The sequence below is a fragment of the Pogoniulus pusillus genome, chromosome 23 (assembly GCF_015220805.1).
Source record: "Pogoniulus pusillus isolate bPogPus1 chromosome 23, bPogPus1.pri, whole genome shotgun sequence".
NCBI lineage: Eukaryota > Metazoa > Chordata > Aves > Piciformes > Lybiidae > Pogoniulus > Pogoniulus pusillus.
In genome coordinates, this window is record NC_087286.1 from 14,618,139 (window position 1) to 14,759,737 (window position 141,599).

A 141,599-nucleotide genomic window follows, 5' to 3' on the forward strand; every position below is an offset into this window, starting at 1 on the left:
GCTGGACAACAGGTAGGGTGAAGAGGTGCAGGAGAGTGTCCCAGATAACACTGTCTTTATTTTCTCCCTTTCTTCATTATGGAGCACTTGTAAAGTCAAACTCTGATCCTTCACATCAGCTTGGACTGTAAACCAAGGCTGGTCCAGCCAAAATGCCACAAGTTTCCATTCTTTCTAATGACAATCATTTGTACTGATTTTAAAACGCCACATACAAAGAAAGAAGGCCAAGCAGATCCCTTTTTATGAATTTCTCCCCTAGGTTCCTTTCTAGTGAGAACCTTGAATGACTCATTTCAGGCTGGAAGCAGCCGAGACAACAGAACTAGTGGCAACATTGACTCTGTCACCTGTAGTGTTACTGCTACACCAGTCTGGGAGCAGTGAAGCACTTTGTAAGGGTTTCTTTTTCTTCTTCAATGGAAAGCAATTGGGCAAACAGAAAGACCAAGGGGAATCATCAGAGAGAGATGGAGGAAAGCAAATATAAGACAAAATGTGGATTTGGATTCCTGAAGATAGTTCTATTTGAAGAAGAAGCGACAGGATTGGAAAGGTTTTGGCTCCTGAACTGCAGTGACTCCTTGGGAATGGCTATGATATGCTGAAATGACCAAGAACTCTGAGCCAGCACATAGTTTCCTTCATACCAGCCCACTCAGGGCTTTGAAATAACTTTTTTGTCAGAGGCAAAACACAGAACTGAAGGAATGAAATACAGCATGTCATGGAAATGTCACAACCTTCCACCTGACTCTTTCTGCAGTAGCTATTGGCACAGAAGTTTTGTTTTCTCTTCTCTGAAGCAGAATTAAATAGAGAAGAGTGGGTGCAGGGGCTACAGTGGAACAGAGGAACTAAAGAAGGGGTAATAAAGGATGGCATCTCTACTAGTAAATTAATAATGGTCACAGACTGGAATTTGATCATCTCTACTGTGAAATTGTTAGAACAGTCCTTCCCATTGTTTCGGTCATGGGCTAGCTTGCTGTCTCCCACACATGTCCTGTGATGAGGCATTTCCCAATAGGTAGTTCAGATGTGAACGATGCCTTCTGAAGTATAGGAGCTCTATGGCTGCAGGCCCTGTTGGCCTCACTGCCTGGGAGATGCTCAGATACATGTATGCCTGTTTTTCTGAGGGCAGGTAGGATTAAATTCACTTCAGGCTGATGAGAATGAAAGTTCTAAGTCAGTCAATTTTTTTCTCATGAATTTGTCTGACTCCTTTTGCACATGAAAGCTTCTGGCATTCAGCAGTTCCAGTAGTGATGACTGCCAGCGTTTAACTACATGAAGAGACTCTAGAGGGCAATTGTCCTGATCACATAGGGATGCCTGCTTTAAGAGGAAATGAATTATTCTCCAGACAACTGTAACAAATACAACTCCATGGATTCTCCAGGGAGCTTAGACACTGACCTTGGATGCAGATGCAGACTAACAGACACTCAAAACACTTGGGCAGTATGGACCTCTCCCCTGACTTTGAGCTATACTTGTTAGGCTGAGATGGATCCCATCCAGTCCATCAGTTCCTTAGAAAGAGCATTCAATATGAACTGGACAACCTCATGTAACTTCACTTGAACTCTCCACTGTGAACTTTGCAGGACGTTGAGAAGCCTTTGTGGTTGCATGGGATTAGCAATACTTACTACGAGTCTGAACTTCAAGTTTCAGAGTGCCTGGAAGCCAGCGTGTTGCTCACTTGAGCTGTTGCTCACTGAGCCATGCAACTGAAGCAATTCTGAACATGTGTGATTTGAAGAACCAGAAACTCTTTCACTCATCTTCTCCAAGGCTAAATTTTGTGCAGTGTAATAATACAAACTTCATTATGAACAAAAATTTTAACAGGAAAGGTTTGGTTTCATTCTCTGTGAGCAGCTAAATAATATGCTTATTTAGTTCTTATTAGTAGTTAATGAGTGCAATGATTTCCTTATTAGACAAAAATTAAGCTATTTATTAAAGACACCAGTAAGGATTCTCTTCATCTCCAGTGTATAAAGGGACAAGTACTTTTTGCTTTTTAAATACCAGTACCTTTCATTATAAGTTCATCCTAGGCAAAAGGTACTATTATTTGAAGGATTGATTGTGTCTTGTGTATGTTTTTCCTATTAGCTCAAAACACAGCTAGATCGTGACACATCTAGCTGTGCATAGCTGACTAATATTTAGCTTAGGCAAAGGTCTTAAGTCAAGGTAGCACAAAAAAATGTCCATCTGTCAGGAAATTATTCCATACCTTTCTCCACTTCTATGTTGTGACTCAGAAGTATTTTTTTTTCCCTCAACACAGAAGTAATGCAGTTTGGAATACTATGATTAAGAAGAGAAAAGCAATAAACAGTTTAATTCAAAGGTAAGTGGTGAGCCTGGTCTTGGCAAGGGCAGAATTAAAGGATCAGTTTGACCAAAACAGATCTTACTTTGTGCTTTAGTAAGGCTGACAATCAGACAGTTGTAAGAAAATGTTCCCTACTTGCAAACTGAAACTGCTATAAACAATAGGCACATTGGAATTTTTGTCACAGCTTCCTCGGGATGATCTCAGAGAGAGATTGAAATACAATGACCATGTAGTGAATGAGCAGAACAAAGTGAAAAAAAGCATCTGTTGACCACAGCCCGTTCTGGCTAATAGGGTTTGCAAAAGTAATCTGCTAGTGAGATGGAAAAATCTTACAAATTCCTCCTGGATTTTTCACAGTAAAGCGAATTACCTTCGCTGAGCTGTGGATAAAAGTTGTTCCTTAAGGCAGGGAACATTCCTTTGTAGAGTCGTGGTGAAAGAAGTTCTTCACCCAACTTCTGAGAAATCTGGGTTCCTTCTTCTCTATTCTTTACTTTCTTTGTTCCCTTTTCAGTCGATTTTCCATACAATGAGCAGTTACATAAATAAAAATGCCTCATCTGTTAGGATGAGTCAGGAGATGGGGAGTAAATTGACAAGTTCATGCAAAAAGCCCACAGTATCTGTACTTTGTTAAGAGAACTGCTTTTGTAGTAGTCAGGAAGAACAGAAAGGAGAAATTGATAGTCTGTGTAGGTGGTAGAGGTATTTTTAGGTAGAGGTAAGAGGCTAGAAGCTGTCAAAAAACTGCAAGTAGGAGCAGAGTAGACAGGCGCTGCCCCAGGTAATGTGCTTTATACCAGGCAAGTTGAACCACTTCAAAAATACACTTCTGAGTAGTCACTGAAGTAAAATGAAAATACTTTCTATTTGTAGCAGAACTGTTTGCTCACTCGTGTGCATTTCTTTGTCCAGTTTCAGAATGGTTTCCTTAGTGTATATCAACACCAAGGTTGTAAGACTAAACCCAGGGGAAAAGTCTCTGGAAAAAGAGCAGTGAAAACCCAAGGAAACAGCAAAAATGTGCAAGGTGGATATTTGCACTATCTGCTTGTTAGAGGTGAGAGAGCTTTTTGTATTTGCCTTCTTAGTCACTTCCTAAAGAAAGAATCAACAGAGTTCATAATCAGATTAGTCTGTTTGGCAAGGGGTGGGGGTGGCAAACAATGAATAAACAACCTGGATTTAATAGCAATCATGTTTTAAGCAGCACATTTTTTTCTGTTACCTAACATCAGTCCTTCCAATGCCAGGAAGGTCCAAACTCAGACATGCATCTCAAATGAATTAAAACATGACATGCATCTAGAATGACTGCAACTGAGGCGTAAAATAATGGACAGCTGAATTGGAAGAGATTTGAAATAGAGGGCTCAGAAGAGAAAAAAACAGCAATAATAGTAATAACAAGGCAAAAAAAGAAATGGGAATTTGCCTTTTCAAGTATAACAGGCTGGGATTTTTAAACACATGACCCTGGTATTTCAAAACTCAGAAGCTAAGGAGAGAAAGCATATATAAAGCAACAAAATGTGTTTTCCCAAGCCTAGACTTTCAGCACTAGGAAACTTGTTTTCTGTGGATTTGTGTTTTATGATAGATTGCAAGTCTCAGGGCAATTTTTTCTCCACATAATTGCAGCATAAGAATTATAAATGTCACTTCCTTATGTGGCTCCTTCTGCACCTCTATACAGTTGCCTGCTTTCACAAAACTCATGGGAGCTTACTTACCTTGGGACAACTCCCTTTTGGCAAACAGTGAAATTTGGACAAAGGTTTTGAAAATTTGGCTTAACAGGTCAGACAGACAAAGTTCAAATACTGACTTTTCAAAAGGAATCAGTTTACAAAGACAGAGATTGCTGCCTCTGTGCCTGAGTTACAATATAGAACACTCAGAACCTGATAGATGAGTTAAGAGTCTTGTGGTTTCTACTACAGCTCCTAATATACTAAATGAAGCAATTGTAGTTGGCAGTTCTGTCAGGTTTGTGAGGTCACTACGTGCAGTGGATCTTTCCACATAACCTAGCCACAGAATCCCATCTGAGGTGTCAGTGTGACAGCCACCCTACATTTCCAGGAAAAGCAAGGCAGGGTGAGGAAAGGCTGTGAACTCCAGCTCACTCTGCTTCAGCGCAGTGATAGTGAAATCCTCATAGGCAGAATATGTAACAGATGCTAAAATTGAAGCTTGGGCTGGACACTTTATTTGTAATGTGGAATCTTTCATGACTGCACTTGGGCAGGGACTGAAAATTACATATCTTCTGGCACCTTTGGCTCTGTTATGCACGTTGATATTATGTGGGACCATTGGTTCAACACTGACTCAGAGGGAAGAGTGCCTCAGACTGAATCACTAATGCCATATCCTGCAGCACTCTAGTGAAGCCTTGGCAGTAAGGAAGGATAATTACAGTGTGGTTACTATGACTGACTTTTGAGATGCTTTTATGTATACCTCAGGCGTGTTAGTAGGTAAAATGCAGTCAATTTGCTCAGAAATACCCAAGTGTTCTAAGTATATCATTTTATACCACCAAACTAGGCATACAGATAGGATCCTGTTAGACAAAAACATCCAGCTTAACACTATACTTTGAGTTACTCTCTTATCTTTTTCACATACATCTAATTTACAAAGGAATAAATACAAATACAAAGCTGCTGTCCTTCACATTTATTTTGCCTTTTAAAGGCAAATAATGGACAACTATATAGAGGATGTTGTTTCCTTGGCAATAGAAATACTAGTCTGTTTTGCCAGCCTTTGAATAGCTGCTGAATGGGTAGGTGTGACAGTGTTGTCAGCCTTACAACATCAAAAGAATTTCAATAATGATGGGCTGAAGTTGAGGTTTAGATTGGATATTAGGGAAAAAAATCTTTGCTGGAAGAGTGGATAGGTGTTGGAACAGGCAGCCCAGGGAGGTAGTGAAGTTGCCATCCCTAGAGGTGTTCAAGAAGCGTGTAGATGTGGTGCTTCAGGATGTAGTTCAGTAATTGTGGTAAGCTGGGTTGTGGTTGGATTCACTGATTTGAAAGGTCTTTTCCAACCTCAGTGACTCTGTCATTCTATGTTTTGCGGACAGACAGCCCAACGTCAAATGATCCTTGGTGTCAAGGAGACATTTTCACAAGTATTCAGGCTAAGATAGACAGAAGCAAAGCCTTAAGATATTTGCAGTGTTTACTTCTTGTCTTGCATGTTGTCAGATACCACCTGACAGGAGGCTGCAGGGAAATAGTGATCCTGGAGATAACATGTGAGATGAAAATGTGTCCACATGTTCAGTTGTACCTATTTTTATCTTCTCAAACAGAATTTATGTTTCTCTCTTTCACCTCTTTACACTCTTCAGGTCTCTTCCTTTAAGCAAATCTGTTCTTCCCACCTTCTGAGGACTTCACTGCCTCCTTCCTTCTTCCCTGTGTTAAAATAATCAAAGAAAAAGCTAGGGCTAGCATCAGTCTTGATTTGATTAATAGAGGGCAGACGATTCACACATCTCGGTGCCATTGTTTCAAGCTGATTGCAGATTCATTCAGATATCACTGTATCAGTTACAGTCAGATCATGCTTTCAAGGTTATCTTTGCAACCATGAGGACTAGATACTATTATTTTAAAGAGAAAAGATAAGATTACTTACAATCTGAAAATGCTGTGAAGGCCATGCAAATGTTCCCAAACTGGATGTTTGACAACTTTTACTAACAGACTAAGATACCAAGCAAGTTTACCCAGAATAACCGATTAGGATTTTTCCCTCCTTCCCTTTGCTTTTTGTTTCTGTTGTTTCTTCAGTTATCGACTAGAAACACTCAGAGGGACTGCAAGGGTGCAACCAGGAAAGGTTGCGGGTTTTGTTTTCCATCTGTTCTTTTTATTGAGGACAGAAAGGCCTAGGTATTTCACATTACCATGTGAATTAGAGAGTGATCTTATCGCTCTGGCAGTCGCGCGGGATTACTTTAGCAGCCTGCAATGAAGAGGGACAGCAGAGCGGAGGGACTAACGCCGATTTCACATTATGGGGGGCACCCCCGCGGGGGCAGGACCCACACTAGCCGTTAGGCTGCAGCCCCTCAGCTTTGCTTTTGGAGGGGATGCTACTGAGCCAGCCGCTGGTGCCAGGCAGGCCCTGCCCGCTCCGGACCGGCGCCGGAGCATCTCAGCGTCCAACACCCGAGATGCGGGGCTCGGCCGCTCTGCCGGACCCCACAGATGCGGCGAACCCGAGCCCGAGTCCACCCCACAGGCACCTCAAGGCGGGATGTCCACGATAATGCAGGCTGAGGCCCGGGTTGTATCATCCAGCAAGACCCCAATCCGCGCCGCACGCCCGCCAGAACGCTGCCCGAGGCAGAAGCCGAGCACGGCCGGGCCAGAGCGCAGGGAGCGGACCGGAGCAGGGCGCGCTACGCCCCCCCCGCCGCCACACCCCCCCCACCTCCGCCTGGCACCGCCCCCGGCACGTGACGGGGGAGCGCTGACGCCGCCGTGCCCCGGAGCTGACACTCGGCGCTGGGGCCGCGGCGGGCGGGGAGGGGGAGCCGGGCGAGAGAGCTAAGCGACTGCCGCCGCCACCGGAGCGGGGACCGGGACCGGCCGCGCCCCCGTGGCAGGTGAGGGGGCCGCGCCTCTTGGTCCGGTAGGGGGGGAGAGGAGGAGGAAGGCGGGGAGGAGCACGGCGCCGAGCACGGCGCCGCTGGGACAATCGGGCAGGGCAGGGTGGCCCTGCGGCGGGCAGAGGGCATGTCCGCGCCCGAGCTGGGGCCGGCTCGGGGCGGTAGTGGCCACAGGTCCCCCGGCGCCGCCCTTCCTCTCCCATCCCGGGGCGCCAGCGGGACGTGCTCCCCGGGTTGGGCGGCTGGCGGGGGGTCTGGGCGGTGCCGCCCCACCGTGCCCCTCGGTGGCGGCTCCGTTCCGCAGGCGCCGCTGGGAGTGCCCGATTGGCGGCGGTGCCGGTAGGCAGCTCCGCACCTGAGCGCTGCTGGTGGGCCCGCGGTGCGGGGGTGGCGCGGAGGCTGGGTAGGGCCGCCCGACCTGCCTTACACAGCTGCTGCTCACCTGCTGGGGCCGCGGCCGGCGGGAAACAAAGAGAAGCGGCGAGCAGCGGCGCCTTGGCGGCCGTTCCCGAGCTCCCCCGCTGAGCCCAGGGCGGTTGGGCGCCCCTGTGCTAACTTGAGCTCGGCAACTTGGGTGGGTTGGCCGGGGCGAGTCGGTGCGGGTTTGCGGCGCTGTGCATGGCTGGTCGGTGGAGTCAACAACTTAACAAAAGCCCGCGGTGAGGAGCGAGTGGGCAGGGAATATGCTGGGAGCGCGGCAAGGTGTGGGGTGCTGCAGCGGGGCTCGAAAAGTTGTCCTGACAGCTGCTTGGAGTGCATCGCTTATTCAGAGCTCTGAGTCACAGGCAGCTATTAAGTGGTTACTTATTATGTTTTTAATTCTTAAGGATGTGTGAGCTCTGGGAAGCTAGTTGGCTTGAAAATAGCGCTCGATTTCTAACCGGTGTTAGTAACCTCTGCGGAAACCTTCAAGGAGTGTTTTCATAAAGCTTATTGTGTTTTGCCTTTATCTCCTGCCTGCATTTGCATCTTTGCGTCTATTTTGGTGCAACTTCTGCATGCACTAGATGCACACTGCATATGGTTTTTAAAGGCTGCCAGTGAGGACTAGCTGCCTACATGACAATATTAAATGAGGCGTTGGTAGTGCTGCACAAGGAGTTTGGAAGACCCCTTAGAAAGAGAGGTGTGAATTGGGTTGGATTCCAGCGAGGTTGCTGTGGGACCCGTCTCCCAAGCACTGGCTATGCAGTGCAGATTGGACCCATGAGAATACTGAGTAGAAGCAGAATCACAGAATCTAGTTGGCTGTAGCCAGGGTATCTCATCTGGCCAGAACCGGTAAGAATTTATCCTAATTTAGCATCAGTAATTGAGTTTATTTCTGTATCAGCACTGTGGAAGAGTTCATTTCAGCAGTGCGTGAAGTTTGATGCTGAAAATGGAAAAAGATTACACAAGGCAACTGCTGCTGCTTTGTAGGACACTGTGAACAAGGTCACACGAAGAATTTTAAGGAGATCAGTTCATATCCTCAGTGGCATTTTTAATAACTTATCATTTGTTGCTGTTGTAAAGTAAGTAACAGTTACTTAGCCAGGGTAAGGGATTTTTTTTTCCCCAGGAGGATATTGTGAAGAACCATTTAGTGTATCTCAAACGTTAGTTACCTGGTTCTAGAGGATCAGAAGAAAATGCTGTAGGAGAGATAAAAAGCACCTACTGTGCACTTCCTGGCTTTTATTGAACTTTTTGATCTTGGGTTCTGGGATAACGCTGAAGTTGGGGTGATCCTATCTAATTTGATCATGCTGTCTACATCTTGTATATGGTCATGCTTAATATGCTGTGTCCGTGTTAGGATCATGCTTCTTTCAGGACCATCTGTGTGTGCTCCAATGTGATGCACGTTGTTCTGTGGGTGAGGTAGTGCTGTCAGGAGGGGATCGTGTCGCCATATGGTTGAGGTTGTCTCGGGAACTTGGGCTTCCTTCTGAGAGAGTTTGAAGGTCTCCAGACTCTTCTTAGGGGGCTGAAGCTGTCCCATCGGGATCTGATGAGAAAAGGCCTCCTTTTGTGTGGCCACACAAAGTATGGCTAGTGAGAACCGTTCACGTGGAACCCTCTGATGTTGGGTTTGCACATGTGTGGTGTGGGCCTTGCCTTGGGGAGGAGCAGAGGGAGGAGCTGACCTCTGCAAACACTCAGGTTTGCCATCCTTGCTCAGTCTTCTTGGATGAGTAAGAGATGGGAAGGGTTCCCATTGGAAATTGAAGCACAGGTTGAGCCATGGGTGGGTACTGGGTGAAAGAGCTGAGCACGGCAGGATGTTGGGCTGGTGCACCCACAGGTGTCCTCTCTCCTGGGCCTCATGAATGATCTGCAAAATGGTGGAACCTCTTTGTTTTCACCGGGGGATGTGGCCTTAGGAGCAATCAGGATTTTCTTCACCAGCAGAGAAGTGTGGCTTGAGAGTCTGTACTCTGAGTAAGTTTTCTCAGGTGCTTGCTGTTAGTGGGGCCATCTTTTAGTCAGGTGTTGAGACTTTAGGTATTAAAGCTTACAGGTGCCCTCTGTGGAAATGAGTAATTGTTCATGCCTGCCATGCTCTAATTAGGGCTCTCCAGCCTTGTTAGCCGAAGCAGGTGCCAGCCTGCACTGTAGATAATGGCAAAGAAGAACACAGTGAGCTTACGGTGTCAGAACTGCCATATTGCTTCAGTTGTTGACTCCTAGCACAGTGAAGTCAATACTCCAAATGTCAATACTGTGCGTTCACATCTGATTTCTAAAGCCACTTACAGTAGAGGTCTGGCCAGAGCTCCTATGGCTCTTGAACCTGAGTTTCATGAGACAGACACATAGACCCTTGAAAAAAGGACATTACAGTTGGCTCTCTCCTGGGCTGTGCATAGGGTCTAGGCAATCTGCCTCCTGTGGCACAACAACTGCATAAAAATAAACAAAAGGAACCTTAATGTGAAATCAAGGCTGTGGTAGATGTTGGTCAGGTTAGTGCTTGCATTTGTTAAATTTACTGAGAGATTTCCCACCTGTGCTGTAGGTGTCTCTTACTTCTCTGCCGAGGCAGAGAATGAGAGCCTTGCTTGATCCTGATGATGTGATCTGTTTATAAAACTGTTCTAGTGCCCTGGCCAAATGCAGAACACAGCCTTGTCTCTTTTTGATCCTGTGTTCAACGTTACCAAATGTTGAACTTGATGTGACTTGATAATTTTGCAGCTTGGCTGAAAGAACAAAAATGGTGCTGCTTATTTATGTTGTTTCTTCTCTTTTCTTGGAAAGAGACGAGGCTGCAAAACTGACTTCAGAAGTGGATAGAGCTATTTTTGTACCTACTGTATTTTATTTAACTTTGTTTCTCAAAATTCTGGGGGAAAAAAGGCAACTGGATGAACCTGTCTGTCTGGAAAAAAAAAATGACAAGCATAGATTCTGAATAGTTACATGGAACTGGCAAAAGAGAAGTGCTTTTAAATGCTTGGTAGCTCTGTGGGAAACCGTAGGCTTACGATAATGTTTTTGGTTTCTGTGTTGGAGAAGGAAAAACAGGAGGAGGACTTGCTCATACTGTTTCACCTTCCAAGGAAGCAGGCCTTACAGGTAGGCTACAGCTCAGAAGGGCTTGCATGATTCTGGTATGTGACCTTGAAGCCCTGAAAGGGGTTGGTAGCAGCTTTGAGAAGCGTTGGGAGGAGTCAGGTTTAGTAACAAGGGGGAAAAAAAAAAGCCATTTGTATGGCAGAGCTTCCGAATCCAGGAAGAGCGTGGGAATGGCTGCAATTTGTTCATTCGAACCTTATGCTACAGTTGCTAAACAACTGCAGAGCTCCACTTAAAAGCACCTATTTATGTAAAACAGCAGGTAAGCAAGTTGTTTTGTGCTGAGACTGTAAATGGGTGAGAATGCTGTGAATGTCAGAGTACTGTTTTATGGTAGAGAGTAAACACCAGAATCCTGACGTTCTTTTCTACTGCTTTGTGCTCCTGCTGTCAGCTCTGTTGTATCCGAGGCCACCATTCCTTCTGCCAGGTCCTGGGTGATGTTATAACTCGGACCTTGTGTGGTTCCATTTGGAGTCTTGTGAAGATGGTACTAGCTTTTGAGTTGCCTGTAGCAAATGCTTCCTGGAAGTAAAAAAGGAGAGGGACTGTGGGAGAAAGGTAACAGTTTAAAGATGGGCACTTCTCTCTTGGTGTCATAGTTGAGCTTTCCAGCTTCTTGTTCTGAGTTACATGGGAAATATGGTGGAGGGTTTGGTGGTGTATTTTTTTTAGGCTTGGAAAAAATAGTAGAAATGATGAAAGAAAAAAATGAAGAACTGTTAGGGGTTACTGCTCCAGCTCTCCCAGAAGTCCTTTTTAAATTGTTCTTTCTGTCCTTAGTCCCGTTTGGGACAGCTGAGTTCACTCTGCTTGTGTATGCCATGTGGAATTGCATTAGTTCCACTCTGCAGCAGGGTGAGCACTGCAGATCTCGCCACAAAGTCTTATCTTGCAGAGTTGCAAGTTTCTACATAATTTCTCTCACTCGTGAAAGATGCCCTTGTTTAAAAGATCAGTTTGTTAATCCTTACAGTATTAAATGTGGCAGCATTTTATTTGAATTCTGCTATGTTCTGTTTGAATGCTCAAGATCTTCCCCTTTCCACTCTTTGATTTTTAAGATGGAAAAAAATCTTACCTTTCATGTCAATTTACTATGTTCAGTGTTAGGTTGGTGAGACTGATGCTTATCACTTATCCATTGTGACACTGATTATTAAAGAGAGACTTAAGAGGGACATAATACTGCTGGAGTGGGAAAAAAATCTTACCTTTTGTGTCAACGTATTGTGTTAAGTTGGTGAGACTGATGCTTATTACTTATCCATTGTGACACTGATTATTAAATAGAGACATAAGAGGGACATAGAATTGCTGGAGCAGGTCCAGAGGAGAGCCACAAAGCTGATCAGAGGGCTGGAGAACCTCTCCTATGAGGATAGGCTTAAAGAGTTGGGGCTGTTCAGCCTGGAGAAGAGAAGGCTCTGGGGAGACTTTAGAGCAGCCCTCCAGTGCATGAAGTGGGCTACAAGAAAGCTGGAAAGGGACTTTTTACAAGGGCTTGTTGTGATTAGAGGCAACAGCATTAAGATTTGTGTAGGGCAAATTTAGACTGGATATTAGTAAGAAATTTCTTACAATGAGGGTGGTGAGACACTGGCACAGGTTGCCCAGGGAGGTTGTGACGGCTCCCTCCCTGGAGGTGCTCAAGGCCAGGTTGGATGAGGCCTTGAGCAACCTGGGCTAGTGGTGTCCCTGCCCATGGCAGGGGGGGTTGGAACTGGATGATCTTTAAAAGGTCCCTTCCAACCTAAACCATTGTATGAATCTATGAACTATGTGCAGAGGCAACATGACCTGCAGCCTGAGACAGCCTGGATCGCACAGCTCCCTTCTCCAGTTAGGTGGAGGTTAGCAGGCTCTGTAGGACATGCAGCATGTGCAATGCTGCCCGTGCCAGCCCTTGCTGAACTTAATGGCAGGAGTACAGCAGTGGAGGTATGCTTAAGGGATCTTGAAAGGAATTGTGAGTGTGTTGAAGAGACTCTGGAACTGAAAAAAAAAAGGCAAATAATAACCTTTTGACTATTTTGATTAAAACTAGCAGAGTAACACTGCTCCAAGAGATTGACTCAAACTAGTGTCCCCCCCCAAAACCCCTCAATGATCAGTCAGTGTTATTTAGTAATGGAAACAACAGGCTTAATGAGTCACTTGATAGCAGGAGGCTTGTGTGAATAGGAGAGTTAAACTGGTGACTAAGTTGTTCCTTCTGTTTTATCACTGAGAAGGGTGTTTGAAACATCTTAAATTCCTCAAATACCTAGATGCTAGGATTCTGGTGTTTGCTGTCTCTACAGAAAACAGCCTTCTTACCTGCTCTTCCACTTCAATAGCTGTTTTTAAGTGAAGCTCTGCAGTCGTTAGTAACAATTAATTAGATTGAGCTTGGCATAAATGGAGTAGGCAGTTATTTCTGAAATTATTTTCCTCTGAAAGTCTCTGAAGCAATTACTTTATTAGCTTGTCTTTTTTTGTGTGTTTTCCCTTACAGTGCTGATTGTTAAGAGGAAAATAACCCTTCAGAAACAGAATGTGGCTTACCTTTTGCCTGAACAGGTGAAATCTTTTCAACTAGAAATGGCTGATAAAGGTGGGAAGATCCTTCCAGGACAGTTGTACATTGAAGTGGAGTACGACTATGAGTATGACGCCAAGGACAAGAAAATTGTGATTAAGCAAGGGGAAAAATACATCTTGGTGAAAAAGACTAACGATGATTGGTGGCAAGTGAAGAGAGATGAAAGTTCCAAACCCTTCTACGTGCCAGCACAGTATGTGAAGGAGATACCACGCAAAGCACTGATGCCACCTGTTAAGCAGGCGAGCGTGCTGCCAAATAACGCTTTGAAGCTGACACATGGATTACAGAGATCAACAGAAAATGTGAATAAGTCACCAGAACTGTCTAGTTTTGGAAAATCTTCTCCAGTTCAAGTGTCTTGCTTAGTCCGAGATGCCAATCAAAACCTGGGACCCAGCAGTAGCCCTAGTCAAACTCTTGGTCTGAGTCTGGACCTTACCCAAAACAATGGAAAACTTAGCAGTGAGTTGCAATCTCCCAAGGTTTCTAATCAATATAGAACCATCCCCGTGGGTCATTTCCCATGTCCAGAGTTCTTGGAAATAGAGAAGACCAGTTTTTTGCATGAACAATCATGTGATTCAGCAGGAGAAGGCTCAGAAAAAATTCACCAGGATTCAGAGTCTGGAGATGAACTGAGCAGTAGCTCCACAGAGCAAGTGCAGGTAAGCTAAAAAATGGTCCCTGAAGATCTGTGCGGTGGTTCTTCCATTTCCTTTTTGCCATCATTGCTTGCTGCTGTTTTGAGGTTTATTGCTAATAAATTCAGATTGCTCAAGTAAAAACGCCTTATGTCAGCATGAACTGCTTATTGAAGTCTAAACAATTGATGTGGATAGCTCTGTTCCTTGCAAAAATAGCTTGCTTTGGGGATTAATGCCATTTGTGTTATCCTGCGATTGAATGTTGCAGAAATGCTTTTGTTCTCTGCGAAGGTTTTGTGGTAACACTGAATTTGGGCTGTATTTTCTTCCAGAGAAAGGAAGCCTGCTGCAGTAACTCCTCACTTCTTGGCATGTTGAAATAATGGTGCTAGTTAACTGTCAGCTTTTCCTAAGTATGTGTACAGATAGAGTGAGAGCTGTAAATTGATGCATTTAGTGGGTTCAGTAGTTTAAAAGCAGCGTGCTTAAGATTTAGATGGAGTTTTTGGCTTGATTATCTTATTTGTAGGCTCTCGTAATGAGTCAGGCTTGCCAATTCTGCTTCTCACAACTTTTCCTCTGCATTAAAACTCAAAACATGTGAGTTTAATTAGTATGGAAGAATCTCAGGAATGATGTACTCCCACTTCAGGCTAAAACTGGGCACTGATGGCCTTTTTACTTAGCAAAGTGGTTTTTCTCACTTCATTTATTTATTTATTATTGTTTTCCAACAGGCCTCCCCCACCCCCCACCAAAAGATTAGCACTGACTTAGATAATTAGGTCACTTCTGGTACAGAGTAACCAAGTTAATTAGTCTATTTTAATCCAGGTTTTTCTTGAACCATATGTGTGTGTGTGTGTGCACAAGCATAATTATGTATATGTGGATATAGATAGGATATTCCCTTCCTCTGCCTTCTGGTAAGGAGATGTGAAATTTAAAATTGCAATGTTGAAAGCTCCCTCATCCTGAACTTTCTTACTCTGTAGTGTGAAAATACCATTGCTTGGGTACCAAATGGTCATTACAGTAAATCCCACTTCTATTTGTTGAAATACTCAGACTCGGTGGGTGTTCAGTATCCTGCTCTACTCTTGGACTTCAGAGTTCCTCTAGTTATGGGATTTTTTGCCTCTGATGAAGGTGCTGGGCTCTTTTTGATGATGTCTAGTGATGGGACAGGGAGCAACAGGTACAAGCTAGACTATAGGAGGTTCCACCTCAGCATGAGGAGACACTTTATGGTGAGGGCAATGGAGACCTGGAGGAGGCTGCCCAGGTGGAGTCTCTTTCTCTGGTGACTTTCAAAACCTATCTGTTTGCCCTACCTAAGGTGACCCTGCTTTGGGAGGGGCATTGGACTTGATCTCTAGAAATCCCTCCCAACCCCTGACATTCTGTGATGGCTGTAGCTAGGTGTGTTTCTTTCTCTAAAGTGGATGAAATCAATGTTACGTGGATGCCTTTTGTCTAAGAGCAAGAAATTAGACATTAAGAAGAAGTTCTTCACGGAGAGAGTGGTCAGGCACAGGAATGAACTATTCAGGGAGGTGGTGGAGTCACCCACCCTGGATGGTCGTTTGGATGTGGTGCTTAGGGATGTGGTTTAAGGTGAATCTTGTAGAGTAGGGTTATGAGTTGGACTTGTTGATCCTGAGGGTCTTTTCCAGCTCGGATGTTTCTGTGATTCTGTGAAATACACAGCCTGCTGTTCAGTTTCCACTGGCCCCTGTGACTGATGATGCTGTAGCACTCAGCCTTCTCCCCTTTCTCCCACATATGAACAGGTTGCAGCACTGAGTCAGGTGTAAATTTGTGTCTGAGTGGGTCAGCTGTGTGCATACTGGTAGGCTTCACTGATCTGGGTAAGATCTGAAGGTGGGAATTTTCACAGCGCTTAAAAGTGACAAACCCTAAAAATGCTACTCTTGGGCTGTGGAAAAAGCCCTCAGAGTGCGAGTGGTGTTCCCGCAGAGCCTGCTGTTGTCGCTGTCCCGGCGGGCAGGGAGGCAAAGGCTCGCTGCGCCCTGCAGTTGTCTTACTCTAGAGCTGTGAAGTAACTTAATCTGGCTGCGCGCAGTCACCAGCGCTTCAGTACAATGAAGATGTTTGACGTGGAGTAGCCATGGGGATTAAGGCAGCAGCGGCACTGATGTCACCGTTAGCTGGGGTGGCTGCCCGGAGTGCCAGCCTTCTCACTGCAACAGCCTCACAAGCTTGGTGCTGGGGATATTTTTGTTTTTGGAAGAGTTCTTTCAATAATGAGCATTGTTTAGTCCAAATCAGCTGTGCAGAAGTCAATGGCTCAGCAAGCTGGTTTTATTGCTCTGTAGTCTGTAGTGAGAACATCAAGTTCCCAGCTTTTACGCACAAACAGGGTTTCACTTCACAAGGCTGACTGTGGCCCTCTCTCTCCTGCCTGCTGTGGAGCCCAGCTGAATGCAGTCTGCATCATAATAAACTCGAAGCTACAGGTGTTTTTTCTTGAGTTTGGAAGATTAGAAGCTAGGCTGATCTCAATAATACCTTTATATAGGAGATTTTTCTTTGGCTGGGGGGGGGAGAGTTGAGGTGATAGCTCACCTTCCAGTGATACCTTCAGTATCCTCAGTACAAATGATGCCTGATGACAGGACAAGGGGCAGTGGGTGGAAGCTGAGGCATAGGAAGCTTCAGGTAAAAATGAGGAGGATTTTTATCCCTGTGAGAGTGACAGAACAGCGGAACAGGCTGCCCAGGGTGGTTGTGGAGGCACCCTCTCTGGAGGTATTCAAGACCTGCCTGGATGTGTTCCTCTGTGATCCAGTATAGATGATCCTGCTCTGGTGGGGCGGGGGGTGGAGTTTTTCGAGGTCCTTTCCAGCCCCTGACATTCTCTGATTCTGTGAAATATATGGGATGCAGAGAAGGCTTCTGTTATGAGGCTCTTGAAAGAGGTGGTTAGACTATTCTCTGTAGGTTATTCTCTTTGCCAGTAATGAAGTGCAGGTTCTGCAGCTGTACAGTGTCAAGCTTGCTGCTGTGGAAATACTGGAAGATCCAGAGTCTCCAAAATACTGTGCAAAGGAAGGATTTTTTTGTGGCATTATGTGAAATGAAGGCTGGAGAGGTGGCAGTGTGAGCAGGAGAAGTTGCTAATGAAGATGTAAGCAAATGAGTGGTCAAGAGAAAAGATCAGAATCGGGGAATGAACATTCTTGAAGTTCTACACAAAGAAATTCCAGCTATTGAGTGCAGCTCTGGTGCATAAGGCATTGTAAGAATTAGATGTTAGTTCATGGGTTTGAACTGTGGGAAGGCTGCAGCTAATTAGAGGAAGTAGGGCTTGAATGGAAACGAGCTTCAATTTAATCAGATTTAAATCTCGTGTGGAGACTATAACTGCAGGCAGAACTGGCATTAAAAGAAATGGTTCAGGACTGCACAGCTGGGCATAAGAGTCTCTGACAGGGTGGTGGTGCTTAAAACTGTGAGAATCAATGAAATTCAATACCAATTTGGGAAAATGATGTCTGTGTCTTCATCCCCCAGGAAATGCAGAAAATAATACTTGGAGAGATCAGGGGTAAGGGGAAAAGTTGAAGAGGAGAATGCTATAGCAGAAATACTTTGAAAGAAGCAGATGGGAGGTCCCAGCAGTATGCAGCAGAGCCCTGAGTTAAAAAAAAAGAAAAATGGACATGTTCAGGCATGTCTAAAGAGGAAAGGAAAACTGATGCCAAAGAGGAGGATGTTTAGCAGTGGAGCTCTGGGCAGTGTTTGCAGGTAAAATCTGCTAACAAGTTTTGAGAGAGAAGGCGTGCAGACAGACTAAGAGCTGGGCAGGCTCAGAGAGCATGCTGAGAATGGTTAGATGTTATCTTTGAGGGTGCTACTTTGGCATAAAATCACTAGAGACAGAAGTTATAATCTACTTTTAGCAATGCTAATAATGCATAACCTACGTGAAATAATGTATCTGATGAGTGTTGCCTTCTCTTCTGTCGTAGGAGACATAGCATATAGGCAGGAGTAAAACACATGCTCTGCCTTAATGCTGCTTCTTATGCTTATTAAAAGTTACTTTTAGTAGCAGTTTGGTTTTAATCATTATAAATATAGGCAGTGACCTATTTGCAAAGATTGCTTTGTCTTTCATCCTCTTTACTAATTGACTATTGCATAAACTGAAGCACTAAAGGGGATTATCACTAGGATGACTGTTTTGCTTTAATTCTATGTAGTCAAGATCTTGCAAAGAGATCTTCCTCCTGTCTTACCTCTGCAGTTTCTGTGGGGTTGCTGTAAATTTTTTAATTGAGAAAAGTTGTTGTTTTTTTTTATTTCCTTCTTGGTGTTTTCTGTAGAAGATGTGAGAGCACATCTAGAGATCTTAGCATTCTTGATTTTGTCACTTAGTTGAAAGACTGGTGGCAGTTCATTAGTGTTAGGCTGCCTTATTGGTCTAGCATTAAATCATTAACTCTGGTCCAAGTGTGTGGTCTAACATTAAATCTTTAATTCTGGGGCCCAGAATTAATTTTCTTCTATTATAAGAAACTTTATGCTACTTTTTTATTTCATTCATTTGCCCAAAGAATAAATCATTTGACAGGATGAAGGAAGCACACAACATACAAGTTTCTTTTCTATCCAAACTGAGCACGCTTTGCAGATTCATGGCATGTATAACCTAATATTTCAACTTACATTTTTGAGCACTATTTATTTAATGTCTCAACTCCTTAAAAGTCAGCAAATGCAATCATGTTAAATGTCAAAATATGCCCATTATTAATGAGGTGAAGGATAACCTTCAGTAAGGAACCAAAAGCTTTATGTTGTAAGGAATTTTGTAGATTAATCTTTCTTCTTTCTGTATAATTCCAGTAATTGCTGCTAGAACTTCTGTAAACACCTTGAAATGTTCTAAGTTACGTTAGCAACTGAATGTTTTCTGTGCAGGACCTTTCAGGAATAGTTTTCCTGGCTTTCTTTTCTCCTACTCACTGACAAAAGGCCAGTATCCATCTATCTATGTTTTGCTTTACAGTGCTGCTGTTTGTGATCAGCAGTAAGTGTTCCTAATACGTCAGCTTGCAGATAGTTGTCCCTCTCTGTCCTACTGAGCAATTCTGCATTTAGGTGCCCTAGAATAAGGATGCATCATGTCCCACTAACACTGCCTGCAGCCTGCATGCTCCTCTGAACTTCCCTGCTGCAAATCATACCTTAAAAAAACCCACCAAACACACACAAGTGTTACTTATGTGAGTCACCTGTTAAAAAATCATAACCTGGGAGACCAGCTGGTTGTAGTTGCCTGGCTTGTGCTGATAGAGGTGCCTGTTGCTCAGCTGGCTGAACAGCAGACCCACTTGGTACCTGCAGTTTGGTGGTGTGCTTTCAGAATTGAAAAAAGAACATCTAGAGCACTGTTAAAATTCCTCAAGTGTCTTATGATGTTTCACCCCTATTTACCTCAATTTCATGCATAAAGCAGTAAAGTGGAACTCCCACGGCATCAGCTTGCATTGGTAAACCTCTGCCTTTCATCCTAAGGGAGCTGGGGCTCTTTGGAGAGGAGGACACCATGGGGATGACCTCATTAATGTTTATAAAGATGTAAAGGGCGAGTGCCAGGAGGCTGGAGCCAGGCTCTGCTTGGCGATGCCCAATGCCAGGACAGGGGGCAATGGGTGGCAGCTGAGGCATAGGAAGTTCCATGGAAGTGTGAGGAGGATTTTTTTCCCTGTGAGGGTGACAGAAAACTGGCACAGGCTGCCCAGGGTGGTTGTGGAGGCACCCTCTCTGGAGATATTTAGGGTCTGCCTGGTTCCTGTGTGATCTAGTGTAAGTAATCCAGCTCTGGCAGGGAGGGTGGATTGGATGAGATTTTGAGGTCCTCTCCAGTCCCTGACATTCTGTGATCCTGGTAGAACTACTGGCTCAAATGAAGCTGAAGCTGCAGTGCTTAAAATGAATTCTATATTATGACTATTATTCCTTACTTATTTTTAATCTTCTGGTTTCCAGTGTGCAGTGTGAGGTTTGGTCCCCAGCCTGACTTTTTGTTTTGGAGTAGTCCAAAATGCCACCCTTGGCTGGGGTGATGGATGGCAGAATCTTTGGGGAAGGTGGAAGAAATGTTGAAAGAGCAAAGCAGCCCCAGGGAAAGGACCTGGTGTTTTGTCTGTGCTGCCTAAGCTGAAAGCACCTGGAGATCCTGGGGACTTCCTCCTCCTCCACTGGCACCGCTTCTGTCGCTTTTAAGTCTGGGAACCTCCAGACGCACAGAACAAACTTAAATTGCTTTGTACTAACCAAAAAAAAAACCCCAGTCTGAGAATTTTTGATCATATCTTGTTCTTGCAGATTACTGAATGTGAACAGTTGCATTTGATGTGTCTTTACCTAGTCACTGCCTAGGCAGTTGTTTAACACTGCCTGTGGAGTACATGTGCTGTTCTTTTGTAGAATTCTAAAGAAAGTATCATTTGTTTTGCAGCACTGTGACAGAGCAGTGGGGAACATATGACTGGGTCGAATAAAATGTAGAATACTTCTTTTTCTTTCCCCCTTTTTTTTCCTTTTTCCAGGCAGCTCTCTCTGGAATGGTAGACATTTGGAAAGTAAAATCTGTGTGTATCTAGTTCCCTGATACTTCTCTGACGTACCTCACCTATTTAAACCAAACACTTTAAAAAGGATGGAGAGAAATGGGTTTTGCTCTTACGTGGGGGTTTGTCCTCATGCTGGAGAAGAGTGCCTTTGGACAAAATAGCCTTTCAGGATAGGACCAGTTGATGATTTTCAAGATACTTTCATGATGGTGAGTAATTGGGCAACATAGTGTGCAAGTGGACTTGGAGATCTCCAGAGGCCCCTAACATCCTGTGATCTTGTGAAATAGTTTTAGCTGATTTTTTGGCAGTTTTGAATTTAGTCTGTCTTAATGTGGTGTCTGGGGTAGTTCTTGGGAGTGACAGTAAGTTTTTAGTAGAATGTTTAATGGAAGTGCTAGGTTAAGGCAGAGAAGCTGTTAAACAAGGAGAGAGAACGTCAGGAGTAGGAAACACAGCAAAACAAAAATGCAGAACTTAATTCCATGGTATTTCTGTGGTTTTAAATAGCACACAGTTGCAGGTCTGCCTCTTCTTGATAAGAAGCTAAAGTGTGCTGAAAATAGCATAGGAGAGGTGAAAAGTGTGAGCAGAGACATGGAATAACTCCTGTGTGGAGGCTTTCCATAAACCTCATGTGGTAGTTGGTGCACATTTACTACTGCATATGCAGGAGTCCTGAGTTTTAAGTTGGTATTGCAGTTATTGATGCTGAAATAGCTGGGAGACTGAGAATTTTGTGGGGTTTTATTTTCCTGCTCTTCCAACAGTTTTTACCTGCTTGCCCTCTCTCTTCTTTTGTAAAGTCTTGAAGGGGTTTAGAGCTTGTGTACAATGATGCTTTGAAAGCTGGCATGGTTGGAGTCTGTTTCAATTAATTTTGGTTCCCTGTCTGATAAAACATTTTTGTAAATGAAAGCCAAAAGTTAAGGAACCATCTGAATGAATCAAGCTTATTGTTTCTGTTGGGTTTTGATGTTACATTATCTAACTTAAACTCTGTTTGTAGTAAAATTCATGATTAGAACTTCTGGCTTCTGTCTTAAAGCTGAAATTGCATAGCATGTTTCAAATTAAATTTACATAGTTTTTAAGTGTTCCCGGTTTTTAACAGTTTGCCTGGAGCTTCTAGGCCATCTTTGGAACATCTAGTTAAATCAAGCAGCTTCCTTGTGTTCTCTTTACATACAATGCTGAAGCACAGAGTTTGATGTATGTTTTCTAGTGGCTGTTGTTGTCTCTCTCTTGCTCTTGTGGATCGTCACCCAACTGAGTCATTTGCTGCTCTAGACACCACCTGGTTCTACAAATATTTACTGCCAGGACAGCACTGCAATGGAGTGATGTTGGCTTAAGCTGTGTTGTGATCAAGGGTTTCAGTAGCTCATACCTAGTCCTTTGTGATCAAGTGTATCAGTAGCCTATACTTAGTCCTTTGTTTGTGATCAAGAGTGTATCAGCAGCCCATATTTAGTCCTTTGTTGCAACTCAAGTCATGAATGACTTAGTGTGAAATCTGGCCTGGGACACACACACTTACCTTTCTCCTGTCATCGATGTGATGGGACTTCAGCAACTGTTGTGCTGTCTAAGGAAATACAACATACTATGTCTGATAACACTCCAAAATACTCTCAAACTTTCTGGATCTCCACTAATTGTTCAGCATGCCTAATCATGTTGTACAGACATTTGTTTCCTAGACAGCTTGATGGGTGGCCAGAGTTTTGTTTAGAAGCGCTTCATGCTGCACGTAAGTCTTTAGAAGAAGCTTTATCCTGTGGTAAAGTGCAGAAACACTTAGTATGAGGTTTTTGAGTGGCTTTGATTTGACTCCTTTTCCTGTTGGAAGTTGAATAAAGTTGCTTTCTCCCCTGTTGCTGCCAGTGATCTGTCAACGTATCAATTCCTGGTTATCTGCGGCTATCTCTGGGAGCTAATGGATGTCTGTCAGGCACCGTGCTTTAGAACTGTTTATGGGTGTAGGTATATACATCTATATGATCATATAAATCAAATAGATAAAGATATAAAACATTTGGGAGCTGCTGTTCTGTTTCTTGATAGCACTTTGACCTCGGTTTACACCACGTTGTGCAACTGCCAACCTTAAACTCCTTCAAGAAAGGTTTTTGAGATGTACTCATGCATATTACCGTTTAAAGTTCTTCGAGTAAGTCTGTGGGTCCCTGTTGTGTCTCTGCCCTCTCTTCGGTGCTGCACTCTTAAGTTTTAATGGCACCTTTGTGCTGCCCTAAGGCCTTGTACTTCTGGTACCATAGTGTGTGTTGCTCCCTAATGCTCCCAACCCCAGGCTATGCCAAAGGATTTCTTTGCTTCCTCCCAGGCGTGCAATTCACAGCCCGGCCCTGGCTGCCTTGCTTTAGGCAGGGAGCTGGGGATGAGCTGTTGGAGAAGAGGCAGTGGCACAGCTGTCATGCAGCATTATCCTTCCCACCCTTTGCTCATCGCTCATCCACTTGCTGAGCTCAGCCACTCGTGCCTGTGCCACTGGCAGATCCTAATCGATTGTGTTCTTCATGTGACTGCCTGAGGAAAGAGGATGTTTAGGGTGAGGGAAGTAAGACTTCACAAATGGAGTTGTTGTTTTTCATGCATGATCTTCATATTAGGAGAGAGCTCTCTCAGTTCCTTCTCTTCCCAAGGTTGTGCCTATAAATATATATATGTGATTTGTCCGTATAGGCTGTGATGCACTAAGGTGTACTTTGTGCTGTACTTTCCAGTTAGCTGTATATGTAAAAGTGGTTGTGCTAGTTTGAAGCTAGCTAGAATGTTTAGGTGAGAAGAACTAGATTACAGGCTGTGAAAGGGAAACAGTGGTGATGTCTACTTCACTCACAGGCTTGCTGAGATGTATAAGAACAAGAGTAAAAACATAAGGCATTCAGGCACTGCCTGGGCTCTGGGCTGCATTTCTCTCTAACCTCACTTACTGTCTCTGTAATTAATCCACTTGCTTCCTACCCCCCCTGGCTGATCCTCCGTTCTTCCTTGGGGCACAAGGCAACGTCTGGGGTAAGGTTGAGGGGTGGGAGAAGGTGGAAGGGTGGTTGGGGAGCCCCTCCTGGGGACTCAGGTTTCTGGGAGGGCTGTTGTGTTTCTGTATTACCTTTTAACTTGTATATGTCTGTATATAAGTGTATATACTGTAACTATCTGCTTGTATATAGTGCTAAGATGTAAATATAAGCTTCATTCAAATTTCCAGAGCCAGCTGGGTCTAGTCTGGGTGATTTCCAAAGTGGGGGGGGGGGGGGGAGGTAACACCCAAACCATCACAGTGGTATTACAGCCTTCATTGCTATTTCCTAGCTCATAAAGTGCCACTGTGACCCTTAGCACAGCAAAACCTGGACATGTGCTTGTGCTCAAATTAAAAATTCTTTTACTTTGGTATTTGTGGAAAACCAGAACAACCTAAATCCCCAAGTTCTTTGCTAAAATACAGCCCTGACCTCTGCTGTATGAGGCTCTGAAGCCTCAGCAGATCCTGCCCAAACTCAGTGTGATGATGCCCCGTGCAGCATTTGTGAGGGCTGCGAGACTGCTTGCTAGCTGCTGTGTGGCTTTGACAATGCGGTTGATTGAAGCAGCATGGATATTGGTGGGTAAGGCGAGGTTTTGCTGCTAGTGTCTTTCTTAGCAGTTGGTTTGCTGAGGGAGGTTTCTCACTGTAGTTTAAAGGGCTGTGCATTTAAATGTGATGTCTATAGGTGGTCTTTAAAATTCATATGCTTATCTTGCTCTCCTTTCATCTTCTCCCAGTGGCTCCTTACTGCCTGTCTAGAAACTGCTGCTTTGTTTCACTGTGCATGGTGTTAAACTGTGATTTGAGCACTGAGGAAGAGCCTTCTGTGTTGTCTTTGGTACGTCTGGATCTGAGCTTGAATACAGGCTCAGAATTGTTGTAAACAAAGTTCCACTGACACTATATCTGTTTATATCTTCTTAACTATCATCTTAAACCCCAACTTCCTTAATATCTAGGTTTTCTAATGAAATGGTGGTTGCAGACTTATTTTAACATCTGTTTGAATGTTGAAACACAAAATTAAGTGCCCAAAGTATACTTATTTACTCTGGGTACTGAATTGCAGAAATAGCTGTTCTTAAAAGTGAAAGAGTCTTGCTAGTGTAAAGGAAATAAAGGGGAAGCAAGAGTGTAGAAATGCATGCCTGGGTCTTTTGTGCTTTCTGCCCTGAAACTGGGTGCCAACAAACTGTTTGCAAGTAGAGAAAAACAAGCTAAGAAATGCAGTCAAAGAACAAATACATCTATTTTTAGTTGTTGTAAGGGGAGGGGAAGATGCAACCTGGTTGAGATTGCCATGAGAATTTTGTTGCTTTGTTCAGTTCTGCTGTAAGCAGTACGTGCAGCCTATTGCTGAGTAGCTCTGGGATTCTGAGATGGTCTTCAGCAGGCCAATTGTGTATTTGCCTTGAACACTTTAAAACAGCTTCTGAAGTCACATTAAAAAAAAATATAACCTCAGTTCTTTGAAGTTAGGCACGATGGGTTGGATGGGTTTCTAAAAATATTCATCCTGCCATTGGGGACATTTTGGCAAAAAAGGAATCATGAAGTTAAAGTGGGAGTAGCTGCAGCCTCTTCTAGCTCAGTTAAAAGTTGAGAATTAATATCTTAGCAGCACGGTGGCATAATTACTTACAGGTTTTTGCTTCATGTGTGTGGTCTTAAATAGCTACTAAAGGAAACATTCCTACTCTGCTTGAATTCTGAAATAACTCTGACATGGATGTGTCAATTCCTAACACTTTTTTTCAGCTTATTATATTTTCTAAGGCAGAATTTTCAGCTGGAGCCTTGACTTAAAACTGTTGTGTGTGTCTTGTCTGACATAAGACTTAGCTTTCTGATTTAGCCTTCATTACCAGAAAAAGATTTTTATGCACAATGTAGTTGTTCTCTGTCTTAAGTCATTAAAATATGAGTTTGAGGGGGTTCAAAGTAGTGTTAGAAAACTTCAAAGTTTGGACTGCTGTAGCACATGTATTATGATGACTTGTGATGATTTTTTTGGTCTTAGTTGTTCATATCTCTGTCCCCTATTATGGGTTCTAATATATGTGAAATACTTGTGGTTTATTGTCCTGGGCTAACACAGCCCACTCTCACAAGCCCCAGTCTCTCTCCATGCAGATGGGAGGGAAAGTAACACAAAAAAACCCACCTCTAGGTTGAGATAAAGGGTCGAGATAAAAAGTTTTACTGGTGATGATCCAATGCACAGTTACCTCAGCCTGTTTGCAGAAAACAGGAGCAAAATGCAGAAGCAGCAGGAGAAGCTGGCAATGAAAACTGTCCCCCCCACTCAAGGACGCAGAAGCCCACCCAGTGTAAAAGCCAAACATCCCAAAAGCTGGAATCTGGAAGCAGCAGCTGGCACAGGATGCCTCTCATGTTATCATCTGAACTACAAGGCCCATGATGATTTGCTCCAGCCAGCACTTTGATTTTGAAGCTGGTATGAGGGCAGCATGGTTCTGAATGTCAGCAACAGATTTGACTAAACCCATGACATTATTCAGAAACCTTAACATGCACAGTGAGCAGCCAAGTGGGCATAGTGGAGATGACAGTACATAAACAGACAGCTTCCTGTCCTCTCACAAGCCCAGTTTGTAGTGGGAATTTCAGTTTAAAATGCTTTCCCAGTGTTATCTGTGAACTTTGTTTCCCTAAGTGCCAAAATGAGAAGTACTTTTTCTAGATGAGAGGTTTTAAGCACAAAGCAAATCTAAAGTACTGGGAACAAAAGAAATAAATTTGGTTTAATGCCACACATTTTTTCCTCTCTTCTACATTTTGCCTTTAAGGTTTGTTTGCTTCAGGCAGGTTGGTGAAATTTCCCATCCTAAGGTATTGGGACATAAAGAAATCCAGTATCCTGAAATATCAAAGGCTGCTTTGGGAGTTAAATTGCAATCTGTACACCAAGTTGTGGTACAGTGACTTTGTCTTGCACCTTGTGCAAAATTTTGCTGTCTGTCATTACACTCCCTAATTACATTCAGTGTTACACAATAAACATGTGAGAGAATGTTGGATCTGAATGCAGATTCAGGAAAGGACAATCCAGTACAGGCACTGATGGCTTTTAAAGACAAAGTCTAATCTATTCACTGTTGGTGGAAACCTGCCAGGTGAAAATGAATTTTGATGTTAAGATAATGAAATTTTAGGTGATCTGTTTTAATAATGAGCTAAATGCACAAGTGGGAGCTTAGCATCTTATTTTAATGTAACCATTTGAAAGATCTTAGCATCTTATTTTAATGCAACCTTTTGAAAGATTGTTAGTTGAAATTGTGTTTATATGTGAAATGTCTTATTAGTAATGTGTGAAATTTGGTTTTGTATCGTCTGTAAACTTCTGTGATGCTTGAGGGAAGGTTTATGTTGAGACAGCTTGTTTCCACAGGCTTCTATCAAAAACATCAAACAGCTTCTTGTTCCTAATCCTTTTCAAGCTGGGAGACCTTTTCTTATTAATTTATTCTGTGAAGCACCTCAGCTGAGACATGCATTATGGCAGGAGTGACTGGCTGGTTTTTAAATGGACATTGGGAGCTCCTTGCTGCCAGTGGACCCATTCTGCTGTGCTTTGCTGGTGTGCCCAAAAGCTCTGTTACAGCCTTGGTGAAAGGTGGTCTAGAATTTCAGTGTCTGCCCAATATAGATATTCTGTGTGCTAAAACGTAAAGTGTGCAGATGTGTTCTTAGCGTTTTATCATCCCCCTGTAACTCATCCCACCTTTTTCTGGGAGGAGTGATGGCTGCAAGGCTTGTCCTGCCTCCAGGCTTCCTTGCAGGTTGCCTTAAGGTTGCTGTACTACCACCGTGCAGATTGTTTGCGCGTCCTCAAACCCCCATTTCAGTGGCAATCTAAAAAGCACAGCTGTTAATACTTCCAGTAAGTGTAATTCAGAAGATACAGCTAATCACCCTCTATGCTCAGTTGCTACTCTTGTGAAGACAAAAGCTTTTGGAGTGATGCTAGCCTAAAGCCTATGCAGGTATGTCAAGTTTCCCAATAAGCTTTATGTTTTTTAACACAGCTGTTTTACTAGATGTGACTGAACAGCAGGGTCTTATCAGTCAACAAGCAGAATAAGCTGTGTTGATTGACAGCAGTGCTACAGAAAGCTCTCTGGGCAGCTGGCTGATCAGCACTGCTGCTTTACAGACTGCTGTGGCACCTGGAACCTGCAGCGGTCCATAATTCACGTTTTTAGAGAAGCTTGGTGGAAATGTCTCTGGAAAAATGGCACAGGGATTAATGGCAAAGTATTCTCATGAAAACTTGCATACAGTGATTTTAAATACATTGAAAATCTTATTTGTTCTCTCTAGTTTATTAATGGGAAATTGCTATTTTCCCCGACTTTAAACATCGCTTGATTGTGATGCTCTGCTTTAGCTGCACCATCAAACAGCAGCCATCTAAAGGTGCATCATTGACTGATAACCATAGCAGACAAGTAACATGGCCTTTACTCTAGTAGCTTGTGATGGTTTGGGTGTTCCCTGCCCCCCTACACTTGAGAAATCACCCCGGCTAGACTCAGCTGGCTCTGGAAATTGAATGAAGCTTATTATTTACAGCTAGCACAATATGCAAGCTGATAGTTACAGTATATACAGTTATAGACAGAAAGATAAAAGGTAATATAGAAACACAACTCCCCTCCCAGAAACCTGAGTCCCCAGGAGGGGCTCTCTACTGCCCCTTCACCTTCCCCCTACCCACCTCAGCCCTACCCCAGTCCCAAGGAAGAATGGAGGTTCGGCCAGGGGGTTAGGAAGCAAAGTGGATTAGCCCAAAATGGAGGGTGAGGTTAGAGAGTAAGATGCAGCTCAGCCAGCAGCCCAAGCGAGAGTGGTTATCTATGTTTTCATTTCTTGTTCCTATACATCTCAGCAAGCCTATGAGGGAAGTAGACATCACCCTTGTTTTCCTTCCACAGCCTGTAACCTAGTTCTCCTCACCAAAACATTCTAGCCTGCTTCAAACTAGCACATAGCTATAGCTCAGCTTCCATTCAACCTGTGCTTTCTGCAGCTAACAGCTGCTTTCCGTCGGCTGTGAAGCGCAACTTTGTGCTGAGCTTTCCCAGGTATACTTCAGCGCAGCTATTTTAAGGGATACATGCCCTTAAGTCTGTGGGGTTTGGGTTGGGGGTATGTGTTAGATGTTGTGCTTTAAAACTTCTAACTAGCCTGGCAGATAGCGCTGCGACGCTTGATTATGCTTGCCGTTTAGAATGAGAATGTTCTGTAGAGGCTGCAGCTGATCAGCTGAGTGCTGAGCACGGCATGACAATTCAGCAGGCTGGGGGAGGGCTGCGAGCGGCAGCGGCACCGCTTGCTGCGCGTTGCTTAATCAGCATGAAACGATTAGCAAATTCTTGCCGTCTCAGCTATAACGTCCTGCTAATAGGTTTGCTTTATTGCACAGGATAGGCAAAGAAGCCTGGCATCTTGTAGTAATTTCAAGTAGCATAACATTCCTCTTAATGAAGTTTGACAGCGTTTTCTGAACTCCCTCATGCTGTCTAACAAGGGATGCCATAAACGCATTCCTGTCTGCTAAGTGCTGGTAACTTCATTCCTGCCTTTTCCTAGTGGTAGCTTTCTTACAGGAGAGCTTTTGACGTGCTTTTCAATTCTAATGTGTTATATAAAATGGATTGCTGGCAACAAAAAGCATCTAATTAGCCCATTTTAATGTACTTTTTCATTTGTCAAAGTTTTAGATTTGTTGGAAGATTTCTGTAAAAATAAGAAAGCCCTGAACAGCCAACTTTTTGATGTAACATACAATCCACATTATCATAGAATCATAGAATCAACCAGGTTGGAAGAGACCTCCAAGATCATCCAGTCCAACCTATCACCCTGCCCTATTCAATCAACTAGACCATGGCACTAAGTGCCACATCCAGTCTTTTCTTGAAGACCCCGAGGGACGGTGCCTCCACCACCTCCCTGGGCAGCCCATTCCAATGGGAAATCACTCTCTCTGTGAAGAACTTCTTCCTAATATCCAGCCTATACCTACCCTGGCACAACTTGAGACTGTTGAAATGTAATTGGAACTGGAAGAATTGCAGCTAACCACTTCTGACCAGGTAACTACAGAAGATTAAATTGCACTGCAGTTTCTCAGAAGCCCAAACGGCCAAAGCAGCCCAGTTCACTTGGTTTGCAAGACCTCTGCTTTGTATTACAAAATGCAACTTGTTTCACCATGTGATAACACCAACTGCAAACTCTCAGGGAAGAAAAGTGGCTTGAAGTTTCCTGTCAGTGCTGCAGCTGTGGGAGCAAGCCAGGTGGAAATGGCCACAGGTCGCAGTGAAACTGCTCCTCACTGAACGTGGGATTTGCCGTCTAACTCCTGACACTTTGGTTTTGTTGGCCTTTTTTTTTTTGGCCAGTTGTACCTGTGAATTTACCAGCTTCATTTCTGAGGTCTGTGAAGTGATAATTCATAGCCAAGGAATAATGGTGTAAGCTGGCTGGGACATTTCAGTGTATTGCTTCGGGTACTACTGGCAAACTTTGTTAGGATAGAGCTGGCTTCACTGCCCTTGTGGTTGTCAGCCAGCATAGAAGTGAGTTTATCCATTGCTGAACTGCTCTGAAATGGATGTATTAATCTCACAAAGTATAGCATTGTGTGTACTCCTGTCTGATTTGCTTTGCACCTTACTGTTTTGGGTTAACCACCTCAGTGAAGAGGATGGAAGCCACTACAGGGTTGACATTTGTCACTGTCCCTGGAGGTGTTCAAGAAAAGACTGGATGAGGCACTTAGTGCCATGGTCTAGTTGACTGGATAGGAGTGGGTGCTAGGTTGGACTGGATGATCTTGGAGGTCTCTTCCAACCTGGTTGATTCTATGATTCTATTCTATGACATGACTGAGTGAATGGGGGCACGTCCTTATTTTCCTGAAATCTGAGAAGCTTCTGAGAAGATCTGTTGGAGTGTCTGAAATCAGAAGCTTGTCTAGATCCAGTGGGAGCTTCTTGTTTTATCCATGTCAGTTTTGCTACAGGTTGAAGAAAATTGCCCTCAGCCTTTTCTGGTAGTGGGGGAAAAAAACCTCACAACCTTGTCTGTCTTTACTGCTGTGTTTCTGAATGTTTTATGACTCTTTTATGGGTTGCAACTTATTTTAAGTATTGAGATACGCTGGAGGTTTGCAGATGAGAGGAAAATATAACATCTTTTCTTGCTTAAATTGATTAAAATATTCCCACCATACCTGACCCAGGTTCTTCTACTAAAAAAATTATATTAGTAATACATTAAAAAAATATTTTTGACTTTGCAAGAAGTGACTATAAGCACTCTGAACCTGTTCTTCTTAAAGAGAAATCCAAGTGGACAGACATAGCAGCCCAGCATACCTGTGTATGTCCTTTGCCTCGCTACGCTCTGCATCTCATTTGATGATAGCTGTGGCAAAAGTAGCCACTTGTCCCTTCTCACAGGTAATTAGTGATACAAGAAGAGGGACCTGCCTCAAACTCCAGCAAGGCAGGGTTAGCCTAGACATTAGGGAAAAAAAAAATCAGTGAGAGAGTGGTCAAGCATTGGAACAGGCTTCCCAGGGAGGTGGTTGAGTTGCCAGTCCTGGGTGTCTTTAAATTGGTCGCTTAGTGATATGTTCATGGTGAGCTTGGTAGAGAAGGTTTTTATGGTTGGACCTGATGATCTCAAGGGTGTTTTCTAACCTGAGTGATTCTGTGGTCAGAAAGAAAAGTAATAGTCTATCAGATGGTGAGTGGTACGCACTTTTTATGCTTATTGACACAGACTGATGAAAGACCTTTAGTACTGCCAGGACAGGTGAAAGCTTAGCTGTTAAGTGGGCAACTCACCCTAATCAGTGCAACAGCCAGCTCCATAGATGTGTTTATTTTGCAGTTACCTTGGTTTACTTGTTGCTTGAAGTAAGAGGTCTATAGTGATAGGCAATGATTTGAAACTAGGGAAGAGGAGATTTAGATTGGATGTTAGGAACAAGTTCTTTAATGTGGTAGAACAGGTTGCCCAGGGAGGTATGTAGCTGAGGCCCTGTTCCTAGGGATATTCAAGGTGAGGCTTGCCAAGGCTCTGAGCAACCTGATCTATTGGAGGATGTCCCTGCTGACTGCAGGGGAAGTTGGACTATATGACCTTTGAAGATCTCTTCCAACAAAAAACATTCTATGATAGTCTACATTCTTCAGAGACAAGCATGTAGGCTTGTAGCCTCTAGACTGTTACATAATCACAAGTACTTACAATGGCTATTAAAAATGTACTTCACCATCAGGCAGCACCTGTCTTCCAGGTGCATCAGCCATCAGTATGATGGTCTTCTCTGTGTTGGAAGGGTCAGGGTGGCAGTGAGGAAAATGTGTTATTTTACATTATTTCTATAAAAAGCATTGCTTGTGTTATATTGTATGTTAAAATAGTTTACTTGAAAATGCTAACAAAACCACTGTCTTCAAAGAGCAATTTTTTAACTCTGAGGGGAGGGCTTAAGCTACTCTTATAAGATGCAGCTAAGCCTCTTAAGAGAGTTGCCTCTTAAGTCAACCAGACACTTCAAAGGCATCTCTGACCGGCAGTGACCTGCAAACACCTAAAGGGTCTGAACAAGGGAGGATTTTTTGTTTCTTTTGTTTTGGTGGTTGTTGTTGTTGTTTTTATTAATAGTAACTATTTTGATGTCTTAAAAGGGTAGCTGTTGAGAAATTTGCCTAAGATTAGAAATATGGAAGCAATTATTGTTCTAGAGGTATAGAGCTAGTGGGGACAGTGTGTAAAATGTGGTTCTTCCAATCATGTGTTCTGGGATTGGGTAGCCAGGCAGGATACCTAGAACTAGGTTCTGGGATTGTGTAGCCAGGCAGGATACCTAGAACATAGTCCTTGTGTGTTGCTCTCTGTTTATAAATTGGGCAGCATTGGAACTCTGTTTTGATTTAATGCTTATGGAAGTTAATGTAAACAGCCACACTGACTGTTTTCTGAAGGGGCTGAATTGCCTTCAGAAATGGGATGTTGTAATCAAGGCAACCCCCCACTGGAGATCTGGTGGTGTCTTGGGAATAGTAATTGCAAATAATGAAGTGGGGGAAAGCTCTGAGAAGCAGATATGGAGGGTAGCAGCTGCTTGGGTGTTGAGGAAAGAACAGAGCCATGACAATGTATTCCTGTTGATACATCAGTGATGGAAGGCAACAGAAATGATTCTAGTATCCAATCTCACGCTACATACCAAGGTTTCTTCCTGGGCCAGTTAGCTGTGTTACTCACTGGAGTTCTCTGCCTTCGTTTAATCCCATTTCCAGTGAGTGTGCTGATACATGAGCATTGCTCATACTGCTTCAGTACTGGTGCTGTCTCACAGCTGCAGACAGTACTAAAAGCTTCTAAGCACTGCATTTGATAAGCTGGAGAAGATGCTTTGAAATCATCATTCTAACACCTCAGAAAGAAATAGTAGCATAACAAATGCTTGCAGAATTTGCTGCCACAAGCAACGTTTAGTGAAGCAGTTTTCTCACAAGCGAAATTTGCTTTTACAGCAAGGGGCAACAGCTGTAAATTGTGTGGGAGTTTTGCATTTTCTTGTCAAGTGTTTGGAATGAAATACCCTTTCTGATGGAGCACAGATTTGATGACTGCTGTGGTTTAGAATTCTTCTGTAAATTGTTCTTTTCTCTCTCTTTTTTTAATACAAAACTTAACATTTGGAAAGCAAGCATTAATGCACACACACGGTATTAGAATTGTTAACACCTCTAGCACTTCCCTTCTCTTTCAAATAGTAGAATATGACTTTTTTGTTGTTGTTCATATGAGTCATGGGGTTTTGGTAACTTGCATGGTGATTTGGTTTGATCAAGTTGCACTCCAGCTCTTTTAGGCTTGCTGAGCAATACAACTTCAGTAACTTTAGAGTAACTTGGGAATTTTATCAGGGGTGATGTTTACTTTCCCGTCTGCACTTACCATGGATGCTTGGCTTTACACTGCTTTGTGTAAGCACTGGACCCTCCAAGGCACACTTAAATGCTATGGGATCTGTACTTTTCACAATGTAGAAAAAATTGCTGTTTGTTTTGAAGTGATTTAAACTGATGGGAATTTTTCTTGACCTTTAAGCTATAATTGTACTCCCAATTTTATTTCCTAGTGGCTAGCCTGTTAGATGTTCTGGGGTACTGTAATTGTGACTGCCCAGAAGTTTTCTGTGAAGGCATTAATAATCTATCTTAAATACTTTAGCCTGTGTGAGGCAAGTGAAATGTGTGGCCTATACATTAAATTGGGTGAACCAGTCAATGGTGTGTGGCTGTTTGAGCTGATTTTCTAGCTCAGACATAGGAGAGAGGTGAACATTCCAGGGATAAGCCATATAATGGCAGCAATGGATAAATTAATATAATTTCATTGGAGCATTAAGAGCTTTATGTCTAGAAGCCAACAAGGGGAAAGCACAAGCTGTGCTTCTAGAGGGCTTTCCACTACTCCAGAAATGGTGAGATTATTCTGCTGAAATGGTTATAAAACAACTAAAGAGCCTGTAGTGCTCTTGTGATTCTTGCTGTTCTAAGAACCAGCTGCTCTTGGCACATTACAGGACAGTTTTCCACTGGACATAGCATATGGAATTTTTCTGCTGTTTTCTTAGTGTACTATTTTAGGTTTTATAGACAATAATCACTGAGACACATCACAAATGATTCCCAATGACTTACTCTTCACAGATCTGCATTCCCATGTGTACTGTGGGTTCCCCAGAGGTCAAGAATTGACAGCAGTTAAAGTGCAGAATAAACTTAGTGTTTTTACTAGTACTGTTGAAAGCATCCTTATTACAGGACTGACTTAGTACCACTTGCATGAAGGTGGTAATGTGATTTATGGGAAGACTGGGACTCTCTAGAAAGGCTTCTAGTGATAGGATGAAGTGCAATGGTTTGAAACTGGAGCAGGGGAGATTTAGATTGGATGTAGCTTGTTACATTGAGAGTGGTGAAACACTGGAACAGGCTGCCCAGGGGTGAGGTTGAGGCCCCATCCCTGGCAACATTCAACATCAGCCTCAGTGTGCCCTGAGGAGTCTGATCTAGTTGGAGGTGTCCCTGCTGACTGCAGTGGGGGTGGACAAGATGACCTTTGAGAGTCCCTTCCAACCCCAAGGCATTCTGTGAATTTCTGAAATCGGTTACAGATAGAACATGAAGTCTGTGAAAAGTTCCCAGTGTGTTACATGGTAAAGTGGACAGGGTGGAACAGCAGGGAAGGAAATTGACTGACCATTTGCAATGTGCTCACTCTTTCCCAGTTGGGGTAAGCTTGCTGTGTAAGCATGCATGAAGTGTTTCATGCGGTGTTTAAATTTTCTACTATAGGAAAAGCAGCTTTGTCTATAGCCTGGGACAAAAGCTTTTTTATGGAAGGGAGAAGCTAGATTGTGCAAGTGGTGATACTAAACACTGTCATCTTTGTGCATGTTTGACAAGGGATCCCATTGTAAGGGCCTGTTTCCGTTTGTTAAATACTTGACATCACTGTTGCAGTCCTTCGATCGGTTTTGTGCTTTCTTTTGTTGCTAGAAACTTCTACGCTGATAGGGAACTGTTTTGCTCACTGATGTGCTCATGAGCATGCAGAAATGCAGATGGGCAATCTGTAGAGCATGGAGGGGAAAGGTTCTTCCATCGGTTTCATGTGAATGGTGACTTAGGATGGGTGTTCTGGGAGTCTTCTCTCTGGTACTCGGGAAACAGCCAACTGTAGCAGGTCCTGTGTCCCAGAGTCCTGCTGCTGCAGCTGCTTCCCACTGCTGGTCCTAAGCTGTTCCTTGTGCATGTGGTAGGAAGCACTTCTTGGCTTCCTGCTGCAGGCTTTTTGCAGTAAGATTTGTAGAGACATTGTTTTGTTGAGTATGAAAATAAATAAATATCACTGTTGGTTGATGAGAAGCTCAACCATGAGTAGACAGTGTGCTCATGCAGCTCAGAATACAACCATGTCTTGGGCTGCGACAGGAGGAGTATGGGCATCAGGGTAAGAGAGCTGATTGTGCCCCTTGACTCTGCTCTTGTGAGACTCCACCTTGAATACTGTGTCCAGGTCTGGTGACTCCATCCTAAGAAGGACACAGAGCTGTTGGAGTGAGTCTAGAGGAGGGCCACAAAGATGATCTGAGGGCTGGTGTACCTCTGCTGTGAGGATAGGCTGTGAGGGAGCTGGGGGTGTTCAGCCTGGAGAAGACTCTGAGAGGGACCTCATAGCTGCCTTCCAATACCTGAAGGGAGCCTAAAGGAAAGCTAGAGAGGGATTTTTTTGTAAGCATATCTAGTGACAGGACAAGAGGGAATGGTTTGAAGCTGAGTGCAGGGTTAGACTGGATCTTGAAGAAGTTCTCCAGTATAAGGGTGGTGAGAGTCTGGAATATGCTGCCTAGGATGGATGAGGCCTTTGGGCAGCCAAGTCTGTATGAGATGCCCATGGGCATGGGGGTTGGAGTAATGATCTCTGAGATCCCTTCCAGCCTGAGCCATTCTGTGATTCTTTTGGGATACCAAGAAAGGGAGAATGTAGTTTTAGAGGCTTTTTGCTGTGCATTGCAGCATCACCAGACAGACGTTTATACTTTCAGCAAATTTGGGAATGATTTTCTTTCTAGTGTGTGTTATGGGACAGCTAAAGCAGAAGGGGACTTAAATGGCTGCAACAGCACAAGTACATTCTGGCAGGACATAGTGTCCTGTGTCCTGAGACTCTTTGTTTCATAATCTAGTTTCATAAACGAAAATATTAATAGATGTATTTATATTAAAATGAATTCTATGTAAGTAGCTCCAGAAATAGAACAGAGTAATAACTCAGCCTGTAATTCAGTGTAAGTAAAATCCAAACCCGACCAAACCACAGAATTAGTGAAAGTAAATCAGATGCTTATTTTACTGTACTCAACCTGGTAGAAAGTTGTTGACTAACCACTAAAAAAAAAAAAAGAAGAAAATATTTTGATTGTATCTGCCTAGTTACTCACTGGGACATTTAAACCATTTAGCTGTTGAATAGCCTTTGTTAGTCAAATAGATGTGAATAGTTTGAATTATGCATTACTTTGCAGTGCCGTTTTTCTCATGTCACTTCATAAAGACAAATCAACTGAACATGAGAACTTCAAAGCAGTTAATAGTGCTTGCATACTGCAGCTTGTTTGAAATTTATGGCCAGCTATTATCGGGATTATAATACTCACTGTCATGTTTTGGACTTAGAGTGAGTTACCCTGTCGAAAAGGTTGGTGCATTAATAATTGTTTGGCTAGTTAAATTAGTTGGCTATCTTATCTTCTAAATTAGTAAAGGAACTGCTGAAAAATCTCCTTCGTGGTTTTTTGGCTATCGCAGTAAACTTACAATCTGTCTGAATATGGCAGTAGAAAGTAGGGTCCAGAAGATGTTTGTGAAATCCTAAGCCAAGAGCAGAAAGAGGAAGGAGATGAGCTAATTATTCCAGCTGAAGCTGTCACTTCGTGAGAATGAAACTGTAGAGTGTTTGAGATTTCTTTTGTATTCTTGCTGTTGAATAAAGCTGGTGGTGAGGTCAGGCCTTCCTAAAAGGACAGTGGCAATTCTTTGGCAGGAAGCTCAGTTGTTGAGGGGGCTGAGATGCTTCGTTCCCTGTCTCAGGATGCTGTGGGATGTGCCTGTTGGACTTCCTCCAGCTTGCTGATGCAAGGAGCCAGTATTCCCTTGTTCTCCATCAGTGTAGTGCTATTCCTTTGCATGAGTGTGGGTAATCTGTTGCTTGTAACTTCATAAAGAAGATTAAGATTTCCCCCCCCCCCCCCATTTTTTTCCTTGATTTTTAACAATTAGTTTCAGCAGTTTGAATGCTGCTACTGAAATGGAAGCTCTCAAGTTCCTAAGACAAAGAAAAGCTGCAAACAGGCCCAACAGCTACAGCAATTTGTTTGTAAAGGAGGGAGGGAAAATCACTTGTGGCAGATCATGTTTTGTAGGCTGGCATTGCAGCTTTCTTTAAGCAGTTATGCCCTAGAAGTTGTTGTATTGAATTTCGGTTCTGTAAAAGGAAAAAAGATAATTGCCACTTCCAAAGACACTTTGTTTTCTGTCTTTTAGTATGCTGTAATATGCTCTCAGTGCAAGAAAATAAACGAAACCCATTTTGAAGTGGTGGATAGGGAAGAGATCTGTAGTTCTTGTTTCTCCCAGAACTGCAGTCTTGCCCCGTTGGGGTGCACTAAACCTTTTTGTACGTTTGCTTTAATTTTGAATGCTTAAAGGAATAGTGCAGTCTGAAAAACAAAACAAAAAGGCAACTCCCCACCTCATTTCTCTAAGGGACCACTGAAATGTAAGGGATCCTTTGAGAAGCTAATACACACTTTGGTAGTGAGCAAGTACCTGGTGAAGTATAGCCAGTTTGCTTTTCATTGCAGTGGGTTGAAGGGCTGAGAGGCCTGATAGCATATCTGCAGCCTTTGTTGAAAATGTTGGCTGTTCATTCATGAATGATTAACACGTTGTTTTATTTAAAAGCACGTATCTGCTTCCTGCTGTGCTAGCCTAAAAACTTCTGCTCTGCCAAAGCTCTGTGTACTGGCCCTGTTTGAAGAGGGCTGCTTGGTGAACCTGGAAGCGAAACTGCCTGCATGAAACTCTTGTCTGTTTGCAGGGATTTAGTGCAGGCAAACTTTTCTGTGAGACAGGACTTAAATGCAGCAGATTTCTAAAGCATTACAGTGCAGGACATAACTGGGCTTGGGGCGGGGGGAGCTCCTTCTAGTCATAAAGTTACCATAGTGCTTCTTGGGCAGCACCGTTTTCATTCTGCTTTTTACCATCATAGAAGCATTTATCATTTTTCTCCCTTTTATTCACTTTTTAAAGCAAGACTTCTTCAGTGTTCTCAGCGGGAGACGCCAAAAGTCTGAAATCCATATTAAATAGCAACTTAATGTTGAAATGTTTTGAGTCTAAGGCATTTTGTGTGCGTGCATGGGCACGCTGAAGGACGCGTTCTTGCGATGCTGATAGCGAGAAGACAAGGAGTCTCTTTCCACTGATACAGCTCTGTGTTTATGAGCATTATGAAGCTCAGGAGTGAAGTTCTAGCTGGAAGTCCTCATGTACATACAGAAACTGTTTAGTGTCTAGCATACATCTAAGTTTCCCTTAATCGTGTGTTGGGGAAAGCAGCCATGGAAGTGGTCAGGAACTGTTTTGATTCTAGGTAATGCTAGATCTGTTTGCATGGATTCATTGGGAATGAGTTTGGTAAATGAAAGAAAAGCAAATTAGTATGCATGGGGATTGAAAAGTAATTATTAAAGGGTTTTGCAGAACACCATTTAACTCGAAATGCTCATCTGAAATGAAGGGGTTGGGAGCTCTGCAGGGACATCTAGTGGGACCTGCCCCTGCAGCACTCCCCACGCTGGGCGGGGGAGAGGACAGACCTGCCTGCCAACAGCCATGGAGAAAGTACACTGAAATTCATTTCCACCAAAACTGAGCTTTCTGAAAGCTGTTTTTTTTTTTTTCTCATCAGTACCTGAGAAAGCCTTCACAAAGTTAGCCTTGATAAGGTGGAGTGCTGTTGAAGCGACTGTTGTTGTAGGCACACCAGGGTACCTCGCCGCATGGCTCAAGGTATGAGGAAGTATTACTGTGTGCTACGTGGTTATTTAAAGCAGTTCCTGATAACAGAATCGTGTCCCTCAAAGATGCGATTGTGAGCTGAGCTGCGTGTTGTAATTAGGCTGATGGGTTTGCAGTTGTTTTCTGCTTTGCTGGAAGCAGCAGCTTACAGGTGCCTTGCAAAAATCTTGCAGTTTGCCCCCAGAAGTATCTGTTGGAAGAGGGGGAAAGTGTCTGAAGGCTTAGCTGGCAGGAGAGGTAGCTCTGTTGTTTGGTTTGGGGACAAAAATTCTGGAGATCTCTTGAAAACCAGAAATTGGTATATTGAATTTGGCAGTACTGAGCATTCAGAAGAAAACTCCTCATTGCACTTTCTCATCACATTACTGTTTTAAACCTAACTAGTATGCTGCCTAACTTATGTTGCAGTGTGTTGGCTGTGAGCTTCAGGTACTGCCTTAGCACATACATGCCCTGCAGCTTCATCAGGAATTGTTCTGCTTATAATGTTGAAGCTGTGGAAAACTTAAGTGTGAAACTTATGAGCCATATTCACAGATTGCACTGGGTTGGAAGAGACCCTCAAAGGTCATGTTGCCCACTCCTCCTGCATTCAACAAGGACATCACCAACTAGATCAGGCTGCCCAGGGCCACATCGGTGATCTTGAATATCTCCAAGGATCGGACCCCAACCACATCTCTGGATATCCTGTCACAGGATTTTGCCACTCTCATTATAGTAAAGACCTTCCTCCTTACACCAGGCATTCTGTATCCTAGGTTTTCTGTTTGGAAAAAACCTTTTGTCAATACACAGAGCTGTTCTTTTAATAATGGCACTGTATTATCTTAATGCAAACAAAAAAGCAACTGGTGAAATGCAGGTCAGACAGCAAAGCCTTCGTGCTGCCTGGAGTGGAGCAGCAATTTCAGGAGGATGCAAATGTTGTGTAAGCTTACTGGCCTCCTGCCACTGCAGCCAGGATGCTTGATGCTTTTGCCACTTCCTTGAAATAGAGGAAGATCTTGAAGATTCGTGTCTTCCCTCCTGTGCAGGTGAATGCTCTTGATGCAAATGACAAGCCTGGTGGTTTAGTGGCAGGACAATTTACGTGAGAAATGAAGCTCTGTGGGCCCATTGGGAAATGAATGCAGAGACTGCACTCTCCAGTGAGCAGACCTCAAGGTTACTCTCTCAGCATCCCAGGGAATTGAGGTTCATCCCCAAAGACCATGGCGTGATGCTTTGCTCATGGTAGTGCTCTCAGAGCATCTCTACCAAAGGCAGCTGCTTGTGCCCTCATTCAGAAATGAGGGTGTGGACTGCAGGGAGAATGTAATTTAGGCACTAGGAAAATAGTCTTATGCTGTTCACCAAATTTTGTACCAGATTGTTGTTGCATGGTGGTGTGGTTGTTTTTGTGTGTGTGTGTGTTTTGTTATTTTTTTTCCTTTCCTTTGAATTAGAGGAGGATACTAATTGGTTTAGGCAGCCTGATTTTGCCAGTGCTGGAATTTCTCCCTCCCCTTCTTGTGGTTTGTCTTAAACATTCCGTACTTGCTCTATCTAGTAAGCTCTGTTTTCTCTTTAAAAGATACACAAAACAGGTCCGTGCCTGTTTTAATCTCATTAAGTTCCTCTCTAGCTGTTTCCCCTTTTGGTTGTGGATATTGCCATATTTGGCTCTAGCTGTGGTGCACTTGGTTGATATCAGATTGTGTGGCATGATGTGCTGTCATGACTGAGCAAACCTTGATAATTTATGATTAGATGTGGCCTAGATTAGCATCTTGGGATTTTAGTGTTTAAAAGTACATTATAAAAGATCCTTTGTGTAAGGCAATATGTTATTTTTTTTTCCTGTGAAAGATGCAAGAAGAGGCACAAGGACTTGCCTTCAGCAAAGCTTCTGAATTAAAATGAAGCAGGGGGAGGGGGCAGTATAAATAATACAGTTCCTTCCTTTCGAGTGCCTACATGTGTCCTGAGATACAGAGATGGCAGTGCATTACCAGGAAACCTTCTGGCTTAATAACAAACTGCTGTCACAGTCTCATAATCACAGCTCTTGTGAGAACAGATGCTCTTACGCTCTGCATGGTGTGTTTTATTTCTGTTGTACTTTAGAAGTTGAACATCTGAAAGTGTGGTTTTTCCTCCTCAGCACTTTAATGGCTTCTTTGAAAGTATTCCATGGTTTCAGGAAGCATTGGGGGCTTTTAACCATGCTTTCTGTTTGGCCTTCATGTTAGCAAACCGTTTATTAATGAGGACTTGTCATTAGTAGTTTGCTTTCCTGTGGATGTTTGTTGTTCTACTTGTGTGCATGTATACAAATGAAATTGGCTGGGTAAGAGTATCCTCTGGTTTCTAAGAGAAAGGGAATGGTAATCAGAACACCTGGTGATATGGCCCAGAATGTTTTTTGACTAAGCATCTGTTGGGAAGGGTGTACAGGTGAACCATCCAGGTGTACACCAGAGTTTCTTAGTCCCAGCCTCCAACTGAGGTGTTTGTTCAGACCTTGCTGAGCAAAGCCCTGCTTTACATTCACCACCATCCTGGGCAATGGTTGGACTCGGTGATCTTAGAGGTCTTTTCCAGCTGAAACAACTCTTTGATTCTGTGTGTTAGGAGTGAGTGGGAAAGTTTAGGGAACTGTCTTTGCCTGTCAAGTGGCATCTCAGAAATGCTACATTTTTATCTTGAGGAAGATCCTATTATTTACAGTTCCTGAGCAATGCTTGAACTGTAAAGCTGAAGTTTTTCAACAAGACAAGCATATAATCATTCTGATGATGATTCTGTTGTATTTCAGATCCACTGTAAGGCATAATTATCAGCTGTCACCTGGGAAAAGCTGAAAAACTGTGTTACTATTAAATAAATACAACTTGTGACATCTACCTTATAGTTACCAATTTAAGGTTTTCATGCTCCAGCATCTTGTGGCTGTCCTTAGCGCTTTTGTACTTTACACCAAGAAGAAGGGGAGTTTGTTGGTTTGTATGCCTGCTGTAATATATTCTGAATTGCAAGAGAGCATTCTGACAGTCATTTGCTCTTTAACAATACATTTCTTCTCTCAATAGCCAACTACTCCACCAAGCCAAGGGAGGCCCGATTCACCAGTTTATGCTAATTTACGAGAACTGAAAATATCTCAGTCTGCACTTCCACCACTACCTACAAGTGCTCCGGTCCAAATAAATGGGGAATGGGAAACCCATAAAGATACTACAGGACGCTGTTATTACTACAACAGAGGATCACAGGAACGAACCTGGAAACCTCCACGGTGGGCCCGAGATGCAAGCATTAATAAAGGGGATTCCCAGAGCCATGCAGATCATGAGGTAGTTCCTTCTGAGATCACCAGCAATGAGATTGTGATGCACGTGAATGCTGTTTTGCTATGGAATTTGGTGTTGCTGAGTTTCCAGGTGTCAAGGTCTTCACTTGTCTTTTTTTTGGTTGTATGTCCTGGTATGAAGCAGTGAACAGTTTAACTCTTCAATCACTTTTGGGTACAAGAGTGGTTTGTGAGCTGTGTGCTGGTAGATAGGCTATTAGGAACAATTTTTTTCACTGAAAGGGTTGTCAGGCATTGGAACAGGCTGTCCAGGGCACTGATTGAATTTCCAGTGCTGGAGGTGTTTAAAAGAGATGTAGATGTGGTGCACCTGGCAATGTTTGTTTAGTGGTTGGGCTTGATGATCTTAAAGATCTTTTCCAACCTAAACAGTGTTCTGATTCTCTGAAATTTTCTTGCCACAGGCGAGTGGCTGTAACAGGTAAACTGGCAAAATGTTAGTGGCTGTCACTTTGGTATCCCTGAGGATGGTCTGTTAATCTCTCATTGTCTGGAGAAGACTCTTTCATCTGTATCAAGTGATTGCTTTTTTGAGTGGTAACTCTTCTTGTAGTAAGTGTTAATTGTTTTTTCATTTTCATCATTCCTCCTTCTCATACTTCCAACAATTATTCCTTGCTCCCCATTTGCAAATGGCCTCTCTGTTTCTTGCTCATGCCCCTCTGTACCACAACTTCACTGCATGGCTGCACGTTCAGAATGCCTGCTTTTATGTATGTGTTTATTTTACTGCTCAAAATTCACCCCAGTTCTTTTGCTTGTGATGCTTGAGATATTACAGATTTGCCTTCAGATAGTTTTATCTATGAAGTTTCCAGTCTTTGTAAGACCAATGCATGTTTTGCTTAATTTTTAACTAGATAATAAGTTCATACTTCCCAGTAGCATGAGTTCCTTGAGTAATTTGTGTCCTTTCTGACTGGGTTATCAAAGTGTGTGTCTAGGGAGATCTATTTTGCAAGGTCATATTGGTTTGCTTTCCAGCAGTTATGTGTTCAGTTTGAAGCTGCTTTTGTTTTCCCCCGCTCCTTTCCCTTCCCCTTTCTTTTCTGTTCTGCATTTGCAAGTGTATTTCATGCTTCACTCTTTCTGTTCAGCTTTTGGTTATGACCTCTGAGTACTTAAACCAAAGTAGTTAGATTAAAGGTTGAGATGTGAGCCTAAGCTATAGTAAAATATAGGACATTACAAATTTTGTCTGTGAAGATTCAGAGCAAATATGTCTCAATAATTAGTAGAAACAAATTTAATACAAGCATCACAAGCTGGCTTTTACACAGCACAGTGGTTTGAGTTATCTACATTCCCTTTGGTTTCAGTAATGGAAGAGCACCTGCAGGAAGGGTAAATGCTAGTTGTGTACCTGCTGAGAAGGAACTCGTATCATAGTAGGTAGCAGGATGGCAAGGTGATGTGAAAATAAGATCTGTGACTCATGTGTCCTAGTATCTAACATATTAGAGCACAGAATAGCTTATAATTGCTCTTGGAACTTTATAGCTGGGAAAGTGAATGTTAATGGATCATTAAGAAGGGGCAAAATTGTACTTAAGTGGCCAAAGGAGTTGGTAACAGGTGATGGCACCAAAGAAAAGAGTTGCAAGTTATGGCAGTTATTTGGATGGGGTGGGGGGAAGCAGTGAAGTCCTGTCACTGGAGCCTTTAGGAAAGTGGGTTAGATTTTTGGAATTACAGACAAAATTCAGCAGAGGTTGTGACTTGTTAATGTGTTTGAGGAAGGAGTGCTTAAGAGGAGAAGTCTGTCAGGTAGTGATTTAGTTAAGGTGGGCTGTAAGAGGAATGAGATGTCACCGTATCAGAGAGAGGGGACAAGGAATGGCTTGGCTTGATAAAACTTTGCAACAACTCAGCAATTTTGTTTAGGCCTGCAAATGTAGGTTAAGATGAGTGTTATTATAGAGACACCTTACAGATTAACAATCACCTGACAGAACAGCAGGAGTTTTCACTTTCACGTCTCCTGTGTATTTCATGTGTGTGCAGTGTTTCCCCTGTATCAAGAATTGCTTGAAGAGGCAAATACAAATGCTTGGTGCTACTTGGTCGTAGTTCCTGTTAGTCATAATAATGATAGTAATAAAGTGGTCCAAAGTCTACTACTTTGAGCATTAAGTGATAATGCACTTAATATTTAACCATTAAAGCACAATGCAAACTTATGTTTATATAGAGTCCAATATAAAAGAAACATCATGTAAACCCATATGAATACAGTACAGCTGTTCTGAAAAGCAGTGGTTCAGATGAGGCCAATAGCACTCCTAGCACTCCTCAGTCTTAATTCTTCAAGTGTGAAAATGAGACTGAAGGCTTTTTTTACACCACCCCCTCCCACAGTGGTTAGAAATTACTCTTCAGGATTTCAAGTTGCCTCAGGTGCACGAGAGACAGCTGTGTTGACATGCTCACATTCTGCAGGCTGTAGAGGACCCTTGCATGGGTTTTTTCGTGTTACTTTATTAGTCAGCTGGAGATTTCATATAGGTTTTGCTGTCCTTGATAAACTGGCTCAGGTCAGTGTGGGGAGTTTGTGTCACACAAGTGGTAAGCTGCTTGGAAAGGTAACCCCTGTCCAATAACCATTTGGAAATGACACTAAACATGTAGTCTCTAAAACCTCTGGCCTTTAGAACTGGTGAGTTTCTCATTCATGGATATTTTTGGGTAAGATTTAACATTTTTTTAGGAGAAATAGTTTTCTAGTTAAAAAAGGAAACTCTGCCTTTGTCCTGCTTTTCACATTTTCCTGAAAGCCCTTATCCTTGTGTTACTGAACCTTCATCAATATCTAACTGTCATTAATTTCTGAAGAGTAGGATGTGTTCCCTCTAAAGCATTATACCTTCTAGCCAAGGATCCAAGGTAGCATGACATGGAATCTGGTCTGAATTCCTCAGGAAACTGGCATTGTGGCATGGAACGCATCTTTGAGTACAGTGCATTAGCAAGGAAGGAGGGAGCGGAAATTGTTTGGTGTGTATGGCAAAGTTTTTCTTTTACCACATCAAACTTACATACCAGTTCACTTCTGCCTTGAGAAAGTAATCTAGCTGTGCCTGTACTCCTTGTCACAGGCAGCAGAGCTGGAAGGAGAAGAGCAGAAATCCCAAATATTTCAGGCTGTGTTGCATGAGTCCTGTGAAGTGCTGGGACCTGCAGAGGTGCAGCTTGGAGTTGCAAGTTGTTCTTGTGTGTTCAGAGATTATTTTGGGAAGGGAAGAGAAGGCTTTAGGTAAGAAAGTTGGGATGCTCCCAGAAAACAAAGGCAGCAAGTCTTCCAAGTTTTTTGAGGTAATGTGGATTGCTGAAGCTAACTTTTCTTTATCATTCAGTGAGGTGAATTTGTGGGAATAAAATGTAGATCAGCAAAAAAAAAAAAAAGGAGGTAAAATTGAAGTAACTGAAATCTGGTGTAGTAGAACTTTAAAAAATGGTACTAGTGTAAAGCAGTTGTTCTGAAAATACTTAGAATTGTCTAGAAGGTCTCAGATATTTCTAGACTGTAAAAATGCATCTCTGATGTAAACTATGAAAATGTGAACTCCCTGCCTTTATTACCACTCTATTTCTAGCCAAATAATCTTTGATCTTTCAGATTTTAAAGCTCTTTCATTCTTAAAACTGCCTTGTATGTTTCTGACTACTTATAGCACCTTTCATCAGAAGAAAACGACCACAGTTCTTGTTACAGCCAGTCAGATAGTCAGTATGGTTCTCCTCCAAAGGGTTGGTCAGAAGAGTTGGATGAACATGGTCAGACCTTATATACCAATGACTATACTAATGAAAAGGTACTTTTTCCTTCTTCTCGTCCTGTGTTCCAAGTCTCCTCTGCTGATTCACTGCTAGAAATGCAGATTTCATTTCTAGATGTGAAAAACAGTACCTCAGCAGTATCTCCTTTTGGTTTTGAAACACGCATGAAACATTGGCAACTGAAGTGGTGGGGGCTTAGGTTTCAGTTTTGGGTTTGGTTCTTTGGTTTGTATTTGTATGTTTTGGTTGGTTTTGGTGCTTGTTGGTTTGTTTTGTTTGGGTTCTTTTGTTCTTGTAGTATGTTCTTCAATGTGTAGAAAAAGTTTTTGTATTCCCTGTTTGGTATCAAATTATATTAAATGAAAGTATCATATATAATTTCCTTCATTGCAACCCTCCCCTGCCCACCCTCTTAATTACACTTCAGCAATGAACTTCATGCCAATATAATGTTTTTCTTGCTGTCTTTTTCAAAGCTGTTTTCATCTACATAAACCTTCCAGTTAGGATGGTTTCAAACTGAAAATCACTTTTAGCACTTTTATCACTAGAGATTTTCAGTAATGCTTTCAGATGGAGATAAACCTCTTAATTAAACTACAGCTATATTGGCAGATTGATCTTCTATCCTAATTATGTAATTGCTACTGAGAACTTACTCTGGGTGTTGCCTAAATCCTCCCACACGACATAAATGACAATATTCAGCTATGTTTGTGAAGCAGTCCAATTTTTCTAATTGTTCATTAAATTTGAACCTTTTGTTTTCATATTTTTTGTTCCCAGAAGGAGTTCACAGAAACATTAACTCCTTTATAATACTCTAACACCACCTCTCCTCCAAGCAACGTGTGCAAATTATTTTTGTCTTGGAAAGAATTTGGTTTTATGGCAATTTTGGAATTTTATGCTGCTTATTCTTTTCTTGCTAAAGCTCTTTAGAGTGCTTATTTATGTTTTGGCAGATAGGCAATTGTCTCTTTTTTTGATTGCACTAGTATTGACAGCAAACAGTTTATTGGAAGGCAGTTTTGTGAAACCAGCTTGACCCAAGAGGTTTGCTGGGAGTGTTTCTTTGCATATTTTGGTGCAATCTTCTTGTCAAGCTTTGCTTGTGGTAATTCTTTCTTTTGTGGATAACTAGGCACAGTTGTACCTTTTTGATTTGTGGGAGTTGCTTCCAGAGGTTACAGAAATGATATTCTTAATGATTTATTTAGGAGCTCCATCTCCCATTCCTCTTGATGTTTTATAGCAGAGTTGTTCAACAACATTTGCCAGCTGCTGTTAGTTGAGCTTCTTGTAATTCTGTAATTTCGTGTATAAAAGCTTTATACAGACCTGCTGCAAAGATAGTTCCTCCTTAAACTGACACCATAATGTTGACGAATGACTGACAGCATCTCCAAACCCATCTATTTATCACAATGCCTTGTGTGATATTGCAGGACTGTGTTCTGAGGAGTTACAGAAGGAAAAGATATTAACGAGCCCAGGCTGGAAACAACATCGCTGTCACTGTAACCTTGGTTAATTAGTGGATGTTGTGCACTAGACACTTCCAAAGTGGATGGCACTTTATTAAAACCTGACTTCAAATCCCACATATCAGAGACTGCTGTGTTATGACTGTCACTCTGATTTCGTTTCCTGTCATCACATTTCTTTCTGCAGTGGCTCAAACATGCAGATGAACAAGGCAGACCATACTACTACAGCGCTGATGGTTCCCGGTCAGAATGGGAGCTACCCAAGGTGAGTGACCCAAAAAACAAGCAATTTGGGGCTCTCTACTCCTTTAGAAGTGTTCAGTGGGAGTTATTCACAACAAGAGGACTTGGTTGTTCCTTGCATTTTTGTGGAATCTCTGATTGTGAAGGGAAAAAAGAGATGTACTCATGGCCGTGGAAAATGGATGTTTGTCGCTGTTCAGGTGTCAGAGAAGATCTTGTGTCTTTGAACTGAGCAAGGCTGCAGAATAATGTATGTGATTTTGTTACGGAAAAGAAAAGCTGTGTAGGAAAAAAAAATACTGTTGTGGGTTTTTTTCACCTACAGAATGGCCCTGAAAAACTGTGTTCTATTTTCAGTACCCTCCAAAACGCTTATACAGACAGGTGTCGAAAACCCAGAAAGCTCCTCTGAAACTTGTGCATCTTTGAGGATGACACAGTTTCACCAGCAGTGTATTCTGGTATTTATTAATTTAGTAATTAAAATAGGCATTTGTAGGCAGAGCTCTAGAGATGTTTGGTATTCTGAGGATGCACCTAATGATACTGCTTAATTCTTACTTTGACTTTGGAGAGTTACAGGACAGTTGTTATAACATATTGAAAGCTCTTGATGAGTGGTAGGAGAAAACCATAGACTTCAGCAATGTAACTCTTGCTTAGATGGTAATGGAGTTACTAGGTAAAAAGAACCCTACTCTTGGTCATTTCTTTCTACAGAGTCACAATATGTTAGAGGTTGGAAAGGACCTCCAGAGATTGAGTCCAACCCCCTTGCAAAGCAGGACCACTTAGGGCAGGTGACAGAGCAATGTGTCCAGGGAGGTTTTGAAGATCTCTTGAGGAGTCTCCACAGCCTCTCTGGGCAGCTTGCTCCAGGGCTCCATCACCCACACAGCAAAGAAGCTTTTTCTTACGTTGAGATGGAATTTCCAGTGATTGAGTTTATGTCCATTGCCCCTTGTCCTGTCACTGGGTATTGTTGAAAAGAGAATGGCTTTACCTTTCTGACAGCCACCTGTCAGATATTTGTAGACATTGATAAGGTCCTCTCTCGGCCTTCTCTCCTCCGGACTAAACAAACTCAGGTCCTTTAAGAGAGATGCTCCAGTCCCTTAACCATCCTTGCAGCAGTAGTTCCCCGTCCCTCTTGAACTGTGGAGCCCAGACATGGTGTAACTTGGGCTGAGCAGTGTATTCACTTCAAATACTGCTTTCCCAAATCTGTTGTGGAGTGATGGAATACTGTGGTCATGTAGTGCAGTTAAAGCAGACAAAAAGAAAAGAATCTTTTTTGTTAGACAGTTTGAAATAATCTGGGATTCTTTAGAACTAAAGATCATCTGGAGTTTGTGGGGATAGCACATTAGCTGACCTAGTACTGTAGCTTTGGCAGTCTTCACAGCTATAGCACGAGCTGCAAATGTGAACATGCTCAGGAATAACACTTGCAGAATTTCTGTACGTGTGTGAAGAACTGTAAGGTTCTGTGTTGCGGGGGGGAGGACGGTTACAAAACAAATTACTTTAGACAGTCTTATGGGAAGCCCTCCAGTCATGTATATTTAAATGACATCTAGCAATAGCTGAATGCCTCTGGCTTCAAGTGGAGTCTCAGATGGAGTGGCTTTGACAACTGCTGAAAAGTCTATTAAGGCTTATGATGAGTGTGACCCAGCTTTGTGCAGAGGAAGAGTAGAACATAGTGAAATATTCTTTAGAATGGGTAACAGTATTTAACCCTCATTTGTGCTACATCTTGTTAAAGACTTGGAGTTTGCTCCTATGTCTGTGTGTTCTGCTGCAATCTAATAAAAATTAGAGTTTAATGGTGTCTTGGATCTTCAGAATGCATTTCTAGGCTGATATCAGGCATGACAGCATGATACTTGGCCAGCCTCTGGCTGAACTCTCTGCTCCAGGAGCAGGCTTTGAATGAAGTTCCACATAGTATAAGGCCCTGTAGGCAGCTCATAGTTTTGGTGTTAATATTTCCAGACTGATACTGCAGTTAAACTGTCTCTTATTAGGAGTTCCTGCAACTTTAGCTCCCCTTGCTGTACCCACAGAGGAAGCACAAGGTAGAGTAGCTTCATTTTTGGCAGTCTTAACAGACCCAGCAGTCTGTTAATGCACTGTCTGTGCACTGGGAATGCTGAGTATTTGCTCAGGGACCTCAACTCTTCTTCAAAGATCAGCATTCTTAGTAATCCAGAGGGTTAGAAGGTGAAGCAATGGATGTCCAAAGCCACAGAGTGCACAACGTAGGTTACCCCATGGTATTTTTCAGTCGCCTGTACATTTGAATAGAGCTGCTTGTCTCAGTGGTGTTCTGCATAGGTTCAGTTCCTTCTGTGCAGCTGACGCCTCCAACTGCTGCCACCCACATGTCCTGTGACAGAGAATGAGGAATCTTCTTGCCCTACAGAAAGAAAGAGAATGAGGTCCTTCAGAATGCAAAAATGACTCTCTTTGTTTATTTAGGTTTAAGGAAAATCTCTTATTGATTTAGTTGATAAAAAAAGCAAGTTCTGTAATGTTGGTGTGATACCTGTTGGAGCAGCAAAAAGGATAACTCAAAGCCAAGGAGAGTAGTAGCACAGAAGGGTGGCTTTGTTCTGGGGCAACATTTAATATTTTCTGGGTTTGTGTTGGTTTTGGTTTTGTTTTTTTCCAAAAAGGCTTTGTTTTCAGACAGTCTGTGGGGAGGACAACTGCAAAAATATGATAGACTATATAATGTGCTAAAGGGTACTAGCATGTTAGAACTTTTTAAGTGCTGCTTTTGCTATCTCTGACTCAAGAAGGGAGAGGAAAATGCTTAACTTAGTAAAGACCCAAACTTTAGCTTTTACTTCCCACTCTTTTTCCCTCAGTTCCTTTCATCTGGCTGAGGATATTGTTAACCCTAAGGAAGAATAATCCTCTTCTTTTTCTTAAAGCTGTGTTCTGTGTCATCTCCATAAGAATGGGGACAACTGCTCCGAGTAACTCAGAGGTGTTAATATATTTCAATCACAGTGAGGCTAGGACAGAGCCTTGAGCCATGCCATGTATTGGGTTAAAATTAAATACAAGTCAGTCAGCTGAGAGAATCAGAACATTTTAGAACAGGGCAAAGAAGGCTTTTAAGTAGTAGGTGAAGGCACTGAGCAAAGTCAACAATGAAAATAACCCTGTGTGATCTAAATTTCCATCACTGGTGTCCTTACCCTACACCAAGAGTTGCTATGACAGAACTTTGTGTTTCTTGGTGTGTGCAGCACTTTGCTTGTGTCCTTCCTTCCTGATGGGAGATGCTCTCAGTGGAATGGGCAACAATCTGAGGTGATGTGCCAGAGGGGTTAATGCAATGAGAAGAGTTTGAATATGTGCAGGCTTTTCAAGAGCAGTGTGTGCACACCTGGAGTCGTGTGCTACATTATCACAAGCTTCACAATTAAGAGAATAACATCACACCCCAAGATGATGTTATTAAGGCCCATGGCACAGCAAGGATTGTCCTACCAGACAATGTGTAATCTTGAATGGGTCAATTTGATTGCATTGGACAACCCTTGCCTGATCTGTCTTCAAGTTTAGGTACAGAAAATCTGCTTAGAGTTACATAAAACCAAAATGTTGTGTGAGGGAAGGGGAGCCTGTACTAAGAGTAAAATAGAGTTGTTTATTGTTGCTGATAAGCAGGGGGAAATATTTTAAGTACCTGTAGGAGAGGCAACAGCTCTGCAGGTAGTGGTCCTATAGAGAGTCAGGAAGTGAACCAGACCTGAAACTGTTCTGCAGGGCTCTTTAAACTGAGAAGATTGAGTGGTGGCAAACCAAGGAGTAGCAGAGGTGGTGTTATCTGAGCTGGTTTGGCTGCTTCTCTGTGGCCAATGGGCTCTACCGGCTCTGGAGGATGGCTGGTTCAGTTGGAAGATGCAGAGTCTGGTCTCACTGTGATTTTCTTTGGACAGCACAGATCAATCCATTTATTTTAAAAGTGGAGGCTTGTCTGGAGCCCAGAAGTGCACATCCTGGGGACCCACTCACTCCCTCCTAGTGTGTTACACTATTTGTAATGAATCAAGCCAAGCCCACATGAACACCTGAGTGAAAAGTGTTTACCTGATGAGGCAAATATGTCCAAGGTTCTCTTTAAAGACTTGTCAGTTTATTAACACTACTTGTAACACCAGTGCAAGTTATTTAAGCTGCTAAGATGCATACAACATTGTGTTCCTGAGGTGTTATCAGTGCCTTCTTAATGAGCTCCATATATTGTTGCTTGTGCTGTTAAGATAGGAGTGGTTTGTCTTCTTTGCTTGACTCTGATTTTCCTCACAGTTTGAATTTTCTCTTCTCTAGTATAATGCTTCACCACAGCAGCAGAGAGATATAATAAAGAGTCGAAGCCTGGACAGGAGGCTACAAGAACCAATAATTTTAACCAAATGGAGGCACAGCACAATTGTGTTGGACACCAATGATAAGGTAGGAACAAATTAAACAGCATGCTGGGGTGACAGCTGTTTCTGATGTGTGGAGTGTTTAGTCTAACAGAAACGAGTGCATGAATTTCTGAGCTCTCATTTCCCTAATACTCTATCACTGTGTAACATCCAGCGAAACCAAGGACTGCTTGATAAGATGACTGCTGTTACTTTGTGTGTAGCAGCTCTTTCCTTACAGTCCTTGAAGTATTTTAACTAGTATTAGTTCAGTTTGGTGTGTACAGCCTCTTTGATGACAGTTGGGGATCTCCCAATTCAGTTTAGGCTATGGAGGGTAGTTAGGGTTTGAATTTGAGAGTTGTGGATGTGGGTGAGGTTCTTTTGTAAGGTGTAGTGAGATTTCATGCCTGTAGGAAACTCCAAGTAAGAATATACTTGAAAGACTGCAGAACTGAAGTAGTCCTAGAATTGAAGTGAAAAAATGGACTTGCTAAAGTAAAAAATACCTCTTGAAGGTGTAAATCATAGTATTATAGAATGAACTTAGCCATTTGATGGCTGTTCCCTTCATCTCCATTGTAATGCCTCAAAGAAAGAGGAGAATCTGTGCGTGGTTCCAGCAGGATTGTAACACTGAAGGCCAGAGGACAGTGCTCAAAGTGCTGAAGTGCTTGGCTTTCAACTGGTCCAGAGCTCAGCTAGGTGTTCAGTCTGTGGGTGAGCTGTGGGTGAGAAGTGATAAAAAGCTGTTTTATGCCTCTTGTCAGGGCCTGTTCTTGATAGTCTGTTTTGGGCTGGGCAGTAGTGGTTGCTGTTCAGGTCACCAAGGGGACAGAGCCTCTGCCTTGCTCCCCCTCTGCTTGTCTCCCTCCAGTTTTGTCTTGGCCATTTCTACTCCTGCTGGGACATTCTGCCCATGGATGTGGAGAACTGATAGAGGTGGTCAGGAAGGAACTGAAAAGTGTATTGTAGGGTGGTAACTTGCTGGTTTCTGTACCTTCACAGCAGTCTGACCTGAAATGCATGACAACTTAAATACTTTGTGATGCTGAAATCTTAGCACAGAGCTCTCAGGATGAGATACCAGGAAAGAGCATTGTAAGCACACTCTCTTTCTAAAGATAAAGACAAAATGAATGTGGACTTGTGAGCATGGAAAAAAGCCTCTTAAGGGTGCTGTGTAATTGCAGATGTCAAAGACAAACTTAAATGGCCAAAACATAGTAGTTACAATGAAAATGGATCTGCTGCCCAGAATGTTATTTGCTTGACCTGTTGTTTCTGATGGATTTTAAAGGCTTTCCTTGATGAAGTACAAGAGAGTGAGTTTGTCGTGGGTTGACTTAGTTCCTCAGGATAGGATTTATTAGATTTGATCTTAAGCTTTTGAGCTGTCAGTTCAGAATGTATCAAACATAGTGCTGAGGAGGCAGCAGGCTGTGCTTGGCTGGAGACTTTGCACCTCTACACATTAGTTTAGCTCCAGTGATTTCAAGGTCCCTCTACTGCTCCTTTCCCCTCCTTGCTCTCCTTACTCATCTTTCTGTACTGAGTGTGTTGTGGCACTGCGTAGCAGGCAGCCTAGGTGGATTCCTGATAAATTAAAGCTGAGTGGACACTTCTAACCTCATGTGCAGTCTACTCTTCCCTGGTATGAACAGTTATGTTGGTGATAGCTTAAAGTTTTGGCCTCATTTTTAAAGGGAAACTTTTTTTCTGGCATAATTTTGTCAGGACATTTATGTGGTGAATGAAGAAGTACAAGCTGGATGCTAGGAGGAAGTTCTTCGTGGAGAAAGTGATTGGCATTTGAATGGGCTGCCCAGGGAGGTGGTGGAGTCACTGTCCTGGAGGTGTTCAAGAAAAGACTGGGTGAGGCACTTAGTGCCATGGTCTAGTTGATTGGACAGGGCTGGGTGCTATGTTGGACTGGATGATCTTGGAGGTCTCTTCCAACCTGGTTGATTTTGTGATTCTTGTAAAACATTATATAAGTGGAGCTGCTTACTCTTCTTCAAGATGCAGTATTCAAACACCAAGACCTTAAACCTAGTGAGGAATCACCTCTCTCCACGAGCTGGTCACACACCTAATCAGGACAGTAGTATTTGTGCAAGGCAATCATTAATTCAGGGGAAGCTCACATGCTGATTGTGGTTCCAGATGAGCAATTTTTCTAGTTTTCAGAGCTTTGGTACTGTCTTTTGGCCTGCAGATAACACCTAGCATAGAACAAAAACCTGATTCCCTAAAAAAATTTTCAGTATTTGAGCAAAAAAAATTAGTAGAGCTGGTGTATGCTTTTCTACATAGCTGGTGTATGCTTTTCTACATAGCTGGTGTATGCTTTTCTACATAGCTGGTGTATGCTTTTCTACATAGCTGGTGTATGCTTTTCTACATAGCTGGTGTATGCTTTTCTACATAGCTGGTGTATGCTTTTCTACATAGCTGGTGTATGCTTTTCTACATAGCTGGTGTATGCTTTTCTACATGTAGAGCTGTTGCACTGATTCTGTATTGACTGACAGCACAGACACAATCTGGTCTTCAGGATCTTGTTCTTTATTATATGGTGTGCTCTAAGTATAGTAACTCCATAATTTAACAGCAAATCATACAAAGAAAACCTGCCCCTTAATAAGGATGAAAGCTTTGTTTTAAGCTGATACAGTATGCATTAACTTTTTTTTCTAAGTGGGTATGTGCTAATTAACCCAGATTGAGTGTTGCTTGTAAATCTTCAGTAAGCAGGGTTGTAAAAAGCTGAGTGCTTTAAAAAAGTACTTTTCTGTTTTGGTATTGTATGTGTGTGTGTTTAGTGAGAATGCATTTAGGGTTAAAAAAACCCAAATAATTGCAAGGCAGACAATAACTTAATGCTATCTGTTGGAATTTTATAGGAATCATCATCTGCTTCCAAGGCTGCCTTTCCTGAAAACGAGTCCTCTCCTTCTTCACCAAAGCATCAAGCCACAGTCAGTATGCAAAGCGTTGAAATAGATAAGTAAATGCTGTAGAAACCAGGCTATTCATAGGTAGAGAACTGAGGGTAAGCCTGCTTATTATTGGGAAAAAATAATGGGATAAAGCTGTTTGAAGGCTTTGCATTTTAAAAGGAATGCACTGCATCCAGCTGCACTCTCGGAAATAAATGTAGATGTGTTTGGTTTCAGTAGGGCTTAGCGATAGGAGATTGGGTTAAAAGTTCACTGCGGGATAAAGTCATGGAGTCATAGAATGGTTTGGGTTGGAAGGCACCTCCACAGGTCATCCAGACCAACCTTCCTGCAGTCATCAGGGGCATCCTCCACTAGGATCAGGTTATACAGTTATATACCTAAAGGTTCCTCAAGTGGTCCTAAACCTGATCTTCCCTCACTGCCACAGGGGTTGGACTAGATGACCTTTGGAGGTCCCTTCCAGCCCAAACCGTTCTATGATTCTAATTTCCACGCTAAAGCAGATGTTGTTTATTAAGCAAGTGTAGCTGATAGCCATACACAAAAGCAATTATTGCTGCATGCATTGGAATTTCTTTAAACATATCTCAGACCTTAAATAATTTCAATTTTATTTTTGTAGAAGAACTCACTGCTGCTTGAGATGATTAGAGAGCAATCTGTATTTTCTTTAGCTGTCCTCTAGGATTGAAGTGTTACAAAGAGAGCTGGTCAATTTTATGGTATTGGTCCCTGTTTATCAGTTCCTTTTCCCTGATTACATACATTTTCCCTTTAGTACCCCCTCGTGTTGCTGATAAGTAGGGCTTATTTTTCTGCAGAATTCTTCTTTGGAGCCTACAGAAAAGCTGCAGAGGCATTTTTTGTAAGGGTATCTAGCAACAGGACAAGGGGGGCGATGGTTTGAAGCTGAGGGAGAGCAGGGTTAGACTGGATCTTAGGATGAAATTCTCCAGTACAAGGGTGGTGACACTGTGGAATAGGCTGCCCAGAGTGGTTGTGGATATGCCCTCCCTGGGGGTGTTTAAGACCTTGAGCAACTGAGTCTAGTAGAGAGGCATGCTTGCCCACGGGTTGAAGTAGAGGTGTCTTCCACCCTAAGTCATTTTGAGACATCCCAGTGATGTTCCACTGTGGGTAACTTATTAAAACCCAATTGTGGTTGGGAAGCAGTTGCTTAGGCAGCTGTGGAAGATGCTGCTAGGCCATTCCACTCATTGAAGCCAGAGGTCTGCCAGAATGGTGCAGTGCATAGGACTGGTAGTGGTGCTCTGCATAGATCTCAAGTCAGCCATCTAACGAATCGAAGGGGAGGGATGTGACTCATTTCTTCTACTGAATTCCCAGTTTTGGAATATAGTGTGTCTGTCACTGGCTTGAGCAAGCACTCCAGCCAGTGGAGATAATGAAGTGAGTAGGATGTGCAGTTCCCACTGGACTGAAAGAACATCTCAACCAGCAGCTAAACACTGCTTGTCCTTGACAATATGTCTGTCTTTTTCTATTTTATGTGCTGTGCTTGAAATATGTAGGTAAAAAATGGTTAAGGTTTCATAAAAACCAGTTCTGTGCCTTTGGTGAGAGGATTGTCACAGTTTGCCAGCACAAAGTTTATCTGTGATACTGAATCCTGCAGTTCTGATCCATTTAAATTTGAGATTCAAAGGAGAATGCTGGAGAGGAGATATCATCTGCTTTCATTGGATCTAAAATTGAGGGCACTTTTTTGTTATGATAAAACTGATTTGGATCCTTTCCCTTGTTGATTGTTTCAACAAATAGCTTAGTTCTTAGATTAGGAGCTGTTAAAAGCTGCTGCTGAAAAGGAATTGATTAAAAAAACAATTTGCCATTGCTCTAGTGCCGTTCACTGATAGGACACAGCTGGAGTGACAGGAGAAAATGATGGAACTGTGCCTTCTCTTGACAGTCACAGATGGTGTCAGTTGGTGGTTTTCCTTTCTATCCTGGAGTATTTTCTCAGGCATTCCTCTGTATTTTATTAGTTTTGCACAGAAACTACAAATACTCATTCAAAACAGCTGAAACTGGCCAATACCTTTCTTGGTCAGCAGTGTTCTTTTTCTACCATTCACTGATCTCCAGATTTTTAGAGGCACAGCAATATAAATGATTTTTATCAACAAGACATAACTAAGTAGTTCAAAATTCTGATATTTTGCTTGGAGGAAGGGGGGGAAAAAAAAGGACATCAAAGAAACATTTCACTCATCAGGTTTTGAAATGAATATGTTAATGTTTTTATGCATTTCCACCACAGTTTAAAGCATGCAGCTCTGCTGAAATAACCTGGAAGTATTTTGTCAGAGAGTTTAGGCTGTTTGTCAGCCACCTCCTGTTTTTTTTCAGTAAAGGACAAAGTAAAATGTGCTGTTAAACAAATCATGGCAAATTAATGTTTCAAACTTCCACTGTCTTAATGCCACAGATGATTTAGTTATTCATTCAAAGAAACTAGGCCTCGATGAAGGAAGGCTTCTTACCCTCTGAATGGTAAATGAGTAGGGTCCCAGAGGAATGCTGATTTTTGCTGATCTCTGCATGTTTAAATACACTTAAGACAGTTTCTTGAAGTTGTAACGTGGGCAGAGATGGTTCATTGCCAAGCATTGATTATTTGGGGGATTGAATTCAGTGAAATGATGGCTGTGGAAGCAGATGTCCTTTTCTGTTTGTCATGGCTTGCTCTCTCTTACAGGGTCAAGAGAAGTATGGCTTGCTGAATGTGACAAAAATCACAGAGAATGGGAAGAAAGTTCGGTAAGTCCTGGGCTTGTAGAATTACCTGGGCATAAGGGATCTGACTTCTGTAGTAGGACAGCATATGGGGTTTTGCAGCTTCCTATTTGTCATCTGAATTTGCCTTAGAGGTTTTCCTGCAGGGCACAGTGCTTCCTTATCCCAAAGTTTGTGTTCCTCCTCCCAGCGAGCTAAAGATACTGAACTGGAGCACTGCCTGATGAGAAGAGGCTGAGGGACCTGGGGCTCTTTAGCCTGGAGAAAACTGAGAGGGGAGCTAATAAATGTCTCTAAATGTCTGAGGGCTGGGTGTCAGGAGTGTGGGGACAGGCTCTGCTCGCTTGCTCTCTGTGATAGGACAGCGATCAATGAATATAAGCTGCAGCACAGGAGGTTCCACCTCAACACAAGAGGGAACTTCTTCACTGTAAGGGTCCCAGAGCACTGGCACAGGCCTCCCAGAGAGGTTGTGGGGTCTCCTTCTCTGGAGCCTTTCAAGCTCTGTCTGGATGTGTTTCTCTGACCTGAGCTAGATTGTATGGTCCTGCTCTGGCAGGTGGGTTGGACTCGATCTTTTTGGGTCCCTTCCATCCCGCAGCATCCTATGATCCTGAGACTTTAGAGGGCCACACAGGGCAGTGATTTCATGAAGCTGTACTGATGAGAAACACCTTTTAAAAATTGGATTGAGCTGCTATTTACTTAGGAGAAAATCTGCCTTGTTCCTTGGCTAGAGCTGGTGTAAGAGGAGCTTTCAGACTTCATCTCCTTCAGTTTCCAAGGAGTGCACATGTCAAATACTCCCTAATTCTTTCATTCTGCTTGTGAAGGGCTTGAAGCAGAACATATCACCCAATGGTGGTCTCCCTGTAGGTGACGAATGACCTAATTTCAAGCTTTCCTTCCATGCCTCACAGGCAGGCATTTACATTATAAACCATAACATATAATCAAACAATGCTCTCTGACTTACATTTTTGGTGCTTTGCAAAGAGTCAGTGTTAAATACTGCACAAACGTGGCACATCCTCAGATGTCATTTAGGTTTACTTTTAAAAAGGTAAAAGTAAAAAAGGTTAATTTTGATCATTTAATCTTTCAGTTGTATCTAGTTCAGATATCTATCAGACTGGGAATGTAATAGTCTCGATAGACTTAGAATTCAATAGTCAGCACCCAGATGATGTTTGAGACACTCTGACCCAGTCCAGTGCAGCTGGGCAGCACATATGTCCACCCTTGGTGTGGTTCTACTGAGCTGCTGCCAAGAGCTTGGTAGGAGAGGGTAACCAGTGGCTCACATAAACTGCTACTGGTGTGAGATGCTCTCACCATTTATGTTGGGTCATTTGGAAGCATTGGTCTGTATTACTGCACTGCTGTGCAGAAAGATGCAACATGGCCATCTTGTCACTTTGAGAGCTGTTGGATAATGATTCCTCTTTGGGCAATAGGAGTGGCTTACAGGGGTTTGTCAAGACTTTTCTTTCTTTAACCTCAGGAGGACCTCACCTTGAGTTCTGTGTCCAGTTCTGGGCCCCTCAATTTAAGAAAGATGCTGAGGTGCTTGAACGTGTCCAGAGAAGGGCACCAAGGCTGGTGAGGGGGCTGAAGCACAGCTCTGTGAGGAGAGGCTGAGGGAGCTGGGGGTGTGCAGCCTGCAGAAGGGGAGGCTCAGGGCAGACCTTATTGTTCTCTACAACTACCTGAAGGGAGGTTGTGGCCAAGTGGGGATCAGTCTCTTCTCCCAGGCACCCAGTAACAGAACAAGAGGACACACCAGGGCAGGTTCAGGCTGGCTGTTAGGAAGAAGTTCTTGGCAAAAAGAGTGATTGGCATTGGAGTTGGCTGCCTGGGGAGGTGGTGGAGTCACCTTCCCTAGAGGTATTTTAAAGGAGACTGGATGAGGCACTTAGTGCCATGGTTCAGTTAATTAGGAGGTACTGGGTGATCGGTTGGACTCGATTATCTCGAAGGTCTTTCCCACCCTGGTTAAGAGTGTGATTCTGTGAGGACAGGTACTCGGGCATAAGAGCAAATACTCCAACAGCTGAAACAACTCATTTATTCTTTCCCTGCATTTTTCTTTAATGGCTAGTGAATATTTTATTGCCAGTGTAAATGAGCTTGTTAAATAAACGTGGGACACTTGCATCCCAGTTAGATGTGATCAATCAGTTTCCAAATTATGCAGTGCTTTGGCATAATTTACTCAGTACACAGCAGGCTGAGCATTCCAGATTAGCCCCTTTGAAATTGTAATTGTGTGCTGGTGAACTGCTTCCACTGCTAATTAACTTTTGTTTGATTTAGACTTTGATGGTCAGGCTGGGACTGTTAACATAAGTTCCCTTCTACAAATATGATAGCAATTAGGACCGAACTGATGGCACTAATGACGCTATATGTGTGGTTAAATATATTAACATAGAGGTCAGCTGGGCACTAGTGATCGACAGATTAAATATCCTCCTTCAAAATCAATTTGTCTTATGTTTGTTTACAAATATTTACAGAAAGAACTGGATGTCATCATGGGCAGTGTTGCAAGGTTCATCTCTGCTGTTCACTAAAACCCAAGGAAGTGGAACTGGCTGGGTAAGCTCAGGAACAACCCCCACCGCACAACAAATTAAAGACCTCTTGTTTTTATTGCTTATATACCAAAATGCATGTATAATTTAGAGAAATTAAGTGTGAGTTAGTAGGAAAAATAGTTTAGTGTGACTACTGTAATGTAGAATGAGATGAAAGCCAGTTGTGCTTTCTTACATTTCAGGCTTTTGGGCCAGGCCAAGTCTTTTTGTCTTCCTTACTAATGTGTTTGTCTAAACAGTTTGTTTTAACATTCTTGGACAATTTTTTTCCCCTCAAACTTCAGGTAATTTTGAATGTGACACGTGATAAAATAGGCTGTTGTTTGCTTGTTGACCTGGACTATTTGAATAATGTAACACTGTTGTCACATCATTTAGTTTTTGCTTTGCTGGGTTCCATATTTTGATTTATATCTGCATAGTGCATGACAAATTTTTGTTGTCTGATGAAGATCTAGAGAGAAACATCACAGTAAATATGATGATTACTCAATTTTTATATCACTCCTAGTTTAATAGCTTTATAATTAAACTGGCTATATTTATTCAGCTGCATTCCTATATTAATAGGTACAGAGAAGAAAATTCATATTTATATTATGTATTCAGCTGCATTCCTATATTAATAGGTACAGAAAAGAATCTTTATCTTGGCTTTCTTACCTACTTTTGGAGGTGTTACATCTCCTACAATAACTGAAGAGAGGTCAGATTCAGTATTTGTTATTCCAGAGTATTATATGGCTTCCAGCCAAACTGCATCTCAGAGATACATGCTGTCTTGCTGTGCTTTGCTCACCTGCTGCTGCACTTCTTTTTGAGTAGTGAATTGTATGGGCAATGCTCTTCTAAAGCATCAAGTTCTTTGCAGAGCTGTAAACATTCCCCACCTCCCCCTGTTTGTTGCTGTAGAAGGAGTGGTTGTAAAAAAAAGAGTGAGGGGGTAATAGAGAACAGAAAAAGTTGCAGTGGTTAAGCAGAAGGAAAAGAGAAGGGAAGGAAAAGGAATAAAAGGTAAAGGTCAAAGGCATGGGCTAAGGTCAATAACTCTGCCTAGCAGGAAGTGGATTTGGTGAATTCTGCAGTTTACTTTTTATAGCAAAGGATCCAAAAAGTGCTTTAATTTTACAGCTATAAATATCCATGTTTGGAAAGTAAGATGTTTCACCTGAGTAAAACTAATCAAGTTTCAAACCTCTGATTTTTATCTACTAAAACTCTCAATCCAAATGTAGCTGTAGATCAACCCCCCGTTATTTTGACTGTGTGCTGATATCATTAATACAGAGGGTGTTAAATGAAGATCCTGTTTGTGAGTGTATGGCACTGTTAGGAGACAATGTGTGCCCCAGTGAATACCCATAAAAGATAATCATGCAGCTTTGCTTATTCATCTCTTATGATCTCTAAGGTCCCTTCCAACCTAAGCCATGCTGTGTGTGCTTCTGCTGCTTAAGGATACTAAAGTTGATCTACACCTTCCAGACAGAGTCATTTGGTGGGGATATAAATTCTTCTGATAATTTAAGTGGAGCAAAAGTGTCACAGTCACACTACTTCTGTGCAACAGAGTATAGGCACTGTCAAGTATTGGAGTAGGGGTGGCAAAACAAATATCAACAGTGAATAAAGTGAAGCTGGAGATAAAGAGTGAGACCCTAAGGATGTTGTGTTCTATACCTGCATACTCAGAGCTGGCTTTGTGAATAGGTAATTAAATGTTCAGCACACACTCTTTTTTTGCTCTCTGCAGGAAATTCTTGTGGGGGCTGTTAAAAATCCTGCCTCACCTCTCAAACTTTGATCTATGTCAGTATTTGAAAGGTGTGAAGCCAAGTCTAACAGTTTGACCTAAGAATTTCTTCTTTGCCATATGAAAAGAGTATTTGTTTAGCATTTGTCTGGTGATTGATATAACCATATTTCTGGGTTTTTTTGTGCATTGTTCTGTGACCTCATCACTTCTCTTCCTTTTTCTCATCAAGTCATTTTGCCAAGGGAGCTCAATCCCTGAGCTCTTGCTCTCGCTGCTTTCTTCTTGGAAAAATGTTCTCAGCCGTCGACCTGCTGTCACCTATGTAAACTCTACCCAAGTTTCAGCTGTCACTGTATGTGTTCTTGTTGCATGCCTCTTGTCACTCAGGCTATTTGCCACTAACCTTGAAAGCAGATGTGATTTTTTTCCAAGGTTTAAGTTTTGTCACTCCATATAACACCACGTGTGTCCTGTTTGCTGTTCTCTGACAGCCATCTGAGGCGCCACTTAACACAAGTGCCTTGCAGTAATCTTGTAATTGTTCTAATGGAACAAAGCCAGGAAGACTACCTGGCTTCATCAGTGCCAGTTTGCCTATTTGAACCACTTGACTAATAAACAGCATGATACAGTCAGTTTCTTAACAGAGATTTAAATCTAATTCTTTCTAACACAACTAATTAAGGACATTTGTAAAGTGCCTATGATGCCTTTTGATACAATGATGTACATGTTGTTTGTTGGTTCTGCTATAATTGGGGTTACCTCAAAAGGTAAATGTTACCTAGAAAGAGCTGAAAGAAAAGAGCTCGAGGATGTCCTTTCTGCCACCTACAGAAATGTGGTGTAAATTTGTAGGGCTTTCTGTATAAAACCAATCTAAGCATTTGTAGTTAGTCCTGTTTGAAGTGTGGATGCCAAGCATAGCAATGTTGCTTATCAGAAACTAATATGTTGGTAGCTTGTGGCTCAAGGTGGATGAGGAGGAATTTAGATTATGATTACTAGGGTAATTGGGTTGTATAATTGGGGTTTAATTTTGCTTTCTCAGCACTCAGCAAATGAATGCTTTCATGGAAAAACTGAATATGGTGAAGATGCTAAAAGGAATGTTTTGATAATTTGAGTTCTTCAGGATTTAAAAATATTGGTGATAAGGTTTTGCTGTCTGGGCTTGTTTGCTGGAGTGGAGAGTGCAGTGTGATTGGAGTTTAGGGTTCCCAAGACTTCTGGCATGACCATTTTGACAGTACCTTAACTTTTATTTTTCCTGGAAGGGGAGAAACTCTAGGCTTATTCCATTCACCTCATGCTAAAAATGGCACAACTGCCTTTTCTTTGCCCACTTCATTGCTACGTGTGTGGAAGCCTGGGACAGATAATCTCTGTGCTTTTGTATCCTTTAAAATGCTGCTTCCCCTAAGGAAGTCTGGATTTTTCACAGAAGTGTCAATTTTCAGCTGTTGAAAGGAGGTGTCTCCTCTGGTGTGAACGACTTGTAGTGGCTACTGCCAAATTTTATCAATGGGGCTTCATAAAACACAGCAAATGTCAGCTGCTTAGGATTCATCTGCCAGCCCTCCGCAGGAGCTGTGCATCCTCCGTGTCAAGCACAGTGGTGCTGAACCACAAGTGGGTAAACTTCTCAAACATCCAAGAAGTAAATGCTCTCCAGGATTCATCTGGACAAACTCTTGTTCACTGTGTGTTGTACCACTGTAATTACAGCCAAGGGTGCTCTGTGTACCTTAATGTAGTTTATCAGGGTTGCACAGCTGGTTATGTAGGAGCTCACAAAGACTCTTTGGAGTGCAAATACTTCTATCAAAATCTGGCTTCAAAAAGCTTCCATCGTTTTCTTACGACAAAGGATATGTATGTATTTTATTATTTATTAAAGCTAGAAGTTCTGAGGCTTCACTACCAGCCACAAAGGAGTATCTGTCTCCTTGGCTCTATTCCTGCAGCCCAAGACTTGGAGGTAAAGTCAACCCAACTCATCAGGAAAAGAATTATGAGAGTGGCAGGTGTCTTTTGTCTTCCTGATCTGTTTCCAAAGAATGCTTGAATATATCACAATACAGCCTACATAACTTGTCCTGTGGAGGCTTCTGAGACTTGGAGACAACTCTTGAAAAGGCCTTCTCTTAGTTGTGTCAGCACACACCTCAAGGCAGCCCATAAGCTGTGCAGCATCCACTGTGTCTAAAACAAAAACCATCCCCGTCTTTGAGAAAAGCAGAGGTTACCTGTGCCGTCTAACTAGCATAGCACATCCCGAGACTCTGGCTTTTCTCCCTAGGAAAAGCTGTCAGAAGTGACTCTTCACATTTAGGACAGCTGGCAGCCCTGTGTATAGACCTCTCCCTCCTCTGTCTCTCACTGCTGCCCTTTCCAAACTTCCCTAGCAGCTTAAAAGCAAAATCTGATAGCAGTGAGATGTCTGCTCAGTAAGAGCCCAGCTTCTCTGGTCGAGGGCTGAGCTGGTACCAGCACAGTCTGTTTGGAGATTTATGTCTAGGTGGCAGCAGATACTTAAAGAAAAGGCTTTCAACAAAGACCTACTTGCTTCAGGAGGGTTTGGTTGCCCTTTGCTAACATTTGTATGCAGAGCGTCTGAGCTGCCCTGTGCAGGACTAACTTCTGGAAGCTTTCAGGGAGGGAAGTGCCTGCTGGCATCTTGTTTTCACATGCCCAGCAGCAGAAAAGAACCTTGGCAAGAAAGCTCAGAGGAGAGCTAGCGTGTAAAATTTCCTGGAATAAAGAAATGAAGTTTGTGATGAGTATATAATATATTGGTATATCAGAGGAGCTCGGAGGAGAAGCTTGGATTATTTGCATGGGTTTCCCCATCCTTGGATCCCAAGGAGCAGTTTGGGCACTGCTTGGGTGAAGGATTGGGAGACTTCTTTCTTCCCCGCTGAGAAATTAATCTTCTGGTTTTTTTGGCTTGTTCTGTGCTTCCCTGAAATGCTGAATTAAGTCAGGCCAAAAAAGAGTGCAAAGATGTTTGAGGTAGTACTGCAGTCTGTCAGGTAGGGAGTTCATCAGACTGATACTTTATTGGAGGGCTTTTCTTTTGGTCCAACCAGCAGTGACTGTTCTCGTGGTGTTCACTGATGGCCTGTAGCACAGGTCATCACCCCCTTTGCTTTGCAGCATCATCTGGGCAGTGTTTTTAATGAATTCCCTCCAGTCCTGCAGAGGACTTTGGCATTAGTCTCTTGCTCTCTCCAGTGTGAAACTACAAATTGGTTTTACTTTATTATTGTTTTTTCAATTCTGGGTTTATTCCAATGTGCAGCAAGATGCATCAAGTGTGTGTGGCTGGGGAGATTTGGTAGCTGCTGCATAGCCACCCACAATTGCAAGAGCCGTAACGGTCCAGAGGTTGTTCCTGTGGAGTGCCTCTTCTCCAAAGCTCTGTTATAATTAACAAGAACTGTTCTTGGATGAGGTATCTGAGAATTCAGTTAGGAAATGGTTTGGGTTTTTTCTTTTTTTCCAAGTACTAGTTGGCATTGGATGAATTAGAACTATTCCTCTCGTCTGATATTTCACAAGTGAAATTAAGAAGATGCTACTTTCCATTCAACACTGAATTGCCCTTAGGACTCAGGGCAAGGCAGATTTTTCCAGTGGTAAACAGCCCCTCTAAAACACAATTAGCATTAATTAACATCCATGCTGGGGATTTAATCAAAAGCAGTGGATTAGTTCTGTTTGCTGCACAATTTTTTTTTCTCCCCTTGGATATGGCTGTTCTGGTACTTGTGTTCACAGCACAGAGCTTGTCCTGGGGCTTGTGAACCCCAGAGCTGTCACACAAGCAGCCTTCACACATCAAAGGCTTCAGAAGAAATGAAAAAAAAGAACCCCACTGGTGGAGCAGATGCCAGGAGCTGCCCGCAGTAGTACAGCATTGAATTTCTAAGCTGCATCCAAGTGACTTACAGATTCCCTTGTCCTGTGTTTTCACTTTGTAGAATCATAGAATTGTCAGGGCTAGAAGGGACCCCAAGCATCATCTAGCTCCAACCCCCCTGCCAGGCAACCTACACTAGATCAGATAGTTCAGAGCCAGCCTGGCCTTAAAAACCTGCAGAGATGAGGCTTCTACCACTTCCTTGGGCAACCTGTTTTGGTGTCTCACCACCCTCATAGTGAAGAACTTCTTCCTAACATCCAACCTGAATCTACCTACTTCTAGTTTTGCTCTGTTCCCCCTAGTCCTATCACTATCACTTGTTAGAGTTTCTTGCCTCTCTGGGTCACTGAGTTGGTTCCCTTGAGGAATTATATTTCAAAGCTATGTGGGGTAGGCTTAAATCCTAGTAAAAGCACTTCATTTAAATCAAAACTTGCAATACCTAATATAAATGTAAAAGTAGTAGGTAAAATGTAGCTCCCTGATGTTTTCCTCCAAGCTCTTTGAAGGGTCAGAAGCTTTCTTTTTTTGATCACTTCAGTTAGTCACAGTTTATATAGTAGCTGGACAGTGAAATTGAGCTCTGTTTGCTTGCTAGGATGTGCTCTACTATTGGAATGATGGAAAAAGAACAACATAATATGAAAAGCATTGTTGGAAAGAGATATATTATATGTGTACACCCCAAATATCTATTTATATGTATGCACACACAAAATGTCTGCTACAGAAGTGCTCTTTGAGTGCAGGAGGGATGAGAGTCTTACCTAGCAAAGCTGCTATTTCTGGTTTGATTTTTGGCTTTATGTTACACCTATTGATTCCCTGACAGAATGGAGTTTGGGGGTTGTTGTTATTATTTGGTTGGTTTGTTTTTCTCTCAGTTACTTATTAGCTAATCTTGATTAAAACCATCGTGACCAAGTCAAGCTACAGCCCAATGCTCTGTAGACTTGTACAGTTTGTGATAGGGAAAAGCTCTGCTGGAATCTGGCTGACCTGTGGAGTTGTAAGGGATTTAGGCTGAGCAGCTTTTAAGAAGCATGACTATAGGGTGGTTTCTGTGTGGGTTTTGTTTGGTGTTTGTTTTCCTGCTGTCATGCCTGTTGATTTGTGGTTAAGTTACATAGATTCCAACTGATGTACCTTACGTTAAGAGGCTTGCAAGGCTGTACCTTTTAGGAGTTTCTTTGATCTTGAGTTTGTCATCATTGTTCTTTTTTTTTTCCAGAAGTTTGGTGTCAATCAGTCTAAGCCAGAATTTACAGTGGATCTCAAAGGGGCATTGATTGACTGGGCCTCAAAGGACAAATCCAGCAAAAAGAATGTTATTGAGGTGAATTTCTTTATTTCAATGCAGGATTGTGTGTCATTTAGTGACCGAAGAGATTTTCTTTAACCTTACAGTAATACAACTGTTGTTTTCTCCCTGCTCAGAAGTTGATGTATCCTAAGATGAATCTGGGATAGCAGATTCATAGCAGCCTTCCGGTAGCTGAAGGGGTCCTAAAAGATGGCTGCAGAGGGACTGTTTGCAAAGGTCTGCAGGGATAGAACAAAGGGCAATGGTTTGAAATGAGAGAAGAGCAGATTTAGATGGGATGTAAGGAACAAGTTCTGCACCATGAAGGTGATGGAACACTGGAGCAGGTTGCCCAGAGAGGCAGTTCATAGAATCAACGAGGTAGGAATTGACCTCCAAGATCACCCAGTCCAACCTAGCACCCAGCCCTAGCCAATCAACTAGATAATGGCACTAAGTTGAGGCCCCATCCCTGGAGATACTTAAAGTGAGGCTTGCCAAGGCTCTGAGCAACGTGATCTAGTGGAGGATGTCCCTGCTGTCTGCAGGGGGGTTGGACTGGATGAACTTGGGAAGTCCCTTCTGACCCAACCCATTCTATGATTTTTACCTGCAAGAAATGTCCATTTTTAATGTCTGTATGGGATATGCTTTTGAGTTTTATGCAGATTTACTTACTGTTTTCACTGATGCAGTGTTCTTGAGAGGCTATACATGAACTGAAAGTTAGGCCGGGGAGATGTGGAGTTTGATTTAGGTCATTTCTGATTTGTAGTATGTTTATCAATTCTGATTCTATTTGTTTGTATTTCTTTAAAGCTAAAAACCCGCCAAGGAATTGAGCTCTTAATTCAATCTGATAACGACAGCTTTATTAATGAATGGTATAAAGTTCTTAATTATACCATCAACAATCAGGTATGTATTTGATTTGTGTTCTCAGAGCAATGCTACTTAGCAAAAGAACTGATGCAATGACTCCCTCTCTTTCACATCTTCGTTTGTTGTTTCTTTTTGCACATGGGCTGGAGGTTAAGGATATGGCAGCTCCTGGTGGTGACAAGGGAAATAAAATTAACAGTAGCAAAGGAAGAAGGATCCTCTACTGCATTAAGAACCAGGAGATGTAGGCTGACTTCCAGATCAGAAGTGAGCTTCCTTCTCTGACCAAATACTTGTTCTGTCTCAGTGACCTGAAAGGTTGTGACAGAGTGGGAGTAAAGGAGGGAGGACAGCCAAGGGAGTGCTTCATAACATACATTAATCAGCATTTGATACTGCCATTCACTTAAGTCTGCACTAAAGTGGAAATTAAAAGCCCTGGCAAAATCCTGTGTTATCTCTTATCAGACAGTATAATGCCAGCTATGTAATCAGCAGAAAAGCGATCAAGCATTGGCTCTTGATATTGCCAAACAAGATTTGCTGGGTTTGAATTCAGAAGAAGTTGGAGGTTGTCTTGGAGAAAATCTTCCTCTCTTATCAAGTTGACTTTGTGTTTATTCTTAATTTTCAAAGGTACAGGCCTGGCTGCTGCCCAAAAGCTGCATTTATATTGCTTTCAAGTTATGTAGCCTTCATTTCTTTCAGCTCTGATAGTGTTTCCCTCCCCTATGTGTTTTTCCACCCAAACACAGCAGGCTAAGATGAATGGTTAATTTCTCAGTGCTTATGCTTTAGACTGTATCTTCAGCTCTCCCCTGCCATGAAAATGTCACAAGCCTTAATAACCAGGTTCAGTCTCTCCCCTCTCCTGTCTGCCTTGTGCAGCACAGCTGAGGCCACTTCTTCCCTGCTTAAATAAGACTGAAGATGGAAAAGCTGAGATGTGCTGGGATGCCAGAGAGCTGTTATATGTTAGGCTGAGGAAGTGGGTAGTGGAATAGGCTCATGCATGTAGCGTAGGTATGAGGCTGCAGGTTGGCTGCCTCCACACTGCAACATCATCTGTGTACAATGAGAACTTGCCAAGAGTGCAACAACACAGGGCGAGAATTTTAGGTGCTGGTGTGTTTACTTTTCCAGAGTGGATGTTTTGACAGTGGGGGGGAATTTTTGCAACTGGCAGTTCAATTTTCTCTTGAGAAGACTTTAGTCACAGAGATCAGAAATATGATCAATGCTCTAGAAATGATTTTTAGGCTCTGTCAAGCAGGTGCTTCTGTAGCAGACTGTGAAATACCTGATGTTTGTCTACTGGGTTTAAAAATTACCTGGCATGTTTCTGTTGTTTATCAGTTGATGTGTTTTAAGTGTCATCAAAGGTTGGTTGTACTTTCTTCAGTGTCCAGCACAAATTGATTTGGTTTTATGAACTCTGCCACTGAGAGTGGTATCATCTCTGAAGATATTTTTAGCACCTGAAGTTCAGGAAATAACCAACTGAATATCACTGCAGGGGAAAAAATGTGTACTATAGAACTGTCTAGAGGAAATGCATTTGTTAATGCTGTATTCTATGACTTGGCAAACTGATCACTGTGTGCCTTCTTAAATCTAATAGGTAGCAGAATCTGATGAAACATTAGAAGATGATATACCAGATTCCCCCGGGGTGGAAAAGCAAGACAAAGAAAAAGAGAAAGAGAATAAAGACTCGAAGAAACTTCGTTGTGAGTTGAAGAACTTGCATTAATTGATTTTTGCAATGCCAATTTTTTTCCCTTTCATCTTTTGTGCTATGTGTAAACAAAGAAATCAAAAAGACAGCTGGAAATTAAACTACTCAGGTTTCAAAGCAGGCTTTTATATAGTTCATTCCGCACCTCGGAGCGAGTTAGTAGATCATCTTCCATGTATTATTAATCATACTTAAAGAAAAAAAATACCAGTATCTTCAGCTCCTGCTGTATGACACATGGAGAAAATAGGCAGTGGTGAAAGGGCTTATTTTCAAGGAGTTGTCAGCTGCACAGAAGTAATTGGATGCTGGGTTTTTTTCTGACTTGATAATTGGTTTGGAATAAGAATTCCGTTGTCTGATAGCACATGCAAAAGTGATCTGTTTTGCACGGGGTTTGTCTGTGGTTCAGTATCTGTGAATCACACAATCACAGAATGTCAGGGGCTGGAAGCTCATCCAGTCCAACCCCCTTGCCAGAGCAGGATCACCTATACCAGACCACACAGGAACACATCCAAGCAGGTTTTGAATATCTCCAGGCAGGGAGACTCCACAACCTCCCTGGGCAGCCTGTTTGAGTGTTGTCACCCTCACAGTGAAAAAAATCCTCCTCATTTTTACATGAAACTTCCTGTGCCTCAGCTTCCACCCATTGCCCCTTGTCCTGGCATTGGGCATCACCCAGCAGAGCCTGGCTCCAGCCTCCTGGCACTCACCTTTACATCTTTATGACCACTGATAGAGGTCACCTGTCAGTCTCCTCTTCTCCAAGCAGCACACTCCCAGCTCCCTCAGTCTCTCCTCATAAGAGACATGTTTCATTCCCTTCACCATCTTTGTGGCTCTGCGCTGGACTCTCTCAAGCAGTTCTGTGTCCCTCTTGAACTGGACACAGTACTGCAGATGTGGCCTCACCAGTGCAGAGCAGAGGAGCAATGTTTGCACTGTTGAACTGTGATTTGGCTAGATTGCCAATGATGCTGTGCTGGCTCATTGTAGAGGAGCTAAACATTTTTTAACTGCACTTTCAGCATTTCAGAGCTAAATTTCTTTTAGCCACAGAGATGCAGAGAAATATATTAATTGGGCAGCCTGATTATTTGTTTTTCTCCTGTCTTTTACTTCTGGGGCTTATATATAATACAGAAGAAAGTATTTCTATTTCTTTAAAAATATGTAACTTAAATCCACATTTCAAAACCAGTCCTGCCTTTCATTATGTCATGAATTCCATATTGAAGCTACCAGTTAGGTAATTTCAGAAGGCAAACCAAGATTTGTTCTGGTGGAAGATGTCCCTGCCTATGAAGGGGGGTTGGAACTAGATGATCTTTGAGGTCCCTTCCAACCTAGACCATGCTGAGAGTTTGGAAAATGGATGCTATTGGCCAGGATTTCTGAACAGTTAAAGAATAAAATGTGGATGCACTGCAAATTTGCATTACCTTAAATGCTACTTTCAGCATTTTCTTTTCCTGTTGGTTCCGTGGCAGATCAATGCAGCTTTGGTTCTGTGGCTGTTCAGACTAAACCATGCATTCTTCTTTTCAGCTGTGAAAGCACCCAGCAATATAGACTCCACGGATCAGAAGAAGACCAAAACGAAGCTGAAGAAGTTTCTTACGCGGCGTCCTACGTTGCAAGCTGTCCGTGAGAAAGGCTACATTAAGGGTAAATGAACCTTTTTAAAACAGGAAATAGTTTGAAAGGCTGAATCTAGGAGTCAGTGTGTAAAATGGGATTGAACTGGTCTAGCTTTAGAGACAAACACATGTATAGAGGTGGTTTAACAAAAGTGTTGGATGTGTCCTGGAATTGGTTTTCCTCCTTCCGAGTGCTACCGCTAGCCACTAAGCTTCATGGAGGATGTCCTCTCCTTGTAATACTGCAGAGAACACTGGAGGCCCAGGAGCCTGTTTGGACTTGGAGTGTTTTTTAGCTGGAGAATCCATTTAGTCTGCTCTCCTGAGCTGGAAGCCTGATAGCTGATGAATGTTTGTGCATATAAGGGAAAGAAAAGTCCTTTGGGTACAAAGCTTAGTGCATGTGCTCATCTGTTTCACAAAGGTGTTTTAGTCTGAGTGGAACCAGACAATCATGTGCCATCTCATAAGAAACTATTTGGGGAAACCAGGAGGAGGCTAAAGGAATCTTAGCTTAAATCTATTTTTTTCCTAACCTTTTTGAATGTATAAGGTTTTTTAATTGTTTCACAATGAGTCTTACATATATTATTCTTGAACTTATGAAAGAATTGATTTGCATTTGTCACACTTGTAGAATCTTCTGAGTGAACAGTATTTGCACTGGATTAAGTTAATGTGTTTGTGTAAATTACTGACTTGGTGCTCACTGTAAAACTTGATTTATTTATTTGTATGCTTTAGCAGGACTTGTAGGTGGTGCTCTACTAGGGTCAAAATAGCATATGGGTAGGCAAATACCAGAACAAATCCTACTGTGATTTGCCTAACTGCATACTGGAACAGGTGTGCTTCTGTTGCATGTGGCTTTTGATATATTTGTGTATCTACAAATATAATTGAACTGTGAAGTATGGAGGTTTTTGTCTGGGACAAGGAGGCATTCTTCCCAGACTTCGATGTTCTGCAGCTTAGTATTCATGTCATGGCTCAGTGACCTAACTTCTGACATTAGCAACAGTGACTGCTAAGCCAAGTTTAATTTGTACCCACGCGTGCTGATGATTGGATGATTTTTAATAAAGGCATTAAGGAATGAAGAGTTTGTTTTTATTTAAAAGCATGGTGTCAATTTCCAAAGCTGGGTCTGTGCTGTGCAGTTTTACATCTATGAATGACAAATATAGAAGTCTTTGCTTAAAAGCCCAGTGCACTTTTTTTGGTGGCTGCTACAGAACAAGCTTAAAAGCAAATGAAGAACTTGGCAAGCTCAGTAGGAGCAGAAAAAAATAATAATGAAAAGTTGTACAGAAAACCTGCCCTTGAAACAGCATGCACTAAGCAGAGGAGAGACTGTGCTGATGTTTTCTTACATGGAGAAATAAAAGGACAGAAGTTGCTTTAAGATGAACCGAAAAAAATGTAATTCCTGTACCTGTGGATGTTGTTGAAATCAGAGGCAATTGTGGCAAATCACTTTGTTACATGCTGGCTTCTGCTACCTAATCTGCATCACTTGACCTGCTACAGCTGCATGCTAGCCTGGCTTTCTACTGCACGGGCTTCTTCAACCCCTTGCCACTGCTTCTGCTTCTGTAGCTGGCTGTGTGTATATAGCAAGCAGCAGGACTGAGGTCTTCGGAGTCGCCAGCCTTACACACACAAAACTCGTGCCGTTCTGTGCCAGGTTTCATACTGTGTGTTTGGTTTGTTGTGCTGTTTGGATTTCCCAAAGCAGCAGGCAGCAAAGTGCTGTTAATGAATCTACCTGGAAAATGGACTAGATGCTGTGCATGATGCAAATGCAGGAGCAGCTTCTCTCTTGCAGGAGCTCTGAAGTAAGGTCTCCTAGGTACTGCAAAGGTGGCCACTTGCAGACCTTGGTGAACAGATTCAGAACAACCCCAGAAACTTGTTTCCCTTTAAGAGTGTGCGCTTTGCTTCTCTGTCTCCAGACCCTGTTTCAGACTCAGGCACTTGAAGAAGGGATGCTGTTTGCTATTTGAAAACCCTGGGAATGGGTCTGAGAGAGACGTTGGTGATAACATAATCAGAACAAGAGGAGTTAACATGGTGCTAGAGACCACTGAGACATGGCAACAATCTGTTCTCTGCCAGGCTGATTTTCATGTTTACTCCAGTTTGTGATAAAAAACACTCCCCTGGGATTATCTAGTTTTAAAAACAAGACTCCTCATTATCCCTGCCCATAAATACCTGTGTTTAAATTCCAGCATTGTAGCCAGGCTGCCTGTGCATAGCCATACTTGAATCTGTTCAGAGCTCTGTGATGTAAAGGTCTGTCATTTACAAATCCATCTCAGAACTTAAACCAGTTAGAAGTTAAAGACCCTCCATTAAAGCAGATGCATATATAATGCTATATTAAACAGTAGGTACAATGAAAGATGAGATTTTGCATCTTCCCTGAAGCTTTCCCTTTGGTTAAAGTTTATTGTCTGGGCCTAGATTTTTAACAGAGATTACAGTCAGTGTATTTTGCTCTCAGAACAGGACATTTGAATCCATTCAGTTTCTCATTACAGTAATGGCTTGCACAGGTATCTCCTGTTAGATTAACAGTTACTTTAGTAGCAAAAGTGCCTTTCTCAGAGAATCACCTTTCTGTAACTGCTGCCACTCTTCCTTCCTTGGGGCTTTTTCCTGCTTGGAGCTGCTGAGCACTCTTTCCAAAGCTTTCCTATTTTCACTCTAATAACTGCAGCATTTGTATCCACTGATCTTTGCCCTTTGTAGAGGTTTGTTTTAACCTGAACTAGTTCTGTCACTTGAGTCTTGTTCCACTGTAAATCAGTCTCTTTACTTGGTTCCAGATCAAGTGTTTGGTTCCAATCTCACCAGCTTGTGTCAACGAGAAAACGGCACGGTGCCAAAGTTCGTGAAGCTGTGCATTGAGCATGTTGAGGAACATGGTATGGTTGAAGTTTTTGGTTTCTGAATCTCTCTTGCTCACCACACTATCTAATTTAATCCTTAAAATGCTGTAGGTTTCTCTGGGGAAAACAATCTGCAACTTGTACCTGTACTTAGCAGTGAGGTTTTGGGAGAGGGGAGGAAGAGGTGGGATCTGAAATGGTGGGAGAAAAGGAAACTTTATATCTCATCTGCTCCAGTGTATTTGATGCTGAGAAGGCGAGGGAGGGAATATAAGGAAGCTCTGTCCATCAAAGTTGTTTTCAGATGAAAGGTGAGAGACTGTCAAAACCCAGCTATTAGTTTTTAGAGGGTTTAAAAATGCTAACAATCAATTATATTAAAAGTTCCTTGAAACAAACTTCTAGGAAAAAAGTTGTGTTCCTGCTCTGTGCCAGTTGCACCAACTGTGCTGGGAAATTGTCTGCAGTCCTGGAGATGATTAGTGCCCACCCAGTGACTCAATTTCTGTTTGAGTTCATGGAGAATAACTCTCACCTACCTAATAACTGAGAAAACTACATGCTTGAAAGCTACATGTGATGCTCTGGGTTGTCTGATCTTCACATTTTTATTGCAAATATGTTGGTTGTGCCTCTTGACTTGGCTGTAGCCTCTGCTGGTTTCCTTGCTTGTCTCTTGCTGCTGTCTTTGCCCTGCCTCTTGGAAAAGGTGACTGAGAGGGGGATTATGGACTCTCCATAATCGTCATTCAGGTGTATGCCACTCTCTTAATCTGAGAACACTCTCTTGAAAATCAGGGTAAGTTTCACAGGGGAGCACTACATGGCAATTCTGAGTCATCTTCCATGGCAACTTCAGTTAGGGTTTTGCTGCAGCCTCTAGTCCTCTTTGTGAATGCTACAATCTTATGGCCTGGGTGGGGAAGAATAACTGCTGCCATTGCCTTTCTCCAGTTCAGCAGAGCGCTGCAGTGCTCGTGCCAGCAGGCTTTGCTCCGTTTCTGATCTGCAGTTGGTGAGAAAGGGATTATTTTGCTTTGTTCTTTTTTTTTTTTCTTCTCCTTTTTTTCCCCTTTTTTATTTTAAAGACAGGACTGCAGTGAAGATAGTGGTGAAGTTTTCCTTTTTTAAATACCTGAGGGGAAGCTGACAGAAATGAACAGCTTTTTTTCCCTGCTTCTCCAACTCTGCTTCCTGCTGCCAATACACTTCAGCTCAGTTCTTTCTATAAAGGAATGACTAGTGGATTATGGGGAAAAGGGATATGTCAGATGGTGCTGGTAACTGTGCTGTGTTGCATCAGACAACTCCTTGAGATGCTCCAGGGACTTGCAGGTATTCTGGCACACTCAGTGGCACTGACTCACATGCTGCATTCAAATGGCATTTCAATTAAATTCTCCTAATCACTTCTGAGTAACTGCAGTAGCAACCGCAGAAACAGGTTTCCTTCTCATGTGGTTGAGTTTGCAATGCCATAAAGGCAATGACTACCCTTTTTAGTTTCCTAGGCAGTTGAGCAGTGATGCATGCACATCATTCCTGATCACTTGACAACTTAGAGATGCTCTCTGTGCATGACTGGATTGGATTTTTTCTTAACCATGCGTTTAAAAAAAAAGGAACTGCACAAAATAATTGGTCCCTGCATGTTGGACTCCCATGTACACCCAGAAAGCATCTTAAATGAGACACTTAGTCTCACTGGGGACACTTGGAGCTGTTGCTTCACTGCTACTGTTCCGCTGTGTAGGAAGTTCTAGAGATTGCTATGAGCTTGATGCTGCCAAACCTGTCAGCAAACTAAGCCTCCTCTGATATGCTTTGCCCATCAAAAAAAACTTACTCATTTTGTTGTTGAACTAAGTGTTCTCTGTTACAAGGTGGGTTTCTTTTAATTTTGCTGAGTAGGCCTATAAAGCAGCAGCCTCATGATGGCAGAATTCATGCATGTGTAAAGTATTAACATGGATTTATCCCTTTGTTTCAGGATTAGATGTTGATGGCTTATACCGAGTTAGTGGCAATCTTGCAGTGATTCAGAAGCTAAGATTTGCAGTCAATCATGGTAAGCTTCCTTCAGCTATGTAACAATTGCATGTATTTCCAGGCTGAAACTCAGAAAGGTCATGGGAAAACAAATAAATGTGCAACTGCAGAAGTGATTGTTGTCTTTGAAGTAAAATTACTTCTAAATTGCAGAACTTAGCATCCTGCAGGTTTGGGCTTATGTGGAGCATTGAGGCATTGCTAGAACCCAGCTCTGAAGAAAGGTGTAGGATTTTGTAGGAAGGTAATGGAATGTGTGTGTTGAATGATTTCACACCTTATGGCAGAGCAGTCAGCATACTGAGCTTCCACTCCTATTGAAATTGAGGTTAGTGCTTTATAGGGAGAGTCAAGAGACTCACAGAATAGTTTAGGTTGGAAGGGACCTTAAAAATCATCTTGTTCCAACCCCCCCTGCCATGGGCAGGGACACTTTCCTCTAGCTCAGGTTGCTCAGGGCCTCAGATTTGCTATGGGTGCTTAGTATGGAAGTGCTTAGCTCCTCCTCACCGTACTCTCTCTATAAAACCCTTTAATGTGGTTGTACCTGAAGTGTTTTGTTCAGTGTGGGGCTGTGGCCCAGTTGTAGTCTGAACTCTCATTTTCTGATTGAAAAGCCTTAACAGTCAATTTTGTGTTATATCAGCAGCTGCTATTCCCCTCTGGAAAGTGCCTTTGGTGTAGGAGGGCTGCATTAGTGCAGCAGGCAGAGTTTGGTTATAGCTGAAGGATGTGTGTCAAGAAAGGGCCTCTCTCTCTTTTTCAGTGGTGCCCTGTGATAGGATGAGAGGCAACAGATACAAGCTGGAATGCAGAAAGTTCCACCTCAACATGAGGAAAAGCTTTCCTCTGAGGGTGCTGGAGCCCTGGCGCAGGCTGTCCAGAGAAGTTGTGGAGTCTCCTCTGGAGACTTTCAAAATCCACCTGGATGTTTTCCTGTGTGGCCTGCCCTGGTGATCCTGCTTTAGTGGGGACATTGAACTGGATGATCTCCAGAGGTCCTTTCCAACCCTTAACATTCTGTGATTCAGTGATCTCTGTCTGTAGTGGTTGGGGTTTTGTATGCTTTTTCCTCTGCACTGCTGTGTCTCTGAATCCTAGCAGGCAAGGGGGCTGAGCTGGAGTTCTGCAGTGCTTTAGGTGCAAGGACTACAGAAGAGTAGTTAAGTTATGAATATTAGTTATTAATTATTCATTTTTCTCTCTCAGATGAGAAACTAGACTTGAATGACAGTAAATGGGAAGACATACATGTCATCACAGGAGCCCTGAAGATGTTTTTCAGAGAACTGCCAGAGCCGCTCTTCACTTATAATCACTTCAACGACTTTGTCAATGCAATTAGTAAGTCTGCTTCTTGTCCAAGTTTTGCTCAGTATGTACAGCTCAATTATTTTGGACACTAGAAGAACGTTTTGGTTGTGGAAGTCTGTTAAGGCTTACCTAAAGCAGCCTGTCAGTGAGGCACAGCCCAGGAGGTGGCAGTGCATCACCTCCTATCAGCCAGGCAGAACCTTCGCCTTTATCCCAGCTGTTAAATCTGCCGCCAAGGGTTTGAACAAAAACACTGACTTCTTGTGTCTACACCTCCTCCTTTCTCTGCAGAACAAGAACCAAGGCAGCGTGTCCATGCTGTTAAAGATTTAATCAAACAGTTGCCAAAACCAAACCAAGACACTATGCAGGTGCTCTTTAGACACCTCAAGAGGTAAGTAGCAGATAGAGGGAGAGGCTTTGTGTGCAGTTCCTCGCTGAAAGCGACTGAGGGACCTGGGGCTGTTTAGTTTGAGGAAGAGAAGGCTGAGGGGAGACCTCATTGCTGTCTACAACTACCTGAAGGGACACTATGGAGAGGGTGGTGCTGGTCTCTTCTCACAGGTGACTGCAGGCAGAACAAGGGGAATGGCCTCAAGCTGAGGCTGGGGAGGCGTAGACTGGACATTATTAAAAAAGCTTTTCATGGAGAGAGTGGTCAGGCACTGGAATGAGCTGCCCAGGGAGGTGGTGGAGTCACCCACCCTGGATGTGTTTAAGGGTCGTTTGGATGTGGTGCTTAGGGGTAGGGTTTAAGGTGCATCTTGTAGAGTAGGGTTGTAGGTCGGACTTGGTGATCCTGAGGGTCTCTTCCAACCTGCATGTTTCTGTGATTCAGTGATCCAGCTGAAAGTACTAAGTGCCTGCTCCCAGTGCATTTTTCTTGTCTGTATTTGGCTTGCTGGAAATCATCTATCAGTCTGTATTTACACAAGCATGCAGAGCACCAAACAGACTTGAGACAGGATGTGTCATAGTTGTGCTGTTTAGTGCCAAGTCCTTATGTTCATGGGATTATTGCAAGGGGATCAGGAATAGTCATTTCAAAACAAAACCTCTTCATCGAGAGCATCACAGCAGCTGCCTGTCCTAACAATAAGAGTAGTCCTTGAGTAAATACTGTGACTAGTCATTTGCTTTGGATTGTGCCTTTTTCCTGCCATCCTGTAACACTGATCAGTCTCTTCTTGTGTCTGTGTTTGTATTTTTCTCTTTCAGAGTTGTAGAAAATGGAGAAAAGAACCGAATGACTTATCAAAGTGTAGCCATAGTTTTCGGTCCGACTTTGCTAAAGCCAGAGAAAGAGACTGGTAACATAGCAGTCCACACAGTCTACCAGAATCAGATCGTAGAGTTAATTCTGCTGGAACTGAATTCCATCTTCGGACGCTGACATTTGTCTTGGAGTAGAAACTGGAAGCGATGGAGCTGGCAGCAGTACTGTCTCAGAAGGAAAGTCTCTCACGTTATGTTTGTGGACCAAGCAGCAGCTTGTTTTTTTTTTTGCACTTTTGGGGAAGGGAGAAGCAGGAGAAATGTCTGACCACTATAATGCGAATGAAAGACAAGACTTGGGATTTCTTTTGGAAAAGCTCAATGTAAAAAGTGAATTCAGAAGTTTGTAGCTTGCCTTTTTTTAAAGTAGCAGTGGAAAGAAAAATGTAATATAGGTTCATACACTGGATTTCTCTGAGAGTAAAGCTAGGAATTTCAAACTGGGGAATCTGGAATTTAATCTCAAAGTTCTTCCACTCAGTAGGGAAAAGTCCTACCAACTGGTACAGAATAAACTCAGTGAAATTACATCTTAAGCTTGTGTATTATGCCCCACTGGGATCTGTATGACACTTTTCCAAGGGGTTTCTGCATGCAGTGACTGTCTTCATCTTGTGCTAACAGTTTGGTTTAGTTACTCAGATCTCACACGATACCTGCTGTCCTTTTCCCTTGCCTCTCACATTTTTCCCTTTTGGTTTTTTGTTATCTTCCCTTTTTCTTCTTTTTTTTTTTTAATTCCCCCAGCAACCTTTCTGGACCTTGTTCAGTTCTTTACAGAACAGCACACAACTTCAGCACTGAACTTGTAAAAACACCCAGCAACAGAGATTTGTCTTTTGGCATAACAGAAGTCATATTTAATAAACATGTTTGTTGTTGTTGGGTTCCCTTCCTCCCCCCCCCAGGATATTTCCTGAGCTAAGTGGGGTTTTTTGGGTTTGTTTTTGTGTTACACTGATTTAAAGCTACAATCCTAAGTAAATACCAACTGTAACACTGTGTTGAGTTCTTGGTATAATGCTGTGGTAGTGGAAGTTCCTTGCTGTAAATACCCAACTTGTCCTTTTGATTCTTGTACATAATTCAGTTCCTGTATAGTTTTAAGAAGAAACACTTAGTCCCACATTTCTAATCATGGGTAGTTTAGCTACAGTGGCATCACGTTTCCAGTGGACCTCTGGGTTTCAGCAGGGTTCAACAGGTTCTGGGGAGGGAAGGGAAACAAAACCTAACTGTGCACTTTTAGCTGTTTGTTAATTACATTTGCGGGCAAATAACTGTAATGCAAATGGTACTGGAGAAATCCTGAGTGTGCTTGCTGAAATGTTCATGCACTACAAGAGGAGCCTTCTAGGGTTATTTAATGTGTACAGGATACATTTAGAGGAGAAAAAAAACCAGTATGATGAATTCTAACATGTACAACTAGCAAAACTCATGGGGTTGGGTAGATAGGTGTTTGATGGAATCCACCATGCTAAAATTTAAGGTTTTCTTTTTATGTTAATGTAGAATAATGTGTAAAATTGGTTTTGAGAGGTTTTTGTTACAGGGACCACGGTCTGCTGAAGAGATGTTTGTGTTTGGTTGTTTTTTTTAATGTATTTTTCTAGACTAACTAACTGCTGTATCTGACATATTTGTTATGTCTAACCTGAATAAAGGAAACTGTTGGCTCTTTTAGAGTTTGCCATTCCCCCTTGAGACAACAACCCCCTTCAGATAATAAGACTGAAGCATCTTACTGCTCAGCATGGTTACTAGGTGTGGCAAAGAGCTGTCCTGCTGGATAAAATGTCAAATGCCTGCTTTATAACCTGACAGTTTCAGGAGCTTCCCAGTCCTTTTCTTTAACAACTTGAATTCTAACCTAAGTTAGGGCAGAAGTAATTTATGGATATAAAACTGCAGTCTTTAAAACATATCCAGAGTTCCTTGGCACATGGTGTACAGAAAGCAGGTAGACTGGGGAAATAACAACTCACTCTTACCTTTGATCTGTTGTACACCTTTCACAGCACAGTTCTGGCTTACAGCAGAGGGGACGTGTGGTGAAGCACTGAGGTGTCATCAGATGAATGGTGCAAGAATTTCAGGAGCATAGGGCTTGCATGAGAAGCCTGGAGATAAAAGAGAAGATGAGTTACTTTGTGGCTTTCTCACTGTCGTCTTGTGGTAATGGTGAAGTCTTGTGGTTTGTTGCAGAGAGACCTGGGTGAGGATTGCAAAAGCTCTGTCTCCACCGTGTGTTGTCAGCTGCCTGTTAGGGCTGTCAGACCTGAGAAAACATCATCAAGGTTGGCATTATTCAAACCCCAACCTCAGCTGTACAGTAAAATAAAAGGAACTCCCACTGCTAAATGAGAGGAGGGCTTAGTCACAGGTCACCTTTACTGTACCAGTGTTGTGTGTTTTCAAAGCAAGAAAGCCTTTTTCAAACAATTGCTAATGAGGATGTCACACTTGTTCCTTTGTACCCCCCCACAAAATAAAGCATTTTGGTATTACAGTGAAGAGTGTGGCTGTGTGCAGTGCATCTGGGACATGTTTTAGCATTCACAGGTTCAGTTTGGGGAGGGAAAAAGTATTATTTTTAATTCTAAATAAATTTCCTCAGGAAGAGGAGACTCTGCAAGCTCCTAGACTCATAGAATCAACCAGGCTGGAAGAGACCTCTATCATCTGATCCAACCTATCATCCAGCCCTATCCAGTCAACCAGACCATGGCACTAAGTGCCCCAGCCAGGCTTTTCTTGAACACCCCCAGGGATGACGACTCTACCACCTACCTGGGCAGCCCATTCCAATGCCAATCACTCTCCCTGTGAAGAACTTCCTCCTAACATCCAGCCTAGACCTCCCCCGGCGCAACTTGAGACTGTGTCCCCTTGTTCTGTTGCTGGTTGTCTGGAAGAGCAAACCCTCCTGGCTACAACCTCCTTTCAGGTAGTTGTAGACAGCAATGAGGTCACCCCTGAGCCTTCTCTTCTCCAGGCTAAACCACCTCAGCCTCACAAGAGTCTGTTCCAGGCCCCTCACCAGCTTTGTCACCCTTCTCTGTACACTTGTCATGACCATAGTGAAACTGTCAGCACATTGGGCTCCTTCAGTGCTTGAAGTTGCCTTGTTGCTTTCTTTAAAAAAAACAACCAAATCAAACCCAGATTTTTGCACAAACACAGCAGGGGACAGTGATTTGTATTAGATCAACCAAACAATTTATATATTCCTGTGTTGAGCTTTAACTCAGCTTTGGTTCTGGTTTAAAACTGATTTAAGGACTGAATATCAGCTTTTGCAGCCCTAACCAGGCAGAGCTTTATGAGATCCAATGTTCTGTATCTGTGTCAGTTGAAATTCTGTTCCAGCACAGGAGCTGTGTTCAGCTCCATCCAACTGCACAGTGTCAGTACCAAGCAGCTCTCAGATGTGCTTGATCTGTAACAGGTCTAAGTTTCCTCACTTGGAAGCTGAAGAGAGAGGTGGCCATAAAACTGTCAGATGTGCACAGTCACTTCAGGTGAAGCAGTTTTGGGTTGTTTTTGTGTGTGTGGTTTTGTTTTGTTTTTTCCTTTTTAAACCAGAGATTCATGGAAATAGATTTTCCTGCATGGGAGTGAATGGGTCACACTTACTGCACAGGCACAGCCTTTCCTCCCCACCTTCACAGAAAGCCCTTTGTGCCGCAGCCATTGTCTCCTGGCAAGCAAAGTCCTCGACTCTGCATGCGAGAAGGACGTTTGGGAGGTAGCACAGCATCAGTTTATTCTTAGGTGGAGCCCTGACATTTTCTCCTTAAAGGCAATGGCTTTATTTAACCCCAGAGTAATGCTGTTTTCAGAATCAATTGGTTAATTCATAAGCCATAACATAAACCAAGCACAGTTGGGGCATTCTGCTGGGCAGAGGGGGGAGGTACAGCATGGCTAATGAGACCTTCTGCAACTGCCGGCGAGAGGAGAGCACCTCCCAGGAATCTTAATTAGCCTCCACAATTGCAAAGTTCTGTGGGCAAGCAGCTGGTAGGACTGGATCAGACCTTTACAAAAGTAGCCCTATGTGATTGTGGGACTTAAATGAACATTCCCCACCCCCCACCCCCCCCCCATTGCCCAACCCCCCAGCATTCTTGTAAACACTTGTAAAACAGGATCACACTGTGTAACAAACCAACATGAAAGACATTCACAGGCAACTTGGCCTCTTGATCCTTTCTATTGTCCCCGAGAATTAAATGGCAGCTCTGATATTAAATGGGTTTCCTACAACTTCCCCAACTGCACTCAAGTTTGGGAAGGTGCTTGGCTGCTACCTTCTTTCAAAAGAAGGAAAATGTGGTTTGCATTCAGCAAACTCAGAAGGGCAAAATGGAACAAGCAAGGGGAGTTACCAGATTCAGTTCTCAGAACCTGCAGCTTGCTGCACTGAAGGTAGTTGGCTATGGAAGGAGAGAGCAAATTCTTGGTGTGGGAATAAGGACATGTGAGACTGAAAGCAAGCAGACAAAACAGGTGTGATGGACAAGCAAGAGAGCAAAGCCATGCCACTACATTTGCTGTTATGAAATAGCTGTTCCACACCTGAAGTGCTGTTCTGTCTGATACACAAGTACTGCTCCAAGTTTTCTCTTTGCAGTTTTAAGGATTAGGCTTCTTTTCTTCTTAATCTCTCCTTTTCCAGCATCCACTCACCTGATATTCCTGCTACACTGAAAGTCAACCTGACTTGAATCATTTGCTTCCTTATTTGTGCAAGAGCCTGGAGCCCGGGGACTGGAATGTTTGTGCTCTGCCCAGAGCTCTGCTTCATCTGTGCAGGCTGAGGCTTGGGCCCCTCAGCCATAGCCACTGCACTAAAACGGAGGCATCAGTGTCAATGCTAAATGCTAACATAAAGGGTGGGGAGGGGAAGCACAGACTAGAAGAACAAAAAATGATCAGTTCCAGGTAACAGAGCAGACTGAGCACTGCTCCCCTTTCCCAGAGTGGCTGTTCTCCTGCACTACAGAAGTGTATGTAAGCTAAGCAATTAGGCATCACATTTAGCAAGAGACTGAGGGACCCCAATGTAACTCCACACAAACACTGAATCACCATTCCTGTCACCTGTGCAAGCTGAGCTGGGAGCTGGCAGGAGGACTGCACAATCTTCTGGTCTGCATTAAACCACTGTGGCTGTAGACCAGCATCATACCTGTCTCCTCCTTTTGCCTGAGCTTCCCAGCTTGCCCCACTGAAATGCACAGCACCTGTTTATTTATTTATGACTTTCTCTCCACCTCTCCCACTGAGAGCCCAGCAGCTCTGTGTAGCAAGCAGAGTGCTTGGGGCCTCCATGGGTACAGCTCCTTCCCCTATACATACACAATTTAGTTCAGAGGGGAAGATGACAGTTTAATAAACATTGAACAGTGGGCAGCATCATTAGCTTTTAAAAACCATAACTAACCCCCCAGGTGGTTGCCCTGATGTGTTCTGGGCTTTGTTTGTATCCCTGAGATGAAAAGGAAGCCTGAGCACATGGGGGCAAAATGCAGCATAACGAAACGTTGAGTGCTGCTGTGCTGGCAAAGCCAACTCCACCTTGCCAGCATCAGCCTGATGGCAGAGACAATGCCTGTGCTGTACAGGTGCCTTCCCTTCCTTCCTGCTGCCTTGCTAATGTGCTAGGTCATGAAATAAGGCTTGTGGCATGTTGCAGGCCAGACAGCACCATTATAATGGTCTTTTCTGGTTTTAAAGCACCCCTGAGTGCAGCTGGCATGAAGCCTTCCACTTTGCTTCCTTGTTCCTCCTTGGCCATTCATGGCCCATGTCAAAGCAAAGTGCTTCTCCTGGCTGAAGTTTCATGCCCATTTCTCTCCTAAGTATTGCTGCCCAGACGAGAAACCTGCCCCATCACCCACCTGCAGCCCCACTGTGCTGGAGTGTTCTTGGGGACTGGGATGGCTGTTGTGGTACTGTCATTGCCCCATTAGTCACCACAGGCTCAATAAAGTCCTGTTAAAGTTGTTCCTTCTTTACTTCAGTCTGCAACAGAAGAGTCAGGTGCTTGCAGCCACAAAGGCTTCCCTCTTTGAAATGCTTTGCATCAAATAAATCCTCAGAGCCCCGAGCTGCTGCCATGTGGTGAAGAGCTGGGTTACTGCTACTCTGCCACCATGCAGCAGAGCCAGGCACAAATCACAAATGGGCCCCAGCAGCCCCCACCAGCACAGTCCTGCCGTGGTACATGGTAGCCAGCACCACAGGTTCTTCTCCAGCCCAGCAAAGGGAGCCTCTCCAGGAAAAATCAGGCAAAAGGAGGAGGCAGGTAGCCTGCCAGAGTGCCCAGGGCTCCTGCCCAGACTCACCCAGCATGCAGCACTCCCCACACTCCCCAGCCATGGGCAGAGGCACCAATGGAAACTGCAGATGCAGAAGCCTGGCCTGAGAGACACAGAACTGCTAAGAGGTTCAGCAGCAGTTTGGGCTGCTCTTAAAGACATCAACTGATGAAAAGAGTAGGGTCTTCCACACAGACACTCTTATCTAGCACCTCCTTCTCATCCTACTCAGAAGGCTTTTCTTTCTGTATAACTAAGGAGGTCTTGCTGCAGTTTACTCTTGTTTTCCTTACTCTGTCTTTATCTGTGGCTCTTATCCCACTCTGCAGTGCACATGGAGAGCTATTTTCATTTCCATGCACGCAATAACAGTCCACCAAACTGTGAAAGGTTCCTGTGCCTCATTTCTGCCTTCTGTAGACTAAGCAAATTCATTCCCTTTAATCTTTTCTTGGATGTCACACAGCTGGCTGGCTGGAGCAGGGGGCAGGGAAGCGAGAGTTCACAGCCCCCTCAGGGAGATGCCTCCAGCACTCACCTCCTGCCAAACAAAATAAGTTGCAGAATATTTGTCACTTCCCCTCCACCCTTTGACATGAAGGCTCCAGGCCAGAGCCTTGTAGGCTGCTCCCACCCCAGTGATGCGTCCTGCAAACTCCCCACTTTTGGCTGACACAAAAGCTCTGCTGTGGATGTCCCTGAATCCATCCCCGAGTCCTTGATTTCCAGCCGCTCCTGAGACTAGAGACCTTACAGTCCCTGGAGCTATGCAGCAATCAAGGCACATTTACTTTCTGAAGCTATTAGCCAGCACTTTGGCACCTATATCCTGCTAGGGATACGGCACAGAGTGGCTGCTGGGAAGTGCCGTAGCACTTGCTGCAGGCTGCAGGTCTGTGCCTGCCCTGGTAGGGCTTCGGGGGAGAACTGTGTGCAAATCAGTCTGCTTGACAACTGCAGAAGGAGCAAAAGCATAGATTAAGAGTTGACATATCAAAAGGCCCCAAAATGGACACATCTACTCACACGTGCTGGCAAGGAAAAGTGGCATTAATTAAGGAACCAGAGAGGGAAGTGAAAACCATCATGGGCAGCTGTAGTGCGACTGCACGGCTGAGGTGCTTGGCCTTATTCCTTCCCAGAATGACAGGCCCGGGGGATACCAACACCCAGGTAAGTGCAGCTCTTGCTGTGTGGGAGAACAGACACTTTGCTGAAGCACCAGGGACCAGAGCAACAGTCCCCAGCTGCAGGAGAGGGTAGCGCAGCCTGAAGGAGCCCTAGGAAGCTGCCTCCCCAGATGTCACCAGGACACTACAAAGGGACCACACAGGCCCCCAAAATGCAGACTTTGGAGAGGGAGGAGAAATAATCGTTTGCAGAAGCTGTGGAAAGCAGCAGCCCTAGCATAACCTGCTGCTGTCTTCCTGGAGTGCATTGCAAAGCCTCTCAAACTTCCCAGCTAGGGCCAGTGGCACAAAATGGGGCAGAGACTGAGCTTCACCTCCCCTGTTTGCCTCCAGCACTGCATCCTTCTGTGCCTCCATGGTACCAGTGGCAGCTGCCACCTCGTCCTGCCCTAACCTGCTTGTAAGTCAGGTCATCTGGGCAAGAGCTGCCCCACCAGCTGTGCACCAAGGAGACAAGGAAAAGCTGGAATTACACTTCTGCTCACAGCATGAAAGCCAACACTTGAAGGCAGTGCTGTTAGCTACGTGGTGGTAGCTGGGAGATGTCTTTTGAGACAGAAACACCAAATGCATTGAGCTAGATTACAATTTTCAGGACAAAGCTTGTTGTGAAGATGAATTATTTATCTTGGGGAGGTTCTCAGCATCTTATAATTATGTAAAAAAAAAAAAAGGCTCTGAACATTAGGAATCAAAATGAAAGGGGAAAAAAAGTAAGGTACTAGCAGATAGGGCCTGGTCTAGCAGATTTTCTGACAAATTAAGGTACAGATGTTTGTATTTCACCTGAGATGATGATCAGCATTATTACTGCATCACTGGGGAGATTGTGGTAAAGCCTGAACTTCCTCTCATTTCCAGACACCCACAAAAAGGCTGCACCCTACTGAAAAGCTGAGATTTAAATCCCGAAAAGGAAGCACTGCAAAGACAAGTACTGGTAGTCTGGGGGCTAGTAATGGTTTCCTCTCAGTGCACTGCTGTGTGAAAGATGTGTTTGAATACTTTTCCTGACAGACAGCTCTAGGTCTGCAAAGCAGAGCCTCCCATTCCCTTTTTGTTCACATGAAGCAATCCACAATCAAGACATAAAAGTCTGGTTAGAAGGGTTAGAAGAGCTGGAAGCCACAATCCATGGCAGAGCAGATGGCAGAGTCACAGCAACTGAGTTACAGCTTCTTTGATACCACCATCTGGGTCCTCTTCAACCTGCCTGGCAAACAAACCCCGGCAAAGCTTTTGCCCTTTTCCAAGGCCCTGTTCCTCATCAAGCTGGGCAGCAGCACCTTGCACCATAACAGTCATTTTTTATAGTTTAGGCTCTGGAAAGCGAGGGAAGACATAATTAGGAAGACCCTAGTCCATGTTATGCAACCCTAACCCTGCTCCTGTTCAATTCCAGCAGAAACCACACTGTCACCTTCCCCCAGGATAATGAACTCAGGTCTGTCAGGCTCTTTGCTAAGGAGGTGAAATATCTAACAAATTCTGGCCCCTGTTACCCATTAAGAAGAAATCACTTCAGAATTGCCTTGACCTGGTTGCATCAGCTGTCCTTGGTCCTGGCTGTTGTCCTCATTACTTTTCCTCTGCAGAGCATGAGAAAAGCCTGAAGACTGCCAGGCTGCAAAAATCCTCCTTCTTATCCCCCTCCCTGAGCTGCCAACTGGACACAGTTCTGCCTGGGCAGAAGGTCCCTGCCCCTCACTGAGCCAGCCATGGCAGCCTGCTCAAGGTGGCCACAGCTCACCCCAACATGGTTCCCACCACTCTGGGCACAAGCTGGAGGTAAGGGTGGGCTGGATGCTCTGGCTGAAGAGTGCCTTGAAGATAGGTGATGCTCACCAGCCCAGGGACAGGCTAGTCTGGCAGGGATATTTTGTGACCAAGGCCTGTCCTTGTCTGAGACTCAACACTCTTTTTATTTGACTGCCTTGCAGAGCTTGCCCACCAGCAGAATTAAGGTCATAGCTCAATCTGTTACAAATACCCATCCAATTATCTGCTGGGCCTTGCTCATCCTTTATTCTCCCAGCTGCAAACAGTCCTGGAAGGCACAGGCATGCTCACCTCAGTGAAGCCAGCCAGACTGGGCATATGGTCTTATATTGTCACCTTTTTCCCTCCAGAAAGTGCCATGGGAGGGCTCTGATCTCCCTTTTAAAGGGGTCTTGCAGTCTGCTCTTTGGGAGCCCAGCAAGGTCTCTCCACGCAGCAGTCTGTTCATGGAGGAATTATTCTCCACTAAGGCCTCAGAGACCATGAGGCTCCTGACATTTCTCATTGCCTGGAGAAGGGCAATTTGTCATTGCTTTCCTGAGGACTCTTGCAATTCACAACAGTAATGGAGCATCCAGCTACACCCAGCTGCAGCCCACAGTTTATTTTTGTCTCTTGATGGACATAAGCTGAAGGACTTACAGCTGAGACGGGGGGAAATGAGGAGGTGCAAGCAAAGCTGTTTAAGAAAATTGTTGCAGAAGCTCATACAGCAAACCAGAGAGTCTTCCATGGTGGATGTACTACTGATTTGAAAGGGTGCAGTAACAAGCTATGCTATCCCAAATGCTGTAAGTACAGTGGACATACAGCAAAATACTCTCAGTGTAAGTGAAAAGCAGCAGGAAAGAAGGGATCTGAAGATACAGATCCCTGCTGCAGCTGGTATGTGACTGGGTCAGCTGAGGTGCTGGTGAAGGAAGCACATCGCCCCATCTTGGGGATACACATGAAGAAAGCAGAGCTGAGAAGCTGTGCTTTGGCAGGGTCTGCACATCCCCAGACAGTTTCTGCATTTTCTTTCACACAGCCTGTTTAAAAGAAGGTATTTGTAATAGAAACTGCTCTTGTAAGCAGCTGGTGAACAATCAGAGCAGAAAAAGGTTGAAATTTTAGTTTGAATTTGAAATGCTGCTGCACACAGGAAGTGTTTTCAAATACTTCTGTAATCTAATGTCTCATCTGACTTATCAAAACAGATGAGTACCAACCCACACAACTGAAAAATAAAAGCACCTGAGTTCTCCCAAACCTTTCCAGTGACTTACCAAAGAATAAGTATTTCATTTTCAAGCTCTTAGAGGGAATTAGCTCTGAGAATGAAGCTGCCAGGCAAAAAATAAATTCTCTTTCCATTTATTTTTCTGGTAGCTTTCCCAGTGGTGCAGAAGAAAGGCAGGCAGGCTGGGCTGAATCTCCCCCCCTCCTCTACAAAGAGTACAGGGGGGGCTGGGGAGCCCAAGCAGGGCTGGGGGACATTGCCCTGGGCAGGGCAAATCCCTGCTCTCGAGTCACCCAAATACCTTCCTGTGCAGTGACTGCTTCTCCCTTAAACAATCAGCACTTGGGTCACAGAGTAGAAGTTAGACGATGGTTTTTAGCACAGTTTAGGGCAAAAAATGAGTATGGTGCTGCTTGGCTCCAGACAGGGCCTTCCCTCCCCCCGCCCCTCTTTTAAATCCAATCCTAAAATTCAAATTAGCCTCCAGCTCAAAGCCTCTACCACCAGGGCATGAATGCTAAATAGCCTGCTCCCAGTCCAATCTGTTCACTGCCTGGCTAATGATTATTCTCCATAGAAACCCAACCAGAGTCAGTTATTATTCTCTCCTCATGCACTTGTATCTCTCTTGTATTTATATAAGATTAAGTAGCCCTGTTAGGTTTTTACCTCTCTGATTGGAGCTTATTTTAACCTCAATTAAGCCATCAGCCCAGCTTTCTGAAGGCAGAGCAATAGCACAGCCATTATCATTCTCTCCACCTTTTGTATGAAAATGATGCTGAGGGTTGGTGGCTTTGGGGACTGCTCTGTGGCAGGTAACCAACGCCAAGAGACGGGGAGGATAAATGGTGCCAGACTCCCAGAGGTGCCGTGGCACTGTGTAATTATTGTTCCAGACAGCTGAAAGCAGCAGGGTTTCTGGTTCCCCTGCTTAGTTTCAGTCTGCCATGATTGCTGGCACAGAAAGATGCTGATTGTAAGTAAACATTAATTATGCCCTGCTATCCCACTGCTAGCATCGCTGGGCTCGCAAACAGCAGAAGCCCAGCACTGCGCTCGGCTCCTACTACTGACAAATCACCTACAGGGATCTCAGTGTCCAGATTTCCACCTCTCTTGGCCAGAGGACACTGCTCCTAAATATCCTCCTCACGCATGGCTGGAGTTACGGTGCCTTTTGTACGGCGCGTTGCACGCTGCACTCCAGCGCTGCTGCTAAAACACTGACTCAAGCACATCAGCTGCGAAGCAGGTGAGCTCAGGTGATGCAGCAAGCAATTCTATTACCTGCTCTGGAGCAGAGCAATCGTTCTAGTGTCTTTAAAGGAAAAAAACCCACAAACCAACAAGCCTCACAAAGTAAAAAATCCCAAACAAACCCTTATCAGTCACCTGATACGTCAAAGTCCTACTTTTCAGATGAATTCTTTTTTTAATGGCAGCCCATTCCTTCCTCTTTTTGGTTTTGTTTTTAATGTGGCTTTAGGATTTTTTTTTTTTTAATTTTCTTTTTGGTCTGCTTAAAAATGCAGAGCCCAGAGCGTGGCAGACGGTAAGCAGCGCTCCTGGAGTCGTGTGGACAGTTACAAAGTGGTTTCGGTGGCAGCCGAAACGCAGGCTCCGCCGCTGATGGAATTTCCCCGCGCCGTGATTGCGCCGCAGTGCAGCGAAATAGGTTCAATTTGATTATCTGGCTATTCCATTTCGCCTGTATTTACAACCTGCCTGACCTCTGGGCGGGGGGGAAGGGGAGGACAGGCAGCCAATCGCGCCGGAGACATTTCAAAAGGTCAAAGCAATGCAGCCTTTACCACTATAATTCACAGGCTCTACAATCCGGAGAGCGTGCTCGCCTGACAAAAACTGGCAGAAGAACGTAGTTAATGTGAAATATTTGTCCATTTCCAGAGCAAACAGGGAAAATAAAGAAGGCTTTAAAAATTCTTCCCCCCTCTCTTTCCCCCTTCTCCCCCCCCTCCCCCCCTTTTGGCACACGGTGATGTGCAGGTGCATAAAAGCAGTGCACAATGGACAACGCCAGGGTTTTTAAAGCTACCCTTGGCTGCAGCCAGGAGGTTTGTGTTGGACTGGCTACCTGGGAGCTGCCCCTCCTTTTATGCATCCACTACTCTGGTGTTAGCACATTTAAAGCCCCACAGGGATGCTCTTGAGTGTGTGACTGCTGCCGCTACTACTCCCAGCCGGGTGTTACGCCCTGCATCTCATCTCTGCCACCCCCAGTCAGCACTGAGGCCACCAGATCCTCCTCCAGCACATCAGCAAGAGTAGAGAGCACTTTGCAAACTGTAGTTAAGCTTCACAGGGAGCCCTCCCATCCTGAAATACAGGCTCATTGTTAGCTAACAAAAGAGTGTGATAAGCATTAGTTAAAACATCTTCTACACTTAAAAGGCCCCAAAGTCAAGGAGCCAGAGAAGCAGCTTCAGAATCACGCAAGTCAGTGCAACAACCTTCCTCCTCAAGACTGAGTCCTGGGTCTCAGTGGCCAGACAATCTAGATCCACATTATGCACTTCTTATCTGCTTGTGCTTAAACACTGTTTAGTCTTAAATCTCCACTGAAGTTTGGCTTGCCAGAGATCCTGGGGCTGGAGGCAGGGTGAGTTATAACAGTGCTGTTTTGAGAAGCAGACTGGTTTGTGTTTGTTTCACTGCAAACTCTTTGTGTGACATCTCCTGAGAACCCCTGTCTATTATCTTACACATTATTGGATTAACACAAGAGGCACTGGAGCCTGAAAGGCAGCCATGAGATCTACTTCTAAGGTGCTGCAGGACCTACTTAGCATCTTTTATCTTACGGGGAATGTCTATTTGAAAGGCAGCTCAACAGAGCAGCTCCATGAGTCAGCAGAGATGGGAAACACTGAGTGGTTCTTATAGAGACACATCTCATTTAGATGTGGCATCAAGTCTGAAAAGGATCAAGGATCATTTGAGGCTTGCGCTGCATCTCTTTGCAGCTGCCACAAGATCCTGGTCCTCTCTGTCCCTAACAGAGATCTCTGGTGACAGCCTGCCACTGAGCATTGCTGAGCAGATGAGGTTTCTGCCTGGGACAGGAGTGGACACTGGCTCCACTAGTGCTGCTTGGAGTATTTTGGACAGAAACTCTGCTCAGGCAGCTCCCTCCCCTCCAGTCAGCAACACACTGCACCATCTCCTGCCCTGTCTTAATAGAGGTGCTTTTTGAGCCATCAAAACAATAGCAGCTTGCAGGGAGGGGAAGAAGAGAAACAAGACCTGTTTGCTCCTGAACGTGAGCTTTCTACACCTTCCCTTGTGGGGCACAAGCACTAGGGGCAAAGGACCAAATTAAAGTTATTTTAGCAACCTTAATTCTAGAGTTCCCTTTATTTCAGTGCTTGGCTCAAGAACTATACTTGAACCTGTGCAGACAGGGTAAAGATTCCTGATGCAACTGAGCTATTGGAGAGTTCACATTCATTGGAGTCAACTATGCAAAAACTAAGGCTTCTGTGGGAAACCTGTCCTTGTCACCAAAAATACCAGAGGTGTGCTCATTGTTCATCAAAATAATGAGTTAATTATTTATAACAGCAATGCATTGCTGAGATTGATGCTTGTTCAAATAACAGACTTGTTTAAAAGAGCAAGATGATGTCTCCATAGAAAAATCTTCTGTAATTGGCATAACCTCATCTTGGCTGAGCTCTGTCATAGACTGCCTATAATATTAAATTACTGGGACAGGGAGATAAACTCAGCAGGCCAAAGCCAGGGGCTGGAGATGCTGAGAAGGGTGAGCGACAGCCCCTGCAACCCGGCTCAGTGAAAACATTTGTAAAAGGGAAGCAAGGGATAAAAACTGCAAGGGAAAATAAAAAGGAAACAAAAATACCTTTGTTTCCTCCCGTGGGTATCTCCAAGGCAGGGTGAGAGAGTAACTCAGGAAGTGATTCTGCAGATAAGACGGCTCAGTAAAACCTCCCCAGCCCCTCTGCCCCATTGCTCCTACGCTGCTCATGGAGGACTGCATTTAGGGTGCCCTCAGCTGCAGCTAACCGCTCTGAAGGAAGGGTGCTGAGTGGCACCTGCAGCTTACAGAGACCAGGTCTAGTGCAGAAGCTGGCCTGCAACAAAGGGTCGAGACGCACAAAGCTTTGCCAGACCTGTCACCTGAAATGCCAGGCACATGCTCACTGAGCTGAGGTGGAACTGCAGCCTGCTGGCTGCAGGAGCTGGCTGGGCCAAGGGAAGAAATGCCCATCAGCAACACCAAGAAATGTCACACAGTTAACACTGGGTTCCTTACAGCAAGCCTATAATGAAATAAATATTCTGTTCTTGCATCTTGCTCACAAGCCTCCTCTCCTAAACTGCTTCTGTTGATTCTGACAGTGAGCAGAGGGAAAAGATTTAAAGAAGAAAGAGGACAAACTCCTAACCCAGCAGATTCCTCCCTAGGCTGTTCACAGCCCTCCAAACAACTGCAGATACACAGCTCGGACATTCCTGATCTTTTACAACAAACTGGGCATTGAAACAAGATTTTCCATGTTTGCTTTCTTCATGATACAAAAATTAGAAGGGAACAAAAAAATTACAGGCTGCACCAAAACACACAGCCCCAGAGGGACATTCCTGAGCGTCTGCCCTGTGTCTAACCCCAGGCTGGCACATTTAACTCGAGCTGCTCTGAAAAAGCTAGTGCATCCGTGGCATTCACAGAGCTTTCCTACACATCCCAGCAGCAGGCCACTGAAGAGCCATGCAAGTGTTAAAGGAGCCTTGTGGTCCAAATGGGCAGTCAGTGCCACTACCCTTCAGAGGCACTAGCATTCTTGGCCTTAGGGTCTCTGCTTTCAGCAGGGCAAAGCTCCAGAGACAGAATCACAAAGTCACCAAAGGGTTGAGGTTAGAAGGGAGCTCTGGTCATCTTGGCCACCCCATTGCTCAGGCAGGCTCACCTAGAGAAGACTGCCCAGGACCGTGGGCCTTCAAATGAGAGAGCCCATGACCCTAAGCAATACACTTCCCGGGAGCCAGGTCACGCAAACCCCCTTGGCTTATCCTTTTCCATGGGGATCACAAGCCCATCACAGAGAAAACAGAGGACCTTACATTACAAATAGCTGAAGACCAGGTGCTGCAACGAGCAGCACTGCAGCACCCAAACCATTCTGAGCACTTAGGCTTTAGGTTCTTGCAATGAAGCAGCAGAGTGGAATAAATCCCAACCTGCCAGGGCTTTCTCAGTGGCTGGCAGGCAGTGAGTCTCCAGCCTCCTCCCTTCCCATCACAGGTTTATTCACTGCTATGCACTGCCAAAACAAAAGGAACATTTGTGCCCAAACTGTTAACAGATGCTGGGACCAGCTCAGAGCATACATACAGCCCTAACTTGGTCTTTCACTGAGAGATCAGTAGTACAAAGTCACCTCAGCACAGTACTGCTCATAGTAACCTACCCAGCCAAAGAAAGGCATTAATAAGGTTAAGACTCTGCTTGAAGTCCAAATAAGGGAAGAAGAAAATGGAAGTTTATCTTGAGCTATCCTTAGCTTACCTTACTGTGTCTAGACGTGGCAGGTTGTCAGAGAAATGCCTAAGCACTTTGGCAGTGTGTTTGCAGCAGACCAACCAAGCCCTTCAGTCCCCAGCAAAGCACCACTGATGTCTGCAGGCTGCAGATCCCTGGCAACCATGGCAAAGCACCGCTGGATTTTAAACCTGTGCTTTCCAGCCTCCTTATATAGCAAGGCACAAGAATCTGGAAACAAAATCAACATGACAAGTCTTAAGAAGCAAGGTGTGTGAGACTCTCTCACTGCCTCTTTGAGGTGTTATGGAAGAGTCTGAAGAACAGCTTGCCAGAGAGACCTCCGTAGAGCACCCTGCTACCTCTCAGCTAACTCATAAAAGGAAGGCAGTTAAGTGGCAGCATGAGGGCAGTATGAACCCCATGGAATTTTACACTGTTATGATCTAACACTGAAAACCTCCAACATGTACTCAAAAAGCAGGAAGGAACTGAGAGAGGGGGGAGATGAGTTGTGGATTCAACAATTTTGATAGGAGGCACCAATATCCAAAGAAAAGTGCTACCAACACTGAGCTATTCGCTCTATTGCTTAGCTAAGGAGAGTTTCATTATCTCCCATGTGCTGGTCCTCTCTGAAACCATGTTGGTGCAGCAGAATTTGCTTGAGACATGAGGGGTTTATGAAAGGCTTTGTTTCCTTACAAATTAGTACCCAAGATGCAGCAACAGAAGAAGATCGTCAGGGTGAGCAGGAGTTGGTTACAAAGAGGGGAAAAAGGGCAAAAGCCAAATGGCTGTGGGAAGGGTCCTTGGGCACAAGTGGGGCAGAAGCAGCCTAGAGCAGTTACACCATCCTCTCGCTGTATTTTGAAAGCACAGTTTGTCTGTTCCTTGTGGCATAACCCACAAGCAGTCACAGGCTTGCTGTGCCAAAAGCCTTCAACTTAATACACAGTATATTTATATCATTAAAGAAATAAGAGGCCACTTCATTCGTGGTATTTAAGCCTATGTATTTCAAGATCTCAATAGGCTTTGAGTGACAAGGCTTAGTAAGGTTATTCCATAATTACCTACTATGAAATTCCTCTAAAGCTCCTGACTGCCTTACTGCTGCTAGAAACACACTGCACAGCCAAACCACTCAGCACAGTGAATTCACCCTCCTGCAAGTCTCCAGATCTGCACACATCCTACACTCCCTCCCTGTGCCTATCTGAGATCAAAACCACTGCCCTGTCCTGCTTCACAGCAGAGCAGGTGCTGGAGCTGGAGGTGCCACGTTTAGAGTGGTCCTATAGCACTAGCACGGGATTCATGAGTTTCCACTCACCTTGAGATTAAACAGGTGTTAAACAGTAGGCAGTTTGGTCAATTTCTTTTAAACTGGAGACTGTCTTGAAAGGAACAAAAACCTCACAGAGGAGGTTTTGTGAAATGTCAGAAGGAAACATCTGTTAGTCGAAACCTAATAGGAGGAAAGAACTCAAGCTAGAAATTTCTGCACATTTTTCCTGTGCTGGGAAGTGCACCTCTGGGACTCTCACTCTCTCCTGCCTGCAGCTTTGTTGGTTGAAGGCTTGACTGCAAGAGTGGTAGAATCCAGAGCTGCTGGAGGTTCAGGCAGGACCTGAGCCAGCAGAGAGCAGCTGGGGTGAAGCAGCTCAGCATCACAGACTTTCCAGGCACATGAGGCCACACAACACCTTAGCACCCTTTCACCTCTTTAATTTGCTGCACTTCCAGCAAAAAATTACTTTTAAGCACTGTCAGCATTCATGAAATCGTGTTAGCACAAACAAGAAGATTTCAGGACCTGCCTGAATTTTTCTGAGGGCATCAAGGAGAATTCCAAGTACAAAGAATAACAGGTAGGAATGAAGGATGAGTGCTTATAATACATAAGATTCACCATGTTCCTCCTCTCAGCATCTACTATCAGCCACCATCCATAGGCAATTGGAAAACTCAGAAAGGGATCATCCTGAGAGACAAATTTGAGATGGCTCTTGAGAATTCATGGTTTCAGTTGCAAGTGCAGTCCTGCCTGCTCTCCTCGGGCTCAGTGAGGGAAAAGTGTACTTTTCAGAGCATTGTGCAACTGCTGTTTCAGCCTCTCCTTTGCTGCCCCGACCCCAGGCACAAGGATGCTGTGGGTCCCGTTACTCTTGATCAGAGCAGTTCAAGCAGTGCTGCAGTGGGTCCTAGGAGAGAGCTGGCACTTGGGGTATACCCTAAGTCTGATATACACCCTGCTGTTATTTCATATGCAAACTCAGGAGATGTGAAGTAAATGAGCCAGCTAACACATACCCAGATTCTTGCTTCTGCAGTCACTTCTTTACTTCTAGACTTAGTCTGAGAGCAGCAGGGGCTGGTATCCTCCCACATAGAAGGGATAAGAGGTCAGCAAGTGGAACCACAGAATTTTTCCTCCCTGTCGCATGAACAAGTGATGGCCCAGGCAGAAAATAAACTCCGCCCTGGGGGCACTTCTGTTAGCTTTGGTGGGAATGGGGCAAGCTCTCACAGTCAAAGACACTGGAGCACTGTCGGCTTTGAACAGCTCAGTGTGACTGTTTTGGGTAGAATAAACAGGTTTTGTTTCACTCCTCTGCTGCTTTTGGCTCCTGCATGTCCTGATTTATCGGATTAAAACACACAGATTAAGGGGATAAGCTAATCAAGAAATGGGCACCAAACTCTGCAAGGCTGGAGCAGATGGTAGTGCAGTGCATACTGCCAGCTCAGCCCCCACACCTGGGAGCACTGCTCCTCCCAGTGCACAGCACTGGTTTGCCTTAGTCACCACTGGGGCAAGCACCACCACGTAAAAAGCCAGATCCATGTCCTGCTGGCCTCGACTCGCCTTCATCTAGGTTTGTGTGGTCCCAGTTAATCTGTGCCTGCACCTGCACTGAGATCTCCTGGTATAATTTTAGACCTCAACCAAATACTTGCAATGTCTGTCCTGGCAAAACCCTCATGCAAACCCAGCCCAGATGATACAAGAAGCTATAAATAGGACTCAGGCATTTATTAGTCACATGTTGTCTTGGGGATCTATTTAGCCAACAACAGAGGACTGGCATAGGGCAGAGCTTACAGGCGAGGCAAACCCTTACCAGGCATCCTTGCACTGATTTATGGGCATGGGCACAAAGACCACGAGCAAGGCCTGGGGCTGCTGGCAGGATCAGAGGCACTGACTGATGCTCATTTTTACAACCCCCAATCTCAAAAAAAAAAAAAAAAAGAGACAAACCTTTCTTTTTGAGGGAAGGACAAGGCTGACACACCTACACACAGGCACTCTCTTGCTCAGGCATGGGCTCTGTCCTCTGAGTAACCCCCAGAGATACCACACTTGAATTGCCCTGGCTCTCTGCATGGGCTGTTCATTGCTGTGTGACTTCCCCTGGGTATTGTCTACAAACCATGCACCTAAAAGGCTTAACCTGAAGTTTCTTGTAAGAAAGTTACCTGACATTCACCTGCTGCTCAGATGCAGTGAAGGTTACCTTGGATAGGCCATAAACTGGGATGTAAATACCTGCAGCTTTCACTGCAGAGCCAACATTACTGAGCCTGCAGGGACAAGCCAGCAAATGCCTCTGCTCCTCTCCTGCAAAGCACTCTGTCCTCCCCAGCAGAGGTAAGGCTGCTGTTTTGGCAGACCAGGGAACACCTTGCCTCATGCTTCACAGCTGAAGCAGTACCACAGCCACCTCCATCTCCTTGCTGCAAATATACAATCACAGCCATCCTGACAACCTTTTCATGTGGCCATCACAGTCCTTCTCTCCTCCCCTCCACCTGCTCCCTCACAGTCCTACTTCACGTCCTCCCATGAAGCACTGTGGTTAGCAAGACCATTGCATATCCACCCATACCCTAGTCACAGCACAGCTGCTGCTCACAAGGCAGACAGCACCCTTGAGCACAGCACATTAACTTCACGAGTCACAAAACAAGTATAACCACCTCATTTTCATTATTCTTCTTATAATTCAGAGTGGAGCAGGAAACCTGACCTCTGTAGCTGCCTTCTCCTTCAAGGCAGAGCTCATAAGAAATATAAAGGATCCAGCTTCTCACCCAAAGGTGCACTTTTCAGCTGCTACAAACACACAGAAGGTGATGCAAAATGCCCACATTTTATCTGTAAACGTTGTATGGAGCTGGGTAGCACAGGCTGGCCCAGCTGAACACAGGTACTAACAGCAGAAAAACACATTCTGAAAGACCTTTCCAGCAGGTGTTCCTATCAGAAACATGGCCAACAGAGAAATCCTAGGGGCACTGAAGGAAAACAACTTCACCTTCAAGAGACGAAGGATGCATCTATCTCCTTTCAATTGTCCTGAGTTTGTGAGCTGAAGCAGTTTACACAGGAGCCTTTTACCTTAGCAAAAGCCCAAGCACCGAGTGAAATCACCAGCTCCGTGTCAGTGCCTTAATCGCCAGTAATTAGAAGCCCTCTTTTTAAGGATATATTTTTTAGGCTATACTGACATCTGCAGGTGCACCATAATGGATTTTGGAAATCGAAAGTGCTATGGTTGAAAAATTAACCTCCACCTTTGCAGAGGAAACGTTGCTTGCACTTCTCTGTCTGAAGGGAGCAGCGGAGCAGTGCCCCACGAGAGGAGGCTGCGCAGTTCTGTGCCCAAGCTCTGCTACCAAACCCATGCTGATGCTCTAAGAACACACTTAATTACTCTCCACTCATGAAATTGCTCTCTGGCCAGTTAATCACATCAGGACAATCAGAGTAAAGCAACTCGAGCTGCAGCTCCTCAGGATTAGCCAAGAGTTGCATTTAGGTGTACTTCTGTTGGTATTCAAACCTGTGTGGATCAATATTGGCATTACTTTGTTATTAAACCAGAGCCACAGAAACTGACATTTGGAAAAATGCAGGAGATTGTAGGTGAGAATGAAGGTCAAACTAACCTGGATCATCATCACTTGAATTTAGAAACACCCATCAAAGTGGTATTCAGCCAGAATATAACATGCTGTACAGCTGTTCCCAGCTCCCCACAGTCCTGCTCTTACACTGAAGAGAATTACACTTCTGGCTGCAGCAAAAATGACAGGATCACAGAATTAACCAGGTTGCAAAATACCTCTAAGACCATCGAGTCCAACCTATCACCTAATCCTCCTAATTAACTAAACTTTGGTACTAAGTGCTTCACCCAGCTACCTCTTAAACACCTCCAGGGATGGTGACTCCACCACCTCTCCAGGCAGCCCATTCCAATGCCAATCACTCTCTCTGTGAAGAACTTCTTCCTAACATCCAGCCTAAACCTGCCCTGGCACAGCTTGAGGCTGTGTCCTCTTGTTCTGTCATCGGGTGCCCGGCAGAAGAGACCAACCCCTGCCTGGCTACAATCTCCTTTCAGGTAGCTGTGGAGGGCAATAAGGTCTCTACCCTGAGTCTCCTCCTCTCCAGGCTGAACAACCCCAGCTCCCTCAGCTACTCCTCACAGGGGTTATTCACACGTTCTTAAAAAACAAACACCCTTTGGAGTGTCCTGCCTTGGGTGATAGGTTGGACTCGATGATCTCAAAGATCTTTTCCAACCTGGTTAATTCTGTGATTCTGTAGTGAAGCTACACACACAAAAAGCCCCTGAGAGATGCACCTAGAAGTGGCTAAAAGGCAGAATGAAGCCCAGGTGCCAAGACAGGCAGACATTTCTGCAGCCTAATGCACGCCTGGAAGTTACAGAACTGAAAGAAACTGGCTGAAGCTTAACTACCCAGCACAGCACCACACCATGAGGGGTTTGCAGAGGTGAGTTGATCTTTCATAATTTCTACATAAAGTAATCACACAGAGAATTATTCTTGGTTTCCTCCCAAGGGTTTTCCTGGCTTCTATAAATATTCTATCACCAATATAAGACTTTCTGGTTTATCTCATCCCCAAAGTATTTCAAGGCATCAGGACTTGAATGGCCAGTCTGGAGATTCTTGAAGCATTAAAAAGGAACAAACTCATGAAAACAATACACAGTCCTTTTAGTTTAAAGAGAGAAGCTTCCAGCATCCTAGCTGTGATTTGTTTGTCTGCAACCAGATTAAAATTCAGGCTCTCTGCCCGCTCTCTAATGGACCTTGAGACTTGCAGGCTCCCCTGAGCACAGGGAGCCCCAAACCAGCAGGCTGCAGGGCAACAATCTGCACCTTCACCCCTGCAAGCCACTCTCACACAGTCCGTGCTCAGGACTGGTTCTTCTGAGCACACTAAACACCCTGCAATTCATGCCAGAAGTGGCAAACAGTGACTCTGGAAAATGGAGATCCTTTCTATAATGAGACAGTCACTGTTTAGTATCCAGTTACCACAGGGGTTGTGCCATGCAAATGACCCTCACCAGCTGGCACACAGAACAGCAGGAGAAAGCCTGGGATTAAACCATTCTTCTCTCTTCACTTTGTCTTTCCAGATAGTCCCACTGAAGTAAAAGCAGCTACTGGAGAAGTGAAAGAGAAGAGAGTTGGACCACGAGTGAAGATAATACTTCTGAATGCCATCTCAGTGACCATGTGGGTGCAGAGCTGCCTTTGCACCATTTGTGAGACCTGATCAATCTGGTGGAGGCATGGAGAAGCAGGTGAGATGCCAGTCTCACTGTGAGCAGAGTGGGGACAGGACTCTGGCATCTTCTGCTTGTGCTGAGGACTAAATACCCCAGTCACAGCATACAAGAGGAGACAAGTCAGCTCCTACAGCTGTCCTCTGCACAGAGCCTAGGAGGAGTGCTCCAATGTTGGACTGATGCCCTGGAACAGCTCTCAAAAAATTGCAGTAGAGCTTGAAAGAAGCCCCCAGTGTGCATTAGTGCCGAGTGCTAACCACCTGTGGATCAGGAGAGTGTGTGAGGAACTAAGTCCTACCAACACTGTGCATTCTGTACTCGTCTCTTGGGACCAGATTCACAAAAAGGGTTTTTAAGACCTTCTCTGTCAGCTAGAACCCACTGCCATGAGTTACATCCTTTATCTCTATGCACAATGACTGCAGGGAGTCAAGCACCTAAGAACAAAGAACGATGAAAACCAGTGTGAGGAATAACCCTGCACAGCCATTAGCAAACTCTCAGCACAGATCTGTCTTGTGTGCCTACATACCTAGAAAACACAGAGAAGCCCTGCAGTGAGAGCAGTGGTTTACAACCACCTGAGCTTCACACCCTTGGATCTATAGAACCTATATCCCTCCTGGCACAGAAGTCTGCACCCTTTTATAAATGCTGTAAGGGGACCTTGTCTGATGAGGCATAGTTACAGCTCTCACTGGTCCTGATGGCTCCAAAGATGTCCTTTCTAACCTCGGTTGCTCCCATCACAGTGATGATCTGAGGTGAGGGCAATGTGGCTCTTCTCCTCCCTGTAACTGGAGTCACTCCTTTCATAGCAGAAGAGCAGGATAGGGCTTGAGAGCTGGAGGCAAAGTGGATCAAAGAGAAAACTTACCCAAGTGTGCAGTACAGCAGCTCTGCAGCACAGCTAGTAGCCATGAATAAATGGCAGACAAATAAGAGATGAAGAGGAGAGGATGGACCCAGTTCTTCTACTGCCATCCCAGCAATTGTGAAGATGTTGTAAAGTGGTCCACAGGAGAAAGACAGGAGGGACAACTACTTCTCTGTGTTGAGAGGGTTGTAGTGCAACTCACCTACCAGACAGAAGCAAAGTCATAAAAGGCATGGTGAGTCTTCCTTGCCTTCTGTTCTGAAGACTGGACATTTAATCAAACGAGGGAAAACTGAATGCATGCAAGACTTGCTGAAGCCCATGTGCTGAGGACTTGGCCCACTTGCTGACACAACACAGCTTTCGCTCATCAAGGAGAAATATGAGAGCAGGTTAAATCCTCATCTGTACCCTACTTGCTGAAAGTGATGGGGAGAGGAGAAAGGAAAACCTGAATCAAGAGCCAAGATGTTTTTTTTTTCTTTTATCTGAAGTCTGATCTGAGGACTTTTCAAATGGAAAGAATTCAAATTTAGGTCCAGACTTCACTTTTGGATCCATTTCAAGTAAACCAAATAGACCAAGTCTTCTGCTGTCTGAAGATTGGACACCTTCACCTACAACTACCTGAAAGGTCACTGTGGAGAGGCTGGTGCTGGGCCCTTCTCATAGGTAACTGCAGACAGAACAAGGGGGAATGGCCTCAAGCTGAGGCTGGGGAGGTTTAGATTGGACATTAGGAAAAAGTTTTTCCACTGAGAGAGTGGGACTGGAATGAGCTGCACAGAGGTGGTGGAGTGACCCACCCTGGACGTGTTTAAGGGTCGTTTGGGTGTGGTGCTTAGGGATATGGTTTAAGGTGAACCTTGTAGAGTAGGTTTCTAGGGTGGACTTGGTGATCCTGAGGGGCTTTTCCAACCTGGATGTTTCTGTGATTCTGTGATCTGCTGAACTGCCTGTTACCAAGCCTGAGCTTGGCACAATAAATATGTAGTGGAATGCATTTATCTGATTTTTAAAAGCGGTGATTAAATAATCCAGCTCTGCAAATGCCACCTCTGAGGAAACAAGACACCAGCCCAGCTCTGAAACTGGGAGTTTTCCAAAGTATTAAAACAATATGTAACACATTTTCAAAACAAGCTGCAGATAAACAAGCATACAAGGGGTGAAAAATGGGACTGCAAGGGCTGTGATGACAGCTCTGTTTGCACAACACATTAATTTCAAGGTACTTGAGCATCTGTTGTATATTTAGTTCCTTTCTGCTAAAGACAATAAAGCAGGTGAGCATCACTTAGATCCAGGAGACCATATGTTTGTGAGGTGTTGGGAGGTGCACTCAGAAGAGAGAGAAATGCACTTCCTTCAGAGGAGAGGAATATATTGATAATATGTGCAGCAGAGGCCACTGAGATGGCTGGAGCCTGGTACATGTGATGCACCAGGACAGGCTGGGAGGGCTGGGATTGCTCAGCCTGACGAGGGACGGCTGTCAGGCCTCCTGCTGCTGTCTACAACTATCTAGTGGGAGGGAATAAGCATGAGCAAGCCAGACTCTTTTCACTGCTGGACAGCAAGAGGCAATGGATGCAAGCTGGAACAGGGGCAACTCCAGTTAGCCAGCAAGTAAGTAGGGTCTGAGTGAGATCTCCTGAGGGCCCTTCCAATCTACAGAATGCTGTAGTTCCAAAACTGAGTCCTCCCCCCATGGAGGAACAACCAGTCTTCTTCATGCTTCAGGTTTTGCTGGGAAAGACAAAGAAGGGAAAAGAAAGCACATGAAAGTGAAGCCGGATTTCCATCTGGCTACATGGCTTCCAGGACGAACCAGCTAGAAATGCCTGAGGAAAGAAAGTTGCCAGTTTCTAACTTCTGGCAACATTCACTCAGGTCAGAAAAACTAACCAGTTGAATGAGTCTACTCTTCATTCACCACTGTGCTCCTGAAACAGTCTGGGGAGAGGTTACACATCTAGAAATTAAATGTAACTGTGTGCACTAATTGGCCAAATTACGTGGTATTAGTGTAGGTGCAAAAGCAGAGCTTCAGAGGAGTCTGACTGCAGCTCAAGTCACGAGAACAAAATACTGCTAGCTGTGAATATCCCCAGACCACTTCCTGAGGGTTCTGAAGTGTTTAGAAAACAAACAAGATGATGTTTTTCTTTTCCCAGGGTGGAATTCAGGTGCTACACTACAAATCATAGCTGTGCTACAAAGACAGAAAAGAATGATCTCTGAAAGGCATTGCAGAGCAGTCTGTGCTTCTGTGTGCATCCTGAAGTATGGCAGTGTGTTATGGTGTCATCTTGCACAACAAGTAAGTGTAGAGTCTTGCACCTGGGCAAGAACAACCCCAGGGACTGACCAACAGGTCAGCAAAGGGGAAAAGGATCTGGGGGGCCTAGTTGATGGGAGGCTGACTATGAACCAGCAATGTGCTCTTGTGGCCAGGAGAGCCAATGTCATTCTGGAGCCAGTAGGTTGAGAGAGGTTCTCCTGCCCCTCTAACTCTGCCCTGGTGAGGCCACATCAGGAGTACTGCATCCAGCTCTGGGCCCCCAAGTTCAAGAGGGACACAGAACTGCTTGAAAGTCCAGTGCAGAGCCACAAAGATGATGAAGGGAATGAAACATGTCTCTTATGAGGAGAGACTGAGGGAGCTGGGAGTGTGCTGCTTGGAGGAGACTGAGAGGTGACCTCATCAATGTTTATAAAGATGTAAAGGTGAGTGCCAGGAGGCTGGAGCCAGGCCCTGCTGGGTGATGCCTGATGACAGGACAAGGGGCAATTGGTGGAAGCTGAGGCATAGGAAGTTTCATGTAAAAATAAGGAGGAATTTTTTCACTGTGAGGGTGACAAAAAACTGGGACAGGCTGCCCAGGGGGGTTGTGGAGTCTCCCTCTCTGAAGATATTCAAAACCTGCCTGGATATGTTCTTGTGTGGTCTGGTATAAGTGATCCTGCTCTGGCAGGGTGGTTAGACTGGATGAGTTTTCAAGGCCTTTCCAGCCCCTGAGATTCTGTGTCCAAGTAATAAAGGGGAAATTCTGCATGAAAAAAGTCAGTGGATTTAGTGTTTGAATGAAATGAAGAAATAAACCAGTGGCATTCCAAATAGCATTTCACAGGTCTTTTTTTTTTTTTTTTTTTTTGGTAAGGTATGGATTGTTTGCTTGTTAAGGAACTGCACAGAATTCCCTCCTGGTGTTAATGGAAGCATCTGACGCTTTGGGTTAATACCTAAGGTCTGTGTTATGCTTGCTGAAAGGGCAGAACTGCAACCTGTGCTTTAGGAGAGGGTTAAACACAGATTCCCAGTAAAGGAAAGATGGATGGTTCCAGTAGGGCTGGCACTGAAGTGGGATTACATGGGAATGCAAATGGGGAAGACAATCAATATAGCTAAACACTGCTTCTGTTGCCCTGTTATCAAATCAGGACAACGTTACCCAAGCTATGAAAGCCTCCTGCTGGACAGGAGATCTCCAGTCCACCAGATAAAGACCCCTGCTAAGCTGCAGCAGCTGGGCAGGACAGAAATGCATCCTTGTGTATCCAGCTGGCACAGGAGAGGTAGGCACCACCACCTCATCCCCCCTCTGTTTTTCCACAAGAACAGCAAGGGCAGCACCCATCTGAGTCTCTCCTGACCACTAATGCCGGGAGCTCACAAAGGGCAGAGGAGCAATCTCTGGGAGCTAAGCAAACCTAGCAGCATTTTGGAGCTGGCAATTTAGGGATGCATCTTTAGCATCCCCAAGCCCTTGAGGGCAAGGAATCGACAAGCTTAGGAGTCATTTTGCAGTGCCAAGGAGCCACCCCTGCCTGGGGCTCCTTGCTTTAACCCATACCAGTGCTCCCAGCAAGAAGGGTGAGGAGTGGCCCTGGGGGGATGCATGGCTGCTGTGATGCTGTGCTCAGGCAGGCCTTGGGGACTGCTGGACTAAGACATTTCATTGACCTGGGGCATTTGGTGGGGAGCAGATGAGCTGCCAAACTCCCCAGTGAAAAGCCCATGGGCAGTGCACTCCCTTACTTGCCACCTCCTCCTCAGGGCCTCCAGCAACCCAAAGCACCCCAGAGCTCTCTCCTTGCTGCTTATTTATTTATCTTGTAAAGATGAACCGATGAACCTGAAGCATTTAATTTTTCAGCCTTTCTGGTGCCCACAAGGGAGGAGGTAACAGAAGACCTGGCAGGAGATGCAGATGCTCATCAGCCTGGGGGTCCCTGCACTGCTTTTGGAAAGCTTTCCCAGCAGGAGGGTCTGGCTGCAGGGAAGGGACCACACTGGCATTGATAAACATTTCTCAGCACAGCCATCATTAAGCCATATGCTTCCCAAAACAAAAGCCACGAGCCTAAATAAAGGCAGGGAAGGTGTATATATACAACTAGCAGGAAACACTGGAGACTTGAAGTAGTATCTTTACTATGCTGGGGGGTTTCCTTCTACATAAACACTGCAATAAATAGCAAATGCTGCAGCTAACAGCTATAAATAGCATCTTGTGTGCACACTCAGATGATTTACATGCTTGCCCTGGAGTGATTGGACTGGAATGAGCTGCAGCTTGTTCCTCTTCCTACACGGCCCGAGTTCTCCCATTACCTAAGCTTCATTGTTTTACACTTTTTATTCCAGAGCTTCATGCATGGCTCGTTTGCTGCTGAGTTCCTTCCCGTGTCCAGCTTCCCTCCTTGCCGGCATTTCCAGCAGCGGAGACGACACCTGATGGTGATCTGATCAATGGCTGGTTTCCTTCCTCTGAATTCACCCCATCCCACACAGCCCAGCAGCTTCCCAGATGTTCCCACTTGTTTTCATAGGATACTTGGAAAACATTTCAAATCACCAGCGACTGGATGAAAATAACTCAGGCCCCAAGCAACTTGCTGATTTTAATCACGCGTCCTGCTGAAGAGGACACACACACACACTGAGCACACTTCCACATCCACGCACCACGCATGTTCTCACACAAACATGTTTCTTCTTCTGCTTACTTTTGGTAAGAAACAGTATCTTTGGAGACAAAAAAATCTCACACAGCACTAATTAAAAGTTTGGATTTGGGCTGTCACAGCAAAGAGACTACTGGAAATTTCCCTTGGGAAAATGACATACACCTGAGAATTCTCTTCACATTCATGAGCATAAATAAGTGTGCCTCAGCTGTAAGATTTGATGACTAATAGAGCAGAACTCTCTTTGCTATCCCTGGCTCATAGCTATAGAATTGCTTTGCTTTCTTTAAGTCCTTCCTGCCACCTTAGCTAAACAGAGGCCAGAAAAAGGGAACTACCTTAGTAAATACACCATAGTCCCACAACAGGGGTTCACAGACATTTTAACCTCATGTGCCAGCTCTCAGCCTTTTGAACTACAGCTCCACAGACGAATGCCATCTCCTCTACAACCCACATGTTGCTGGAGGTGGTTCAAAGACATATGGGGAGTGAGAACCTGTTACAAAACAGGACTGTTTCTGCTGAATGCAGGAAACTAGCCAAATGAGAGCTTATGATGTACAGATGAAGTCAAGGCTGTGCCTGCTTAGCCCACTGCTCTGACAGCCTTGGCAGCTCCCACAGACAACCGCAGAGTCAAACCCATCAACTGAGAACTGCTGGCATAGGAGTCATCTGCTGCTTTGATGTCTCTTATATGGAGACATGGAGGCAGACCTCCTGATTTATCCCAGCTCTGTGGAGATTCACATTTCTCAAGCGGCAGTGACAATTGCAAAGAGGATGTGCTGAGGCTCCACACAGCTGTATGGTGCTGCAGAAGGGCTGGAGGCAGTCCCATTCATGACGACTGTCTGCCTGCAGCTGGATTATGCACATGGTTGCTTCCAATGTCCACAAAAGGTTGAAGAATGCAGAGAAAACAGCTCAGTCAATTGTTTATTTGTGCTTAAAAAATGAAAAGAAAGAGTCTCTCAGTTGAGAGCATCAACTCATGGCCAAGCACGTGTCTTTGGTACTAGACTAAGTGCTGCTTCCACTAAAGGAGGTGAAAGCTGGCATCTCCTGCCAGGCTGGGCCATAACACCACCTCGTGCTTCTACCACACCACAAGTGACAGGACAGCCTCTCCCCGAGTAGGCTTCAGGAGAATCAGGGTCTCAATCTCTTTGTGCGTCTGTCAGCAGAGGGCAATGTAGTTACAAATAACTGACCTGCTCCAGGTCCCCACCCAGCCGAAGGCAGCGACCTTACCTAGCGTTTTAGATTGCCATGTGAGACCTAACAGCGTATCCTGCTGCTCTGTGCCGTGTTCAACATACCAGTAGCTCTGTGTCACTCAGCTGATAGAAGAATTAAAGCCTAGGGTGTTTGCTTATGAGTGCAGGTTCCCCTGTGATCACTGACACTGGTGGCAGGGTAAAAGGAGGGGACACAGCAGCAGAATGAGTTTGCAGTGGGCGTTTGTTTACTGTACTTTTGATACACTGCTTTATCAGCCCAGGGAATAAGTTATAGCTTCCCAGACTGCCTGTCTGGTTACAGATTCCAGCCTGCTCCTCTGTGCTGGATATAGAGAGCAGCTGGCTGAAGCTAAATGAGTAACGCTGCCTCACAAAACAATAGCGCTGGGCTCAACATGTTGCACGGGCATCTATTTTGAGTTTGGATTATTTAAAGACCAAGGAGGCATGACAGGCACATTTATGGGGCAGCAATTACCAGCAGCCTGCAGCCTGCGCCTTGGATGCGAGCAGATTAACACCTTGCTCCCTGCGTGTGTCAAATACTCCAGCAAGGAGTTCACTTCTACAAGGAAAGCATCTCTGAAGAGCTGACAAATCCTTCCATTTGTATTTTCAACATTTGCAAGCTGCATAATCTAGAGGAGGAAACTTCTGTACTACCATCAATCCTATCTAGAACAAAGAGATTAAATGTGGTGCTGATATTTTACTCCATCCTGTAACATTTATCAGTAGGATAAGGCAGAACAGGCCTTCATGGTTTATAATTTTCTTATTTCAGGGCAAAAATCTTTTCTCTGGAAGAACACAAGCACCCCTGAGAACATCTTTAACACAGGTGGTGCCTGAATGCTTAACAGCAGTTACTGTTTTTTTTGAAAGCTAATGGACAAGGGAGGTTATTTTCTGTTTTTCAAGATGATTAGAGCTAAGGCATAAATGGATAAACTGCTTCTGGAGATACATAATCTCTGTTTCATCCTCTAACTACAGCTGTGCATACAACCTGCATATATCTGTATTCCAGGAGACAGGATTCCTTTTTTAGGCAGAATCTGCTAGCCTCTATCTATTTCAGATGAAGCTGAACATGTTCAGAAGAGTGATTTGTAGAATTCTGTGGCCCGAGCCTGCAAGTATGTGCTGAAAAGCATAGCTCCCAAGAACATCATTGCCACAGACTGAACCATTCTCATACTAAGATGAAGCCTCAACGTGCAAGGTTTTTTTACAACTCAGTGCCATAAAACTGAATATAAGCAACCACAGGAGCTTGCCAGGTTTTATAAACTCATGGTAGCTTCAGGTACTTGTAAGCCCCAAACTTTGATTATTCTCTCCAGCAGGAGGGAGAAAGACTCATTTAAATGGTGCTTAAGGGAAAAAGCCAATCTCTCTTAACAAGCTCACTGGCCAGTGACCTCGGGGTCAGAGAAAGCTCCTGACTGTAGTACAAAGCGACACTATAACCCAGTTTTAGGAGCCGAGATAAAAATGCACACAGAGTAAGAAAGTTCTTGCTCTAGCCTTCAGCTAATTAGCAACATGAATTGGCCTGCTGATGGTTTGTGCATCGACGCATTGGTAGCTCCAGGACAAGTAATTCAAACTGTCTAGTAAAAGATACTGAGATAAAAATGAAAGCTAGGAAATCCAAACCACTTATTCTCTCAAGCACTTGCAGTCATCTTCTGCAGTTCTGAAACTAACACAATTCTCTCACCTGATCATGTGTTTCTGCATGAAGCAAACAACTAGGACAGCAAAACCAAGCAACAGACAGAAGCCCCCAGTGCAAAACATAGTGTATCACACTTCTGAATTTTGTCTGAAGATGGCACATGATGCAAATGTTTTGGTCTTACTGTTCATGTTAATGAAGCTGAGCATGTGATTAAATGCTTTGCAATACTAACAGTACCTAGCTGAGGCTTAAGTTACCTTTACACAGTGGTAGCTCTGCCCTCCAGCAGATCAGTTATTTCTCCTCCATTTCAGTATTACACAGCCTATAGATATAGAACTATTTAGGGGGCCAACGCAGGCCCGAGTGCATCCCAACCCTCTGCACAAGTCATGCCTCAGGTCTTATCCTCTCAGTACTCAGTGGCAGCAGCTGCGTGCAGCCCTCCTGGGAGCCAGCTCTGGGGACAGGCACTCAGCAGCACCTGGCAGTGCAAAGCGTCCTGCTGCTTGCAGACAGGCTTTCTAGGTGCCTGGCGTGTTTCAGATAGCCACAAGTGCAGGACTGCAGCGACTCAAAGTCTAGGGCATGAGTCCTGCTCCAGCTGCAGGATTTATTGTTGCAATAATTTGATATTAGGACAGTAAGCAGAAGAAAAAAATATCATTATGTTTGCTACTAGTCCTTTTGCCATCAGGCTGCACTGCTAGATTTTTAACAGCCAAGAACACAGAAAGCAACTGAGACCCTCCAACCGAGCTGACGCTTATCCCCGATTTCAGCAATTCGCTATCCCACTTCTCACCCTGATTTTACAGTGCATTTGCTGGGCCTGGCTCTAGCCTTCACTGACACAGTTGCAGCTGGTCCAAATCCGACCGGCTAAATACTCTGTTCCTATCTCTGGCAATGTTTTGCTGCTCTGGAGACCTTGCCCAGGCCCTGTCTCCAATTTGAATCTGATCTAATAAAAGTCACAGTGTCTAGACGGTGAAATAAACCGCGCGGGGAGCACACGGAGCCTGCCCAGCGCCGCCGCGACACAGCGTGGTGCCACCCGACCCCGCTCCGCGGCCTCCGGCCCGCCTGGCTCTTTGTGTCCGATGGAAGATACCAAACCCTCGGCCGTACCAGGGAGAGCCCTCCAGCAAGAGCAAACCACTTCTCCTTACCTCACGCAAACGCTAGCCAGCACAAAAGGTTACTCCGGTTCCGAGAGCTGTGGTCACAAAGCCAAGCGGACACACTCACGCTGCCTACTAATAAACGTTCACCCAGTTCAAAGGACTTAAAGCTGCTCTCTGCCTGCCGAGCGTGAGCTGTGCCGGCCACACAGAGTCCCCAGCTTCGCCCTGCAGCCTGCACAGCGCTCTTTGACTCCACGGTAAGTAGGCTCCCACCTGCTGCAAGAGCCGAGGAACCTCTCGGCGTTGCCTGATTATAAATAGCGCACACCTGATCCGAATGCTCAGTTAAATTAGACCTTAAATATTCACACAGCCTACACCTGGTTCCTTGCTAACGGCAGCTAACAGTTGGACTAGTAAATGCTTTTTTTTCTCTAGCAAAACTCTCCCCTCGGGGCAGCTCTGGCAGAGCGAGCGAGGCTGGGGCTGAGGGATGTGCTCTGCCTCTGCCCCTTGCTGCTGCCAAGGGAGTCACCCTTGAGAGCTGCTGCCAATTTCGTCCATTCAGAGCGTTCCGAAGATTATGGTTTTGTTTTTTTTCCTACTTTGAGGTGGTGTTTATTTGTTTGATAATGCACAAGGCACCATCTCCTTTTAATTTTTAATATTAAAATCGAAAGAAAAACCCCAGCCAAACAAGAGAAAACGAGAAATTCCCCACTGTATCTTGCATTTTCAGAGCCACCTCTGAAAAGAAGCCAATATTTATTCAGGATAACTAGAAGGTCTTTAGCTAAACCCTTCCATTTTCATACTGGCACACTGCATGCTATGACTGATGACACAGCCTTATGGTTCAAGCGTTAGTGCATAATTGTTTCTGTACAGTAATGTGACAACAGGTGCTGTATATTTAGCACCTAACTTTGGTCTAAAAAGCAGCTTGCCCTGCTAGACTTCCAAGGAGCTACTGTAGGAGAAAACAGCTACTGCCTTGCAAGTGCAAGCAGAGCCTGTATCTGAGCAAATTATGCTCAGCCCAACCCACCGTGCCTGTGTTTACAGACGTCTGCAGGGCAGTCACAGCTGTTGCCAGATCACAGAATCACAGAATTGTCAGGGTTGGAAGGGACCTCAAGGATCATCCAGTTCCAACCCCCCTGCCATGGGTAGGAACACTTTCCACTAGATCAAGTTGCCCAGAGCCACATCCAGACGGGTGTAAAAAACTTCCAGGGATGAGGCTTCTGCCACCTCCCTAGACAATCTGTTCCACTACCTTTATGGTGAAGAACTTCTTCCTAATATGCATTCTAAATCTTCCCTCCTCTAGCTTGGATTCATTCCCCCTAGTCCTATAACTACCCAACACCCTAAAAAGTCACTCACGGGATACTGGAAGGCCACAGTAAGGTTTCCTTGGATGCTTCTCTTCTCCAAACTGAACAGCCTCAACTCTCTCAGTCTATCGAGCCCTCTGATCACCCTTGTGGATGTGTTCCACCACTTCCAGATCTTTCTTGTAATACAGGCTCCAAAACTGGACACAGTACTCCAGGTGGGGGTCTTCTAAGAGCAGTGTAGAGGGAAGAATCATCTCTCTTGACCTGCTGGCCACAATTCTCTTGATGCAGCTCAGGATCTGGCTGTGTCTCTGGGCTGCAAGTGTACATTGGTGGCTCATATTGAGCTTTGCATCCACCAGCACTCCCAAGATCTTTTCTTCAGGGTTGGTCTCAAGCCAGATACTGCCCAGCCTATATCTCTGGTCTGAGAAAACTATTTGGGGGCTTACTCTTTTGTAGCAGTTTTGGCTGAAAAAAAAAAAAAAAAATCCATTATTCCTGCAGCTCTGTTCAGGATGTCTCAGCCTGCATGTCCTGTATGGCAGGTTTAGCCTTTGTGAAACAGCAAACAGCAAATATTTGAAGTAATTTTGGGTTGGAGGAAGGAGAGAAAGGCTAAGTGAATGTTTATAATTCAGGTTCTATTTAACTCATGTCAAAGTCTCTGAAAGCCACCGTGGTGACAGTGTTTAATGTGTTTAACTCAACTGTATCACCTGGCAAGTTGCAACTGAATGAGAGGCATTAAAAACAGCCTTCACAAGCTCTATAAAACCCTCATACAGTCCCTTTCTCCTGGTAGTTATGAACCTTGTTGTTAATGGTGTGGAAGCTGTGCCAAAAACTGTATCCCTGTAAACAGGACTTCTGACTTTGGAAATGATAAAATAGCAGTAACACTCAGGGCACCCAGGTGACCAGCAGAGTCATGAATAACAGGTACCAAACAGTAACAATTTGCAAACTGCCTCGGTTTGGCTGAGTGTTGTGTAAAAATGGAGACACTGCCTGTTCTGAAAGAGCATGGAGCTTGGGTTTGAAGCAGTAACATGCAGCCAGATTGCTGTGGCCGAAGGCTGAACCAGTGCTTTCTTGTACATCTTTCACCAGCAGACCTGAGCATGACAAACTGCTGTCTGAAGAGCAGAGCCACCCAGTAGGAAGGATGAAAGGGAAACTAGGTTTTTGAACGAGCTCTTTCTATTCCTTGCATTACCTCACAGACAGTGGGTGAGCCAAGGGCTCGCCTTCCCCATCTTTAAAAGAGTGGTGACAGCACACTGCAGCCCTGCAAGCATGGTGAGGATATGGCTGTGGGACTCCGAGGCACTGAAAATAGAGAAGCGTCCTAGAGAGATACAGGGTAGACAGGCTGCCCTGGAAAGCTCTGAGTGAGGAATGTGGCTCAGTATTTGCAAATTCAAGCTGATACTTTTTTTAGGGCTTAGTGTTTTCTGGCAGTGCTAACACTCTCAAAGGAACAGATCCACAGTTTCTTGCAAATCGTGCACTAGAGCAGATGTCATTCTTCTGATTCTCTGATCCACTACATATATTTTTGGAACTCTAAAAACTCCTAAGTCCTCCAAATCTAGATTGAACACCCTATCTGTGTTATAACATAAATATGCATAGCTGAAACCCTGGTTATGACTGTCAATACTAACCAGAGAACACTAATGTGCTTAAATTTAAGACCACTTAATTTGCAGAAAGCTATTCAGGTGCTGTCAGTCAAGCTGGGAAATTGAAGAACATTTAAGCTGTTGATTAAGTACTTAACGTTACAGGTTAATGCAAAATTGCCTGTCCTACTTTTCTTGTGGTTGTATGATGACCTGTATACATACTGAAGTTCTGTCTCATTCCCTGCACTGCAGTCAGACTCACACCATCTCAAGCCAGAACTAGAAGAGGTGCAAATGAGCATTCTCTTATCAGGCTGCCCATCAGCAGCTCCCCTGTGCTGCTCGTTTGCTCTCACCAATGAGATGCATATGAGACCCAAACAAGACAGGAAGAAGTAGAAAGCTCACGGAGCTCTTCCTCTTTCTAGACCTATAGTGAGACCTCCTTGAGAAGGGAGGATAATGCCCATGAAAGCATGGATGAAAACAACCATGTTCTTCCAGGAGCCTGAGCCTTATTAGAGCTTCCATAGTGTAGGAGTCAAGGTGAAACTGGCAACACTAGATCCCTCTCTCCCCAAACCAGCTTCTGTCTGAGAAAATCCTGACCCTGTCATCATTTTGCACATGAAAGCTGGAAGGTGAAATACTCTCCTCTCTAGAGGCTGGGGATTTGTGTGCAGGACAGCAGGTCAACATCACAGAGCAGAACAGAGCATTTACAGTGCCAGTGCCAGAGCTTTCATGGTGAGGCTTTGATTTCTTTCTTTCTTGAAGTCATAGACTCTGCAGCAAGGGTTTCAGGATGTTTTCAGCATAAACCAAGAAAAAACAAAACCCAACCAAAGCCAAGAGATACACACCAAACCTCCCCACCAACCTTGTAACCTTCTTCTTAAAGAGAAATTCCAGAAAAGATGACCAAATGCAATGCAAAAGATTTAAAATTCAGAGAGACTCTCACCCTTGTCGTGAGCTGTTGTAAGTTCTTGTGATTTTAGGCAGACTTCATGTTAAGGCTGCCAGCACTGCTTCGTTGAGCACCACAGAGGCCAGGGTGATTCTGTAGTTCTGGACATAGAGGTGGTACTGGCCCAAACAACAAAGCAGAACTAAAGTAACCCCCTTGTTATGAATAATCCATGACCTGTGCTACTCCAGAGGACCACATCTATCTTACCAGCCACTGTGGTAGAAGTGCTGTGTGTCAAAGCTCCTAAGCAGGTGTTTCTTGTGAACCTCATGTAGGGAAGAGGAAGTTGAAGACCTAAGGTATCCTCTGTCCTCACAGGTCTCCCTTGATGTGTTTGAGGCCAGGAACAGTTCACTTTTATCTCCCTTTGATGTTGTTTCAAGAGATGAAAAAATCCAGTACAGAGGTTGAAACTTACTGATTGATTGAAGCAGAGATTACCCAACAGCTATCTTCTCCACGTGCAGTTGCAGAACTCACCTCATCTCCTTCAGCTGCTGACATGCCATCCCCATGGCTGCTGCAACTGCTTACTCTTCTCCATGACACCAGGGAAGGGTTTCATTAATTTCTTGCTTGCTTTAATGGGGTTTAGCAGCTGGAAGGGAGGCAGAACAAATGCTGCATCATCAGTCAGTCCCCACAGATAAACAGACCTCAAACCATAACTGGGACAGCAGCTGATGAAGGTGACATGCACTGACATGTGATGTAGACTCACTGTGATGAAAGCATCCCTGTTACTGTTCAAGAGTTAGGATTTTGGGGTTTAGCTACACAAGCCCAAGTATTTACTGAGTCAGCTTCTCTGCAGTTAGGAAAAGCACATTACCACCTACCTGTGTGATTACTGGACTGTAAGGATTCAGTGTGCCACTCAAACAATATACTCCTACAACATGATACACACTTATAAATGGCATAAAAGTTAAGATCTTGTGCAATGGCACACAGAGTATGTGCCTTTTGGGTTGATTTAGTCCTAAAAGTACATGTGAACTGACCCACTCTGATCAGCATTAAAGAAGAACACTCATGACTTATTTCTAAGTGTTTATTCTACTATGTGTTCACTTCCCTTGGAGTTGCTTTTTTAACTGTGTTCCCAGAGTAGTCAGGATGTTGGTAAATATTCATTGGCAAAAACATCCCCACATGACTGGAATTCACTCCCAGCAGGCATTAAATTGGAACAGGGGAACAAAGGATATGCCAGACTTGATCAGACCATTGGTCTGTCAAACCTGGTAGCCTGCCTCTGGCAGTGGCCCCGTTCTTTACGCTTCAGACAAAAGCAAAAGGGAAAAAAAGGAAACAATGATAACACACCTATCTGGAGATGCACCCCAGACACTTAACTCAGACTTACTACATCATCTTAAGTAGCTGGGATTGGAGTTCCAGAGAGTGAAATAACTTCATACAGTACGGCAGGGAATGATTGCATTCACTTATTTTTTTGCTGCACTTTATCGATCATCTAATTAGGAGAGACCTTAGTGTAACAATCTGCAGCTTCTGAGTTTCCCTGACACTGCTGAAAATGAGCTGTGGTTTCCCAGGCATCATTTTGGTGGGTGGGTGTCTCAGAAAGCCATTAGATTTGACTCTGGTAGTTTGACACATGAAAGCTGCCCTGTTGTGCTCAACAGCACAGGTTCTGGGGTGCTGGGCAGTGTCCTGAAGTCAGCATCTCAGGTAGCCTTTGCAGAAATTTGATTCCAGGTTATGCTTTTATTATTGTAGTTTATCCTGTGTTAAGGCTTCTCTGTGGCACCCTGCTGAGGACCCACTGTGATGGTTTTGTGCATAAGCCTGTCTCAGATCTGGCACTCCCTGCCCTCAAGGACTTTTTGGTCCAGAAGATAGTGAGAAGTGAACACAGCTGGTAAGCTAGTAAAGAATATGGAAGGTAGGGCAGTATATTCACCAGCAGAACATGAGCAGGCTTCTCAGATGCTGGTACCATGACAGATCTGATCTACTCATTGAGCAGGTGGTTTTATTGGCAGTGCCAGCAGAAAAGCTGAGGTTTTAGTGACAGGGCAACTGAGTGGTGCTCTCAGCCCAGATCTTTTGCCCTCTGGAGCACATCTGGGGCATGCTGATGGAGAAAGTGCTGAGCACCCAGACTTGGGTGTCAAATAAAGGCTCTTAGAGAACCTTAGAGGCCTCCAGTGCTGTATTCTTTACAGGCAGCACAGAAATAACACAGGTATGCTGCATCTTTGCATGCACGTGTGCAGGTCAATCCCTTCCAGTCTGTGATCAAGCAGAGCACCTCTGGTTCTAGGTGAATGAAAAAGGGTCTTTAGACTTTGTTCAGATTTTGGATACCCCTGCCTCAGGCCACTTTCAAACACTTCAGCTGAGAAACCTTTGACCCCACTGCACTACATTACACAAGGGATTTGTGTCATTAAGTGCTTGCTTTTGACCCTAATAAATTGTAACCACATATGTTGTGTGCCAGTGCTGAGTGAAACTGGTGTCTGTGAGAACTGATGCTCACAGAAGGCTGGTACAGTGAATGCCACTGGCAATCAGTGACTGGCTGCTGAGGAGGGTTGGTTACAGTATGAGAAACCAGTGCTTTGACCTTAAAAGCTGTTCTGAGCACATCCAGTCAGTATGGAAAACTCAGTCAAGAATGGGTATCTGTGTTTTCGGTCTGTTAACCTGTATTTGACAGCCACAGTTTTGGCAGCCTGAAATGATTGGGGAAGAAAAAAAAGGAAAGGCAAAAAGCCCAGACAGGGCTACCCTTGCATTGACACCAGCAAGGGGGTATTAGAGATGGAAGGGAGGCTGAGACGCCAGGCACAATAGTACTGGTGAACCCAAAGCTCTGAAAATATCCTGGTGCTCACTTTGCCCCTTAGCTGGTAGCCATTTCTTTGAGGATTCGAGCTGCCTGGCTGCTGGGTGAGGGTTTGCAAAGTGCCTGTGTAGAAGACATTTCCATTTGTGCTTTTGCATGAAGCTGCCAGAGGAGAGGAGCATGGCCTGGGAGTTCAGCAACACTCTGCACCCCTCAGCTCCCTGGGGCTTGCTCTGGGGCTGAGCAGCTTGACTGCCAGTTTCAGGCTGTTCCTAGTGCTTTTAGAGCTGGTATTGCTCTTCCCCTGCCTCTGGGGAGCATTCTCCTGCAGGAGGTAATTAAAAAGAGGAGCTCATGCCTCACCATAAATGTCTAGGTGTGTACCTGTGGTCTTATTTCCTGATAAAGATTTTTCTTTTTCATTACTTGAAGAAAGGTATTAAGATTTTTGCACGATTGAGCCCATAACAGGACAGCAGATTTAGAGAAAGGCACTTGTCAACTTTTTGCTGCCAGAAGGCTAAATGCCAGGAAAGATAGAAGCATGCAACACTTATGCCAAGACTTTTTTAACCTTTGCCACTCTTAGGCCTGTGTCAGAGAAAAATGCCCTTCATCACACTGAAGCATCTAATGGTGATATGCTGATGAAAATGATATGCTGATGACAAAAGATTTTGTGGGCATTCTCATTCCTCCAGTAGAAAGAGCCAAGAAGCCAAGACTGCTGTGCTGATTGTGGAAACATATACATCCTGGTAAAGAGGTACTTCTGTGCTCTGAGACAGGAGCTTGGAATGCTGCTGAATGTCATCCTGACGTGCTGATTTGATGAGGGGTGCAACTGTTGTAACACCCAGCAGTGTTGTCTTCTGCCAGTGCCATGAAGGCAGGAGCCAGCTGGAAGGTAAGGATCTGCAGGCTCTGCTGCTCCAGAAGCTCATGCTGCAGCTGAATGGCAGCAGTAGTTGAACCTTCCAGACCTCTGAGAGTTTGTGACCATTCCAGCTCAGGGTCATTTAGCAGTAACGCCTGACAGAGAGGTCATTCCTTACAAGCTAAGATGACTGCAGATGTTTTGAGGCTGAAAAATAATCCTGTCAGTAAAGAGCAATAGGAAATGCCAGCCTGGTTGGTCATTGCAAGTAAACCAGTTCTTTAAAGCTACGACTGGTAAGAGGGCAGGATTACATTCCCCACATCTGTAATGCTTATAACAAAGTAAGGAATAGAAAAGCACCATAAGAGCCTAGTCCTAGTCTCCAACAAGGACAGAAACACTGAACATTTGGAATTATTTTTGATTACTCCTCTAGAACAGCATGCACAGCCCTTATGGAGTGTCCAAGCTGCCATGTGGCTTGTTTGGGGGAGTTGTGAGTGTCTGAGCGGACATATGGTGAGGTGAAGAACCAGCTGGTGTAGGCTGACGCAGACCCTGCCAGCTCACTTGCTGCTGCTGCTGCTGGGCAATTAGGCACATCAGGAACTCTGTGACTTTTGTTCCCTCCCCTCTCTCTATGTCTGTAAGTGAAAAAGACATAAAATATGTGCAGGTCTCACGAACACTTTCCCTGCTATTGTCTTTGCCTCTGTCCCCTCTCAACAGTCACCAAAATATGAGACAAAAATAACACTGTTTGAGCTGAATGTATCTCTGTGCAGAGGGATCATGTAATGCCCTCAGCAGTATTCAAGTCCTGCCTTGGAACTGCATATTGCTCATGGGTGAAACTGCTGCACAAAGAGGGCTGTTGTATCCAACCAGCTTCTTCTGCACAATAAAAGTCTCTGCCATAAGAATAAAGCCCCTTTGTGCAAGGAGCGGAGCATTTCCAGTGTGCAGCAGTGGACGGAACACCCTAGGGACTGGGCAGCATCAGGCGTTCACAGGAACTCATCCCAGGACATTGGCCATCATCCTTTCCCAGCGTAAGGAGTCTTTTCTGATGCTGCCTGCTGACAGTGGCACACACAGCAGCATTGATCCCAGGCCTTCTGCTGCACCCGGCTGTGCCCGCAGCATGCCAGCCAGCCAAGCCAGGCCCCTGGGAGCCACAGTGCTGTGGGAGGGAGCTCGGACATGCAGAACTGAGCCCTTGCTGATGCACAGTCGAGGGGGTGGAAACTGCTGCTGTTGTGTATCCAGGCCATCCTGGGACCTTCTCACAAAGCATCCAGGCATGGCTGGGATCCCAGGAGTTTGCAACCCTTTCTGCACGTCCATTCCTGTGCTGGCTGGGGAGCCAGGAAGCCCCAGACAAATGCCTCCACCCTCTGCAGAGACGCCTGTGCGTAACTGCTCTGACACTGGTCCAGCCCCAGCTGCTGATCCGAGGCAGCCCCAGCCGCCGTCCTGCCCAGATGAAAGGCAGTGTGTGGAGGCAGAGGCACTCGTGCGGCCGGTGCTGGGAACCACATCTGAGAACAGAGCCTGCCGACAGAGTATCAAACCAGGTAGTGGCTACCTCCAAACCACAGGCCAGGCCTGATTGCAGCTGGGTCTGCCAAATGTGCATGGCAAAATGGCTGCTTTGACCACATTTCCTGCCCTCCCCAGGGTGCCCTGGTGCCATGAAGCAGAGCATTCATCCCTGGCAGTGCCGGCCAGGAGACGGAGTTGCCTCGGGTGCCTCGGCACAAATACTCCCATTGCTGCCAGTGCTCCACAGCTCTTCGGCTGCTCCCTGGCAGGAGAGCAGGCACAGCACAGATTGTTCAGATGCTCAAGTGGTCTGCTGGGAAGAGCAGCAAGACCTGGCTCCATCTGCTGCTGCCAGCTCAGGGCACTTTACTGGCCTGTGAGGTGGGAGCTAGGTATGAGTAGTCTCTAATGCATGCAGTCTGCAGAGAAGCAGGAGCTGTTGGTTGGCTAATGGCAGCAGGCTCAGTGGGCACATTGGCATCCCACTGAGCATCACAGAAATATTCTTGGTCTGGGCCTAGATACAGCAGGACCTGTGGTAGGTAGGACAATCCTTCACAAGGGCTCAGGCAGAGGCTGGAAGTAGAAAGAAGCATTTCTGTATTTGAAGTGTCTTGCTTTGGGGAAGGGATGCTCATGATAGTAGCTGTTGCCCTGCTGTGACCACTCCTGTAGCGTATGCGACACAGCCCAGTCTCTCCTCCTGGGCTGAGGATCAGGCTGCCGTCTCCCTGTTGCCTCTGATGGCAACTGGCAGTGCTTTGTCTGTGCCTGGTGGCTGCTCTGCACCGCTGGAATGCCTAGGGAATTTCTGCCTTAAAACCCATCCCGGCTCCAGGGCAATCAAGTGCCAGGACGAGAGGGACCAATTAGAGGGACCCATGGAGAGCAGGAGAGACTGCGACGCTATTCAGTCGGTGTCACTTCAAAAAGGTTTTCTTTTCTCTATGTTTAATATGCAAATACTTAATGGGGTGTATTAGAGCATAAGGGCCATAACTTGAGACCTTTCAGTCGAGATTAAACAGGTGCTGAGTCTTTCTTTTGAAGGCCCAGCACAGCTGTGAGCCTACCCTCCCCGGTAAGTGATTATGAGATGCTGCTGGAGCATTTTCCACATCCCTCCCCCACGATGCCTTGTCTGCTCCGGCAAAGACCCTTTCTATTTTTTGTCTTTCTGCAAGAGGCTGTCCTCGCTGTTCAAAAGGAGCAGAAGAAAAGAATTGTGATTTATTAGCTCTGGCGCAGAGGGCAAGGTTCTGACCTCAGGTGTGAATCTGAGAAAAATACTATTTTCCTGACAGGCAGCCCTCTCAGGGTGAATTAAAACTGCTATTGTGAGGAAATGGATTAAAGCCATTTTGGTTTTTTATGACAGTATCAAGGTGGTTACTTTATAGAGCATCTAGGATGCAGACTTGCTCCAAGGTGCTTTATAATTATCGGTTTAAAGAGAGAGAGTTTGCCTGCAGAGATGAATCAATGGGTGTGTTCTATGAAACATTAATGACTGCTTGTGCCGATGTAAATTTGGGGCTGTGCGCCTGAATCTCTCCGCGCTGTCCTGCAGCTGCAACTTGAGCTCTTTTTGCTGCTAGTGAGGATCATAATCCAGCAGCGCAGTTTTGCTGGAGGAGCTTTACATCATCTGCTAATGTAAACAATATTGTAAGAGAGCCCGACAGCCCCACAGGATTTTCATTGAGCCATGATTGATGTGGAAAGGGATGGAACTGCAGTGATTCTGCATCAGTCACAGCTCTCGCTTGGCTCCAAAACTGACCCTGTTAGCACAGTCTGACTTGGATCATTTGTCTCCGAAGTACCAAGGGATTTTAAAACAGCTGTGGATTCAACCATTTCAAATGGGAACATATTTTTGGTTTGTGGTAAGAACAACATAAACCGTATGTGTTTCAGAACTCAGCCCTCAGCATTCCTGGCTTGTTTTGTCAGTGTGGCTTTGCTCTCCTCGGCACCATTTCCACATGCAGCCCCATGGTGTTGGGTTTTATTTTCCCCCCTCTCTTGGTGTTGTTTTTCCACTTCAGATCTTCTTCCCTTCTTTTTCCCTCCCATCCCCAAAGACAAACAGAGCCAGAGAGAGAGAAAGAGCGGGGAAGAGAGAAAGAGAGAGCGAGAGAAAGAGAGAGCGAGAGAAAAAGAGAGAGCGAGAGAAAAAGAGAGCGAAAAAGAAAGAGAGAGCGAAAAAGAGAGCGAAAAAGAGAGAGCGAAAAAGAGAGAGCGAAAAAGAGAGAGCGAAAAAGAGAGAGCGAAAAAGAGGAAGAAAAAAAGAAAAGGAAAAGAAAGAAAGAAAAACGAGAGAGAAATAGAGAGAGAGAAAAAGCATCACCTTTGCTTTTTACAGCTAGGCAAGTTTTAAGCTATGGGAATGCTTAAGCAAAAGAAGCATTTGTTTGTCAGCCCCCATCCGATGTGTATTCTCCTAAGTGCTGTTGATCACAGGCGCCCACTGGTAAAAGCAAGGATCAGACAGCCCTTGTAAGTGGGCAGAGTAGCTGTGCTGCCAGCCCTCTGTCTGTGTCCAGACGGGTATCCCATTTCACTAGCGCAGAATTTCTCTGATTTTCTGCTCCTCTCCCCAGCCCCTTCCGTCGCTCCTCCCCTTCTCCTTCAGCAGGTTCTGTCCCCACTGACATCTGTTCCAAGGAATGATGAACTGAGCTTCGGAGCAATTACCGCAGTTTGCGTTTCCCGGAGCAGCTGCAGCGTGTGTATTAAAAACACCAGCACTAAAAGTCAACAGGGTGTAAAAGGTAACAGTCTCCCACCTCAAAGCTAATGATGTTTTGCCGTGTGAACAAGAGCTGTGGATCTTAATTTGCTGGCTCCTTTCTCATCTGTACAATTTTCAGCCGTTGTTTAATGAAGCCTGCCTGCTTCCCATGATGTGATATTATATTGTCACAATGCCCATGTCAAAGGCCTTAAATTTCACCCCCAAGCACCTGTGGCTCCTCAGCAAGGAGGAGAGCTTTGATGTGCCAACTTTGATTCAACTTTTGCAGCAGTTAAAAGCTTGATTCTGGAAATCCTCCTCTGCCTTCCTTGTGGGTGAGTGCAGCAGGAGCTGGGGAGCCTTTGGGGTGCTGGGGGTGACTGCCGTCTGAGGGGCTGTGTGCTCCAGGCTGTGCCTGGGGATTGCTGCCACAGAGAGCAGGACCCAGCATTTCCACAAGCTGCTCAGATAATGGATGTGGATGTCAAGATGCTGCCGTCTGAGTATGAGCACCTTGGAACAAAACAAAAAATTGTCAGCAGTGTCAGCTTTCAGGAATGCTTTTCAGAGGTGCTGGAAAGCTGCACACCCAGCACCAACTTTCTTCAGCATCCTCCTCTCTGAATAAGGGGTGACCTCATGCCCTCTCCTCTTCCTTCACAGGCAGTCATGCACAGATCTCTCATAAACTCAGCCCTGTGCACGTTTACTACAATGTGAGCAGCTTTTCAGCAAGCAGTTCCTTGGAGTTACTCAGAGGAGATTTGTGGCTCCAGCGAATGCAGACTCTGCCAAAGGGCTGCAAACAGACCAGAGAAATGTAAAAACCTATCTGAGCTTTTATTCCTCCTCTTCACTGCAAACTGCACAGAGCTTGTGTCAAACACGAGATATGGGCTGATCTGGCACCGTCCTGTGTGTGCAAACATCGTCTCTGGATCTGGATCTCCAGGACCAAATGGAAGCTGGAGCAGGGTTTAGTGCCAGCCAAGAGAAAGCTGTAATCATCCTGGTACTGAGCCGAACTCCTCTCTTCCCGTGAGCTTTCTGGCTGGAGGCTTAAGTACTGTCCACATCATCAGTATCACTGCAGTTGGTCAGAATAACTAGCTCTGACTGTGAGCTCTGATTACACATGAGAGCCATGCACTCTCCAGCTGTTAAAATACTTTTCCCTTGGTCTGGGGACACAGGTAGATTAATCTGCATTGCTCACATCTTGGCCTTGGATGCCTGGCAAGCCTCATCCCCCAGAGCTGTAGCACTGCTATATGGCATTAGTAGGAAATTGTGAGTTGTATTTTCCTTAGCAAAATGGAATTGGCTTTGCAGTGTGTGGGAGAGCAGTGCTCCCCATTTGGAAGGATGCCGGCCCAGACCCTGTGAGAACTTTGTACCAGGCTCATGGAATAGAGAAATGGAATTTTCTCAGGAGTTTCTGTATTTGGTGCTTGAACTTCACAGTGACTGATGTCTTGGAAATGAAATAGCCTTGGCTATTGTATTAAAAGAGCTGTGAAAAGTTTCTCCCAAATAGGCACTTGTGCCCAAAAGTGCTGCCTAAGAGTGTTGTTCATATAGAACTCTCAGAGCTCAGCTATCACTCATTTCCTGCCCCAAGTCTGCTGCAAAGAGATCACCAATACCAAAAGTATCGCAAGCAAAAGAAGCATTAGACCCTTGGATCAGAACCTGTCCATGGTCTGTCAGGAAACTTCAAGGCCTGAAGAGTATTTCCAGTCTCTCACTCCGCGTCACGAACTCTCACATCCCATGATGAAGTTTCATTTCTAGGAGAACCAGAGCATCCTGGTGTTCAGATCTGATGCCCTCATTTGAATTTAGATGGTAATAGGTAAATAGGTAACAACAAGTAAGGTAATAACAAGATCTGGGATCACAGTCTGATGGAATAATTTAGTAAGCCATACGAGGTCACTCTTGCTTCTTACAAGGCTGGCTTAGACATAATTTACCTGGCAGTAACTTGACCTGGAAGAGAGAGGTTTATCTTCTTGGCATGCTGCGCCTGGGTAGCTCAACAGCCTCTACATAAATTTGAGATCTTTCATTCTCCAGCTGGTTGTTATTACTTATAATCTCTTAATGCAAAAAGTATTCCTTCCAGAGGCCCCTTTCCTTGCCTTTCTTACCTTAATTTTTTTAAAAGAGAATTTATTGCACGTTGTTCTACCTCAGGATCTCAGGCCCACCCCCTTGCAGTCACTATAATGTCACCGTTTGTTCCGTTTTAGGTGCCTCTTCACTTTTAAATGTTACACTTGATTAAAACACACAGTTTTCAGAAAACACTGATCTCTGTTCAAAACCTTTCCTTGTGGATGCATCCCACAGCATTGCTGAGCATTCCTTTTGTGGGGAGATTAGAAGCAGAGCAGGGGAACTGCAGGATTACAGCAGAAACCGGGGGGAAATTGCTGCAGGGATTCCCGAGGGAGGCTGGATTCTGGCCAGTCTTGGGGTAGTTACAGTTCAGCTCTCACGCACCCCACTCTATCCTTCTCTGGAGACCCCTAGAGAGTTGATGTCTGCCCACTCTGCAACTGCACTGCCCTTCTCCATGTCTTGGGGCACCCTTCATATCCCTTGTCCCCTTCCTTGGTGCCAGCAGAGACTAAGTGGTTTCTCGTCACAGCTTCAGCCGCCTGCCAGCTGCTCCCTTCTGATGTCTGCAGTGCTGCCCCTTCTCCCACGCCTCCTGCTGCTGCTAGCTGAAGCGCTGGGGGATTTCTGCTGCTCTCTGAACCTCTGGCTGCTGGAGCATGAAACGCCTCTCAGCATTTCCACGTTCTAGAAAGGGCGCTTTCACTTCCCTTTGGGCTTTTGGGGGTTTTTAACCCCAGGAGGGTAGCCCACTGTAGGTGCCCACTATAGGCTCCCCCTCCTGCTCCTTTACCAGAAAGAGCCAGCACCGAAGATCTGCCCTGTCCTTGTCACCAGGTGCTGTAGGAAGTCCTGAACCACTTTCACCGTCGTGAGGGCAATGAGAGAGACAAAGCCCATCTGGAAGCTGGTGTCTGCCCATTGCTGGCAGGAGCCAGTGTGAGCTGACTGATGTCCCACTGTCCTGGTCACCAGCGCTCCCAGGAGCACATGGTGGCTGCTCCTGTCTGTACTGGATTCCCTTTCCTGGGGGAATCCTGCAGGCATGGCCCATGTCCGGGGTGTTGCAGGCTGAGTCCTGAAGGGCTGGAAGGCTGGAGAGCTCTAGAGGGTCAGTCCGTTCTGCTGCACAGATGCAGCCCCTGAGAGCTGGACACTCTTGGTGTCCAGCCTCAGTCAACACCTTGTCATCTCCAACATCATCACTGGGATTAGAGGATGGATGCTAACACACAGTCACCCTCAAAGACAAGCAGGAGCTCTGTGGCAATGGTACATTCATTTGGCAGCATTGCCTTCAGCAACCTCTTTTGCCATGCAAACCTCCTTTACAGTTTGACAGAGCCATCATAGTTGCTGTTGGGGGCCTTTTAAGTTTTTCTCAACCTTCTCTTATGTTTAGTTTTATAGTTATTTGGAGCCAAATCATTGCCAGTACCTCCCTCCCATTATTGTTGTACCTCCTTTTAGCAACATGGCAAACAGCAGCAGACATACTGCTTTAAAGGAGTGACTAAACCCTCACCCACTCTTTTAAATTGGGACAGCTGAGAAAGCTTTTATGTAAGATGATGCAGAGCATTATGGCCATCCCCATCAGGTTCGTACTTCTTTTCCTTCCTCCCTCGTCTCAAGATATTGCAATTTTAGCTTGTATTTGCCTTTATTCCAGCTCATGGCTCCACTTCTGACTGGAAGGCAGAGCCTGCAAGCAGAGCTCTGCTGCTGTCTGTAACATTAGCACCAGGCTGTCAGGGAGCAGACGGCATGTGATCAGGAGAGGCTAAACTGGGACGCTGTGATTCAGAGAGCTGCCTTCCCTATTTCTGGCTCTGCTTCCAGGTCCAGGTTCTGCCACTTCTTGTCTCGGAGGTGGGGGTGCAGGGCCACAGCATCCTGTCATGGCCAGCAGCCAGCGCTCAGGACTGAGCAGAAGCAGCATGTGTATACAGCAGGGCTTTGACCATGGAAGAGGAACCAGCAAGAGAACTGGGCTGGAAATACCCCAAGGACCAAACATTTTTTACTAGTCCTGTTGCAGTCCTCCAGCAGTGAGGAGCACTTAGCCATGCACAAGGGAGCTGCTTCATCCCCTGTGACTCCCCTTCCACTACTTTTGCTTTTGAAATTGCATTTCTCAGGTAGTCTCCCAACAGACTGCTATCTCTACTTCTTCCTCCTGCCCCTTACTCAAGTACCTGTGGTGGAGGAAGATGCCCCAGAGGAACTTATCCACCAACCTTTCAACTATGCAGAAGTGTACAAATGCAGCAAAATTGTAACCTGCCCCTGGAAATTGCAGGCTATTTTTTAATTGAAAAAGAGACTTAATTGAAAATTCAGGGCTGTATCTTCTGGGGGGCTATCTTTTTTTTTAAATGATGAAAGTAATCACTTAAAATGAATTTAAAACTAAAGGGCACTATCATAGGAAAGAAGCATAATTTCACTCCCATAAGAGAGCTGCCCACATACCTCTGAGAGTGATCTTCCTGCTCAGTCTGACAAAGCTGAAGTTTGAGCCATGTAAACCTACAAGAGGTAGAAAGCAGAAATGAAACTCGCCAATCTGCACTGCACAAAGTGCTAAGACAAAAGTATTGCTCTACCCAAACTACCTATTTATTTCTCATCTCTCATGGCAAATATTACCCAAAATCCCATTTAAAGTCGTTCTGCCATTGCACAGGTATTATGGCTGATAACTAAAAGGAGTGGGATTAATGCTGCTCTTGTTTGATGTGCAGTAGGTGGCTCTGAAGGAAGCAGCTGCTGCTCCATTCTCACGGGTCAACTGTAAAAGCCTCAAGGAGGCAACAAACAGTGACAGCCCTGTGCCACAATGGTGGCTGCAGGTGGCCTCTCCCTGCCCTGGCCAGCAAGCCCACACTGCCAAACGCAGGGCACAACATCTGCCTGAACTTTACAGATTCTTCTACCCAAGCCCTCAGGCTAAAGCCTTTGCTGAAAGGTCTCCCCAGACCTGTCTCACTTCGAAGTTCCTCCTGCTGCCTCCTGCAGCCTGCTTCTGGCACAGGTCTAGGTTTTCTTTTGTTTTCTTCCCTTCACAATTTCTGAAATTTCCTTTCTGCCTCCTGTGCATCTCCTCTGTTGCCTCTGCCCTGCCAGAGGTTCTTCCCCACAGCATCTCTCCCTCCTTCCTCAAATCTCTCTGTGCCGGGGAAATGGCACTTGCAGCGGCTGGGCTGCTTCATGCCTTCCCCATCAGCTCTGCCTTACTTCTGCTGGGTCTTCCCATCTACATCAAAGTCCAGCCAGACTACTGCCTTTCTGCATCTGCATTTCCTTCAGAGAGTCATCCTTCCTTCTGGAGGCAATATTAGACTCAAGAGGACCCAAAAGAAAGTGGACTATTGGGCATCTCTCCTCTATCAACAGATGGGGAGAAGCTTCTTAGCTTGACCTGGAAGCACCCCCCTGGCTCCTCACTTAGCAGAAATGGCTTTTTCACCTGACTGCTTTTTCCTCCCACTCTCTTCAGCTGTGCCCTTTGCCTGTAGTTTCTCATATTCTTCCCCACCATCCCCCCACCCACCAGCTGTTTCACCACTGACAGCCCCCATGGACCACCATATGGTTTGATGGTAACAGCATCACTTGCATCTCTGCCTCTCAGTCACAGTCATGCTGTGCCCTGACTGTCCTCTGCACCTGCCCAGTATCACCTCATACCCAAGAGGCACACCTCTGCCTGTCACTCTTAGACTCTACCTAGCTGCCCACCAGGGCAGCAGGACACTACCAGGGAAAGAGGAGGGGAAGGAGCTTACCCCCATATGGTAGTCTGAGGGATCCTGGGTCTCTCTTAACAAAACCATGGGGACAGAGGCCCATCCCAAGACGATGCACCTGCTTACCTGCTTGTCTCTGGATACTGTAATGTTGTTATCCTGCTCCACCTTCCAGTACCACAGCTTAAAAGGCAGTGCCTGACTGACCTCCTTCCCTTCTCTTCCCTGCCTTCCTTCCCTTCTCTTCCCTGCCTTCCTTCCCTTCTCTGGGCACAGTGCACTCTTACCTCACGGCTGGCAGGGAATTGAGCTGCGTCACTGCAGCCCACCCAGGCCCTGCAGGCCCAGCTCGGGAGGGCAGTTTCGGCCTTCCCTCAGGCCGACTGAGGGTGGAAGGGGTGGAGGATTCTAGAAGGCAGGTTTGGGCTTAGCGGCATTTACTCTACCTGCCTGCCTTTTGCACATATGCTCTTGGGAATAGAATTTCTCTTTACACTCCCAGTCAGTGTGCAGTGTCCTCATTCTTGGTCCTGGAGAGGGGTAGGAGTCATTTCTGTCCCCCAGTCCTGGGCACACTCATGGCCCGAACTGGGACACCCCAGTCCCGCCCTGGCCTTCTCTTTGCCAGGCTTCCTTCTCCTTTTTGCCCCCCTCTTTCCTCCATCACAGACTGTGTGCTGACCTGTCCCGTTTTGGTCAGTCAGCCCCCTCTGAGGGCAGCAGCTCAGCCCTTTTCTTCATCTGGACAGCCTTTATTCTGTTACCTTTTCAGGAGCCTTTGCGTCTCTCTTCGTCTCACACTCTTCTGCCTGCCTTGCCCCTGTCTCCCAGAGGCCCCTCCCCTGTACCTGCATCTTGTGCTCCATGGCATGCTGAGAGCAGGAGGGCGAGGGCACAGGAGAGCGAGGGCACAGGAGAGCGAGGGCACAGGAGAGCGAGGGCACAGGAGAGCGAGGGCACAGGAGGGCGAGGGCACAGGAGGGCGAGGGCACAGAGTCAGTGCTTTGCAAGTGCCAGCAGTGCTCCGGCCCAGGCAATGCTGTAACGCTTTAACCTACGGCCCAGGAACCCACACCACAGCACCCAGCCTGCCCTGCCCTCGGTGCTGACACACGCTGGGGCTCGGCTGGGCGCAGGGGAATTACCCTTTCCGTCTGTGCCTCTGGGCCTGTTATCTACCCCCTGTATGATCTACTCCTGGGTTTGTAGTCCTGACACCTCTGCTGCCATGCCCTCTGCCTGCCCCCACAGCAGCAGGGACCTCCAACTGGTTTCTTAGCAGAAGTCACAGTCCTCACAAGTCTCTGCCGTTGTGCTTCTCTCTCTGGTCAAAAGGAAACGGAGGGGAAAGGCAACTGAGTTCCTCTGGGTGTTTTCCTCTGCATATTTGTAACCTCACCCCGAAGCGTGACAGGAGAGCGTGTGATGACTGACACGGTGCAGTCATGCAGTCAGCACCAGGCTCGTTAAACAATCCAGTCCTAGGAAAGAAAATTTATCAACCTCCCCCCCCAAAACAGTGACCCTCTCGACATCAACACAGCAGTTCACCTTTTCAGCCACTTGCTGCTACAAACCCTGGGGTACACGCAGCAGCTCTGCAGGTGTGAGCCCCTGTCTTCTTCACAACCACAGTTTGTCACACCCCCTTCGTGGGGAACGCCAGGTCAGAGCTTTTCTGCAGCGATGGAAGCTTCAGAGGATCATCTAAGCTTGACTTGCAGGAAGGAAGGTGACTCTCCTGGCCCTGCCTGTCGATAAAGCAATATGCTAAAGGAGAAAGATTGCCTCTTGTGTTTTCACAGTCCCTAGGCTAGCTGCACATACAAATCTTATTAGTACCACTACGTGGGCTCCGTGATTTTGGTTTGAGTGTTGACAAACCCCACTAAAGCCACACTGAGGTGGAAAGCTTTCCTGTGTCCCTGTGGCTTCAGGTGCCCTCTGTCTTTCATCTCACTCCATTTACCTGCGTGGCTTCAGCCGGGGGTGAGCCAGGCACGCTCCACCACGCCTGCAGCATGGAAAAAGCATTTAAAATCCATCTTTCACCAGGGCAGTGGTGAGGAGTCAGCTGAAGCTATATCAGGAATCACAGTGGTTTTATATGCCATGACTCTGGATGAGAAACACATGCTGCAGCAAGTAAAGGGTCTGAAATAATAGACACTAGGGGGAAATAAAAGCTTGTCAGTGGGTGGACTGTTAAGCCCACACAGCCAAATCCTGAGTGGTCCTAAGCTCTTGCAAGAAGCTTGCTTTCAGGGGGGCTTCTGATGCTCAACTCTCCTCAGGATCTGGCTGCAGGGCTTTTATTTAATGGAAAGGTCTCCGCTGACTCGGTGGAGTATGAGAAGTTTTTAGGCACAACAAAATTATTTTCCCTGGGTTTGTGGAGCAGGCAGCATGGATCCAGGAGTGTAAGAACAGCACTTGCTCCCCTGGAAATGGCAGTCATGACTCCTGGTGCTGGGAATCTCTTGCTGCTCCTGGAGTCACTACAGCAAAATACTGTGTGAAAGAGAGAAACAAAAAGAGCTGCTGCTGGTAGGGCTCACAGGTAGCAGATGCTTACTTGGCTCTCTGAAGGGAGGCAAATCTCTTAATTCAGATGGCTTTGGACTCCTGACTCTTCAACAAACAGCACATTGTGCAAAACAAACCTTACATTTAAACAAAAGAGACATCTTGGTTTCCACATGGAGTGGAAGGGGTCCTGTATGACTCCTCCCAGAGGGGCAAAGTGATTGCTAATAAAACAGCATTTCAGTGCTTTTGAATCCCACAAAGGGCAAATCTTTGCCGTGAGACTATCTTAATATCATTATTACTGTAATTTAAAGACACTGAACAGAAGTGCATTAACTCAGAGTATTATTTTCAGTAGTTCCAACAATGTCTGCAGCACACCTGTTCTTCATGGTCATTTCAGGCCAGCTCCTCCTCTGTTGTTATTGGCTCCACACCAAGAGCCAGCACAGCAAAAAAAAAAATTCACTTAAGCCCAAACTTACTGTTCTCCTGTCAGCTTCCTTGTAATGTATTACTTCACCATGTCCTTTGACCTCTTGCATTTCTTTGTAAAGAAATATAATTAATTGTAAGCCATAGCTTAGCTCTGGGGGGTTCCAAACAGTTTCATGTGTTTACTCAAAACATTAACTTTTTCCTTTCCTTTTAGATTTCCAGGCAGAAAAGGTGATGAAGGTTAAACAAAGCATCGCTCCTTACTAGAGCTCCAAAACCCAGTGGAACTGGAGGGAGCTGATGGGAGGGAGAAGGGGGGAGGGATGAACAAGGGGGGTTTCAGTGATTCCCCAGGAGCCAGAGCTCAGGTCTGCGTGTCTGGGACCTCAGGTGCAGGAAGGAAAGAGGCACAAAGAGCCTCGGTTTCAAGAGGCATGAATAAGAAAAGAGGATGACATTCTAGAAGAAACACAAAGCAAACTATGATCATCTAGCGGATAACCACCTAGGCAGTGAAAGGGGTATGGGTATCATGCTGCAGCCCTGCAAGAAGCTCTCACCGTGCAGGATGGACAATATCGTTTGAGCTCCCACCCAGAGACCCACGTGGCAGCAGCTACAGTGTGCAGCATCAGGCAGCCCTGGCATCTTGCAGTTCAGGTGTACAGCTACAGCAAGCCTGATGCCCAGAGTTCAGTACACAGCCTTTGCCTCCTGGTGCTAGAGGGCTGTGAGCAGGAGACTGAAGATCAAAGTCTGCAGTACAATAACCTTAAATCTGCACCATGCAGTTAGGCTGTAAGCATCATCACCAGTTTCTGTGCTGCCCTGAGGAGCTGGCGGCTGAGGGATGGAGGCAGCTGAGGAGAAGCTGCCAATTTTCCTTCTCTTAGCACCACAGCTGTGCAGGGAACGGTAGCTCTCTGCAGATCACTGGGGGTTGAGGGAATATTTGTTTACATGCTGCCTGCACTAAAAGCTACCACTGCCAATGGCAATGTTACCACCCTGCCCTTGTGGGCTCCCTCATGGGGACATCTCAGCTAACAGAGTGACATGTCCCAGGGATCCAGGCAAACACCAGTATCTTTGAGAATCAGGACACAAAGGAAGTACTGAGGTGATCTTTCACCTTCCCTATTCACAAGTTGATTTGCAAGGATTTGTCATGCGAATGATGACAAATCTTATCACTGGGAAAAGGTCCTATTTATTCATCACACCCATCAGACCCTGCCGACACTGTAGAAATCCTGCTTCCTTTGTGGATTACTGCCAGGAGACCCAAGGTGTTTCTAGAAGCCCCAAAGGACCCAGTTGGGCCCCCTTTTCCATCCGGCTGCTGCTGCAGGATCATTTCTTGCGTTGCAGAACACGCTCACAGCTCATCCAAGAGCAGCTGCTGCAACTCCAACATGTGGGTGCTGTTAATCCCAGAGGAATTTTCTTAGGAAATGGAAGGAGAAGGGAAATTGCATATGGATACAGGAATAAACAAAAAGCCCTCATAAAACTCCAGCACTTTGCTATTTCTCAGGCATCCAGAGACATTCAGCACCATAAGCAACCAGTAGCTGGAAAGAGATCTCATGAGTGGTGCACTCGGGGTTACACTTTCCAAGAGGTGTGAGGTTCCCAGTCCTTATGAACTGAGCAGCAGCCCCATTGCTGATACTCCACAGAAAGCCCTGAGAACTCTTTGCAAGTCCAGTCAGCACCTTTGATGTCAATGACAACATTGCCATAGTAATAGCTCTAAAGGCTGTGCTGGCTTTCAGGTTGCTCACAACCCACCTATTTTGTATCACTCAGGTCCTTTGAACTACCACCACTGCTCAGGCTCACAGCACCTGATGCATCTGCTGCCAGAACTCTTTGCTTCTTTCTTACTGTTTTTCCAAAGCAAGAACTCCTATCATATTTTTGCTTTCAAATACCCTGCTTTTCAACAGAAAATAAACCCTAGTTCCATAATAAACTCCATGTCTAAGTTTGCAGGAGTATTACACAAACAACCCTGCTGGGATCGAGCAGCAGCCACTGATTGGGGATTTGTGTTTGCACATCCTTTTACCTTAGTTCTTTTGCCTCAGTTCAGCTCTGAAAACACTTGCATGGAAAGCAGTGAGGAAGAGGACCAGATGTAACAGCAGGAAAGGTGCAGAGCTAGTTGGAAAACAGAATGTGGGTTGTTCTTTTTTTAAATGTCAATATTTCATTGTCATATTTGGAGGATTAAGTAATGTCCCAACAAGGTTTGTCACAAATCTGGCTCAGACTAGGCAAAGGCAGCAGCCAAAAGCTATTATAAAAGCTAAAGCTGGCATATAACCTCAGGCATCAGCTAGGAAAACACAGAACCTCACAGCACCACTCTGATCTAACCGGGATACATTTGACAGCTGGATGCCAGAGATCACTCTGGGGATGGAATCTAGATGGAGTGTCCAAGTGGCAGGGTGGTGCCAGGCCTGGCATAGTGATCTGAGCCTCAAGTCTGTGGCCTGAACTGGCTGTTCAATGCTACCACACAATGCTCCACAGGAGGAGGACATGCCAGCCTTGTGAGAGTGCATGCCCAAGGGTGGCCTTACCCTTGACCATTTCCTATGTGCATGACAAGAAGCATAGTGCGCAGTTGCGAGCACTAGACTGGATCTCACTGTGCCTCAGCTGCTGCTCATCACTTACCACACTGCCCCAGGAACATGAATGGCAGACCCAGGACTGATCCCAGTTTCAAGGCCACAGTGCATCTGGTCCTTAGGAGGAGTGGAATAAAAGTCAGTTCTTAAGTAACTGGCTGTAGCCAGGGACCAGGAAGAGTGCTCAGGAGAGGGCAAACAGCTCAGACATTATTTTAATCTGAGAGTTGTCTGCTAAACACCCAAATAGTTATGACATCTAATAAGGAAAGGATAACCAGCAGTAATTCAGCTGCAGTGTGATGGTCCCTTGAGCAAACTAATTCTCCCTGCCTCCTAAGCACAAGTCCATGCAGCCACTGCAGATTGACTACTCTTTTGGTACCCAACCTAAGATAAACAATCTTCTTGTCCATGAGTCATGTATACCATTTCCCATAGGAAGAGAGTTTGAATTCCAGTTGATTCTGAATAGCCCAAAGGAACAAGCACAAACCAAACAGATAAAAAAGGGAAATGTCAAATTCAAAAGTCCCCAGCAAACAAGCACAACCTGTGACCCTCACGAATGGGGTAACCTGCCAGGCAGCAGTGTGCAGAGAGGGACCTACAGCCTTTGGAGATCCAGAAGCTGTGGAATTCTTTGGTATTGTCTGCTCACAGCAGAAGAAAAGGCAAATGTCATCCTGGGACACACCTGCAAGAGTGTTTTATGTAAGACATGGAAGAAATTATTGTGCTCTACTTGGCACCAGTGCAGTCTCAGCTGGAGTTTGGTGTCCAGTTCTTGGCACCATGCTTTAAGGAAAATGGAGGTTGGACAGGGGTCCACAGGAGCTCATAGGAAAGGCAAAAGGTTTGGAAGTTGCAGCTGAAGACTGCTGGACTGGGTATCTTCCACGTGAAAAAGGGAAGATGAGGGAAAACTAACAACACAACTCTCAAGCAGAAACCTGGCTTCTTTCTGCCCATTTTAAACTGGTGATGTGAAGTCTTCCACTCTGCTTTTGAGTGGGCTTGGTACAGTAGGCCTGCTTTTGCAGTGCAAATTTAGACCACCTGTTAGTACATTTTCAGACCTTTAATATGTCCTTAGCAGAACAAGACCTTTCTCAGCTCAGAATCCCTCAAGATTTCCCTGAGGATCTGGTTTTGTGGCTGGCATTCATCACAACCAGCTGCTTTTGAACATATCCATGTCTGGGAGATTGCAGCACTTAGTCCTCCATGCTACGTTGAGATGTGATGATTTGTACCACACAGCACCAGCCTGTCTAAATGACTTCTTGCTCCAGCAGACACAACCTTGACAACCAGAGCTTGAATACTTTCCAACATGGCTATCACCAGTGGTGCACCTGCCAGGGCTGGCAGGTGTGACACAGGACCTACAGAAGACCTGCATGTTTTTGGACCAGCAGCTGGACTCAGGTGGCACTTCCTAAGGGCAACTGGCAAAGAGCCTGTGCTGAAGCAGCTGAACTGTGCCCACTACTCAAGCAGAAGAGGAGGCAGGGCAATTATTAAATCACACAGAACATGGGCACTCAGTACATGGATAAAGAATTACACCAGGTTGTGGTGGCACTACTGGGCAGGAGAATGGATTTCTGTCTGTTCTACAGCAAAGGCTCCCAAAGTGAAGCCTGAGGCATCCACAAGCAGAACTTGTCCAAAGACCAAGTGCAAGGCAGTGCCCAGCAGTGCTGGCAGTGGGGGGCACGTATGAAAGGCAAGGAAGACAGCAGGAGGAGGACAGTGGCTGCCACAGGGGCTACATCCCCAGCACCTCACTGCAGCTGCACAGCCCTGCAGGCACTGATCACCTGCCCTCACTGGAGCTGTTGCTCTGAAACCCTCTGCTTACCCAGGGTGCAGAGCTGGCACAGACCTACATCAACCCTAGGTCCTGTTTCTGGGCCACAGTGAGCACGGGTGCAATCATGCACACTTCCTTCCACATCCATGCAAAAAACATCCACCCTGTGTGTATTTTCACTGTGTAGTCCTTGTGTAGTCTTGGCAGAAGTGGGTGGATTTTGCCCAGAATACACAATTTAGTGCTAATTATCTCTTCCTGCTGGGCTTTAGAGCACAGAGCTTTCAGTTCAAGAACAACAGCTACAAGAGCTAATAGATTGCTCTGTTACCAGGAAGCAAACCCTTTGCAGAGAGAGGAGGATCTTGCCCCACTGCAGGTCGGGGGAATAGCCCAGCTCCACAGCAATATGAGAATGGAATTCATTAACTCTTCAGGGAAGGGGAGAGAAGCACCAGCATCCTAAGTCACTTCTGCTGGTGCTGCTGTGGGGACACCCTAAGCAAAAACAGCATCTCACTCCTTCCAAGGCATAGGAAATAGAATAAAGAGAATATAAGAGAATAAAACTCCCCTTAATGGGTCAGTCAGAGGCTGTAGAAGACAAAAGAAGGAAAAACTGTCTCTGAGATTCATTTCCTTCCATGTCACACACACCAAAGATCCTTATTTTCTGCTCTCATTTGAGATGAGTGCATGAGACATGACTGAAACTCGCTTTCCAAACCCCACTTCCCATATGCATTTAACTCACCTCTTGGATTACCTCTGCTGGGGCTCCACTGACAGACCACTTCTCCCTGGTGATACTCCCCGAGATGAGAAAGAGCTTTGCACCACTCTGCTGGCAACTCAGCTGCAGGTAATGAATGAACAGCATATGGGAGTGACACTTGGAGCCAGAAATAATTTAATTCACCTGCACTTCACCACTGGACAGTAACTGCTGCAGAGCTGCTCTCTGCACAGCTCATTTAGGAGCTTTACAGACCTACATGTGGTGATCATTTGATTCTAATGCTGACATGTTACCTGAAGGAGAGTCCAGAGTGCCTCCTAGCATAGTATTTCAGCTGCTGGTGACCACATTTTAGCTTCTCTTTCAAATGCAGTTTTTCAGGTATAGATCCTCACCTACTTGAATATCCTTGCAAGTCTAAGAAATAAAATACTGAAATACAGAGCAGATGCTTCAGTACCTTGGACTAGATCCATTATTGACATGGGACCAACACTACATCCTTCTCAAAGACACTTTCTCACTTGCTCATATGGTGCACAAATGTAGGCTGCTGGCAGCAGTCATTGAGACAACGTGGGCAACTTCCAGCTCTTCAGCTGCCTTGTGTCTTTATTCCTTCTGCAAGATCCTGGGCATTTCATTCTTATGTGGGTCTCTGTAGTTACCACACTAAAATATCCTCATTATTGCCATAGTTTGGCTGCCTCTTGGAAACAGGGTAAGGGAAGCACCATTGGATGAAGGGAACAACACTCAGCAGCTGAGGTGAGGGACGGTGCCCAGTTCTGGCAGTGTTACTGCAGGCCACTGAGACAGATAATCCTGTGACCTGACTGCCAATGTCCCTGGACTTTATTCCACAGTGAGGCCCTCAACTCCTCTTTTCTGTCTATCCTATTGTCTCAGCCTGATGACATCCTGCTGCCAATGGCTCATTTGTAAGCAAGGGAAAAACTCATCCATTCTAGTTCTGAATATGCTAAATGACTAATAGAGCTAATTGTGGCCTCTGCTCTTGTAACAGCTTGAAAGTGAGAAAGAGAGGTTGATGCAATAGAGCAAAGGACATTTTCTGGCTGTGACAATAGCTCAGCAGCCTGAACTAAAGCAGCCTTGAGCCTTTGCAGAGAAGGTGCCGCACTGCCCACGGCCCACTCGTGCTGGGTCTTGCTTGCCTTTGGTGTTTACTTCAGGCTTTGGCCATCAGTACAGTCTTAAACTTCATCCATCTGGACTTTGTTCTCATACCTACCAGAACATTCAGAGCCCCTGTGATGAACAAAGCAAAGCCAGCAGAGCAGAGTACCTGTAACCCAGCCCCTATTGGTTACTGTTATCCGGAGCAGCAGCACAGAGTGGCAGAGTAGGGAAGCACTATTTTAAGCCAACCAGCAGAGGAGGTGGTTCTCCACTCAAAAGCAACATTACCTGCTTGCATCACAAAAGTTTTTAGCAATAGCTGCAAGTCTAGTTGGCCACATGTGCAGGGAACAAAGAAGTTTGTTCACTTGACACTGGTCATTTTAGGGCAACAAACGTTGGTGCAGCAGCAAAAGCAGAGCAAACCCCAGAGTTTGGATTTAAGTGGGAGCTGTTACTCTACAGGCTGCAATGAGAGCCTCTTTCCTAAACTGTTCCCCACTACTGACACTGGGGCCTGTATCCTGGCCAATAAACTCTGTGCAAGTTGCCACTCTTTGGCAAACCAGCTTTCAATTCCAATGGAGAGCACTTCAGAAAGGCAAAATCAAAGGCATTAAGAGGAGGATGAATCTTTACCAGTCAGCATAAAAAAGCTTCATCTTGAAAAAGCCTTTAATCTAGATTCACTATCAGGACTAACATGCTCCACCTGAGCTAATTCTTACTTTCAGCAGCTGTACACAAAACTGTGGCTCTCAGAAGCACCAGCCAGGTGCTGCTGCTCATTTGGTAGAATTACAGGAAAAGCCAACTTGTGAGCTATGAAGGTACTGACCACGAGAAACAGCACAGAAACTGAAAAGCAAATACATGACTCGGCTCTGGTTGAATGCATCAGCCAGTTCTGCTGTGACAACGAAGGCAGGCTGCCTCCTGTTTAGGTATTTCCAAGGCCTTGCTCTTCCAGCAGTAGACAGCCCCTGAACATGGCCATGACATGAGGAGAACCTTATGTACCTGCAGCAGCAACAAGGGGTGCACATGGTTGGGTGAACTGGGCAAAACTGAGAGCAGCTGGGTAGAAACTAGATAGCAGCAGCAGAAGAGAGACTTAAACAGTACTTTTCAACACAGAGTTTAAAACATCAGGAACAAAAATGGTCTTTGACCTATAGGTGGTTCTGAACATGAACAAGGACCACAAGGTGATGATCTGGTTCACCTGGAGCTGTAGAGAATCCCTCTACAGGAGTTGCCACCAGAACAGGCACTCTTGCCAGCCTGAGCACACTCTGCACACCCTGCATCAGCCTGTGCAAGCTGCAACGGGGCTTTGGCACTGCTCTCCAGGATTCCTAACCTGTAGCCTCAGGGCCCACTGCTCTCCTGCCCTGAGTGATGCATGCCAGCAGCTCCTCCAAGAATGGCTGCTGGCTCCTGCCAGAGGAATTCTTTGGAGCTGTCTAAATGAGGATAAAAGCTGATTCGAGGTCAACTTAGTCAGCTTGTCTTGATTGAAGCCCATGTTATCTCTGCAACCACAGCTGAGATCATTTGACCTGGTCAGGCTGTAACTATGACCACTTCAAACACTCCTTGGCCAGCAGCAGCTTACAGGAAGGTGCTGCTGAACCAGTTCCAACTATTAGACAGGTTAAATCTTCCTCCCCACTCCAACTCTTACTGCTCACGAGGATTCAAAAGGAAGCATCCACAAGGTGAGACAATTGTTATCTCTCCGGAGACCAGTGGCAGCCTGAGTAAAAGAAGTAGAGGAGTAGATGGGGGCTGGACTAGATAACCTTCAGAGGTCCCTGCCAACCCAGACCATACTGTGATTCTGACTACTGTCTACATAAGTAAGTGGTCTGGTTTGATTGAGGGAGAGGAAAAATGTCAAAGTAGGCTTTTTGAGTATAGCAACATGACCTTACAAACCTGCTGGAAGTCAGTCCTTGCTTGCAGAATTTTGCAGGACTTCCCAAGGGACTTATTTCTTGAACAGTTCAGTTCAGCTTTGAACTACCCCAGTAAAGAATTGTGAGTAGGCTTACACATTAGTAGTAAATAAATTAAAAAGAACAGCCTTTCAAGGGGTGCTCAGGACAGCACATAATAGGCTCTTTCTCCTGCTTTAAAGCCATCCTTCTCTACAGCCACCAAGAGCAAAACAAGACTTTTCTCATCCTGAAAGCAGTACCTTCACCTCTAATGGTCTTCAATGCACTAGAAAGCATTTTCATTTCTCCCATAGAGGCTTCTGTGTTGGTGTGTGTACACCTCATCTTTGATGATGAAAGCCCCAGTGCAGCATTTTGCT

At 44.8% G+C, this 141,599-nt stretch overlaps 1 protein-coding gene and 1 long non-coding RNA gene across 6 annotated transcripts; one reads left to right on the plus strand and one right to left on the minus strand.

The window, feature by feature from the left end:
- Positions 1-4,487: 4,487 nt before the first annotated feature.
- LOC135185674 (uncharacterized) lies at positions 4,488-6,774 on the minus strand. Its single transcript, XR_010306570.1, has 2 exons — positions 6,633-6,774; positions 4,488-5,796 (listed from the first exon to the last, which is right to left on the minus strand). It is a non-coding gene; the product is annotated as an uncharacterized LOC135185674 (long non-coding RNA).
- A 133-nt stretch (positions 6,775-6,907) lies between these two features.
- Positions 6,908-82,092, plus strand: ARHGAP12 (Rho GTPase activating protein 12). 5 transcript variants are annotated; one of them, XM_064162633.1, is made up of 19 exons: positions 6,978-6,995; positions 10,503-10,562; positions 13,060-13,814; positions 42,241-42,504; positions 46,193-46,333; positions 47,973-48,053; positions 52,382-52,507; positions 55,371-55,445; positions 58,150-58,211; positions 60,707-60,788; positions 67,706-67,807; positions 68,594-68,692; positions 70,278-70,386; positions 71,949-72,068; positions 74,875-74,973; positions 76,928-77,005; positions 78,196-78,330; positions 78,592-78,694; positions 79,519-82,092. In XM_064162633.1, the coding sequence occupies exons 3-19, from the start codon at positions 13,146-13,148 to the stop codon at positions 79,691-79,693; spliced, it is 2,520 nt and encodes an 839-aa protein (XP_064018703.1). In that variant the 5' UTR covers positions 6,978-6,995; positions 10,503-10,562; positions 13,060-13,145; the 3' UTR covers positions 79,694-82,092. The 5 variants fall into 5 exon arrangements, with proteins under 5 accessions (XP_064018699.1, XP_064018700.1, XP_064018701.1 ...); XM_064162629.1 differs by lacking the exon at positions 10,503-10,562 and having other exon boundaries at positions 6,908-6,995; positions 67,703-67,807; XM_064162630.1 differs by lacking the exon at positions 10,503-10,562 and having other exon boundaries at positions 6,908-6,995.
- The last annotated feature ends 59,507 nt before the right edge of the window (positions 82,093-141,599 follow it).

Coding starts and splice junctions, on each gene's coding strand:
- ARHGAP12 (XM_064162629.1), top strand. CDS start 13,146: ATGGCTGATAAAGGTGGGAAGATCCTTCCAGGACAGTTGTACATTGAA. Junction 58,212..60,706: donor GAGAATGGGAAGAAAGTTCG/GTAAGTCCTGGG, acceptor AAATATTTACAG/AAAGAACTGGATGTCATCAT. Junction 60,789..67,702: donor AAGGAAGTGGAACTGGCTGG/GTAAGCTCAGGA, acceptor TTTTTTTTCCAG/AAGTTTGGTGTCAATCAGTC.